At 35.9% G+C, this 127,862-nt stretch overlaps 6 protein-coding genes across 8 annotated transcripts; 3 read left to right on the forward strand and 3 right to left on the reverse strand.

The window, feature by feature from the left end:
- The first annotated feature begins 24,347 nt into the window (after nt 1-24,347).
- Nucleotides 24,348-27,347, forward strand: LOC131144702 (lysine histidine transporter 2). Its single transcript, XM_058093522.1, has 7 exons — nt 24,348-24,585; nt 25,669-26,052; nt 26,138-26,531; nt 26,659-26,764; nt 26,886-26,977; nt 27,084-27,152; nt 27,249-27,347. The coding sequence occupies exons 1-7, from the start codon at nt 24,404-24,406 to the stop codon at nt 27,345-27,347; spliced, it is 1,326 nt and encodes a 441-aa protein (XP_057949505.1). The 5' UTR covers nt 24,348-24,403.
- A 2,897-nt stretch (nt 27,348-30,244) lies between these two features.
- Nucleotides 30,245-37,535, forward strand: LOC131144703 (uncharacterized). Its single transcript, XM_058093523.1, has 16 exons — nt 30,245-30,403; nt 30,485-30,560; nt 30,705-30,836; nt 31,454-31,811; nt 31,891-31,986; nt 32,357-32,436; nt 32,928-33,003; nt 33,101-33,277; nt 34,153-34,257; nt 34,343-34,438; nt 34,534-34,626; nt 34,988-35,026; nt 35,147-35,188; nt 36,503-36,639; nt 36,772-36,898; nt 37,031-37,535. Exons 1-16 carry the CDS (start codon nt 30,328-30,330, stop codon nt 37,187-37,189), a joined length of 1,869 nt encoding a protein of 622 aa, XP_057949506.1. The 5' UTR covers nt 30,245-30,327; the 3' UTR covers nt 37,190-37,535.
- Nucleotides 37,536-37,738: 203 nt separating this feature from the next.
- LOC131144704 (3-oxoacyl-[acyl-carrier-protein] reductase 4) lies at nt 37,739-43,926 on the reverse strand. 2 transcript variants are annotated; one of them, XM_058093526.1, is made up of 11 exons: nt 43,540-43,926; nt 42,309-42,451; nt 41,186-41,239; nt 40,987-41,067; nt 40,854-40,899; nt 40,682-40,776; nt 40,564-40,596; nt 39,757-39,891; nt 39,560-39,653; nt 38,540-38,622; nt 37,739-38,115 (listed from the first exon to the last, which is right to left on the reverse strand). In XM_058093526.1, exons 1-11 carry the CDS (start codon nt 43,724-43,726, stop codon nt 38,083-38,085), a joined length of 984 nt encoding a protein of 327 aa, XP_057949509.1. In that variant the 5' UTR covers nt 43,727-43,926; the 3' UTR covers nt 37,739-38,082. The 2 variants fall into 2 exon arrangements, with proteins under 2 accessions (XP_057949509.1, XP_057949507.1); XM_058093524.1 differs by having other exon boundaries at nt 37,739-38,622; nt 43,540-43,922.
- Nucleotides 43,927-50,908: 6,982 nt separating this feature from the next.
- On the reverse strand, nt 50,909-51,832 carry LOC131144035 (putative F-box protein At1g67623). The gene is made up of 3 exons (XM_058092381.1): nt 51,708-51,832; nt 51,434-51,596; nt 50,909-51,328 (listed from the first exon to the last, which is right to left on the reverse strand). The coding sequence occupies exons 1-3, from the start codon at nt 51,830-51,832 to the stop codon at nt 50,909-50,911; spliced, it is 708 nt and encodes a 235-aa protein (XP_057948364.1).
- A 1,681-nt stretch (nt 51,833-53,513) lies between these two features.
- On the reverse strand, nt 53,514-75,497 carry LOC131144705 (protein Iojap-related, mitochondrial). Of its 2 annotated transcripts, none has more exons than XM_058093527.1 (6): nt 75,099-75,497; nt 74,610-74,697; nt 73,486-73,628; nt 69,278-69,383; nt 68,770-68,870; nt 53,514-53,988 (listed from the first exon to the last, which is right to left on the reverse strand). In XM_058093527.1, exons 1-6 carry the CDS (start codon nt 75,432-75,434, stop codon nt 53,917-53,919), a joined length of 846 nt encoding a protein of 281 aa, XP_057949510.1. In that variant the 5' UTR covers nt 75,435-75,497; the 3' UTR covers nt 53,514-53,916. The 2 variants fall into 2 exon arrangements, with proteins under 2 accessions (XP_057949510.1, XP_057949511.1); XM_058093528.1 differs by lacking the exon at nt 53,514-53,988 and adding an exon at nt 67,819-68,063 and having other exon boundaries at nt 75,099-75,456.
- A 6,503-nt stretch (nt 75,498-82,000) lies between these two features.
- On the forward strand, nt 82,001-96,715 carry LOC131144706 (uncharacterized). Its single transcript, XM_058093529.1, has 6 exons — nt 82,001-83,170; nt 83,326-83,434; nt 83,784-83,904; nt 83,991-84,740; nt 86,879-88,808; nt 95,901-96,715. The coding sequence occupies exons 1-6, from the start codon at nt 82,975-82,977 to the stop codon at nt 96,329-96,331; spliced, it is 3,537 nt and encodes a 1,178-aa protein (XP_057949512.1). The 5' UTR covers nt 82,001-82,974; the 3' UTR covers nt 96,332-96,715.
- Nucleotides 96,716-127,862: the final 31,147 nt, after the last annotated feature.

Raw genomic sequence — 127,862 nt, forward strand, 5'->3', positions numbered from 1 at the left:
GTAAACTCTGGTATAAGACTGATAGAAATCTCAATGGATGTTTATGTTTTTCCGCAACATTTACATTGAAGTTATGTATGATTTATACCCGTATGTCCCAAGAGGGTGGGGGTGAATTGGCTTTTAAAATTTTCTTTTAATTCCTTTGTAGAATTCTTAAACTAATTTGTTCAATTTGTTAAGCACTCAAAAACTTAGTTTCTTTATTTAATTTTTAACCATACAAACATCCAATCATCTAATCAAACCAATCAACTATAATTAGAAAACAACCAACCAAGCCAATACACAACACTTATGTAATATAAAAAGTCAAAACAATTGTTTGTTAATATTAGCCAAATTTGAACCAAGCCCTGTAGTGAATGAAAATTTATGCTTGTTGATGCAAAGCCTTGTATAGATGAAATTTGTACTTGCTTCTTCAATATGATGTGCAATATAACATCCAATCAACACAATATCTACACTCTTCTCAATATTCAGAACTCAACTAAACTCTCAGTTAGTTTATCCTTGAGCCGTTAACCAAGTAACGTACTCCCGTATGGTTTCCGCAAGATATGGTATAACCAACGTACTCGCTTTTGGTTTCCGCAACCCAAATGAAAATTAGACTTCAAGTTTACTTGATTTCCATATCACGTAGTATATATGATTATCAATTAAACAATCCACGTAATTTAAATATGTTTGAAAATAAAGAGTAAGGGAAAGAGAGAGTGAGACGGGGATTTTACAAGGTTCGGCTTATACCCAGCCTACGTCCTCGCCTTTGGCAAACTACCAAGGATTCATTAAACTTGTTCAGTTGACGGGTGGAACAAAACCTTTACAAACGATACCCCACGCTCAAACACTCCTTCACTAGGCTAGAGCCTGCCTCTCTAAGAAATATCCTTTTGCTTAGCCAACGATCCAAACAATCCTTAGAACGTCAAAGAACTACAAGAAACACAAGATAAAATCTGCGTACAAGTATACTCTCTTCAAAGAGCAAGTTATACAATTTCAGCACTATATACTTCAATGTAAAATATCAATATGAAATAGAATGAAGCTCAAGTGTAAAATTCACCAATATCCTTCTTAGATGAGGATTGGCAGTAGGAATTCAGAAGAGAAAGGATTAGCACTTCAGAGTATCTCAGTAAAAGAAATTTGTAATGAGTGAGCAAGAGAACTTGTAAGAGCAAGAGTGCTTTCAGCTTCTCAAAACAGATTTTTCAATTCTTGGTATGAAAATCTTTGAAGTTTGGGGCTATTTATAGATGTTTAAAAGTAATTCTTTATCCTCAAAGTTTCCTTCAAGTAGTTTCCAAGTTTTTCAAAATAATGGTGTCCAAAAACTTCATTTAAAAAATCTTCCCGTTGAGAGTTTTTTGGCCAACGTTCGAGTGGCAGTCGTCTGCCACGACTTGACAGTTGCCTGTCATAGAACAAACTCATAATACAGAACACTGGCAGTCGCCTACCAGAACCAAGGCAGTCACCTGGCATGAGAACCCAGGCGCCTGGCATGTTCAGGCAATCGCCTGTCATGCTACTGTGTCTTTGAAAAATCCTTCACTTAATTTGGCAGTCGCCTGCCACAATAGGACAATCGCCTGGCCTTTCTGTTTTTCAAAAGCTTTTCTTTTTCAAAACCCTTTCTTTTCATTGATTTTAAAATTTTTCTTTAGAGTTTTCTCAAATATATATTTCTAAATTTCTTGAGAGCTTCAATATATTTCAAACGATATTTTAAACATTAAAGCACTTACATGAGACTTCTAAGACATTAACATTCTAGGTTCTTGAGTCTTCATGCTTTGTCCTTGGATTGAGTCCATATTTTCTTCAAGCTTCCATATTCTTTGAGCTTTCTCACTTTGCCTTTCTTTGGCTCTTTTGACTTTAAACATTCCTTGGCTTTGAACAAATCATGCATGACCTCATATTCTTCAAGGTTTAATATATCATCTTTAAATCCATGCTTTGATTCATTTAAACTTCATTTGATCCTTGTGAGCACTTTGACCTTGCTTTCTCATATATGAGCCCTGAAATATCATTACTCACACAAATACATTAAATTTCACTTGTTTGTTAGCATCAAAACAAGATAACAAGATAACAAGACTTTAAACCTTCTAAGACCAACAATCTCCCCCTTTTTGATGATGACAAACAAGGAGCAAAAATGTGAGTAAGCCTTAAAAAGGCTCCCCCTTTCAATAAGCTTCATCTTAATAATCAATCATGCTCATCACTTTCTTTAAATCCATGCTTTTTCAATCAGTATTAAATACTTAAATACTTCTTTTGAACAAATATAATGCTCATACTCAATTATGCTCAATTGTTGCTTCACAACTTCTCCCCTTTTGACATCAATCAAAAAGAAAAGAAATGATTTAAATTCAAATACAAATCATTTTAAGCATATCAATAACCATGTATTCCAAACATATGTACACACTCAAGTTATTGTTTTTCAATATAGCATGTGTAGTGTGTAGCTCACAACATTTATTCAAGATACCAGCTGATATTAATTTGATGGTTTTTGTGATACCAATTTAAAATTTAAAATTTAATTTATGATATCAATTGATTAATGATTCATGACACTCCCCCTGAATTCAATACATTTAGTTTTGTTATTAATTTTGATTTTATCATCCCATGTATAATATTGAATCATATCATGTATCAAATATCAATATCATGCTAAGATCATCAATGTCACATCATGCTCATAGACATAATCATGCTCATAAATAATTTGACTTTGTGATACCAAGTGAGCTTTTAGATTTGATATCTATTGAATTTTTTAACACGTGAAACCAAAAATACTTTATGGATACCAAAGCTTAATATCACATAATGTAGTTCATGGATACCAATATAACTACTTTATCTTCCATAGCTCATAGATAAAGAGCAGTATGTTTATCCATGTGATTCATTTAAAATCATGCATGTTCAAGAATTATCCTTATATCAAAAATTTATGCTTAAGCTCAATAATCTCATTCTCAATTTTCAACATAGTGAGCCATACTTTTCAGTATAAATCAAGTCAAGTTAATTAATACACATGTAGCATATAGCATATCATTATATCACATGTAGGCAAGTAAGCATGTAAGGCGCTTATACAATAAGCTTAGATTTGATATTTTCTTTATATTTTTTTAAGTTAAGCCTTGTAAAAAGTCATCCTATGATTTTGGCCAACAATGTCATTTTCTATTTTATATATGCGTGAAGTCATTATTTCATTTTTGGTACCCATATTTTCTTGGGTCCGGAAGATTTTTCAAGGAAGGTTTCTTTTATTTTCCATACTTGTTTGGTTTTAACACCTTTCCTCTTAAATGGACATTCAAACTTTATATGCCCCTTTTTCTTGCATTGATAGCATATGGTTTTTATGTAGGCATTAGAAGATGTGCAAGTATAGTCTTTGGATTCTTTCGGGAAATATCCCACGTAAGAATTCTTTTTCTTTTTCTTTTCAATTCCATTGAAACCAATGTCTTCTTTATTTAGAGAAATTCTTTGTAAACCAATCATCTTATCAAGGTTTTCCTTTCCTTTTGTGAAACTATAAATAATTTTATCCTTATCTTTGATTTGATTCTTGAGATCATTTAACTCTATGTATTTCTTGTTATCAACATTCTTTAATGATTTCTCTAATTCTAGAGATAATTTTCTGATTCTATCCTCTAATTCAGAAATATACATATCTTTCTCATACACGGTAGAGGATAAGGATCGAAGGTTTTCTATCATTTGGTCATTCTTGCTTTCTAGTTTCTCAATTTTCAAGTTGTTTCCTTTTTCAGCAAGATTTTTGAATTATATTTCTTTCATTGCTGATTCATACTTATGTTCTAATTGCTTGAGTTTTGAGTCTTTATCTCTTTCAGCATTCTTTAGGAATTCTAACTCTTTTATTAAACTTTCATTCTTATTCTTCAATGAGGTGTTTTGTTTATTTGCTTTCATATAGGGGTGAGCATAATTCGGGGAAAACCGAATTAACCGACCGAAATTGGTCGGTTCGGTTCGGTTAAAAAAACTGGTTCGGTCGGTTCGGTTATGCATTCCAATATTTCGGGGAATCGGGTTTCGGTTCGGTGAATAGAAAACATTAATTCGGTTAACCGATTAACCGAATTAATAATTAATTAAATTTTAAATTTAAATTAGTAAATGAAAATCCTGTTAGTAAATGAAAATCCTGACTCTCAGTCACACACTCAGTGCTCTCAAAAACTCAGAAGTCAGAAGGCCCTCCCTCACTGCCTCTCTCTCGCTCACCCGAGCTCAATCCACCACAGTTCGCACCACCATCTTCACGCGATGCTATCCGCCTGCGCCCATCGCCATCGTCGTTGCTGGCCATCGTCACCAGCACACAAGCCCCCTCTCATTCTCATTTTTATTCTCTCACAGTTTCGCGCACAGAGCAATTCACCTAGAACCAACCCGGCTCCTCCTCACTGGCATCAAGCTCGCTCGAGCCCAATCGTCTCCCTAACTAACCACCTCTCCTCCACATCAATCTCCACTTCTCAGTTCTCCGGTTCTCCCTCTTCGTGAATCGCCTCTTCCTAGCTTCGCGGCTTAGCTTGAGCCCCTCTTCCAGTCTTCCCAGTTCGTGACTCGTCCCGATCCCGAATCCTTCTTCGATCAGCTCTTCCCTCACGTGGGCGTGGTGATGCACCTTGCCCCCTTCCTAGTTCCCTCGTTTCACGGTTAAAACCGATTAACCGAATTACCTGAAAAATAAATTCGGTCAGGTTCGGTTCGGTGAGGCCAAACGATTCAGTCGGTTTGGTTAACAGTATTCTTTAACCGAAATTTTTGGTTAATTCGGTTAATTAACCGAATTTGGCCGAACTGACTGTTTGCTCACCCCTACTTTCATAAGCATCTTATGTACTTTGAATAGATCATTTTGAAGCTCATCATAAGATGGCATACCCACATCACTTGATTCATCACCACAAGAATTATTTGAAGATTTAGTTGAAGAGCTTTCTTCGTTATCCCATGCCATAAAGCACGTGTAGGCAACCTCTTGGTCACTTATTTCATTCTCCGAACTACTTGTATTATCCCAAGTAGTGACTTTCATGGTCTTCTTATTTTTCTTTTTAGACTCTTTCTTTAATAGTGGACATTCCGGTTTTAACTGTCCAGCTTTATTGCAATTGTAGCATTTAGAAGTTTTATTCTTTGATTTCTTTTTGCTGATATCTTTTTCTTCTGATTCAGAGTCTTGATTTCTTCTTTTGAATTTGTTTCTCCTTCTTAGTATCCTTGCTAGCTTTTTAGATATAAAGGCTTCTTCATCTTCATCCATTTCACTTCTTGAGTTTTCTTTTAAGGCTTTAAAGGCTATTGCTTCTTGAGTTTTGGCTTTTCCATTCTTTTCATTCATAGTCATTTCATATGTGAGGAGAGAACCTATAAGCTCATCTAAGGATGTGTTTTTCATATTTCTTCCTTCCGTGATAGCAGTAGCCTTTGGTTCCCACATGGAGGGAATGCCTCTTAGAATTTTTATTATCATCTCATAAGTAGTGTAAGATTTTCCTAAGGCATTTAGGGAATTTATTATATGAGTAAACCTAGTATACATGCTGGATATGGATTCATCCGGGTTCATTTTAAGCGCTTCATATTCGCTTGTGAGCATATCAACCCTATTATCCCTAACATCCGATGTTCCTTTATATGTTACTTCTAGCTTATCGCATATCTCCTTAGCTGTTTTGCAGGCCATTACTAGATTAAATTCATTAGCATCCAAGGCACAATATAGAGCATTCATAGCACTAGATTTTATTTGCAACATTTTATAATCTCTTTCAGTCATATCTTTCTTTTCCTTAGGTATTTGTTTTCCATCTACTAATGTGGTAGGAATTATATCACATCCATGACAACCTCCCAAGCTTTCCAATCCATGGTTTGAAGATATATTTGCATTCTTTTTTTCCAAAATGCATAGTTGTGTCCACAAAAGATTGGTGGCCTAATTGAATATTGTCCCTCTCCAAAGGGAGCTACGCTTAAGTTAGCCATTTGGATCTTTTTATAGCTTCTAGTTAAGAGTTGTTATAACCCCGCTCTGATACCAATTGAAATTAGGAATAGCTTCCCAAGAGGGGGGGTGAATTGGCTTTTAAAAATTTCTTTTAATTCCTTTGTAGAATTCTTAAACTAATTTGTTCAATTTGTTAAGCACTCAAGAACTTAGTTTCTTTATTTAATTTTTAACCATACAAACATCCAATCATCCAATCAAACCAATCAACTATAATTAGAAAACAACCAACCAAGCCAATACACAACACTTATGTAATATAAAAAGTCAAAATGATTGTTTGTTGATATTAGCCAAATTTGAACCAAGCCCTGTAGTGAATGAAAATTTATGCTTACTGATGCAAAGCCCTTTATAGATGAAATTTGTACTTGCTTCTTCAATATGATGTGCAATATAACATCCAATCAACACAATATCTACACTCTTCTCAATATTCAAAACTCAACTAAACTCTCTGTTAATTTATCCTTGGGCTGTTAACCAAGTAACGTACTCCCGTATGGTTGTCGCAAGATATGATATAACCAACGTACTCCCTTTTGGTTTCCGCAACCCAAATGAAAATTAGACTTCAAGTTTACTTGATTTCTATATCACATAGTATATATGATTATCAATTAAACCATCCACGCAATTTAAACATGTTTGAAAATAAAGAGTAAGGGAAAGAGAGAGTGAGACGGGGATTTTTATGAGGTTCGGCTTATACCTAGCCTACGTCCTCGCCTTTGGCAAACCACCAAAGGATTCACTAAACATGTTACATTGACGGGTGTAACAAAACATTTACAAGAGATACCCCACGCTCAAACACTCTTTCACTAGGCTAAAGCCCGCCTCTCTAAGCAAAATAACCTTGCTTAGCCAAGGATCCAAACAATCATTGGAACATCAAAGAACTACAAGAAACACAAGATAAAATCTACGTACAAGTATAGTCTCTTCAAAGAGCAAGTTAGTACAATTTCAGTACTATATACTTCAATGTAAAATATCAATATGAAATAGAATGAAGTTCAAGTGTAAAATTCACCAATATCCTTCTTAGATGAGGATTAGCAGTAGGAATTCAGAGGAAGAAGGATTAGCACTTTAGAGTATCTCAGCAAAAGAAATTTGCAATGAGTGAGCAAGAGAACTTGTAAGAGCAAGAGTGCTTTCAGCTTCTCAAAACAGATTTTTCAATTCTTGGTATGAAAATCTTTGAAGTTTGGGGCTATTTATAGATGTTTAAAAGTAATTCTTTATCCCCAAAGTTTCCTTCAAGTAGTTTCCAAGTTTTTCAAAATAATGGTGTCCAAAAATTTCATTTAAAAAATCTTCCCGTTAAGAGTTTTTAAGCCAACGTTCGAGTGGTAGTTGCACGCGCCTGTCATAGAACAAACTCACAACACAAAAAAACTAGCAGTCGCTTGCCAAAACCAAGGCAGTCGCCTGGCATGACCACCCAGGCGCCTGGCATGTTCAGGCAATCGCCTGTCATGCTACTATCTCTTTGAAAAATCCTTCACTTAATTTGGCAGTCGCCTGCCACAATAGGACAGTCGCCTGGCTCTTCTGTTTCTCAAAAACTTTTCTTTTTCAAAACCCTTTCTTTTCATTAATTATAAAAGTTTTCTTTAGAGTTTTCTCAAATATATATTTCTGAATTTCTTGAGAGCTTCAATATATTTTAAACGATATTTTAAACATTAAAGCACTTACATGAGACTTCTAAGACATTAACATTCTAGGTTCTTGAGTCTTCATGCTTTGCCCTTGGATTGAGTCCATCTTTTCTTCAAGCTTCCATATTCTTTGAGCTTTCTTACTTTGCCTTTCTTTGGCTCTTTTGACTTTAAACATTCCTCGGCTTTCAACAAATCATGCATGACCTCATATTCTTCAAGGTTTAATATATCATCTTTAAATCCATGATTTGACTCATTTAAGCTTCATTTGATCCTTGTGAGTACTTTAACCTTGCTTTCTCATATATGAGCCCTGAAATATCATTACTCACACAAATACATTAAATTTCACTTGTTTGTTAGTAGCAAAACAAGATAACAAAATTTTAAACCTTGTAAGGCCAACACAAACATATGGGGCAAGTTCACATAGGGACATAATTAGAGCAGACATATAGGGCAGGTTCATAGGGACATGAATTAGTATAGACATATGGGGCAGGTTCATAGGAACATGAAGTAGTGCAGATATATGGGGTAGGTTCATGGTTGACATGGGGGACATACACCTATGTTTCATAACATAGGACTTATTTTGGCCGCTCAGTGGCTTTTTGAGAAATCTATTTTTATTTTTATTTTTAAAAAAAAATTGATGAAAAGGAGTTTTCTAATTTTTCTTTTTTTTTAAATATTTAGCCTCTTATAAAAAAAATTTATTAAAAAGAGAAAGTTAACTTTTAGGGTTTGTTTGGATCAAGAATTTTACATGGGAAAAGAGAAGGAAAGGAAAATAGGGAGGGAACTCATTTTTCTTTATATTTCTTCTCTCTATTAAATATTGCCAAAAATGAAAGTTTATTTTAATATGACAAATTTTTTTAAAAAAATATTAATGATGTGTAAAATCAAATTTTTATTTATAGATTTGATATATATTTTATTTTATTTTATTTTATTTTTTTTTCATTTTCCTTGATAACCAAACATAAAAATGAGGATTTCTTAATATTTTCTAGGGCCTTAGTGTTTGGTAAAAAAGTTGTAAGGTATCCAAAAGTATTTAAAATAACTAAAATAGATATATATTTGTAAGGAATATAATTATTGCATTGATAGCTTTGTAATATTTTAAAAAAATCAAAGAACAATAATGAAAGAGAATAATTTGTTAAAAAACAGACCGGGAGAAAGATCAAATGCCTTAGGTCAAAAAATGATACTCAGTACACTGATTCAAGGTTCAAGAAGTTGTGCGAGCAACATGGCATTAGGAGACATTTCACAGCACACAAGACACCACAACAAAATGGTGTGGCGGAAAGGATGAAACAAACTATAGCTGAAAAAGGTCGGTGTCTCAGGTTGAATGTAGGGCTTACAAAGAAATTTTGGACAGAGGCAATAAATATGGCGTGTTTCCTGATTAACAGATGACCAAGGGCAATACTAGATGGGAAAGTTGCAGAGGACGTGTGGACAGCCAGTGTGATAGACTACTCTGGTTTGAGAGTGTTTGGATATTAAGCCTATGCACACATTTCTAGTGAAGAGAAATCAAAACTTGAGGCAAAGTCTAGACAGTGCATCTTTCTGAGGTATCAGAAAGGGGTGAAAGGGTTCAAGTTATGGGATCCTAAGGCAAATAAGGTGGTAATCAGTAGAGATGTGGTTTTCGATGAGAAAGTCATGTTGCAGCTTACTCAGGAAGAAGAAGAAAAACAGGTGTCAAAAAACTACAGCAGCAATGAGCATGTGGTGCAAGTGGAGTTAGAGACTCAAGATGGAGATGACAATGTTCAGAATGCAAGGAGTTCTAACTCAGGTGACTAGTAGCATCACAGTATTGCTATAGGCAGGCCTAGATGCACTATCAGGTCACTCCCTAGGTATGGATTTGATGATCTGGTTTCTTATGCACTCATTACTAGTAGCAGGGATCCTACTACTTTTCAAGAGGCGGTGCACAGTCAAGAGAAAAGTAGATAGATGGGTGTTATAGTGGAAGAGATGGAGTCATTGCATAAGAACTGGATGTGGGAGTTAGTGGAGCTTTCAGAGAGGAAGAGAGCGATAGGTTGCAAATGGGTATATAGGAAGAAATAAGTGGTATCTAAAAAAGAAGGAGAAAAGTTCAAGGCTCGGTTAGTAGCAAAGGGGTACTCATAGAGAAAAGGGGCTCATTATGATGAGATCTTCTCCCCTGTGGTTAGACACACTTCCATCAAGGGCAGTGTTGGGATTAGTGGCTCAATTTGACATACATTTGGAGCAGATTGATGTAAAGATAGTAGTTCTCCATGGTGATTTGGAGGAGCTGATTTACATGGTACAACCAGAAGGGTTCAGTCAGCTTGGACAAGAGCACTTGGTCTGTAAATTGAGGAAATCATTGTATAGGCTGAAGTAATATCCGAGGCAGTGGTACAAGAGTTTTGACTCCTACATGATTCGAATTGGCTATAGGAGATGTGAGTAAGATTGCCGCGTGTATGTGAAGAACCTGGATGGTGGTTCACTTATTTTTCTCTTGCTTTATATGGATGACATGTTGATTGCTACGAGGAGTTTGATTGATATCAATAATTTGAAAACCTTGTTGAGCAAAGAATTTGACATAAAAGATTCAGGTGCGACCAAGAAAATTATTGGGATGGAGATTCAAAAGGAGAGAGCTTCCAAGAGATTATGGGTATCTAAGTGGAGTTATGTTGAGAAGGTATTGGAGAGGTTTAGCATGGACAATGCAAAATCGGTGAGTACACCGTTGGTGAATCATTTTACGTTGTCTACCGCCCAGTGCCCAAAGACAAACGATGACGTTTGTGACATGTAAAAGGCCCTATATACCACTGCAATGGAGTGAGAAAGTTTCTTTCAAATCTGGGTCGACAACATTGAAATGCAATCAAGTGGATTTTTAGATACTTTACGGGTGCTACAGACTATGACATCATGTTCAACAGACAACAGGGTGATCTTTAAGTGGTAGGTTATGTGGATGTAGAGTATGCAGTGGACTTGGATGATAGGAGGTCTACCACAGCGTACGTATTCACCTTTGTTCGAGGGCTTATTTTTTGTAAGTCCATGGTGCAGTCACTTGTTGCATTATCTACTACTGAATCAGAGTATATGGCAGTGATTGAGGCTGCCAAAGAAGCATTGTGGCTTACAAGATTGGTCAATGAGATGAGTATTCATTAAATTGGAGTTCAGCTGCACTGTGATAGTCAGAGTATCATCTATTTGGTGAAGAACCACATGTATCATGCGAGGACCAAGCACATAGATGTGCGGTTTCACAGGATCGAAGAATTGGTTGCTAGTGAACTACTGCTTGAGAAAGTTCACACATTTGAGAATGCAGCAGGTATGTTGACAAAGTTTGTTACCACTGACAAAATCAAGCATTGCTTGGACTTTATCAATTGTTTGGATCGTGCAGGAGGAAAATCGACAGTTTGGTCGACAGTTACATCAACAATTTATCCTCGGGAAGAAGCCATCAATGGTTTCAGTTTCAGTAGGAAATCATCGACGGTTTTGTTCGGCGCTGAGTTTGAATTTTGAATTGGAAAGATCAACAAGTTGGGGATTCAGAGGCATAACCTTCGGGAATTGCTACAGGGGTATTTGGGCAACTTATTAATCCCTTTGTACGTGTAAGGTTATGTGACAACCCGAATAAAAATGATATTTAAAATAATAAAGGGAAATGAGAACTATTAGAGGCCTTGTCGACGAACACAGGGGATTCGTCGACGAGGGCATAAGAGGTCCTCATCAACGAAGCCAAATTTCGTCGACGAGAAAATACCGAGAGAGGTTTTTTAGTAAAATGAATTTCGTCGACGACGAGTGGGTTTTGTCGACGAAATTATTGAAAGACTCGTCGACGAGATGACGTGGCTCGTCAACGAATCCAGTCCTATAAATATCAAAAATCTGAATTTTAACTTCCAAACTAAACAATCTCTCACCCTCTCTCTCTCCCTTCGGCTCCCTCTCCTTCTTTCTTGGATTTTGGGCCAAATTTACGTTGGATTGACAATCTGAAGCCACCACGACGCCCGTAGGGAAGTTCTCTCCAAATTTGCCGGAGCGGATCGTTGGTGAAAGTAAGTTGGAAATCATCCCTGAGTTGAGGTAAGGCTTTTTTAAGCCAAATCTGGTCTTATGGTAGTTATACGAAATGATATACACGTGAAAATACTGAAATTTAATACTAAGAGTTTTTTAGTTTCAAGGTATTGATCAGGAAATCCAACGGGTGTTAGATCAGGATATTTTAGGGGGCTTTCTCAGTAGTCAGGTAAGGCAATAAACTAAAGCAGTTATTTTTCATACAAATTACTATTATTTATGAGTAAATTGATTTCCTGAAAATATTTACGATATTTGAATATTATGGAATAAATGCATGTTTGGGAAAAATATTGTTGTTATGTTGAAACGTGTATGGTTTTATACAGCAAATGTGTGGCATGAATATTATTTTACATGGAGAAATATTATAATATGAAAATGATATGAATAAAGTATGGTTAAGAAATTATGAAAGTATACAGTACATTATGATGTTGACAAATACATGATAAATTGATTATTTTCAGGATGACGTATTTATGTTTGATTTCGGCGCGAGGCCGTATTTACGTATGATTCCAGCACGAGACCGTATTTACGTATGATTCCGGCGAGGCCGTGTATATATGAAATGTTCGGCGCGAGGCGGTGTTTATGCAATTATGAAAGATGTTATATTATCATGTACTATATGTTATCAGAACTCGGATGCTAGTTTAGTTCAATTTCAGGAGTTCGGTACCGTAGCTATATATAGATCAGATATCTACGTTCAAATAAGCGTTAACCACCCCACGAGGGGGTGGGAGATGGATAGTCGATGTGGCTTTCAGTAGAGTGTGGACGTCCACCTGGCAGTCCGAACCAAGGTGTGGTGGGCCCATCATACTTACAGATATTTTTGACTCGGCAGTGGTCGGCCAGCCATTTCATCAGGTCCCGCCTTCGGGCTGCACAACCCGTCATGGGGGGTAATACATGACATCAACTAGCTATTCATCCTGCGTATGTTTTCAGTATTATCAATTATAACAGATGTTTTATGAACAATATGATTTATTAGCAAATATGAAATAATATGACGATTCAGTATATTATGATGAATGTTTACAGATGTATGAAATGTACTGTATATCTATATTATCATTAAATGTTCATGTTGCCACACAACTGTATTTAGTTTATTTTCCCTTACTGAGAAGTGTCTCACCCCCCGAATATTAAATGATTTTTCAGGAGCCCCTGAGAGACCGGCGGGTCGTGACCGCAGTTGAGTTTGTCAAGTTATCCCGTTAGGAGGGTAAGTTTTGTACTAGGATCAGTAGATTTTTGTTGTATGATCCTATGGTCATTTTGATATTTTGGTGGTTGGATATAAGTACAGTATTTGGTGATGTGGTAAACTCTGGTATTATGTAATTAATGGTTTGATGGATGAAATTTATTTTTACAGCTGCTTAGGTTTCTGCTGTTTATGTCAGGCTATCCCCGCTACCTATGGGTTCGAGTTGATATTATTATATTATATGTTTATCATGTGAAAAGTTAAAGGGGTCGTTATAGGTTAGCATATATATGATGTTGTAACCCTAGTTTGATGATTAATAGTAAAATTTAGCCGCTTGCTCTCGTGGACGTAGGCACATTGTCGAACCATATTAATTTCTTATGTCATTGTTTATTTGTTTTCCTTATTATCTATGTGTGATTGTGTTTCTATATTGTTCATCGTTGGTTTCTATATTGCACGATCCAAACAATTTTTTTGCTGCACATTCATTTGCACAACAAATCTTAGATGAGAAAAATGGAGTATGAAATAGTTAAGGAATTTTTATTGTTTTTGCTCCCATGGATGTACAAATAATTATTTTACTTAATAATTATATTTGTAACTCACTCTGTAAAGTATTGTAAAAATAAGGTCATTATATGAAGGTTAAAATGGAAATTTATGAGGAAAATTTAGATAATTTTCTATTTGAATTGTACATGAAAATTTATTTTAATTTTGATTAAAAATGCAGATGTAATACTTTAATTTAAAAAATAATCTTTGAATATTAAGTTATATTACTATATATTGCTCCAATAAGTAAAAATCATTAAAAAAAAAGTGAATTCGATCATTTAAATAATAGGTGTTACTAGGTCGTGCTTTTTTTTTTTTTTTTTCCAGCACCCATTCCTCCCATTCGAGTTTCTAACTTGTTCCGTTTTATTAATAAAATTTAATTAAATTAAAAAATGATTAATGCGTGTGTTTTTTTATTCTCGGTAAAATAATAGTTAATTGTCATACCATCTTTTTAAATTATTATAAGATTCTTCATCATCAATTATTGAGCAATATAATGATATTGCAATTAAATTCAAATAAATCAGACATTATAAATAAATTAAAAGTATGAATCAATTAAAATAGGTTTCTAACCTTGAATGAGTAAAAAGGAGTATATTTTGTATCGCTACGTGGATATATAATAATTATTTTATTAAATAATTATATTTATAACTCACACTTTAGTATTGTAAGAATAAATTTATTTTTATATTTATAAACCATTATCCCCCAACAAAGATTTGGAAGCTACTAGAATTTTATTTTTATTTTTTTCAATATATTTGTCTCTATATTTTTAGTTTTTAATTCGTGTTGTCCCTTCTCATTGATGTCATAAAAGAAAAAATATCATTTTTAATGATTTTTATTTATTGGAGCAATCTAGTGTAGTAGTAATTTAATATTCAAAACTTATTTAAAAAATATTTTAATGGTTTTTAATCAAAATTAAAATAAACTGCCATGCGTACTTAAAATAAAACTATGTAAATTTTCTTAAAACCAAAGAAAAATTATTCATAAATAAATTTCCATTAAGTTTAACCTTCACATACGATAAGTTTATTCTTATAATACTAATGTGTGAGTTATAAATATGATTATTTAATAAAATATTTATTATATATCTATACCGCAATACATAATCAGAGTTTCCTTTGTCATTTCATACTCCTTTTTACTCATTCAAGGTTAGAAAGCTTGATTCATGCTTTTAATTTATTTACAATGTTTGATTTATTAGAATTAAATTGTAGTATCATTATATTGCTCAATAATTGATGATGAAGAATCTTATAATAATTAAAAAAATTATGGTATGATAATTAACTATTATTTTATCGAGAATAAAAAATCACACGCATTAATCATTTTTAAATTTATTTAAATTTTATTAATAAAACAAAACAAATAGCTATTTTTTTCTAATTTTAATTTTTTCTTAAGATTTATTTTTAAAATTAAAAAATTGTTCTTAAAATAATGATCCTAAAAAAATAAAATTAATTAATTAATTATTTATTTATTTATTATTAAATTGAATTAATTAAATTAGGTTATATGATGGTTAAATACATATGCCTAAATGCATAAGGATATGTGATATATATTTATATAAAGTTCTGCTTCCTGATTTCAACTAAGGCAAATTATAGAGAGCAGCGCCTCTCTTCTTTCTCTTCCTGCCTCACGCTCTCCTCCATCCTCCTCCTATCTTTGCTCATTTTATCGACAAATATTTAGCCGATTGAAAAACGGAAAATACCGTTGGGTTCCTATCTCCGCCACCGACATTTCTATCGAAGCGGATTTGTCGTAAGAGCGACATAGGCACCACTCCTGGGGAAATGTATACTCCCTCTCTTTCCTTAATTTTTCCTTAAATCTTCAGCTAAATCGACGATCGGGCACCACCATGGGGCCTTAATCTCAATCGTCGTCATTTTAATTGGAGCAAATTTTCAATTTAAGGGTCTTATGCACCACTCCAAAGCGAGAGTGAGATTTAGGGAATTAAGGAAATTGGTTATTTTCGAGAGTTTAATTGTTATTTGAAATTTATGAGTTTAGGAAATGTTAAAATAGTATTTTATTTACAATTAATTTGATTAAATTAAGGTTATTGAATTAGGGTTTGAGTGAGCGCCGCAAGCATCGTTTTGGGTTCCCTACTAGCGTAGTTCAGGAAATCAGGTAAGGGAAATATATTAAATCAAGATTTTTGAGGAAATAACTAGTGAAAAATAGAAATATTATATATATATATATATATGTATATGATTTTCATGTGAGTTCTGAAAAGCCGACCGTTTGAATTATAAATTTCTGAACCTAGGGCTGTGCTACTAGATATTATTTGCGAAAATGGAAAGTTAAAAACAACAGATTTTCTGGATAATTATGTAAGAAATTAAATGTATATTTTCAGTATATGAATGATGAATGTGGGTTGGCTTATTTTACAGTACCCATCAAATACTAAAAAAACCTTTTTAGATTGGATGAGTTGATTTCTTGATGAATCGTGGGATAAAAAAGACATTTCTTAACGTATGCAATATGTTTTTAAATCGTGTGGCGTGAGTAAAATGAAGTTTTTGTGTTAAACTATGATATATGTATGAGATAGAGGAAATAATGAAAAAGCATTAAGAATTTAAATGTGATTTGATTTATTCTGCATGTATTTGATAATGTTAAATTACAATGTATGGTTTAAGAACTCTGATGGACCAGAAAAGGGCACAATACTATTATGGATATGTTCGTTAGTGTACCCACACGTCTTAGATAGAGTGTAAAGACGGGATGGTCGATTGTGTTGGGAAGGGAGGATCCCCCTAAAGTCTAGACCAGTATGGAAGCAGCCAATCGGACCTACAAACTGTAGAATATGGTTGATTTAACTTTGGTGGGCTGATCAGGGTTAAGTCTACCCTTTGGGCCACACAACCTGTCATGGGGCGAAAACATGACTATGATTTTTCACCGATATAGAGAGTTTTAAACGCATAATTGTTATTTTAACCATTGATAATATGAGAACAACAGATATAAGAACAGCAGACGAGAATGATATGAAAACAAAATATGTGAAAGTAGACATGAATATACAAATGAGAAATGTAGAATATGAATGTGAATGTGAAAAGTGAAATGTGAAGTGAATAATATAGAGATAACAGATACAGAGTAAAGAAAGAAATGTATTATATATTGTATTATAGTATGTATTTGAGGCGAAGTATACACTCCGCCTGAAGGTTTGCTGAGAAAGGTGAGTGCCCTGATAGGTATTAGATGTAGCTATATTAGGCTGCATAACGTATTAAGGTAGAGGGAAGCTACTTATATGAGTGGGTAATCTTCCCTATTCTCTAGAACTTCTACTAGTAAACCTTTGCGTGAATGTGTGAGTACGAGATAAACTAACCACCTGAGGGCTTATTGAGTAAGGTAAGTGTCCTGATATGCTTCAGTTGTGACTGTCGGTTACTTAAGGTACAGAGCAGAAAGGTGATACTTGTATGGATGGGTAATCACCCCTATCCTTGGGAACTCTCATTGGTAAAATACCTTACATTTGTTTGAGTAGGAACAGAAAATGATTTCATAATTGTGGTTTCATTTGAAAATAGTGAATATATATGTTCTTGTACTTAAACTGTCACGACCTGCTCATTTTTCACATTTTTTTTTTTTTATATTATCAACACCATAAAATCAATACTACATATCGCACAATCCAGCTCAGCAGGTCACCATCCACCTGGACCCGTGGGTACCAGGGATATAAAACAAAACATACAGTAGAAGCCTACGCAGCATAAAGTATAAAATCATATACATCTCTTCCTAATGTGCATAACATATACCAGAGTACTATAAACACTATCTCTTAGTATATACATCCCAAAAATAAAATTAGGGACAATTCCCACAAAATCTGACTGTCCCTATCAAAACTTACCCTTCACAGATGGCAGATTAACAACACTAATTCTGCGGGGCTTTTCCCGCTCTCCTATCCGAGGCTCCTGAAATGTTAATGAAATTTAGGGGTGAGACACCTCTCAGTAAGGGAAATAAACTAATACTAGTGTGTGACAACATGAGTAATTAGTGTTCAACATATATCATATATAACACATTTAGTACTGTTTCATCAAATCTGTGAAAACATATATATATAAATCAACATGGCAGAACATACTGCATTTTCATAACATATCTCAACTCATGTCATAATAATAATAATAACATAAAACAATCCTGGTAGGTTAGCTGGCTGTTGTCATATATTATCCCCACATTACTGGGTTATGTGGCCCAAAGGCAGGACTTGACAATGGTTGGCCGACCACTGCCAAGTCGATAGTCTAGTCTGTAGGTCCGATGGGTCTACCCAGACTGGTCCGTACACCAGGGGCGATAACAGCACACTCCTCAAACATAACCACATCGACCATCCAATCTCACACCACTCCGTACAGCAGCGTTAACACAGATATCATGATCGTGAGGACCATGGACACATAGCAATGGTACCGTGCAAGTGTTAGCCTAAACCAAGCCAACTAGGTTCTGATATCATATACATATACTGAAACCGTGATACATAAATGTCTCATTTCATTTATTTTCACATCAATCATATCATTTCACATATATACATGTATTATAAAAATCGTTGGCCCGTACTCCAGTATTTCACATCTTATCATAGCTCGGCCTGTATGCCAGCTACACATAACACAGCCCGTACGCTGGCAAACAGTAATCACATAGCACGGCCCGTACACCGGCAAATCACAGAGCACGGCCCATACACCGAAAAATCACATCCATATATATATATATATATATATGAAAACATCTCGGCCCGTACGTCAGTTTTCCATCATAAAAATCCATCTCATCCACATTCCCAGAAAACAGCATTTCACAACATTTTTACTCATGCCACACAGTAGATTTTCCACATATTCAACATACGATCATTTTCACAGTATTTTGCAAATATAAGGCATATATATATAATCATATACATTTTCCATAAATCAAATGATAACTATATATATATATATAAGCATTTTCCAAAATAGTACTAACTTAGTTTATCCCCTTACCTGATTCCTGGAGAGCCCCTAATAAAACTGCCCCGCACCCGCAGGGTTCCTAACTCAACACCTTGAAAATGAAAAATTTCAGAATTAAAGTTCAGTATTTCGAAGCATACAATATTTTCCTCAACTACCAAAAATCCACATATTGAGTAGAAAGTTTTCACCCAAAAGCATTCAAGTTTAACACCTGAGGGGTTTCCTCACCAATACTCCGAAACTGAAAACCCTCAGTATTAAACTTCCGTATTTTCATGCGCACACCATTTCTTATAACTAGCGTAAGACCAAATATAGCTTAAAAAGTCTTACCTCAACTTTTGGATGATTTCCAACTAGCTTTCTCCCACAATCCGGTCCAGCAGATTTGGAGAGAACTCCGCCAGGAGCGTCGTGGTGACTTCGGATCGTCGATCTGACGACTGGTGGGGCCGAAAACGTAGAGAGAAGGGAGAGAAAACTGTAGAGAGAGAGAGGAGAGGGAGAGGCTTCGTACAAAATGATATTTCTCCCAGATTTTTCATTCTTATAAAACAGGATTTCGTAGACGAGCCCGACCTTCGTTGACGAGTCCTTCATAAATTTCGTTGACGAGACCCTGTATTCGTTGACGAAATTCAGGCTGCCTCAGAACTTCTCTCGGTATTTTCTCGTCGACGAAGCCCTGTGTTCGTCGACGAATTCTCTTAAGCCTTCGTTGACGAAGTCTACGGCCTCCTTCTATTTCCGGTTTCCATTTCCCTTTCCTTATTATTTAAATTTCATTTTAAATTTGGGTTGTTACATAAACCTCACGATTGTCATACACTAATTTAATGTATTTTATCCTTATTGAGATGTGTCTCATCCAATAGTTGAATTTTATTTTTTTTAGGACCTTCGCATAATCGAGCTTAGTGAGTTCGGGGCTGGTATGACATTTTTGGAAGAAAGAGAGGGTATAAGCTTTGATTATAATTTTTGAGGTTGTAATATATTTATGTTTTCAGAGTTGTGAATATTTGTGAATACTAGATGTTGGTATATACTTTTGAGGTTGTATAAATGTAGAAACTTGGGTATATTATTGAGGAGTTGTTATTATTTCTGCTGCGTAACTGATATAGAGTCAAGTACAGGTAATAGAACACGTGGCACTCGGACCCCACTTGGTGGGTTCGAGGTGTCACGAGGTGGTATTAGAGGTGTTTTTTCAAACAATACTCCGGACCCTAGTTTTGGGTTTGGGGAGTTACACTTAAGGTTTTGCCATTAATTAACTAGCCTTTTAATTTCAAGAATCTTATAAGAATCTTAAATAACGATCGCTTAATTCGCTCTAAAAATCGTTAAATTCCAAGCATTTAAGATTTATTTAGCTTCTAAATCTTTGTTAGAGAGGTAATGGTTTGGTAAACGGAATTTTTAAGTTAAAAATTTTGGAAATTTTATATAAAAGCATAAAAGATATTCTTTTCCTGACTTTTAAAACCCTAAAATTAGTTTTACTAATTTTAAATTAAAAAATTTAAAAATTCTAACCATCAATAAAATATTTTCTATACAATCAAACGAATAAAATGAAGTTTGATATAAAGGGTCACAACGTTATTAATAATAAAACTAAATCTTAAGTTCGTTCATTGATTTTCTTGAAGTCATCACTATACAGAAATAGTAAGTGCAAATATGTAAAGAAATAAATGCAATTATTTTATTCTTTTTCAATTGTTGTTTATGAATTCTTTTAAATTAAGAATCGCTTTTATTACTTTACTTAAATTATAAAATAGTCAAAGCCTTATTCAATTTATACAACTAGCTAAATTTGATAAAATAGCAATGAAAAAAAGTTTGCATACTAAAATATAAAAAACATTATTAGTTTTAAACTAATATTAATATTTTCAAACAAAATTATTTTTTTATTTTTTATTTTTAAAATGACAATACATCTCTTGAGTTTTTAATTGCCCCGAATTTGTTCATAATCGCATAAATTGGCGGAAAATGATTCACATAACCGACCCCCCTAGGGGAATTTAAGACTTGGTTTTGTTATTGCTGTTGTTATTAAAAAAAGCCTATGCAATTAATAAAAATAATTTTTATTATTTTATTATATTATTAAAATAAATTGAGGCATAAATGCAATAACGAGTAATAACATTTAAACGTTGTCCCGAATATCAACTAATGAAGAGCCCAAGTCACCAAGTCAATAGTCCAACCGATGGGACAATAATACTCTAATAAAAAAATTTAATAATATAAGTCCTAATTTTTTGAAAATTTTTCTTCCATTCATTTACACTTCAAGATTCTGTCTTTTTCAATTTACTAATTTAGCCCTGAAAAATATTGCAATTGAATAGGAGAAAAGTAAGGTGGGATTCTATGCATTTTTTATCTAATATTTAACCAAAATATCCTCCACATTATAAATAAAACGGGGTGTACATGATCACAGTTACATGTGTTATTAACCGAATAAATTCGATTAGCTTGACTCGGTTAAATTCAATCGGTGGAAAGGCATTAGCACGTAAGAAGGAGCATCGGAAGTTTAATTCTAGGTAAATACACTCACGGAACCAGCGGTACCTGTGGATAGTGAGAATTTACTCTGTGAGTCAGCAGAAACCGTGGATGGTGAGAGTTCGATCTGTGAGCCAGCGAGGACTGTGGATGGTGAGAGTTTTCTGTGAGCCAGCGGGGACCGTTAATGGTAATGGAGATGTGTCCCGGGGGTCGGGTTGGCTGAACATCCAACTGATGCACGGACCGTGTCCGCATTCTGGACTTTACCTGATCAACGAGACCTAGGGAGAGGATGTTGATTCGTAGGTTTAGTGCTGCACCAAGAGTCCGAAGGGCTTATTGGTGGCTGGAGTTCTTATGTAATAATAATAATAATAATAATAATGATAAGGACTATAGTAAATATTAGATGGTCATCATTTGAGGGACATTCTTTTATAAATTAAGAATCGCACATTGTTCTTTGGAGGTTTTAGGAGTTCAACCGTTTTCTTTTCTTTTTTTGTCTAGAAAATTAATGCATACATCTAATAAATTGATTTTCATCAAAACAATTAATGCAGATACAACTTTGCATCATTTTAAAAACCATGAGGATTATTGATAGTAATAAAAAAAAAAATCACTATGTGGCTCTCAATATTTTTTCTTTAGTTGAACCAAAATGTGGTTTTTATAATTTTCCTTGAAAAATTTTACTCACTTAATACCTTGCCAAATTTGAAAAAAAAATATATAAAAATTAGCAATCCCTTGTTATTGCTAAAAATTAATATGATTAAGAAAAATCATCATCACATAAAATGTGCATGTACTGCAATAATTCAATTCATACTCCTTTTTATTTTGGGGGGAGGGACTTAATTGTGTACATTAAAGGATATTAATTATTAAAATTGCCCACTTAATGACTCATTAGATTTTTCATCTCACAAATCATTTTAATGAGCTTTGTGATAATTGTTAGAAACTACGGTGGTGTAATTTTTATTTTCAAAAAACTCTGGGGGTGTAATTAGTGGATTTTATTCTCTGAGTTTTTGTCTTTTAAATATTTCAAAAAACAATTAATTTAAAAGATTACGTGCTATTTGATTATTTCTATTTTTATTTATATTGTTAATTTTCAATTCTTGTCATCTTTTTTCAATTGTTGTTGTATTACAAACTCTTTATGGTCATTATAATTTTAAACTGTTGTGGTTATCTGTTGTCACAAATCATAATTCACTTTTGTGAATTAAATTTTACCACACATTATTTTTAACAAAATTACTACATAAATTAAAAAATATTTATAAAATTTCTAAAATTTCGAGACATAATAAAAGTCATCCAAAAATATTTTCATTGCTTTTCAACCCTCATAAACATTAGAATGTTTGTTAGAGTACCAAAAAATGAGTTAAAAATAATATTTAAGTAAAATGATATTTATTTTTATTATAATATTTTTTTTATTTGTACTCTTTAAAATTTCATTACTCTAATCATATTTTTTTGTTGTTATTTTATCTAAAGAAAAAACATCTAATCATTTTTTTTTTTTGTTAATTTTAAGATGTGATGAAAAGGCAAAAATGTTTTTTAGAGCAATTAATTTAATTAAAGATTGATTAATTGGATTAGTATCCATAAAATTCTAAGGCTTAATTAACACTTACCTTGCTGTACATTCTTATCCACCTCGGATTGAACCACTAACGGCCTTTTGATTTTTCACCATTCGATTAACAAGTATTTCAATGTTGTTTCACTCTTAATTTTTAGATTTGCTCGGTGGTTGCTGTTATCCACAATTATCATTGTTGACAACTGACAAGCGTGAACAACGAAACTTTAATAAGACATATTTGTCATTGATAAGGAGAGTATAAACTTTAAACTTTGTACAAATACAAATCATATTATTTAATATCTTAATTTAATTCTTTGATTATGTGAATATTTTAGTCATTCTAATACTTTTGTGAATGAAAATTAATAAGATTGTGATTTAATATAGTTTTAAAACATATTAATTTCATTGCCATTTTTGTCACAAGTACAATTTGTTCATATTTAAATGCAGTCCATCTGTATTACAATTTTTTGTCACAAATATGATTTCTTTATATCTAAACACGGTCTATATGGATTTATTTGAAGAAAATATATGAAAGATAATGATATCAATAGTTGATAAATCCTACACGCACAATATTGCAATTTAACTTTTTTGGATGACATTAATTAGTAATATTCGATAATTATCCTAAAAATAATAGTAATAGTGTTTATTTATTTTTTGGATGACATTAATTGCATAATATTCGATAATTATCCTAAAAATAATAGTAATAGTATTTATTTTTTTTGGATGACATTAATTACGTAATATTCGATAATTATCCTAAAAATAATAGTAATAGTATTTATTTGGTATTGTTTTGATTCATTTAAGACTAAAAAAGGAAATTTTTTTATGATTGTTGAACATGTATATCTAATATTTATGTGGACACTCAAATAATAAATGTTACTTTGTGTTTCTTAGTCACGTCATATTTTAAGCAACCAATCATATTTTTTAATTTGAAAAAAAAAATTTACTTAAATAAGCCTCCTATGTTCGAAAATTGACTGGTTGTGTAAAATAAGTAGTGTACCGTAATAATATTCTCATCCAAAAATAACTTTCTTTATTAGCCACACATAAAATTCCAAGTCTGACCCCCTTGACTGCCTAAGAGGCTAAAGTAGCCAAGGACTCTTCCGTAATTTCACGCTAAAGTACAGCTAACGACCAACTTTCCCGGGATTCATTCAAATTTCAGTTGCCGAGCGAAATCTGTGTCCCGTTGCAATTTCACGAACACCCATTTTCCATTTATGGCCTTCTGTTGACTTCCCCTGCTTCCATTTATATATATATATATATATATATATATGCAATCTCGTCTGCCTTCATTGTTTGGACCCCATTGCTCTGCGGTCTCTGTCTTCGAGGAAGGGCTAAATTCATTCTGCCCTGCTTCTGGTTTGAATTCATTTTGCAGCGACAATGCCTGGTTCTCAGTCTCCGCAGAACGATGGGAGGACCGCGAAGGAGAAGGCCATTGACGACTGGCTTCCGATCACCTCCTCCCGGAATGCCAAATGGTGGTACTCTGCTTTTCACAACGTCACCGCCATGGTCGGCGCCGGCGTCCTGAGTCTCCCTTACGCCATGGCCGAACTCGGGTGGTATGTAATTTTCCTTTCTCCCCTTTTCTGTTTGGCTGGGTGGAATTTTTTTTTGATAAAACTGTTTACTGAGGGGATTCGTGATTCTTTGAATTTTCTGCTTGTTTGGAAAAATTACCTTCCTTCTTTGGAAAAGCTAGCTGTCCTGTAGTTTTGGATGGAAGGTAATTTAATTCTGTTGACACATGAATGACAAGGAGCAGAGATTTTCAAGGAAAGAAAATATTTTTCCTGGAACCAAACGGAGTCTAGAGATATTTGATAGTTTTTGTTTCTGGGCATATGACAACGTTTTCCCCCCCTCCAATGTAATATAGATTATTAAACGAAGTCTAGAGATATTTATCTCTCTATTTTACTTGTGACATCAAAGAAAAGTTTTCTATAGAAAATATTTTTCCTCCAACCAAACAGAGCCTAGAAATATTTGGTTTTTTTTTTTTTTTTGGTTTCTGAGTATTTGGCAAGGTTCAATTTTTCTTATCTGATAATGATTACAGAACAATTTTTATTCATATTGAAAGAAATTTTGAATTTCATGGCTAATGGTTTTATTTGTTTGGATTTCTGTGACGGTTTCTTTATTGTATCTTTCTCATTTATTTGCTACACCAAAAAAGACCAACATATTTTCCCCTCAACCAAACTAAGGCTAGAAAATTTTTAGGCGTTTTGTTTCTGGGTATTTTTGAAAATTCATTTTTTTCCTATTCAATAAGGATGATTGAACAATTTTTAACTCGCATTGAATGAAATTTTTATTTTTCATGATATGTGGTTTTATGTTCTTTGATTCTGGCGAGAGATTTCTTTTCTTTTGGTGGGAGGAGGAAATGATTGTTTTACAGATGGCATTTATTTAATGTGGCAAGTCCCTAAAATATTTTCTCCTGAAATAAATGTCACATTAAATTTTCGAAATGGAATGGGATGGGAGTAGAATGGAATGAAAATTTGAATAGAGAGAATAGAAAATCAAGTGATAAATTGGACTTCATTTCTACGTACCAAATGCACTAAAAATCCTATCCATGATGTATGTTAACCTGTGGGTATTGATTCAAATGCGGTTTTTCTTTTTAGGGGTCCTGGGGTTGCTATACTCGTTATGTCCTGGATCATCACCTTGTACACCCTATGGCAAATGGTTGAGATGCACGAAATGGTTCCCGGGAAGCGATTCGATCGGTACCACGAGCTTGGACAGTATGCCTTTGGCGAAAAGCTTGGCCTTTGGATTGTGGTTCCTCAACAGTTAATTGTTGAGGTTGGAGTGAACATTGTGTACATGGTTACAGGAGGAAAATCACTGAAGAAGTTCCATGACACTGTCTGCCCTGACTGCAAATCGATCAAGACAACTTACTTCATCATGATTTTTGCCTCGGTTCACTTTGTTCTCTCGCACCTCCCCAACTTCAACTCCATTTCCGGTGTGTCCCTGGCTGCAGCAGTCATGTCCTTGAGGTAAAGTGGTTCTTCCAATCTACTTTCAGACTTTCTTTCAAACGAGATTTTCACATAAACTCCATTCGTTATCGTTGTCCTGCAGTTACTCAACCATTGCTTGGTCTGCTTCGGTTCACAAGGGGGTTCAACCAAATGTGAGCTACGACTACAAAGCCTCAACTTCGGCTGGAAAAGTTTTCAATTTCTTGAGTGCTTTAGGAGATGTCGCTTTCGCCTATGCAGGCCATAATGTGGTTTTGGAAATCCAGGCCACAATCCCCTCCACCCCCGAGAAGCCTTCCAAGGGTCCTATGTGGAAAGGAGTGATTGTTGCCTACATTGTTGTTGCACTGTGCTACTTCCCCGTTGCTTTGATCGGGTACTACATATTTGGAAACAATGTCGACGACAACATCCTCATCACCCTCGAGCATCCGAGATGGCTTATTGCAGCTGCTAACATGTTTGTTGTGGTCCATGTCATTGGAAGCTATCAGGTGAAATGAAATTCAGGTTCTTCATTGCTTGGTTTATATCAATACCCTTGCCAATTGATGCTAATAGTTTGTTTTGGTCGCTGATCTTAACTCAATTCCTTAATTTGTGTCAACTGGGCAAGTGCAGATTTACGCAATGCCAGTGTTCGACATGATTGAGACCGTGTTGGTGAAGAAAATGAACTTTGCCCCTAGTTTCAGGCTTCGATTCATTTCTCGCACTCTGTATGTTGGTAAGTCCTGGTCCCAATCCCATATTATGCTTTCAGGGCGCAAACTTTTAAGTGACTGTTAATTAAAATAACTTAAATCCTGTTTGTCAAATTAAAATTTTCCATCTTTTGTGGCCTGCAGGATTGACAATGTTCATTGGCATGACCATTCCCTTCTTTGGTGGCCTCCTTGGGTTCTTCGGAGGATTTGCTTTTGCCCCAACAACATACTTTGTAAGCCAAACTGTGTTCAGTTTCCTTTTTCATTCATAGGCCCATTCCATATGTTTCCTACATACACCGATAACACTTTAGTAACTCTTTAATTACCTTTGTGCAGCTGCCTTGTGTCATGTGGCTTGCCATCTATAAACCCAAGAAATGGGGCTTATCTTGGTGTATAAACTGGGTATGCCACAAACTATGCTTGTTCTCATTTTCTGTCATTCTATCTCTCAGAGGACTTTTGTCTGATCGATTTTATTCGAATCCGTACCTATTGCAGATCTGCATTTTCTTTGGCGTTCTGCTGATGATTTTGTCACCCATTGGCGGTTTGAGGACGATAATCCTCCAAGCCAAGACCTACGAGTTCTACTCGTAATCATTTTCTCGCTTAACTGAATAGACTCTAGATGGCCAATGACAACAATGATCATGGCCACAATGTTTGTGAAGTTTGCTGGTGATGCAGCGATATGCCTGCGGCAGAACTAGGATAAAATATTTCAACTTTTGGTGGGAGTTCAGACTTCAGAGCCCTAGGAAGGAAGCTGGTATACTGGTTTTCAAAGAATAAGGTGCTGCAATGGACACACCTATTGCGGAGAAATAGAAGAAGTCTGCCCCAAAAACTATTCCATTATTTTTATGTTGTTCTATCTAGTTAAGACGTACATATGTTCAAGGACAGTTTATTTCTTGCATGTGTTTGGGATCGAATTAAGTTTGAATTTACTCGGCCATGCTATATAAGATGGCTGTGGATTCTTTCAGAGAAGAAAAAATATAACTGTTTGTTTCTCTTTCATATATATATATGTGTGTGTGTATTATTCTGATGTCATTACAGCTGAGCCAAGTAAATCAATTGACCCATGGCAGGTAAAATGTTTGTGTGGAATTTGGAAGGAGACATTAGTCATGCCATTACCATATTTGAATGCAATTTTCATTTATTATAATATAAATATTGATTCAAATGGATATTTTTGTAAGTTTATACTTATTCTTCATTTACATTTATATTCACATGTATATAGAAAATAGATTAACTTATACTTTTTTAGTTATGTTTTAATGATTTATTTGTTACGTAAGAATGTAGTAAAATAATTTCACTCATCTATTTTATAATTTTTTATTTTATTTCATTCTACGGTAGCCAACATCAATAATGAGCAAGTATATATTAACTCCCTTTACACGATAATAACATTTTTTCATGATATAATGACAACTAATAATAATTACAGTAACAATAATAACTAATCATGATATTTATTACTATTAAAATAATAATAATAACAACAAGAAAATCATAAATAACGAAAAGGACAATATAGTAATAATAATATTTTTTAAGGGTTATAATTATTGTAAAAAATAATAACAGCAAGAACAATAATAATAAAAAAAGTAAAAATAATTATTACTATTTTAAGGACAATAATTGTTAAAAAAAGAATAAAAATAGTAATAACAACAATAAAAAATAATAATTACACTAATAATAATCACTATTATAAAATAATAAAAAAAGAATAGTCAAACAAAAACGATAGCGACAACAATAATAATATTAATTGTTATTATTATTATAAAAACAATAACAATAATAAAAAATAATAATGATAGTTATTACTATGACATAGTAATAACAATGAGGAAAATAATAATAAAAAGTGCAAAAATAATAATAATTATTATTTAAAGGACAATAATTATTAAAAAAAATAAAAAGGTAAACTAACAACTAATAATAACTACAATGGAAATAATAATTAATACTATAAAATAATAATAACAAAGGGAACTAACAATACTAGAAAATAAAAATAATTATTATTATTTTAAGGATAATAATTAATATAAAAATAAAAAAAATAATAACAACAATAAAAAAAAAAATAAAACTAATGAAAATAACTATTATGCAAGGCCGACCCAACCATTAGGCGGCTGAAGTGTTCGTCTGGGGCTCCCAAATTTTTTTTAATACAATAATACATTTTTGAGATCTCAAATTTTTTTAAATTAAATAATGTTAACATCATTTATTATGTTCTATTCTCATACATTAACTTCCCAACTAACAAATAAATGAAATTGTATTTTAAAATGTAAAATAAATGCAATTTAATTCTTTTTTTTTTCAAGTCTCATTGACTTTCCAATTAACAACTTTACTATATTTCTAACTATTTATTACTCTCATCTCTTTCTCTTAACCTTTCTAAAAAAATCTTTTCATCTCTCACACTCTCTCACTCTCATCTCTCAGTCTCTCTATGATTTTTGTTTCGACTCTTGTATTCATCATCTTTGGACCTCTGATTTTCTGTAATTTTCATCGACCCTAATTTTGATTTCAATGTTTGTGCATTATTTTTCTATTATTTTCATTCTGAATTTTTTTTTCTTATTTTTTCTTAAATTTTGGAAGCTTTGAGACTAGAGTGTTATATCTGGCAAAAATCCGATATCTCTAAAGTCTCGCTCGCCGATCGATTTGCAATAATAATAATAATAATAATCAGGTTATATTGTTTTAATCTATTATTTTTATAAATTTATTAAATTTATTTTTATTTGTTTACATAATTTATCAATTTATAGTTAGTGTTAATTTTGAAACTTAATTATGTCAACAAAAAAATATGAATTCGGATATGAAAAATGAAGAAAAAAAAAAAGAATTAGTGTCATCTCAAAATGGAGCTCTTGATAAATTTATTTTTACTTCTAAACAAAATATAAATGAACAAGATGAAAATCCTCCAAGAAACGAGCAATCAATTCCAACGATGGAATTAGAATATAATAATAATAATAATAATAATAAAGATAACATTGATTAGTGATTTTGTATTTCAAAAAGTTAAAAAAATTAATTTTAAATAAAAATAAAAATTAAACAAAATATTAAGGGTCATTGATTAAATCATTCGTTTAGGGTTCCATATTATGATGAGTCTGAAATAAAAATAATGATAAAAAATTAAATAATTATATACTAGCCATTTTTAATAAAATATAACTTATTTTTATTTTATTATAAAAATAATTAAAAAAATATAAAATATTGAAAAGAAATTGAAACTGGATTCCTGTAGTACTGTGCCGTATACCTATTGTCATTAAAATATCTTTAGATTCTCATCATGCAGTCGTAACGCCTTTGTGGCCCAGCTCAGAACGAGGGTATTTCTGTCCTAATGCTAAAGAAATAGGGGCACCACGGGAACATGATATAAAACCCTCTGCCATATACATTCACACAAAGCAAGAAAAAAATTCCCGCCAGTTTTTTCCTTCCCTGTCTGAAACTCCTGGAGGGGCAGATTCTGAAACCCTAGATCGCCATGGAGGCTGAGATCAAGGCAGAGTTCGAGAAGAGCGGGTTCTCTATCGAAGACGAAGAACAAGTACTGAAGAAATGTAAGATTATTCTCCTTTTGTCCCTGAGTCCATCCATATTTGTTTCGTAATTTATGCTTTGCTTCGAATCTCTCTCACTAGGTCTTACGCTCTGTATAAACTACAAGCTTGAGCCTTCGGATCTTGTTTCGAGCTGGGAGGTTTACTATCTCAACAGGTGATTAGCGTTTTCCTTTGAAAATTATGCTTCGCTTCGTTTGGTTGTTGAGAAAACTAGCGCTAAGAAAAAAAAAAGGAAATAATTAAAAATAATCATATTTATTTGTTTCATCACACATTGGGGATGCAATTTGTTTGACAGGCAAATAGGTGAATCTACTGTACAAAATGCAGAAATGGACGGGTTTTTACTGCACCTTCAAAATGAACAGAAAGAAGCAGTTATTAAAGAGGAAACTCATTTGCATTTCTACTCGAATAATGATGTTGATATGTGAGTAAAGTATACACTACAGAGCTTCTAACTGTCTCTGTGTTTGCGTATGCATTTTTATTTTCTCATTTGACTTGTGTGTGTGGCCGCTCATGAAGGGTTGGAACTAGTGAGGTCAAGATTGAATCAGTTAACAACTTAGGACATCTAATAAAATGCAATTTCACACAATCCCTTTTACAGCGATTAAGAAGAAAAGTATCTGATTTATTGATCATTTTCAACTCCATTGAGTGACGAGGGAAACCAGTTCCCTTTCTGGTTTTATTTAGTAATCCACATCATTTAAAATAGGTATGAGAGGAGAAAGGGAATTAAAAGGCATTCAATAAAGATCTGCTGTTGATTCAATGGTGGAACCGTGCCCCAACTTCTCCTCTCAAGTTTGTTTAGATCATTGCAGTTATGGGCAAGATAAAAGGAAGAATAAAAAAACTGTAGCACCCATTGTACAATGCTCCCTCCTCCCATGTCATTGAAGGTTTGGGGATGGTATGACGTACACAATCTTACCTTCACATCAGGAGAGACTGTTTTTGTGACTTGAACCTCAACTATGGGCAAAATATAATTACTTATTATTGCAATGTGAATCACCAAGAAAAGCTTTTATGTAGGATTTTGAGTGGTGAACATGAAGATACAAAGGAAGCTATTCTACGCACTCCAACCAACAGATCTGAAAAGCAAGATTCAGGGCCATATGATTTGACTCCACTTACCAATGGAAGCAATTTTGCATCTAGAAAGACACTGAAACTTGAGACACCCTTTGGGCAACGAAAAAACAAATTTGTGGTACAGATCACTTTCAATAATCAACCCAATTCAGAGAATGAAAAAAAAGAAGACCATGGAAATCTTGAGGATGATGTTGTTCGGAGGATTCAACCCAGTGGAAGGTGTTCCTTGTTAGTTCATGGATCACAACCTGAACGAGGTTGCAGGTTCATGTATGACAGGATTGAGGATCGGGTAATTGATGCCTCTTATGTCATGGATTTGATTTACTTGCATATATTCATCGTATTAACATGGATATTTGGTGACTTAGTTTAACTCTCTTGAAAACCGCATCATTAAGCATGCAAAAGCGCTTGTTGCTTCTGGACTCTACGAGGAACCTGTGGACCCTACCGTTGCTTCACAGGTAATTTTACGACTTCATTAGCAGTTGACATACTGTTCCCTGAATTACTGAATGTTGTCCAAAATTGCAAGGCTAATTACAAGAACTTTTTGGTGTCACTTATTTCTTCTAAAACATTTACAATGCTGTTTATCATGCCACTGGTTTTGCTTTCCCCAACATTGTTATGAACAGTGCATCATTTTTTTAGTTATAAAATAAAAGGTCTTAGAGTTCTCCATCACTAGCCCCTTTTTTCCTTGAAGCATTGGTTTGTCTTGTGCATGTTGCTAACTGGTTTTAACCACTCTAAATTATTTTCTGCTGCTTCATTTCCACTTGTTTGTCATCATACTATTTTGATATGTTTTAATGGAAAATATTGTTTCAGAAAACTGTGTTTGCAGTTGGCATGATCTGTTGTGATGGAGAGGGCCGTTTGAATGAGAAGTCCACACTGTTGCAAAGCAGGTAAAGAGTCTTATTGTACCTCTTTTCCTCACAAGCTTTGTTCCCCTTGTTGGGGAACAAAACTACATTAAGAAATTCTCTGTGCTAAGAAGTTTTGAGTGGCTACTTTATTAGATGAATTTTTGAGTTGCTATAGGTATCAGGTAAGTAGTTTTAAGCCAAAAGAAGCCCGTGTAGGAAACTCTGATCAAAGTTCCATGCAAGCATATATGCAACACTGCTACGTGTAGAACTCTGCATCCCCTAGTTGGCATCCTTGCACTTTTACAAGTGTCAAATCAGGCATGCATATGACCAGTTTGTGGGTACATTGTCTTTATGATAATCGAATGATTGGGGTCGTCTTCTTGGTTAGGACTTCAATTTAAAATTTGAAATCTACATTACTAGGAATAATTAAATGTGAGATGACTAGCTTTATATCAGACATTGTTCGAAACACTCAGAAAGTATTCTTAAATAGGATTTTCAATTTTATAAGTTTCTGACAGTGTAGAGCATTCTGGAGGGCAGCGAGTACGTCTTGACTTGCAGAAGTTGAGCCACTTTTCCATTTTTCCAGGCCAGGCAAGAGCTATCTGTATATATATTACAGATTTTGATCAATGCTTTAAGATTCCTTAGTAGGATTCTAGACTGACTGAGAGGAATTGCATTTCTTCAGGTTGTAGGTGTTGAAGGGCACAATCCTAGTGGACACTGTTTGGTTGCATCAAAAGTATTGGATTCAATTCCCTTTTCAGCCTCTGCTAACATTAATTTTCCTCCTACAAAGAAGCAAGCTTTAGATAAGGAGTTTCAGTTGACTAGTCTATCTACTAAGCCACCAGAGCTGTCATTGGTGCGTTGGTTTGTATTCCGATATAGGTGGATAATTTAATGCCCAAGATACATAAAATACAATTGGTTTTATTTCCTAGTAGTTCATATCATATTAATGTGCATTTTCATATACTGTTGTCCTATACTTCAATTTTCTTAATTAATCTTGGCATGGGTGAAAATGGATATGGTTAATAATGCGACCATTTGGAGACTATGCATGTATACGATGGCACCATGATGATTATTGACTCTGAGTTTCCCACTTATCTTTGGTGGATTTGCTGTTTAGGATTTAAAATTTCAATTCTATAGGGATTTTTTATTTTGCTTTATTTGCTTATTTAAATTTGGGGTAAAGCCTATATAATGGCCTCATTGTGTGGTTTTGGGGACAGTTTGCATGGTGGAAGAGTTGAAATTTGAGTGACTTTCATTTGCTTCCTTTGACTTTCACTGTCTGCCCTTTAATTTTTCTTTGTTGTTTTTTAATTTTTTATTTTTTAACCCTTCATTTTATTTACTTCTCTTACTTTCCAATTGATCCCACATCACAACATCATTAAAATGATAAATGAAGTCTCTAGATAAAGATCAGAAGGCTTAACAAGACTTTCATACTTTAACATGAGAGCAATTATTCACTGACCTGAAAGGCATTATGAGGCCCTAATGTTACATTTATAGATTTTATAATACAAAATGAAAAGCTTCCGCTTAATTTTTTTTTTATTTTTTTATTTTATGTATTAGATATTAAAATGCTTGATCCCAAGGAATGCTATTAAGTCAGAGTTAATATTGTAAAATTGTTTTATAATGGCTACTGATTAGTGATTGCAATCTATTTATGCTTGTCAGAGTATTTACAAATTCTTGTGTATTTTTAAACAGATTATTGCTGCAGGCCCGTTTACCACAATTGACAACCTCTTTTTTGAGCCTCTGACAGAGCTGCTAGCATATGCAAGCAGAAAGCTGCCCCAATTGCTTATTCTGGTAGGAGCTCACCATTTGGTATTAGTTTCTGTATTGACTACTGACTATGGAAGTTGGGTGTTTCTGACTTGTTTAGTTTTGATAGCTGGGACCATTCATTGACTCTGAGCATCCAGAGATTAAGAAGGCCACTGTGGATAGGAGTTATGATGAAATTTTTCACACAGAAGTTCTCAGAAGGGTATCTGCTCTAATAATGGTTTTTACTTATTTTAAAGACAAAAATATGTATGTTTCTATACTCTTCATTTTCCCTTTTTGTCTTCCTTTTTCCAGTTGCAAGATTATGTGGAATATATGGGTTCTGCTGCACGTGTTATTCTTGTACCATCTATACGGGATGCCAACCATGACTTTGTTTTCCCCCAGGTAATTTATTGTTAAATTAATATAAAAGTTTCCATTTTCTTGGGGCTCATTTGGGACAGCTCAGTGTAAAAGTTATTTCACAGTACATTATCTAACATGCAAAATTTTGGTTGTAATAAGCTCTAAAGAAAGCTTCAGTAACCCGCTTCCTCCAAGTGATTTTTAGATTCAATATCAATTTCAAACCCAAAAAATGTGACTTACCAACTAAGTTGTCAAAGTTTTAAGCTTAAAACTAATTTTCGCACTATGAATTCGCTCTTGATTGAAAGTGAGCTAATACAGGCACTTAATTTTCCAACATTTCACTGGGATGTTAACAAAGATGCCAAGATTTACTCTTTATATTTTGATTCTGCAGCCTGGTTTTGAAATTCATCCACCTGATCTCAGCAATCAGGTACACTTGGTTCTAGAACCTGCAATTTCTTTTTTTTTCTTTTCAACCGGTGGGCAATCCCTGAATTTTCTACAGTTTGCAGTCTCACTTTTCAACTGATATTACATTTTCCTTACCCAGATAACCAGTGTTACGAATCCAGGAATTTTTGAGGCAAATGAGGTAACTAATTATGTTTATCATCAAATTATGATTCTTCATACCTTTAAAGTATGTCTAGTTTCTGTTTTCATGACTCTTTGATGCTTGTGATGAAATGAAATCTTTTGTTTTGTGTGTGCGTGCGTCGTGCAAGAGGCCTAAAATTGTAGTCTGAAAACCCACAAAAATGACCAAAACTTGATGAATGTGATGCACTGGATATGGCTTTTGAATCAACTTGAGCAATGATGGATTGAACTTTGGCAATCTTATGTGGATGTAATAGTTATTACTGAGAAAGGCAACTTGTAGGGCCAAGAAACTTCAGTCTTTGCATGTTCATTGTCAAACTCACTAATTAAGAGAACTGTGCTCAGATAAACTGAGCATTGAGCATGACTCAGTACCGTTTTGTCTGCAAGTGTGCGCTCTCTCAGATGCCTTCTTTTGTTGTGGTAATGGTGGTTATGCGATAATGTTTAACAAAACAATCAATTGCGCCATTCAGAAGTATCTTCAGCGTGCCAGGGGTCTTGTAAGATTAAGATGAGTAGGCCATTTTAAGACAGTTCTTGAATTATTTTTGAGAAAATATAAATTTCTGCAATATTTTCTTGTGAGGATCAAGCAAAGATGCTGTTGTTGACCCTACAGTTTCATCAATCTGTACTGACTCTGTAATGACATATTTGAGGTTTGGTAGTCAATAGACCTCTTTTTGTGGTTTGGCCCATTTCTTTAGCTTACTTACAGATGACGCATTGATGGAGTACTGCCCAGGCCATCTTCCACTACATATGCTCTTTTGATCCTCCAAAGTTTTGTTAGTTTAACACGAGTCATTCAGTGATGCCAGCTCCTTCAGATTGTCACTATCCATGCAGCAGTCAGTATTACCTTTTCTCCTCTATCCTGCCCTTGATAAATCTTTGCTATTATGATGCTGATAGCATTTATTAAAATCTGAGAAGTTGCTCTAGTTATGCCAAGATCATTACTTCGGTGCCAACCTAGTAGGTTGGGTAGCTTTTGCTATCTTTTCCTCCATTTCAATTTTTTATGCTCCTAATATTTAGGGGCATCCCGAAAACATGAGAAAAACTGTCATCCAAAAACTTGCATTATCTCGTTTTGAAGCACCTTTACTTTGAACCAGTTCTTCCAAATTTAAGCCATTTTGTCTTCTCCCTCTTGGAAAACTGTACTTGGACTTGCAATCTCTCAAATATATTTGTAGCGACTGTTTTGCTATTGAGAAGAATTTTGCTCCACTGGCTATACATGCACTTGATAGTATATGAGTGGTATTTTCTCATTCACTGTTTTGCATTTCAGGTTAAGGTAGGATTCTGCACTGTGGATATTCTCAAGCAGCTGAGTGGTGAGGAGATTGCACGAAATGCAACAGATGGATCATTTGGGGATGGAGATCGCAGGAGTAGACTTGCGAGGCATATCCTCAGCCAGCGTTGGTATGTTCTAGCAATTTTTAATTGTTGGAAAAAAAAAATAACTCGTTAAACTTCTTATTAGCAGTTGAAACTATTTTATGGAAATTGTACATTTCAAATTTTATTTTTAAATTTTTGGTTTTTTGGCAACAGCTTTTATCCTCTGTATCCACAAGCAGAATCCATTCCTTTGGATTTTTCTCTTGCTCCAGAAGCTCTTCAGATCTCTATCATTCCAGACATTCTCATTCTACCTTCTGATTTAACTTATTTTGTAAAGGTAAAAAGGATGTTTTCCCCTATTTTCGTACTGCCCCATTCAATATCAAAGCACATGGCAAATTTTTTGGCTGGACTTAATACATGCATGCGCGCGCACAACTTTGATTAAGATTAATTTTCATGGGAACAGGTTTTGCCCCTTGGGGAAAGAGGTGAGGGTGAAGAGCAAGTGAAATGCATGTGTGTGAACCCAGGCAGACTAGCCAAGGGCCTAGGTGGAGGTACTTTTGCTGAACTCAACTACCATGGGAGCCCCAACACCACATGCGCTTCAATTATTAGTATATAGACCTTGGACTGCAAGTACCCTCCCGATGGATCTTGACTTAAAAAAACGCACCTTGGGAGAAAATTCACTAATGGAAGATCTCAAGTCAAATTTGTAGACTAGGTTTAAAAGCTATTTCACAAGTGCATTCTCTATGTATTGGATAAATCTAGAGGTAGAAATTACTGGTATAGTTTGCTTTTGTGCTTCTGTAATATATTTCTGTATTTATAGCTTTTTTACTGGTAGTATTCACTAATTGTATTTGAGCAAATTTTGATGACATTGGTTATATTGTATTTAAGCAAATTTTGTATCTTGTTACCCTCTTTGCAATCGATGACTGCATTTAGCTTTCCTCTGGAAACTTTTGATTAACAATGCAAATTGATTTAGCTTGTCTTTGTATATCATTTTGAAAATTGATTTTTTCTTTCAATGGAACAAATCTGATGGCTTGACAAGAACTATGTGATGATTGGGCATGGGTGGAAGTGTCTTTAAGGCATGCTGTAATTTTTTTTACATGTCCATGATGCCAAAATGTAGCCTAAAAAAATAAGGGTGTGATTTAATTCCAACACATTCAACTGAAATTCTATTAAACTCAACCTCAGCATCCGTCAATAATTTAGCTTTAAGCTAAAAACAGCCTCCAAAGAGGTTGCCAAAATGTAGCCTAAAAAAATAAATAAACAGCATTACATAACCCTTGTTTGATTTAATTCCAACACATTCAACTGAAATTCTATTAAACTCAACCTCAGCATCTGTCATTAATTTAGCTTTAAGCTAAAAACAGCCTCCTAAGAGGTTCAGCTAAACTGGTCATACATCACAACTGAGCTGTGGTTTCCAACATCACTAGTTTGCAATCTGAGGCTCAAGAACGCTATTCAAGATTGACAGCTGACCTACATTACCATTCCCCCGTCAATTGTGAAAACCTGCAAGTCACCAATTGGTATCAAGTTTGAGTACACATTATGATGAAATCACCAGAACAGGTGAGACCACAAACTCACTGTAACATGGAATCTCAATCCCATTAAAGGCCGTGTTTGGGAGCTCTTGGGTTTGGATTCGTATGAATTTGATCAAAACTCAATACAATTTTATACTGTATTTTAACTAAATCCTTGCATACCCAAATCTAATGACCAAACTCTAGTATCCAGACACAAGGTAAGTGCGGCCAGGAATTGGATTAAACAATGGCTATGCTTTGTTAGGAACTTTTGCATTATTCACACAATTCAACAAATGAAATGCAGCCAAAATATGGGATTCGCAGCTCCTTGTGACAGTTTTGTTCAGCAGTCTTAAACTTGCAGGACAATGAGAATGCCAAAATGAAAAAAGTTTTGAAACCTGTCCAGTAATGTAGCTGGCTGCTGGATTGAGGGCCAAGAATTCCACCAGTCCAGCAACTTCTTCTGGTTGGCCATACCTTCCTGAATCCATTGTAAAAAAGTACATAATAAATATCTCTAAATTCTATTTTTAATATTCTACATAACAATACCTATAAAAATTCTCTAGTATGATGGATCTCAACATATAATCACTACGTTGTGAGCCCCCAATCTACTTCCAGTCAAACGCTTTCTTGATCCATAAGTTTTTATCCTCTGCCACCACAAGTAACATCAATGGATTGACTTTCTGGTGGATGAAAAATTTTCATACAGCCTCAACACTATGTTTGACTGCTTATTGGATGGGCGCAGAACCAACAAATCAAAATTCACCAAACTTCAGATCCATATATAAGATGTTCAACTTATTAGGCATTTCAATTTATAATATGTGAAATGCAAAAAAAAAGGCATGGAGAACCAAGTGTTTCCTGAAAATGATAACAGACTACTGAACTAAGCTTCTCATGATAATTCTAATAAAGTAACCCCTACGGTCTCAAGTTAATTGCAACAGGATTAAAAAAAAAAAAAAAAAACCATTGGTAGGTATAAATTACTTTTATCCTGCGTTTGGGAGCATATGTTTCAAGTCTTAGATTTGGTTTATATAGTGAACAAAATATAGTACAAAATTATATTGTATTTCTTCCAAATCATCATAAACCCAAATCCAAGTCTCGAAATCCATACTCCTAAACACTACCGGCAAAATAAAAGGGCGTTCATGGGCCACAAGGCTCCCTGCTTTGCCAGGGTAGGGGGAAGGTCATCATAGTGTATGCAGCCTTACCCCTACTTTTATGCAAAGAGGCTGTTTAAACCTGTTTCCTTGGACTAAAAGCCGTGATCAACCAGTCGCAAAGGAGCAACCTTATTATTGATCCAAGGCCCATTCTCAAACACTACCTCAAAAAAACAAAGGAAAAGGAAAATATCAAAATTTCTTTTCTTAATTAATCTTTTCCCTCACCTAAGGGGATGGTCTCCAAAATTTTCTTCTCAATGTCTTCCCCAAGCTTGGCAGTCATATCAGAAGCAATGAATCCCGGTGCAACAGCATTTACCTGGAAGGATTGCCTTGATCAGAACCATATTCATCTTACATTAGAAGCGCCTTGGAACAGATCCAGTTAAATGAAATGATGAAAAGGATTCTTATAAACTCACATTAATACTTCTACTTGCGTACTCCTTTGCAACTGTCTTTGTCAGGCCAATTACTCCAGCTTTTGCAGCACTGTAGTTGGCTTGCCCAACATTGCCAACCAGGCCAACAACAGATGCTATATTGATTATCCTGCCCTGGAATATCAGCAGTAGACTAAGAAATAGGGAGAATGGACAACAATCACAAGCATCAAACAACACCCACAAAGATCAGCATTTCTTGTTCAGTAATAATAAATACAAATTACTGTTGAAACCCCCATTCTCCTCTCAAACAGAATAGTTATTAGCTTTCAGGGATACATAAAATTTGGAGCTTTAGCAACTGATATTCTGTTACCTTCAAGTTCTCAACTAAAAGAAACAAGCTCTGGGAACAGAGAAGTAAAGAACAGGCATATGTGTTGTGCGTCTAAGGGTGGTCAGTGACAGCCACTTATTAGCCCCCCAGTAAAACACAAACTATGACAATCAGCCATAGCCTCCAGTGAAGGAAACTACATTGATGCACTCAAAATAGTTGCTAAACTTCCTTGTAAATACACTTAAGAGATTATATGATGGTGATTATGGATGATAAACTCCACTATGTAATATAATTTTGATGCAAAATAAAGGAGGAATGAAGTAAGAAACCTTGAATGGAATAAGTGGGAAAATGTTGAATGCAACCAATGCAAGTAAGAAAGCAGCAATTTCATATTCAAGCTAGTTCAATTCCATAAGTACTGGATGACAAGGCCTCATCTCATCAACGAAGCAACCTAGTTAATATTTAATAAAATGAAAGATCAAAACACATCATACCTTTTTCTTCTTCATCATTATCTTGGCTGCTGCCTGCAAAGGATAAACAACATCATTTTCAAATGGGAAAACTCAAGCATCTGCTTGCACAAATGATCAGATTTTAAAACATACAAACCTGTGTACAAAGGAATACACCTGTGAGATTCAGATCAATAACATCCTGCCATTGAGACGGTTTCATTCTCATTAACAGACCATCCCGAGTAATTCCTGAAACCATCGCTAATGAGTTAGTGGACTATCTCTGAACTAATACATGAGAAAACAGGAGGCGGATATCTGCCAACCTGCATTGTTTATCAATACATCAACAGTTCCCCATGCATCAACTGCCTGCATTTGTAACAAAATCATGAAGTATACCAAGAAACAGCAAATAACATAGAACAAAATTAGTCATCTGAGGAAAAGTTTATGTACAGTTTTAATCATTGATTCAACATCTTCTACTTTCGAAACATCTCCCCTAAAAGAAATGGCTTGACCACCACATGCTTCAATCTGCAAAAGCAGTCAAATAGAAAATCCAGAGTCCATTCCTATTTTAAGTATATACAAGCAAAACCACATTGCCAAGTGAACGTGGGAGTAAACAAATGGCAAAAGACAACACTCTTACCTCTTTGGAAACTTCTTCAGCCTCCTTTGATGACCTAGCATAATTAATCATGACCTGTTAGAGACAATGAATTCCATGATTATATTGGTGGGATTGAAAGGTAAATGAGAAAATATTAGCCTACTTCATGGACATTTAGTATGTTCTCATTGTTTTCATGCATGGGAGGCTTCGTGCCAGGATGCAACATATAAGCTCAATACAGTAAATGAATACTGTAAAAGTGTTGGGGCTGTTGTGATTCCCAAAAGTTTTTCATTCATGAAAACAAGTGATGAAAAGCATTAAACCCAAATTTTTTCTCCACAATCTTCACAACCCAATAATAATGCACTGGCACTGTTCCTTCTCTTGAGTTCTGGAAAGTCATCAGTTTTTCAGTCATGAAAACTGACTTTACGCTCGCATCTAGAATTGCATTTCTCTTTCTTTCTTGTTTTCCTTTTCTATTCTTCTTCTTTTTTTTTTTTTTTAACAATTGAAGACACATTGAACATTTGGACCATGGCTTTTGAAATTAAATACAGTTTTTGCAATGAACAGATGCCCCTGAGCTTTTTTGTATTAAACCTGATAGGCTGGTAATAAATGGAACTAAAGTTCATAATGGGAAGAACTAGCGACTTTCTTATGTTGCAATCCTAGCAGCTTAACCATTTCAGACAGCACAGTGAATAGCTTCTAAACAATCATATAACAATTGCTTTCAGCATGAGTATAATGAATAGATGCTTTAGCTGAATTGCTCTTGGTGACAATGAGAACAACTCACAGGTCTGCTTTCTTCAATGAAGGTTTGCATGTAGATATTCTCATTAAATTGAAGCCACAAATTGTGCAGGTTGGTTCACAAAGTAGTCAAAGGTGTACTGTCAAACCCACTTGGTTCCAATTAGTATACCCAAGGGTACCAAGTTGCTTTCATAACAACCAATGACAGCATACTTTTGTTGATTTAAGAGTATACATTGCAGATAAGTGCTACCTGATTGATGACTTACAAAATAGAGAATACTATTGGTGATCAAATATCTTAATTATTGTAGACAGAAATAAATGTAAAAATGATGGTAGTTTGTCCCAGATTCCAAATATCAGCAATAGGCAAAGGATATACACTGACCTTACAACCAGCTTTCCCCAGGGCTAATGCAATTGATCTACCAATGCCCCTTGAGGCTCCAGTTACAATAGCAACAGGAGCTTCCATTTTTTTTGCTGTTTCAGCCTTTGATTGTTCAATTGTGACAATCTGAGCTCTAACACCTGCAGCAGCAGTTGTTATCAATAAGATCCCCATTTGACAAGATCAAATAGCGACTAGAAGAAAACAGGTTCATCTTGTCATTGTCGGACACCTAAATGATGCCTACAACGCACTTCTTTTTCCTTTCATTTTGGCATGTCATGCATAAAAAAAAAAGGGGGGAAGGAGCTTCCCAGATACGTAAAGGAGGGTGTCAACACAGAACTGCAAGCAGGTTTGGGATATAACATGTAGGAAAGAGGTATAGTTAAATGCTCAGATAGTCACAATTTTTTTTGAATATTTTCTATGTTTGGCCTTGCAAGTTTTCGTTTCTATTGTGGCCACTGTATTTTCTAAATTTTTGCAAATCAGGTCATAGTGCATTCTAAGATATTTTCCTAATTTATTTCCAAAGTTGCAAAAATTTTGCACTAAATTGCAACAATTTAAATTGTGTAGCGAGGGCATTAGAAAAATATTGCAAACAGAACACTTTAATTAAAAAAAAAACTGCATCATGCCATCATTTAACTCGGAAAAAGACCATAACACGAATATTATCTTAGATTGGCTTCTTCTACTATAAGTCAATGTCATACTGAAATTGTTATGAATGAACATAAGTTCGTGGAGTAAATCAGATAAAAAAAAAAAAAGAAGATCGGAAAACAGATGTGCCAATCCCAGCTTCAGCTCGGCCTTAAGTTCTAATGCCTGATTGTTGTGATCAAGACCAAATATTAAACCAGTTTCACGCTACCCCCGAATTCTTAAGAGGTTGCGCGTATTCAATAATTCCAATTACAATAAAACGAAAACAACAGGTTGCGCGTATTCTTAAGAGCCACGTTGATTTTACAAACCAAACTCGTCATTTCGAATACATGACCTGAAGATTTGTGCCGTATCCAATAAAACTATTAACCGCAGTGGTCTAATAACGAAATCAATTGACAAGAAACATCAATTCAATCCGCGAATATCAACTAGCACATGAACCACAATCAACAACAACAGCAAGAAAAGATGCAACAATTTTCTAATCGCGGAACAAAATGACAACTAACGAGATTCCAGAAGGATTAGACATTAAAATAATCAATACCGGACGAGGCAAAGGAAGATCTCGATCTGCATTGCGAGCCGAGACGAGCTCGCAGGGGGTACGATCCCGATACGACTCGACAGTAATGCCGGAATGGAGCGACGAGCCGGCGGCCAGAAAGTCCGGACTTCTCGGCGATTGCGGCGGATTTGAACGCGAGGGGCGAACCGGTGGTGGCGGCGGCCATGAGAGCTCCGGCGAACCTCCGAATGGCGATGACCGAAGGAAATGAAGACGAGGATGAGCTGAAGAGTGTCGCCAGAAACGAAAATAGGAGGAAGGGAGAAGGATCGGCTTTTATATGATGCGGTTTTGGCTGCTTGATTTGTTGCTTTGGATGCTCCGCAGACTCTTTGTTTTAGTGGCGATGGAAACGAAGTTCGGAGCAGAGTTAAAGACCTTCTATTTTTCCTTTTCTTTTCTTTTTTTTTTTTAAAAAAAAACCAATTAATTAAGGGTTCTTACTTCTTAAGTTCTATTTATTAGATCTGTGTTTGGTGTTAGAATTTGACTAAATGAGAAATGGAACAATTTTATTGTGTACTTTAAATTTTTACTCTTTGAATGAAGCAATTAATAATAATATTTAGTATTTATTTTAACATTAAGTACTTTGTAGGCATATTATATGTGAAGGAGGTCTATCAACTTAAGTTAAACCTTTTTTTGGATTTTTTTTTTCTAAATTAGTTCACCAATATTTTTGCATTAAGGTTGAGGAAAAGAGAGGTGTCTTGGGTGGGTTTGTCAGAGTTATGGAGGAATGAAGGGAGAGTACATTGTGATGAGTTGTAGGTAACTTCAACTATTTGAGTGTTAAGTGAGAGATTTACAAATCATATAACAACAAAATCAAGTCTTAAGTGTCATCTAGGATTGATTATATGAATTTTTTTTAGTCAATTTATGTTATTATGAACCATTTCTTGTTGAGAATTCCACTTGTGAGCTTATCCCACATTGAAAAATTAAAGTGAATGATGGGTGCTTATATACATAGATGGACCCAAGACCCAATTAGCTTGAGCTTTTAGGTCAAATTGATGTTCACCCATGTGTATCAAGTCCACCCATGAGCTCCTTCAGTCCTAACAAGTGGTATCAAAGCCGACGGTTCGTAACTTTAGGTGAGCGATATCGTAAAAAAAGTCGAGATGGGAAGCTAATTCTCTTGACGTGTTAATAGTTGAAGGACCAAGTGTGTGGCTGAGGCCAATAAGGATCATCTAGGCTGCGGATGGATTTGAATAAGGTCAAGACGTGAGAGGTAGGATTGGTTTGGAGGCATGTGAAATGCAACTTGAGGCATGTAATACGCCAGTGGTAAGGCCCACTTAAGCAACTGTTGGAGAATTGCCCCAAAAGGGAGACGGTTTCCGTTCAAAGAGGGAACAGGAATTCACAAGTGAGGAGGAGATTGTTGAGAATTCCACTTATGAGCTTGTCCCACATTAAAAAATTAAAGTGAATAATGGGTGCTTATATACATGGATGGACCCAAGACCCAATTAGCTTGAGTTTTTGGGTCAAATTGGTGTTCACCCATGTGTATCAAGCCTACCCATGGGCTCCTCCGGTCCTAACATTTCTTTTGATAAATTTAGGACAATTAAATTCTTACTATTTCATTTCAAGTTATTTTAGGTCTATCTCGACCCCCATCTATCATCCCCATAGTAATTAACTCACTCTTCCTCACTAGCGCACTATGTGACTTACATTACAAGGGTCCAAATTATTTGAATCATTCCCCTCTTATCTTCTATAGGAACTACATCTAACTTACCACAAATATGTTCATTCCTTAATTTATCTTTCAGTATTATCCATCTAAGCATTATCATTTCAACAACTTTTACTGTTTGAATATTCCGTCTCTTCATCGCCAATATTCTAATCCATATAACATAATTTGTCTTATAGTCATCCTATAAAATTTCCCTTTTAATTTTAAGGGTATTCTACAATCACAAAACACACTCTATTTTATCCAACTTACTTTAACTTTATGCATTATATTATCTTCAATTTCTCCTTCCTCTTGCATAATAGATTCAAGGTATTAAAATCTACAAGTGTTATTTATTTCATCATCAAATTAAGTTTTGTCTGTAATATTCCTCCTACCATTACTGAAATTACATTTCGTATATTCTGTATTATTTCTACTTATCCTAAAGTCTCTAGATTCTAAAATTTCTTTCCATAATTCTAACTCGGGTATTGTTTGGCCAAGTGGTGTGACGTTCGTTTGCAATTCACCTGTTCTGATGTCCCGGTCGGTTGGATTTGTGAGCCACTCCCATCAATCGCATCTTCTAGCAACTAATTCAACTCTTTATTTCTCTTTGGACGTTATGAAATTTCAGTTGGGTACTTCCTTTGAGTTTCATAGTTTTTCATCTCTCATTGGATTCGTTTTTCGTCAAACTAGCAGTGTCATTTCCTTGGTCTTCATCAACAGAAGAGAGAGGTTAGTTTATACCTTCGTTTCAAAATATTGTTCTTTTTTGTGTTGGTAATTTCTGTAAATAAGTCAGGTCTTCATTGTTGTTTTATTCCTTTATTTAGAGTCCTAGGTGTTCACTGGACTAGCAGAGAGAGGTTAGTTTATACCTTTGTTTCAATATGTTGTTCTTCTTTGTGTTGTAATGATGCGGTAGGGATGAGCTGCAATTCCTTATTTGCTCTAATTTCTCATTATGATTTTCATTATCTTTTCATCATTCTGTTTTCATTTTTCTCCTTGAATTGTTTTTAAAATGCTTATTAAATCAAATGTCAGCCCCATATATTTTTTTGATGTCCACTGATATTTTTTTAGTATGTTTTTAAATTATTATATATAGGCTCAAATGACATTGAATTAAAAATAATTACTGTCACATTTCTGTAATATTTTTTCCTCCCCATTCCACAACCACTGCCCTATTGAAGGACATGTACCTTCACATTTTTTTTTGGGATATATATGATTGAATATGCTTTGCATAGAGTCCTAGACTTTAGGCTATTTCCAATGATTCTCAATTTGTAGCTCCTTTGGTATTTTATTTATTTGTTTATGCCTTTTTAAATTATTGAACACTTCTCAAGTTGATTAAATATATTTCAATCCACTAGTAATATGATTTCTTCTTTGCTCTTTCTTATGATATTAGTTGTAGCTATGCAATTTTATTCATTGCTCTGCTAGAGGTGAGCATTTGATCGGTTTGATAAATTTGGTTAATTAACTGAATTAATAAAAAATTTTTGATTAAAAAACCTCTTTAACCGAATTGACCAAAATTCCATATTTAACCGAACTTAAAACCGATCAAATCGAATTTCGGTTAAATTGGTTAACCGATTTAATATTTTAATATTATATATATAATATAAAAATAAATAAATTTTATTATATATATAATATATAAAATATTTTAATTTAATATATATAATTATTTATTATTAATTTATATTGTTTGATTAATTAGGTCAAAAGCCGAATCGAAAACCGAAAATCAAAATTCAACGGAAAATAAAAATCGAACAAAATCGAATATATTTTTAACCAAACTAAACTGATCAAATATACTAGATTAATTCGATTTTAACCAAATTAGCTCTATTTCCATCCTCATATGTTAAATTTTGTTTCTCTTGTGTGGGTCCTGGATTGGCCTTGACAGGGGTCGATAATATATAATCTTTTGTTATCCTTCCAGCAAATTATTTTCAATGAACTAATGATGGAAATGCATCAAAATTTAATTACTAAAAGTACCTTTGGAAAATTTTGAAATAATTTAGTAATTTTTGAAATAAATGATTGAAGGCATTGATCGTTAAAGAAAAACTTCTGTCTTACATTAGTTATAAGAAGAATTCATTAAAAAAAATTTTGAAAAATAATCCAAGCTCAATAAATTTTCATCACTCTGTTTTTCAATGCTTTTATATTATAAAATTAATTCAATTTGTGTTCTTCCCGGATATGTATCGAGACGAGACAGCACGGGTTCAAAAATAAAATATAGTATAGATATATTATGGTGTAGGCTCCAAGTTAAATTAAATACATGATTATTCGGTTAAACCTAAAAATTTATTCTATTCTACTAAGTTTAAACATTAATATAAATTTTGTAGAATTTTAATTTTTACGTTTGATAGTTTGAAAACTAGAATTTTGGATATTGAATTTTAAATTTGTATGAATTTGGATAAAGTTAATGATAATTTATATTATATTTTTTGAATTTCAAAAATATTTGGAAAGGACAGTTTGTATTGTAGGATTTTTAAAACGTAATATTTGGATAATTAAAGTAATATCGAAGCTAGAATCACACAAAATCATATCGTATCATAAACTATGTGATTAGATAATTTTAAGAGTTCATTTGGGACTCCAAAGAACGCTCACATTTGGGATGAATTCTTATACATCGGAAGAGAATGGATAATCTTAGAAGTCCATGCAAGATCAGATGGAAGGTAGTCCGGTTGCCCATGTGACAACTCGTAGGTCAACAAAACCAATTCATTTTTTTTTAAATTCAAATTTGATTAAATTGAAATTCTCTTATTTTAAAATCTTTAAGTCTTGATTTGAAATCAATTCGAGTCGAATATTTGAGGCCCGATAAAACTATTTTGATTTTTTTGCATCCAATCGAAGAAAGAACACAAAATAACAAAATAAACATTGTCGGGGACTTTTTTTTGTCTTTTTTTCTTTTCTTTTTCTCTTCAACACTTCAACCGAACAGAGAAATAGATTTTTCTAGAAAATTAATTTCTATTTTATCCTCTCTTCCACTTTGTTTATTTTTTTAAATGTGTAAGACCCATATTAAACTAGACTAATAAGTGAACGAGACATCTATTGATTAATCTTAAACTGTCCGATTGTAGTCAACTAGATGACATCTGTAGTGATCCAAAAAAAAATTTTGAAAATTAAAAATTAAATTAATGAATTAATATTATTAATTAAATTACATAATATAATATGTTAATATATTAATATAATATATTATATTATATTATAATATAAGTAAAGTTATATATATGTTAAGTTAAAGTTTCTTGAACAATAAGAAAACTAGACTCTCCGTCTCTCTCTCCTCCGCCCGTCTCCCTCTCTCTTCAATTTCTTCTCTAATTTTCGGTCGATTGGAGAACGAAAAATACTCCTGAATTCCATTTTCCGCCACCGACATTTTAACTAGAGTGAATTTATTGTAAAAGCGTCGTAGGTACCACTCTTAGGATGAGGTAAGAGAAATAAATTATATCAGGAATTTTATAATTTAACTAATTAAATTATAATATGAGATTGCAAGAATTACATATACGTTTTTCTGAATATTTTGGCATATGGAGATTGGATTTTAGATTATTATATTTATTATAAATTTATGTTCGTGAGTTTAGGAATTTTATAATAATTATTATTTTAAAATTGAACCAATTAAATTAAAGTATTTGAATTCTGGATGATTATAACGGATTTTTTGAATAAATTAAACGGATGAAATTAATGGTTTTGCATTATTAAAGTATGATTTATTATTTACTGACAATTTAGTAAAGTATGGTTAAATACATAAATCGTGTGACATGAGATTAATATTTTATTTTAATAAATCGGTTGTGATTGTCGTGGTGTGAGTACTTATATGTTTGTGTAATTTAATATCCTTCATGCATATCGCAATATAACATTGGCAGGCAAATGGGGAGTTCGTTATATTGTCCGTGATATAAGTTGCGATATAACATGACAGTATTATGAGAAGTTCGTCATATTGTCATTTATAAAAATGGGGCAAAAACGTTGGTAGGATGGATGAGGAGTTTGTTTTTGTCGATGTGCTATGAATGGTGTTATGTGTATTGTATCTTTGAAAGTCCCTGTATGGGCCACGTATTGAGATCTTCTCGGTACGCAGTGCGAATGATGAATACTGAAGTACTTGTGCATTAACCTTAGTAGATGTGAGTATGTGAAGGTGAATTGAATACATTATGATTTTGAATATACTGTGTTATTATGAAAAATACGTATATGCAGATTCTATGTTATGATTGATGTTGAATGTATGTGAGTACATGTACGTGAATTAAAATACATAAACAAATTATGGCGGGGTAAAACTCTCAACTCAAGGGCTTACTAAATAAAGTGAGTGTCCTGATAAGTATCAGTTGTAGTCTCACCCAACTAAAAGGGTAAAATTACAAACAGTATCAGAGTAAACGAGTGTTACATCTATGGGTGTGTAATCTCTCCTATTCTCGGGAACTCTTGCTTATAAATGTTTATGTGTGAGTGTGTGTGAGTACAGTCTGCATGTGTTTTCTAAGTTGATGTTAATTAACAAACAACTATCTTTTGTACCACACAATGATAATAATTTATTATATCTTTACTGAGAAGTGTCTCACCCCATCATTATCAAATATTTTTCAGATGCCCTATGGAGAGAAACAGGAATCAGAGTAGCACAACGGAAGCATGAGTAAGGTTAGAAATAGTAGTTTAGATTAATAATTAAATTTGTTATTTATGATTTATCTTAAATGCATTTAAATTTTTTATCGGAGATATTCTTGTAATCAAAGGTTTTTAGTACTCTAATATATAAATATTGAGGTCTTCCGCTGTATAATTATTTTATATCAGAGACTTATTTTATTTAAATAACACTCCTGACCCCAGTTTCAGCTTGGGGCGTTACAACATCACCATAACAATATAATTATATTATAATTTCAATCAAATTTTAAAAATATATGAAAATATAATTTAAGAATTACTAATAATTCAAAAAACATACATACATAATAATTAGATCTACTGTAAAATAGTTGTTATATTTAATTTTTATTTTTCAAATAAAATCATGAATAATCCATCTCAAAACAAATAAAAAATATTTTAATATTTTTGAATTTAAATAATTTAATAAATATATTTTAGAACAACATAAATTAAAATTTTAAAGTTTTGGATTAAAATTATAAAATTGAATAATAGTTATCCTAAGTTTAAAATATAAAATACGAAATAGAGATAAGAAAGCAATTAAATCTATGTTAATTGAGACTGGTTTGATTAATTTGTTAGTTTTTCTTAAATTTATCTTAACTATTATTTTATAATTACTCGAATCAACTGGTTCATATAATTTTACATAATTTTTAATTTTTACAACATTACTTGTCAATTGAAAAGTATATTAATTAATTTAAGAAATAATTAATGGAACAAAAGCAAAATTAAACTAAAATATATGAATCTTCAATTAATTAGTTTCTAACTAGTGATTGCAATCGATTTCCTTTTCAGCGTAAAAAAATAAAAAATAAAAAAATCTTAATTAATCCCTCGTCTAACGATATCACAAAAGAAATGAATTTCATGATCCCACATGCAAGCTTCACAATGATCCTCTTCTTCATCTTCCCATCCAGTACCCCTCATCATCTGACGTCCACAGTATTGCCACGTGTTGCCGTTTTTAGTACAGGTCTTGGAGTGGTCAGCCCGTTGACCTTGGGGCGGCACAATATAATTCCTGATCCAAAGACTACAGAGGACGGCCTGGACTCGCCGCCGACACTCGCTCGTCTTCTTCTTGCTCTGGAGGAGCTCCGGAGACCATTGATTCGACTGACCGCCGGTGCATGCCGAAATGATTTCGCTCACATACAATGCTTCCACGTGTCCTTTCTCTGCTGCCTCCTTCAAATACTGCAGCCCCGAGTCAACTCTCGAGCTGCTAAAGTATTCAACCTGCGTGCATGTATAAAATGTAATTAATTATTTAAATAATTAATTAATTAATCAATTTAGTCTTTTTTTTTTATGAATAAAAACTCGCAACTATGATGAACGTACCATCCCTTCTCTGTATAAAGCCTCAGCGTTACCGCTCTCCTTGCATCGTCGCAGGAAAGAAGAGGCTTCGCAGCTGACGGGCCACGGCGCCACCGGAAACTTCTCCATGGAAGCGTGCTTGAATATATAATCATCCTCCGCCGCCCTTAGAAACTCTTTGCAGCTGTAATTAAATAATAATATATATTTATAGATACTCAAATTTACTAATCAAATTAAGTTCAAAAATTAATACTGAATAAATAATCAATAAGAGAAGTTCGTACGTACGTACCATAGTTTCGCGTTGCAGAGATCGGTGAGAGAATTGGAAGCCACACGGGCGAGGACTTCCGTCAGCAGCTCCTGAGGAAGAAACTTTATGGCTGTAGCCGGCGGTTTCCGCCGCTTCCTTTTCATCGTTTTCGCAAGAGCCATATATATACATATATATATATATATATATGTGTGTGTGTGTGTGTGTGTGTGTGTGTGTGTGTGTTATATACCCACAGAGAGATTCACTATGCAGGAGAAACAGAGAGACAGAAAGCAGAGAACTGAACCAATTATGCTCCGCTGAAGAAACAGAATACTTCGCCGGAGAAAACAGAGAGGTGTCTCTGTTGGGTCGACGTCGCGACGGTGGTGAACTCGTCACTCGTCACTGGAGATTCACTATGCAGGAGAAACAGGGAGACAGAAAGCAGAGAACTGACCCAATTATGCTCCGCTGAAGAAACAGAGAAACTAGAAACAATACTTCGCCAGAGAAAACAGAGAGGTATCTCTGTTGGGTCGAGATGGCGACGGTGGTGAACTCGTTACTGGAGATTGGATTTTCGATTTGCTTTCCTTTCCGGCTAATTGCAGGTTGGAAACTTAAAATATTAAATAGGAAACTGGGGGAAGACGTCCAACGACACAAGGACACTTCTTAAATTGGAAACTTTTATTTTTGAGTGTGGATGAATAAATAAAGTAATGTTGATTAATGGAAAGTATGGGATTTGACAGGTGGCAAAGATTTAGGGTTAAACCTAATAATTTATTCTATTCTACTAAATTCAAGTATTAAATATAAATTTTGTAGAATTGTAATTTTTACAATTGATTGCTTGAAAGCTAGAATTTTGGATATTGAATTTTAAATTTGTATAAATTTGGATAAACTTAATGATAATTTATAATATATTTTTAAAATTTCAAAAATATTTGTAGAGGAGAGTTTCTGTTGTAGGATTTTTAAAACGTAATTATTTGGATAAGTAACATAGGAGTTAGAATCACACAAAATAACATCTTATCATGAAATATGTGATAAGATAATTTTAAGAGTTTATTTAGGATTCCAAATTACTCTCACATTGGGGATGAATTCTTTTATATTGGAAGTAGTTCGGGTTCCATAGTCTATCTTAGAAGTCCATGCAAGACCACATGGAAGGTTTTGAGTTTTGACCCCTCACTTCTAGAAAATTCTATCCCCTAAAACTTCGAATCAAGATTCAAAAAAAAAAAAAAAAGAGTCAAATTGAGTGATACTTGAGTTTTACAAATAATTATAAAATCAATTAAGTTTATTAGTTTAAATAAATTTTCAAATTGAATAAAGCATGCGTATTTTATAATTTAAATTTCCAACTATTTAAATCATCTACTACTACAGAACCACATTTAAGAGCCTATTTATTCATTAAATTTTTAACCAAACTCTTGAGCTCAAGCCGAGCTCAAACCAACCTTTAATATTCTAGTTCAAGCCTATATATTATGCAAATAGACAAGCTCATGAGTCCTTACCCAGCCCAACTAGCGAGATTCTCACTAATATTTCAATTCTTTTAGAACCTCTCATTTTGAGGGATAAGAGGTCTTGTTAGGTATCTCATACTAATATTATTTTAAATTTTTTTTACCCCATCAAACTAACCTATTGGCCTCAAGCATTTTAATCTAAATAATCATATGCAAAAGTAGTCCTTACAATTTATCTAGAGCTAATTCAACCTTATGAAACTAGCTCACAAACCTATTTAATAAGTCCAAACTAAGCTTATAATCAAGCTAATCACATGCCAAAACAAGTCAAACCCATTCATGTTCAAGCTCCGCTCATTTGTCAAACGAGCCATAAAATTGAATTTGAAAATTATTCGTTTGCATAATAAGCAAATATAAACGAGCTCTTATCAAGCAGAACTTCCAAACCACTCATGAACAACTTAGTTCGTTCCTTCAACTCCAACTATTATCTTACTTGAGATCTAACAATTAATAAGCTTGGGCATTAAGCCAAAAAAAAAAAAAAAATCAATGTTGTCATGACTTGCTTCCTCGAACATTACAAGAAGATTTTTATCAAAAGAACTTCATGGGGCAATCCAAATCACTAAACATCACAGAACTGCTGCACAAAGCCACAAACTCCAATCACAAATATTGACTCTGTAACCAATCTGGAGTGTTAAGGATTTCATCTCGCCAGCTGAAAGATCAGACAATCATGCAGGTGTTTGCGGCCGTTTTTTGGAGTTGTTCTTGGGACGCACCTTGACAAAAGCTTTTCCCAATTCCTGATTACATGAAAACCAAAAACAAAGAGTTAAATGCTAAAGGAAAACACGGATTGATTGTGCTACTAACTAGTATCAAAAGCAGCACATCGTAGATCTCAAAAACAAATTGGCTTCTTTTTTTTCCCAAAATAATAATTCATTTGATGAGTTTGATTTCCATTCAGTTGACAAACAAAACCAGAGATATTGGTATCAAAAGCGCCAACGTTGCTCATTTTTCAGAAAGGCAGTTTGCATTGAAAGCATAATGGGAAGGGGAAAAAAAATGGTATGATGGAAGAACTCGTCTACGAATTTGAACTTCAAGATTCACTAACTATGTTTAGAGAGGGATTGAATTTAAATTTATATTGCATTTAGATAAGATGTGATACAAAATTGTATTGAAATTATCTAAATTCACCAAAATTCTAATTCAAAATTCAAAATCCATGCACCCAAACGCAACTTCAAAGAATCTCTGAGAAGACTATCCAGCCTCGGCTGTTATTATTTCTTCATATTAGAACAGAATCATATCGTAACAACCCACATCTCAGAAATTCTGCGGCATAACTTCTCTTAAATCCTTGGGAACCAAAAAATTAAATAAATAACTCAGCTCTCTTTCACTTCCATTACCAACATGGTTTGTGCTTAAAATTGTTTGGTGGAAACAAATCAAAAAGTGATGGTTGGCCCTGTTGACAAATCAGATGCCGGAAGACAACTCTGAAACATGTTTCCATGCAACTTTTTTTTTTTACAAAAAAAAAAAAGCAAGATGAGAAAATAAAATTTGGCAAAAAACATGTTTCAACACAACTTCAATTTAAAATAATAAATAAATAAATTCTGGCATACAATGAAGGTATGCGAGAAAATGAATTAGGAAGGAAAAAATTTGCTCATCTGAATCTTATCAATGTCTGTATGAGTGTATAAGAAATAGTTCTTCCAACAAAACCTTCCTATGACCCTAAGAAATTTTGATCTCATCTCATCAATCAAGAATTAAAAATAAAAATAAAACATGAAAGCTTGCAAGGACTCGGTGCTTAGGGCCAAAGGCCCCCAAAATCTTCCATGGACCCTCAGCAGTCAGAACCTTTGACCGTCATTATTTTTTTTTTTTGATAGGATATTTTAGGGAGGATGGTGAGGCTCAGAACCCCACTTTAGCATAGGGTTGGGTGAGCCTATTACACTGGGCCATACCATGTCCTATTTTGATGCGCCTGTATCTAGCTCCAACATAAATTTAACTGCACGTGTGTTTGGAGGGCATGGGTTTCAAGGTTTTGATTTGTATTTGTGTGATTTGAATTTTTATCCATCTGAACTCAGAAGTTCAAGCTCCCAAACATGAGGTAAAGACACTTAAACAAGAAAAATAAGGAACTCCCTTCACAAGATAAAAGGCCAAGAGATTGATAAGTTCACTAATATTCCCTAATTCTAGCAACTTAAAATGGTGTCACCGCTATCGCAACGTCCCGGAGGAAGGGTCCAGAATGGCGAGGGATAATAGATTTTGAAATGGAGTCCCCACTAACCTAATCTTTACTTTGGGTACGGTTAGAACACCTAATCTTAGTCTACTTTATCAAAATTGGGATCGGGAATTCGGCTATGCGAGGGAAAGATACTAGCACCCCCTACACACCTGTTTTACGAATGGTGCCTAATTAGTTATTAATTATCCCTAAATTAAATTTCGATGGTCTTTAATTAATTCCTATAATAAAATCAAAGTACGATTTTAAGAATGTCTAATAAGACCTCCAAATGAGAGAATATTGTTAGATTAACCTCCCCTCAGAGCTGATACAGGTGAGGTCTTGAATTATCTCTTTACCTTTTTTGAAATCATCGGGACGCACAAAAATCAAGAAAATCATAAAAAAACAATCATTTTTTAAAACATCCTCAGATTTTCAAAAATCTTTATAAAATTTTCTAAAAATTATTTTCAAATATCTTTCTAAATTTTCTAGGGTTTTTTTTAATAAAAAAAATTACTTGAAAATATCCCCAGATTTTTCTTAAAATCTTTGTAAAAATTTCCAAAAATTATTTCAAATGTCTTTCTAAAATTTTTTGGGGTTTTTAAAGATTTTACTTAAAAATATTCCCAAATTTTTTCTTTAAAAACTTTGTAAAAATATCCTAAAAATTTTTAAATACTTTTCTTAAAATTTTTTGGGGTTTTTAAAGATTAAATCTGGGAATATTTTTAAATAAATCTTTAAAAACCCTAGAAAATTTTAAAAAGATATTTGAAAATAATTTTTAGAAAATTTTATAAATATTTTTGAAAATCTGGGGATGTTTTCAAAAATGATTATTTTTTATGATTTTCTTGATTTTGTGCGTCCCGATAATTTCAAAAAAGGTAAAGAGGTAATTCAAGACCTCAAATATATCAGCTCTGAGGGGAGGTTTAATTAACAAGATCCCCTCATTTGGAAATCTTATTAGACATTCCTAAAATTGCACTTTGATTTTATTTTATTTGTTTATATTTTTTTGTTTTATAGGAATTAATTAAAGACCATCAAAATTGAATTTAGGGATAATTCATAACTAATTAGGTACCATTTGTAGAACGGGTGTGTAGGGGGTGTTAGTACCTTTCCCTTCCATAACCAAACTCCCGATCCCGACTCTGGTAAAATGGACTTAGGTGTTCTAACCGCACCCAAAGTAAAGATTAGGTTAGTGGCGACTCCATTTCAAAATTCAAAATCAATTATCCCTCACCATTCCAAACCCTTCTCCGGGACGTTGCGACAGTTTGGCAACTCCGCTAGGGATACAGAGTGTCAAGCCATCAATTAGTTTTGAATTATCCTAAATAGGAATTTAATGGTCTTTTGGTTATTCTATGATGTTTTTTCTATAAGTATGAATTGTTGTGTTTTTTTGTGTGAATATTTTGATTTTGTGAATATACTGCTTATATATAATTAACACTTATATGTATGGAATGGATGTTGGGGGTTAAGGGGATAGGCTTTTAAAATTTATGTGAGCACACACATTTTCACCAGCATTCGACCCAAGCTTTACCTTTTAAGAATAGAAAGGAACATAGTAACATTAGCTCTTATGGGACAAGGTCCTTGGGAGCGCGCGAATCACTCAGCTCATTATGAACTTTGATATAGGACGAGGATGGTCGACCTATGTCCTATGGTTTTCAACCCTCACAAGCAAGCATACACACACTAGAGACTTTAAAGTAAGAATTCAATTAATCAATATAAACACAACAAAGCATGTCATATTTCACATGTTCTAGGATTTTGAAAAGGTGTATGACGCTGTTCAGAAATAAGTCTCAATTGATTCTTTCACAAAGGAATCAAGTTAAACGCGAAAAAGATGCTATTTCAAGAATAAAAGTTCTATGATTAGCACAACAATATTCCCAGGGTTGATTTAAAGCTAGCAAGTATCAATAATGAACTCTAATAGCTCAGATGTGCTCTTGAAAACATGAAAGTTCATAGTCTCAAGCAAAGGTTGACATAAGATTAAGCAAGGACTCAAACAATGTGAATAATATGAAAACTTCAGATTCTGGGTGACTACAGTCGCTTGAATAGAAATTGAATTCTGGAGTGGCAGTGTTGGGATAGTCGACTGATGTAAGAACTTCAGGCGACTGTCTGAGAGTTCTGACAAAATACCGAGAGTCAGCAGCAGGTTAGTCGACTGACCATCAAGATAGTCACCTGACCTGATACGGGTTTGAATAAAAATGCAAGGATTCAAGGATATTTCTTATCCAAGGCTTATATGGCTTCGAACAAGGGTTCTCAAGTCATTCAAGGGTTAAATAAAGGAACAATCTTACCCAAATAAATCGTTGGATGGCTCAGTTCAATTCACACAAATTCAAAACACACCTTGAAATTTCTTACCCAAGCCTTGAGTTGCAATTGGAACTATTGTGCACTTGTAATGGTCCAAGCAAAAACTGAAATTACCACTAACTATGAAGGATATCTTGATGATATTCTTCACAAATTAGACTAGCTCTTGAAATCCTTTGTGTACGCTTTGATATATGGATGTATATGCAGCAAATAAATGATGGTTTGTTGGCCGTGGGGAAGTAACATGGTGGTGGTCGTGTGGGTGATGGATGGAGGTCGTGAAAATGAGCTATGAATGGAGTTGTTGGATAACTAGTGGTCTCACACCACCTGATCTCCAGGGAGAACAAACGTAGCCTCTCGCCACTCAATCACAAGGATCGGAACAAGCTTAACAAGCTTACAAAGACAAAGTCTTTAATTTCAATAACAATACTTAGCTGTCTGCTTTTTCAAGACTTACAATGACCATATAAATAAGCTAACATGGGGACGGGGGAAAACATAGCAATAACTACTTAAGCTGGCATGGAGGACAAAAACCAGACACACCTACAATTCCCATGTAAGCATGGGAGACACACAACTCTCAACACTCACAAACTTTTAGTAAAATAAATACTCACTAATTCTAACATCATAATACTAAACACAATTCACAAAGCACACAACTTACAAGACACATTAAAGACCTTGCAAGCTAAGTTATCTTGCAATAATACAAAATAAGTCAAAGTGGAGGCCCAGCCATGTGGGGCCCACAAGGGGTCTTGATCTCGATTTGCTTTGGCATCTCAATTCGGGACTTTCTCACACTAAAAACGTCTTCTAGATACTCCATGAATTCCTGCGTAGCAACAAACAAAAGGGCATCCGAAGGTCTCCTTGTGTTAACATGTCGGTGAAGGAAATATGGACTTCCGGAGGTCGTCCACGTGTCGAACATCTGCAAAAGACATGAGCAACCCATGCCGATCGCCATCAAACTTTGTCCATACCTATTGGGTGAGGATAGAGGACGTGCTGGGAACCTATTGTTGATAAGGAATAGAGCATGAACCACACATATTTTAACTCTAGCTTCCTCCCTTAGGATAGAGTCATGGTAAAAACCTGTAGGAAATACATTCACCTAAGGTTGGGACAGGAATTTCATCCTTCTTCAAATGATTTAGTTTATTCTTTGTTGTATTTAATTGAATTCCTTTGTATGGTGTCTCACATGTTGCATCCACATTAGGTATACATACTAAGCCAAAATTCTGGAAAAACCTCGAGTCACTCTATGGGCAACTTAGTAGTGGTATACAATGATGAAGAAATAGAGGTTTAGCAATGTTTTGGAATCCAACGGAATCATCAGAAAGGTAGTTGAATTAAGGGAATTGAGAAGATTAAGGAAGAACCTGAGGGGCAATTTGGTCAAGTCAGTACATTCAGCGAATTAATCCTTCCCATCTCCAACCATTGTGCTCTTAAAAAGTTTCCACTTTTCTGATGGGGGTTTGTGGCCCAGTCTTGCCTTGACAGGAATGGTATGGTTAAAAGGAAAAGTATGGCTGCATGAAAGAATTCCTAACTGAAAAATTTATCAGAAGCAAAATACTTAGCAAGTGGGGCAATTCTTTGGAATCAGTAGAGGAAAATAAACTTACCTACAAGTTGGGGAGGACAACCTGTGTTTTAAATTGAGAGTCAGGTTGAATTGGGAATTTTCATTAGGTGATTGGGTTTTTCCAAAAATTCTAGAAAAGTGGTTGTCTAAGTTGCATACATATTCATGCATTTGTGTACATATTCATGCATTTATGTACATATTTGGGCATTTGTGTGCACATTCATGCATATACTCATTAAAAAGAGGGCCATTTGCAGAAAGAATCAGCCAAACAAAGTTCAAAGGTATCAACATTAACCAGAACATGATCTCTCTACCTCCTTATAATGCCAGGCAAAGGGCTAGAATCATGAGGAAGCATTTAAAAAGCCACATGAGAGCTCTTGAGGAAAGTTATGAAAAGATCTGTCAAGATGTTTGGGAGATTAAGGATCAGATGAGTAAGGTAATAGAGATACCACTATAAGCAAAAGGAAAAAACTGTGCAAGCTCCAGAACTTGCAGTTGAAAGTAAGTCTCCATTTACACCAGGATTTACACCTATTAGTGAACTTCCTTCATCTCAACCGATGAATTTGTCAATTGGCTCAGAACTAAGCTCGCACCTATTTATTCCAATGGTAGCGGTCCCAAAATTTCAATTGAGGGGAAATGCTCAAGTACCGCCAATCATCAATCCTAATGTTCAAGGAGGAGAGATAGTTGAGGAAACGACTACAAAGCAGACCCTTAGTTCAGAAATGAATGAAAAAAATTGGAAAAACGTTTGCAAGCTATGGAGGGAGCAAACATGTTTAATTCGGAAGATGCCTTTGATCTTGGTTTGGTGCCTAATGAAGTCTCAGATTTTGAGAAGTTTAGTGGGCCCAAATGTCCGTTAGCTCATTTAAGGATGTATTGCTAGAAAATGGCTACGCATTTTGACAATGATAAGCTGCTCATTCACTGTTTCCAAGACAATTTGACTGGGACAGCTATAAGATGGTATATTCAGCTGGACCGAGCAAAGATTCAAACATGGAAGGATTTAGTTCATGCTTTTGTTACCCAATATAAGCGTGATATAGCTCCAGACAGATGGACTTTACAGAATATCAAAAATAAGACAAGTGAATCATTTAGAGAATATGCTTATCGATGGAGAGAAATGTCGGCACAAATTTATCCTCCGGTTGAGGAAAGAGAAGCAGTTTCTTTATTTGTCAACACTCTCAAAAAGTCATATTTTGGCCATCTTATCAGAAACACTCCCTAGAATTTTGCAAATGTGGTGACCACAAGAAAATGGATTGAAGAAGCAGTCAAGAGGGGAAAAGTAAAGTATACAGGGGTAGGACAAAATTTTTCAAAATGGGTCAGGAAAAATAAAGAAGAAGAGACCCATATAATACAAAGTCCTTCATACCAGGAAGAAAGAACGGAAAATAAGGATAGTACGTTTGAGCCAAGTATAGCACGGCAAGTACACGACCGCATTTGATTTCCTCTGGTCCTCCACCAACTTTGGGACAAAAAAATCTAGGAAAAAGAACAAATTGAAATTCAACCAATTCCAATGACCTACGCAGAATTATTTCCACAATTGGTTGAAAGGCAATTAGTTACGCCTATATCGAGAATGCCAATACATCCTCCATTCCCAAGATGGTACGAACCAAATTCTCAATGTGAATATCATGCTAATGTCATTGGGTACTCAATAAACAAATGCTGGTCTTTTAAGCACAAAGTACAAGCTTTAAGAGATGCAGGTTGGTTGGCATTTGACACAGATGAGCTTAGTATACATGAGAACTCGTTGCCTAATCACAATGGGAATGTAATAGATGCCTTTGGGTTGAACGATTGACTGGTAGTCAATTTCAAATGAGAATCAGCATGATGCAAAAGTGAATGTGAAAAACTGGACATGTGCTTGAGTACCTAGTGAAGATGGAATCAATAAAGTTCTTCATTCTTGTCAATTAAAGGACTACATTCTTTGTGTTTAAATTATTTTGAATTTGAATGAAATAAAAATACATTTCAGTCTCATCTCAACACATCCTCCTTTGATCGTCACCTTTTACCAAATTCTGTTTGTTTTTGCTTGTGTTTTGTGCAGAGATATAGGAAATGATTTTGTCGATACAAAAAGAAGTTGACCCAAAAAAAAAAAAATGATGAAAAGAAATGAAAAAAATGAAAAAAAAAAAAAAAAAGCCTCAAGACTAGAGCTTAGTAAGGACCCCACTTCAATAATGTGTCCTTGGTAGTTTTAAAAGATAAACTACTCTAGAGGAAGATTTTGACAAGGAGCCTTGTGGGAAATGAATTTCAAATTATGAGGAGTTTTATCAGGAGAAGTGGATGAAGATGACTTGTCAAACTCCATCATACTTTGCTTGATGTATTATGTGCCATGATGAAATTAATGAACAAAATTTCTCAATTCTTTATCAAGATTATAATTTGTGCCTTAAGGGTATAGTGATTGCATTCCGATCAAATGAGGGGTGGCCATCTTTGGTCAACCAGTATTCCTAAAAAAACCAGACATTGATTACCATTTGTTAACCCTTTGAGCCTGAGTTTTAAACCAACTTTTTCCTAAAGTCAGTTTACCTAAAAGCCTGAGTTTGAGTTTCCTATTGTTTGACAATTCATTTAAGGTAATGGCTATTGCCAAAAGGATGGCAGGCCATTTTTCTGCTACCCAAAAGAAAATTCAAAGAAGAGTTAGCCCTTTTGAGCCTATAAATTTTTTTTTCTTGAATAACTCGTCAAAGAATCACACCCCACATTGGGGTAGTTTCAAAAGGATTAGTCCCAAATAGATCCCAAATAAAAAGTGAGCTAAACTTCCTTCACAAAGGAAAAGCAAAAGATGTAGTAAAAAATAAAGAAGAAAGAAAAATGAAGGAAAATAAGGAGCATACTTCATAGGTGATCCTTGACCAATGTTACCTTTGAAAAAAAAAATGATGATAATTTTGAGTCTTATTAAATCATTTTCTTCCTTAGCCAATACTCTCAACCTAAATTACGGTCCAAAAAAGAAAATCCTGGCCAGATTGGCATGTGTCAGTACTTCAAATAAATTGTCAAGCTCATTTAGAGTTTGAACTATGTTATGACCTAATCCTAACAAGGTATGTAGGTAGCTTGTTCAAAGAGCAAGTTCGGTCAAACCTTTGTTAACACTAGGGGCATGAGTGTCATTTTAGGGAAGGGTTTTGAGCCTTAAGTTTCCTTGTTCTTGTTGAAACTTAAATCCTTAGCCTACATTTTGTCTCATGTCTTAAAATACACCCGGAGATTGGAATATTGATCAAAAATACCTAATGAGACATTAATTATAATTCAAGATAGAAGGTTTGAAATGAGTCATGGAATACAAATCAAGAAGGTATCCTTAAGTGGTGATGCAGTGGAGGAATTATGTTAAAGGGGAAAAGGGAAAAAAAAAAAGTAGTGGGGTTTGCCTATTGATGTGATTCTCTAAGTTAGCAGCAAAATTACACCAGCATCAAAGTATTGGTAGATTTGTTCCCTGTTAAACAAGCACAGAAAATCAAGTAAAAACAAAACAGGTTTGAGCATTGCATTGTGGTAATCGATTGCATATTTATCCATTGAAATTTCAAATTGATTTTAAAACATTAAGAATACAGTTCCAAGAAAGTATTTATTGAGAAAATCCTGAACAATATTTTCAAATCTCAAGATGAACATGATCAGTCACAAGTAAACTGAGGCAAATGACATGTCAAGTTATAAGGCATTCACATTTAATAATGTGATTGATATCTTTTGCTCAAGAATATTGCGGCACCATTGATAAAGCATGAGTTTCTTTCCAGATTAAAATTGGTGAGGGAAATGGAGATAAGCCTGAGCTAAATATCAAAGTCTTGTCTGTTGAATGGATAGGGTATTTGTAGTGATCCGAAAATAATGGTATTTAAATAATAAAGAGGAAAGGAAATGGAAACAAAAACAGAAGGAGGACTTTGAGTGTAATAACCCAGGAATTTAATCAAGGACTCGTCGACGAATACAGGGGATTCGTCGACGAGGATAACATAGGGTCTCATCGACGAGAGTATGCTTCGTCAATGAGAAAATACCAAGAGACTGTTTTCTAAATTCTGAAATTCGTCGACGAGGAGATGGTGTTCATCAACGAACCTTCTTCATAAACTCGTCAACGAGATAATGTGGCTCGTCGACGAAGACCACAGTATATATAGTGTTAAGCAAGGATTTTTACGCAGAAATGCAGCAGAACTCTCTCTCTTCTCTCCCTCTACGGCTCCTTCTCTCTCTCTCGATTTCGGCCCCATCAACCGCCAGATCGACGATTTAAGGCCACCACAATGCTCCTAGGGAAGTTCTCCCTAAGTCTACCGAAGCAGATCATCGGTGGGATGAAGTTGGATTTCATCCCAGATTCAGGGTAAGGCCCTTTTTTTAAAAAAATTTGGCTTTCCAACAGTTGTAGGAAATGCAGTAGACATAGAAATAGTAATATTTTGTTCTGAGATATATGGTTTTCAAAGTGTTGAGTAGGAAGCCCTGCAGGTGTAGGACCTGATACAATAGGGGGTTTTAGCCAGAATTAGGTAAGGGAAATATGCTATGCTAAGTAAACCTGCTTTGATTCAGTATAAATTATATGTTTTTTAGCAAATTATTATTTAGATTATTTATGCAGTTTTATAGCCTAACAATATTAATGTTCAATTGTGTGGCATGAGTTTATTATTCCCAGTACACGGTTTCCATAATTTTCAGAATAAGATGATTTTCAGTATACGTACAGAAACATGAAATTTACAGTATTTTTCAAAATATGATGATGTACCTATTTCAAAACCATAACGTTCAATTTATACAGTTAATCAGAAAATTCAGTTATCCAGTTATGCAGACATTTCAGATATCCAATTATTACAGTTTATTCAGCACAGAATATATAACGTTATGGTTATTTCAATTATTACAAAATCATGGTAAAAACAATATTTTAAAAATATCAGTTATTTATATATAGTATTAGACCCTGATGGACCATATTCAGCAGCAGAGCACGGTACTGTAGCTATATTCAGTTCAGAGTGCAACCCCTATTCAGATAATAGGTGGTATTCAGAAGTCGATCGTGTCTATGTTGTGGACAGGTTCCCCATCAGATATGGGTTGAGGGGGCCAATCTGACTGTCAAAGTTCAATTGACTTACCCTGGTCGGCCAACCAGGTTAGGTCCCGCCTTCGGGCCACACAACCCTGTCATGAGGGGTTAAATCATGACTTTCAGTTATCCATTCAGGGAATTTTCTCAGTTATTATACATACGTATGGTTCGCTTTACAAAAAATAGTCTTGCCTATAGATATTAGCAGTATTATGGAAATAATATTCAGAACAATCAATTTATGTTAAGCAACCTAGGTATGATTTATTTTGCAGCAGGTATACAAGTTTTGTTCAGTTGTGTTATTTCTGGTATTTTTCTAAATCAGATTTTACAAGCATGTAGCTCACTTGCCACACAATAGCAATAGCATATTTCGTCTTAATGAGCGTCATCTCATTCCATTAAATTAATATTTTTCAGGTGATCCAACTAGGCGAGCAGAACAGGCTCGCAGATAGAGGGGGCTACAGTGCTACCCTGCCAATAGGGTGAGTGTTTTGGGAAAGAGGGGTATTTTGTGTAGCCCTAGTTCAGTTATGTATGTTTATTTTGGGAGTATTTAGCACTCTGGTATTGTATTGTATATGTATATGGTTGTGGATAGTCGACTTCAGCTTCTCACTGCTTAGGTTGATGGTTTTATATTAATTAGAAAATAACGGAGTAGTGGAATTTCATAGTATTTATTAGTATAAAGAAAAAAAATATTTAGCAGGTCGTTACAGTATTGGCATATTTGAAGGAGGTTCATGCATCTTCATGCATTGCATCCATTCATTTGCATTTTGTAAAAATCATGGCATGAGTTAGGAGATGTCCTCATATCATGCATCATCATAATCATCACATCATAAAAGTTTTCATGAGAAATTCTGATTCTCACCCCTCTAATTCATTTATCTTTCATAAATTAGAATGGTTTGCGTCCTACCAAGGGCATGGGGCATCCCAAATCCAGGTAGTCATTTCCAAATTGTTCAGTCCATTTCATGATATTTGGGGCATTAATCTCCAATCCAAACAGTCATTTTCAAAAGCTTTGGGCTATTTTGGACGTTAAGTATCCAAGTAGTCTGGCTATCTCCGAATAGTCATTTTTCAAAGCTTAGGGCTATTTTGGAGGTTAAGTATCCAAATAGTTCAGCTACCTTGGAGGTTAAGTATCTAAATAGTCATTTCCCAAAGCTTAGGGCTATTTTGGAGGTTAAGTATCCAAATAGTATGACTAGTTCGGAGGTTAAGCATCCAAATAGTCATTTTAAAAGCTTTAGGGGTATTTTGGAGGCTAAGTATCCGAATAGTCACCTTTAAAAGCTTTAGGGCTATTAAAGATTGGCGGAGTATGAAGATCCAGATAAGTTCTAAAGTTAATTCTCTCCGTTTAATTTGTGTAGAAAATGCACTGAAATGAAAACCTGAGGTATGTTCTTATTCTGTTTTCTATGTTTGTTCTTATTTTTAATCTTGTTTCTCTGTGTTTGGTTAGAATGCACTGCAATAGTTCATTAATTTGGGTTATCCTGATTCATTTGTGTTTGGTTTGATTTGAACCAAACTGTCGCAACGTCTCCGAGAAAGTGTCCAGAATGGCGAGGGATAATAGATTTTGAATTTTGAAACAGAGTCGCCACTAACCTATTTTTTATCTTGGTGCGGTTAGAACACTTAATCTTAGTCTACTTACCAGAATCGGGATCGGGAGTTCGGTTATGCGAGGAGAATATACTAGCACCCCCTACACACCTGTTCTACGAACAGTACCTAATTAGTTATGAATTATCACTAAATTGAATTTTGATGGTTTTTAATTAATTCCATTAAAATAAACAAATAAATAAAATCAAAGTGCGATTTTAGGAATGTCTAATAAAACCACCAAATGAGGAGATCTTGTTAGATAAACCCTCCTTCAAAGCTTAGGGTTTAGGGTTTAGGGTTTAGGGATACAAGTTGAGGTCTGAATTACCTCTTTACCTTTTTTGAAATCATCGGAACGCACAAAAAAATCGAGAAAAGCATAAAAAATCATTCTTTTAAAAGATCCCTAGATTTTTTTAAAATCCTCGTAAAAAGCTTCTAAAAATTTTTCAAATATCTTCCTAAAATTTTTTGGGGTTTTTCAAGATTTTGCTTTACTTGAAAACATCCCCAAATTTTTAAAAAATCCTTGTAAAATTTTCTAAAAAATTATTTTTAAATATCTTTCTAAAATTTTCTAGGGGTTTTAAAGATTTTACTTTATTATTTTTTGTTTTATTTTCTATTTTAAGTCAAAATAACTCAAAATACTTTCCTTGATTCCAAATATTTTTTTATTTTTGTAAACATTTTTTTTTTCGCTATTTTCTCTAATTTTAAAAGCAAAATAAGAAAAATCTATTTAAAATATTGTATAAAATAATGGGTAAAAATAAAGTAAATAAATAAAAGCATACAAAATGGAAATAAAAAGAAAACCCTAAATCCCTTTTTCCCCAAAATCTCTTCTTCCCCCCCTGCATGCCTCTCCCCATTCGGCCTCCCCAGCTCCTATCTTCCTTCTCTTCTCTCTCGCTCCCTGCTTGCTCGCATGGACTCCATGGCTCTCACTCCCAGCTCTCTTGCCTGCTCAGTATCTCGCTCACTCAGCCTCTCGCTTGCTCGGCCTCCAAGTGGCTCTCAACCTCATGGCCGTAGCTTCGCATGGCTCTCGGCCTCCCTCGGATTTCGCAGGTTCGTCACTCTTCTTCTTCTTTTTCTTCTTCTTCTCCTTCTCCTTCTTCTTCCTCTTCTTCTTCCTCCTTTTTTCCTCCTTCTCGGCTTCCCTTTTTCTTTTCTTTTTTTTCTTTTTCTAATCTATGCTTTTTGCAGGTGATAATCTTCGCAAAGGGAAGGGGATTTTCAAATTTTCAACACCATCAAGATAAGTTTCCCTTTCACATTTTTTTTTTTAATTTAAGTCCTATACTCTGATTTGGGATTGGTTCAAGAGGTCCCTGAATCAAATGAATCAGGATAACCTAAATTAATGAACTATTGCAGTGCATTCAAACCAAACACAGAGAAACAAGATTAAAAATAAGAAAATAGAAAACAGAATAAGAACATACCTCAGGTTTTCATTTCAATGCATTTTCTACACAAATTAAACAGAGAGAATTAACTATAGAACTTACCTGGACCTTCAAACTCTGCCAATCTTCAAGTTCGTTCTTCTGCTGTAATTCTGAAACCCAGATTAGAATTTCTGAAAATCTCTAATTTCACCACTTTTCCCAGCACTTCTGAACTCCTGTTTGATCATCTGAATGTTTTCGCTCTGAACTTCATGTGCAATTCTTACTCCAAGAATTCCCCGCTATAGCTCTCTCATAAAAATTCCACACAGATTATCTGAATCTTTGTTGTCTGTCCCTTCCTCTCCAATAGCTCACTATTTAAAAGCTTCTCGTGAAAAATCATATTAAATTGTGATTGAATTTTGATTTGTTGATCTGTTAATTAATTTCCAATTCCATCAATCTAACTCAATTTGATTGTCACAATTGACGCCCTGATTTTTAACACATCTTTTTCTTTTTTTTTCCTTTACAGGTTTTAGATTGGAGTGCTGATGGCCTACTTCATTTTTTCCCCTTTATATGCATTTTTTTTTTGTATTTTTTTTTTTTGTATTTGTATTTGTATATTTTATGAATGAAAAATTAATTTTTTTTGTAATATAAGACCCCCAGACAAATTGGGGTTTCTGCAACCGGATAGGCAAAAGATACTATACATGCTTCCACAAACACCAGTGGGAAGATGCCATATGATATTTCTGTGGCCTATTTTCTTTGGCCCACACAAAGGAATAGCTAAAGGGGCAGTATAAATATGCATTTAGCTTGGGAGTTGAACAGGTAAAATCACGCTACAAAGAGCTGAATGACAACTAAAAAAATCTTGTAAATATTCGATTAGAGCTCAAGTCATGTACATGAATATGATAAAATGGTCAGGATGACTTGCAGTTGCAGCCAGTGAGTTTAAGATGTCATCTTCATGAGATCTAATTATTTTTTCTTCATTTGTTGAGACATCCAATTTGCAATTTACATTTGCATAAAATTCTAAATAAAAATAAATTTCAAGTTTACCTCAGTGGGAAGTTCATTGTGAGACATTTTAGTCGTCCAAAGTCTTTCCAATCTGTAATAAGCTCTAGCATTCTCATCAAGAGCGTGAACTATTATCGACCCTATAAAATGGGGGGGGTAAACAAAAAAACACAAGGGAAAAAAAAATTATGACCATTGAAAATAATTGGATATAACAGTGCCCAGTACTGCAAAATTTATTGTACCCATCAGGACCAAGAGCCTTTTTACATTATCATAAGATGTCCAAACAAATGTTGCAAATCATATAAGACAGATCAAAAAGAAAACCGCATTGAATCATAGAAAGCTAGCACAGGAATATACAAAAATGATATTTCTGAAGGATGCAGTTTTCCCCATTAAGCTGACAATATCTCGTACATTATTTTTCCATAGGTAATATATTAAATATTCATATGAATTTTATCTTCATTTCTCTCTCCAGGGATGATGAATGTATAATACCACAATGTGGTTAAGCAGTTCAAAATTCAGCTACACTAACCAGAATCAATGACAACCCACTTTCCTCCCTCTAGCCCTTCCACACTAGGCAACAACAATCTCCCAGCTGCCACCTGTTTCAGCTTTTTAAGCTTTTTCTGCATTTTCTGTTCATAAGAACAGAGCAATCACTACAATAAATAATTAAATTCATTCTTCAGGAATTTGGGGGTTCAACAAACAAAAGATATTTCACAATACACTTATATAGCATATTAACAATCCAAATATGATATGAAAAAATAAAATGACATATCAATACTAAATTCATTCTTCAGGAGTTTGAGGGGTTCAACAAGCAAAAGATATTTCACGATAGCATATATAGCATATTAACAATCCAAATATGACATAAAAAACGACATATCCATATAAATAGCACTTAATTGGGTTCAAAACTTCACCACATTCTCACATCAAATACCCAAGAAACCAGACACAAGTATTTACTAGGTTAAGGCAAGAAAGCAATGAAATTGCCTGGTAAATTAGGGCTTCAGCAATGTTTCTGACTAGTCGAGGAGACCCCACAGTGGTGAAGACCATATAATTGAACCAACTGCAGCAGCCTCAGAGCAGCATCACTTCGACATTGTCTGCTTTGACATCAGTGAGGACCATCTGGAGCTCATGTAGATCTAAAAACATCAACTTGATACCTCGGCTGCTTTTGCTGCCATTGTTGTTAGTGAGCAGTCGAACAGAGAGTATGATTGAAAAACTCCAAAAACCCTAGATTCCATGGCTGAGGAACAAGAGATTTCGATAGTGCCAAAAAAGAGGTGGAAAGGCATGAGCCCTTAGCACCGCCCACATAATGAATCACAATAAATTTAGTAATTTAGTGCCCACCACTCCACAGTCAGGAGTTTATAACTTTATATGGAGGGAGATAAGCCAACATGCAAGTGCAAGGGCTTTGTTTAGCAAGCTAGAGTGGCTTGGTTAATGCTAAGGTTATGTTTGGTTCACACGCTGTCTATTTCTAGGAATATATGTGATACCCCGTGGAAGAAAAACTTAAAATGGATTTGATGTTACTACCCATATCAACAAGGTGTACCTTTCTTTTTCGGGAGTCTTCCCATAAGAGCTCCACGGTGAAACGTGCTTGACTTGGAATAATCTTGGGATGGGTGACCTTCTTGAACGTTTTTTCTCAGAAAGTGTGTGAGTGAGGACAAAACACACTGAAAAGGACATGTGTTGGTCTGTGGGGCCAGTCATTAGTCCGATGAGGCTCGCCCCTTGTTGTCTGGTCCAGGTGGAGGAGGAGAGACGCAGTGCTCCCTGACAGACTCAGGTTGGAGCGTTACAATATGGTATTAGAGCAATTACCTAGCCGAAAGTGTGATCAGAAGTGTGATGAGATTCACATCGCTTAGGTTTGGAAATGTGGGTTCGCAACGAGGACGTTGCGTTCTATAAGTGGGGGAGAATGTAATACCCCGTAGAAGAAATACTTAAAAAAGATTTGATGTTACTACCCATATCAACAAGGCGTATCTTTCTTTTCGGGAGCCTTCTCATAAAAACTCCATGGTTAAGCGTACTTGGCTTGGAGTAATCTTGTAATAGGTGACCTTCTGAGAAGTTTTTCTCAAGAAGTGTGTGAGTGAGGACAAAACACACTGAAAATGACACAAATTAGTCTGTAAGGCCAGTCATTAGTCTGATAAGGCTCGCCCCCTGTTGTCTGGTCCAGGTTGGAGGAGGAGAGACGCAGTGCTCCCTAACAAACCCAAGTTGGGGCGTTACAATATAATAGAATAAGATGAGCGTAATAAAATTTATATAGGTGCATAATAATTTAGAAAAAAAGGTCACTCATGCAAAAGCTTGTGTTGGGCGACGAAGAAACATAATATCCAAAAAGTAAAAGTTACCAAGATGAGAATGCTTAGATGGTAGAGTGATATAATATTGAAAGATAAATTAAGGAATGAACATATTCGTGGTAAGTTAGGTGTAACTCCTATAGAAGATAAGATAAGGGAGGGACGACTTAGATGGTATGGACACTTGCAATGTAGGCAACATAGTACACCTGTGAGGAAGAGTGACCTAATTACTATGGGGGGCAATAGAAGGGGTAGGGGTAGACCTAAAATAACTTGGGAGGAGATAGTGAGTAAGGATTTAATATCCTTGAATCTATCAAAAGAAATGGTCCACGATCGCATAAATTGGCGGAAAATGATTCATATAGCCGACCCCACCTAGTGGGACTAAGGCTTGGTTTTGTTGTTGCTGTTGTTGTTGTTGTATGCAAAAGCTTGTGTTTTCCATCAAAATGTTGAGTAGGATAGAAATAGAAACTTCCATGCAAAATTTTGGGAATAATCATTCCATGTGATGGATTCATAAAAATTTTTGCATTCTCATTTACTTTATGATGATAACACATCTTATTTTGTAAGCTATGAAATCCTTATATTATGATTGTTCAATTCCCATCAATAGACATTCATTCCGTGAACCTAGGGTAAACTAAGGGAGCTTAATTCATATTTGGTGCAATAAAATTAAGGAATTTGACAAGCTAAAGGGATCTCCTTAACCCATTATATGAGTTACAGCTATCCATCCTACCAATTGACCATATTAGTCTAAGAAGTATCATAGGTGTAAAATCAATAACAACAACAAAAAATCCCTCCATGTTCTTAGCTTGTCCCCTAGAAATGGGAGGCCAAATGTGGGATATGATAATTGTCATAATGATGTAGGACAGTAAATAAATATGAACAGAGAGAATTGAGGGAGAGAAACAGTGAGGGGGAGGGAAGAAGAAGAGATAAAAAGAGAAAAGGAACAAGGCTGCTGTGCAGCAAAAAGACAGAGAGCAGTGAACAGAACACAAAAGATAATAGAGAGAGAGAGAGAGAAGAAGAAGAAGAAGAAAAAGAAAAAGGAGGAGGAAGAAGAATAAGAAAGAAGAAGCAGGGAGAGGGAGGACTGCAAGAGAAAGAGGGGAGGGAGGGAGGGAACTGAACTGGAGTTCTGGACTCAAATCTGACAACTAATGCAATATAAACAAAGTACATACTCACCCAACAATACAACTGAAAGATATCAATGAACTTCTATAAAATGGTTTCATAGGATTACGCCAATTGTCTTGATCATGGAAACAAATGATTACAAAATAACCCTAACTAAAACAAATAATTAAAAAAAAAAAAACCTACTTAAAATACACAAAATAGTATAAGTGAATTAAACTTCAAAAAACAAAAAAAAACTATATTTTTTACTAATTTAAAACAAATTCCTAATATCTAAATTTTTAAACAAAATATGATAGCCTACAATAATCCAAAAGCAATACTCCATCACATAACCTACGCAATCAAATTCTCATCAACCTAATACAGTCCAATAAAACAAACACACCATGTAAGGCTTAGTTTAAAAAATGAACAGATAAAAGTAAGTTCCCTTTTTTTAATTTGTTTGGCTTCCTGTGCAAAAAATACCTGTTTAAAGGATTTTTAATATTTGGAAAAAAGTTGTAAACTCATCAAAATTACTCAAATCTCCAATATGGGTGTGTTATTTTAGTAGATGTGAATAATGCATGGATAGTTTTTAATATTTTGGGGGAAAAAAACAGGGACACCCATAACATGACAAGTTCATAACAGGAGGCATTAGCGAAACATCCAGTTATAACTTTCTTTTGACTAATTCAGGTATTATGCAATCCTAACAGGTGGCAGCTTATCCAATCAGAAACCAAAATGAGTAGCTTCCAAACAATCATATAGCAATTGCTTTCAGCATGAATGAAATGCATAGATTTTTTAGCTTAACTGCTCGTGGTGCTGATGAGAACTATTTCACAAGTCTACTTTCTTCAACAAAGGTTTGTGTGTATATATTTTTAATTAAAGTTAACCGCTGCTTGTGCAGGTTACTTCGCAAAGCAATTGAAGATGCAATGTTGAACTCGCTTTGTTTCACTTATTATAACCAAGGCACAAAAGTTACGTCAGAGCAATCAATGACAATAAGCCTTCACATATTAAAGGGTATACATTGCAGGTAAGGCTACCCTATTGAGTATTGGTTATTTACAAGACAGAAAAATATTATTCATATTAAAATCTCTTCATAATTGTAGACAGAACAACATGTAAAGATTATTGCAGTCCGCTAATCCCCAAAATTCTAAATACAACCAAGAGGCAAGGGCAACAAACTGACCTTATGAGCAGCTTTCCCTGAGGCTAATGCAACTGACATACCATTGTCCCTGGAGGCTTCAGTGGCAACAGCAACAGGAGCCTCTACTTTTTGAGCTACTTCAAACCTTGGTTGGTCAACTGTGCTAACGTGAGCTTGTACACCTGCACCAGCAGTTGCAGTAAATAATATCTACATTCTATGACATCAGATAGTGACTTGAAGAAAACAGGTACCTGTGTCATTGTCAGACACCTATATGGTGCGTACAAAACACTTCCAATACTTTATTTCAGCATGTTTTAACATCTAAAACAATGGGAAGGAGCTTTCCAGTAGCATCTGGAGAGTAAGCAGGTTTGGGATATAACATAAAGGAAAAAACTAAAGTTAACCACTTAGATGGCCGCTGAATTTTTTAAAATGTTCTACGCTGGTCACTGCAAATTATTTAAATTTTCACAAATGTGGTTGTTGTACATTCTAAAACTTTGCAATTTTTATTCAATAGCTGCACCAATTTCACTGAGTTGCAAGTTGAAACAATACAACATTGGAAAAAATATTTGCACATGAGAACATTTTAATTTTAAAATATTCAGCAATTAACTGAGCACCCAAGTTGAAAAAAAGTCCACATCACCAAAATTATCTCAATTATTTTATTTTTCAAGTCAACACTTTTTTGAGTCAATATTATCTTAGTTATCAATTATCAGATGCTCGTGTAGTTGACTCAAATAACTGAAGAAAAAAATCAGAAAACAATGTGCCAACTTAAGCTCAGTCTAAAGTTCCAATGCCTAATTATTGTGATCAAGGCCATATATTTACAAACTCACTTTACAAAATAAGTAACAGCTTTCCAATCTCAATATGTAAATCATATTTTTCAAGGAAAACAAAAAAGCACTGGATTATAGAAACTTAGCAGAGGGATCTGGGAAAATTATACTTTTGGAGGATTCTATTTTCGCCCATTAAGCTAGCCTTATCAAGTGCATTATTTTTCCATAGGTAATATATCAGATATTAGTCAGGATTTTATCTCCATTTCTCTCTTCACCCTCATTGTATCTGTGGTACCAAATGATGAATGTATAAGTGCATGTGTGTTAATCAGTTCAAAATTCAGCTGCACAAACCAGAACCAATGCCGATGGATTGTCCTGCTTTTTGCTCTTCATCTATGGGCAGCGATAACTGCTCAGCTACTCTCAGTTTCTTCTTAGTCTGTTATGAGAATAGAGCAGTCGGTAAATAAATGATTATATTCGGCTTCTGGGTTCAACAAGCAACCTATATTTCACGATGCCAATTATATATCGTATTAACAATCAAAATATGATCAAAAGAAAAACCTTTATTTGATAGCACTTCTTATTACATTCCATTTGACCAAGAATCAATGGATTGATGTTTTGCTTTGCCCCATTTTCCTTCACAGCGAAAATTTCAAAATAATAATAATAAAATTTTGGGGGGGGGGGGGGGGGGGTGGTGTTGGAATTGGATTAACACAATTTGCACTTAATAGGGTTCAAATTTTCACCACATTCTCACATCAAAACCCAAGAATCCAACCCGAGTATATACTACACCACTGTGTAAGGCGAGGAAAGCTAAGAAATTGCCTGGTAAATCAGGGCCTCGGCGATGTTTCTGACGTGCCACGGAGATCGACCGGTGGCGAATACCATATAATCAGTCCAATCGCAACGGCCTCGGACTGGGATCACTTCGACATTGTCTGCTTTGACGTCGGTCAGGACCTTCTTAACTTCCTGTAGATCCAAAAACTTCGACTGGCTGCTGCAGCTGCCGCCGCCACCGCCGCTGTTGTCGAGAGCAGTCGAATAGAGAGTACGTTCCAAAAACCCTAAAAACCCTAGCTTCCATGGCGGGGGAACGAGAATATTCGAAGGTGACGAAAGAGATGGAAGGGAACGAGCCCTCACAGCCGCCCACATGACGAACCGCGCTCGAGTTTAATGCTCCTGGCCGGAGTTTAAATTCAGTACAACAATAAAATTGAGAAAATATTATTACCGATCTAATAAAAATCATTTATTTTATATTTATTGATTTTTAAATAAACTTAAAATGAAATAACCACATTAATTTAAAATATAACTAAATACAATTTTCATAAATTTTGAAAAAAAAAAATGAGAAGTTTTGAAGTGTAAAAATCAAATACTGTAGTATACTTAAATCATTTTTTTTCACAGCTATTTTTTAATTTGAATTATTTTGATTTTTTAGTTTAATCACATTTACAGGAATGAGCATTTGTTTAGTCAATTTTTTATTTGTTTTAGGTTTTCAAGCATTACTATTAAAAATTTAGTCTTAATATATCCTATATTATAAAATATGCAAAAAAATAAATAGAGATTAGACAAAAATTTGCATGGTTGACTCTATGCCTGCACCACGTGCGGATGAAATCAAAAATTTCACTATCTCATGAAGAATTATAAGATGATTTGAAATTAGTCTTATACAAAATATCGAAATTGGCCTTATACAAAATATCTCTTTTTCATTTATCTCTCCTCTTCTTTCCATATGCCTACTTATTTCAACCATGTAAATGTGTATATAAGCATGCAAATATATATGTTCCAAATGTGATGGGTAGGGTGTCATTTTATAGGGCAGTATAAATAATAAAAAACTTATTTGGGTGAAAAAATCGAAGTGGTGGAAGATGAATGAGTGAAAGATAAGAGGTGACATACATATTTTTCATAACTTCACTTACTATATTTGTGTTTTCTCATGGGAAATAGATTTCTCATCTATTGTTCAATTTTTTTCTTTAATTCATGCCTTGCATGTCCATAAAACTTTTTTTAAAATATTAATTTACTAATTAAAAAGGTGAAAATCATATTTAAAGAAAATTAACACTTCCTTTGTATTTTTTGAAAAATTATAGAAGGAATTGGGTACATTAGGAAATACTTCAATATTAATGGTTAATTTTTTTTTATTTTTACATATGAAGTTTCGAGTTCAAACCCAAAAAATGATAGTAGAACATTGAAATGGAAGATAGATTGTCGTCTATTATGTAGTTTTAGTATAATGTGTGCTTCGAATAAACCAAAGAAAAAAAAAATAAAGGAACTAATTAGTCAACATGACTTTGCACCTATATCTAAATATGAAACACATGATGAACGGGTTTTCCTCTTGATAATTAATTTTAAAAGAAGATAAAATTAAACTACGAGCATAAATACATAAAAATAAGCATCTTTTATAGAGTTGCGAAATGAACCTTGTAAGCAAATTTGGTATTTGGTTTAGTAATAATCCATTCACATGTGTTTACTATACAAGTGGGTATTTTATGAGCTATTTTTATTTAATGAACAAATTGAACTTTAGCATAAATGGACTCGTTTTTGTTTTGGATTATGGATCGGTTGACTATAGGTTCAAATTTTGACTCGTTTAATATGTTTGAATTATGTTTACTCATGAGCTAATTTTACAAGATGGAATTATATTTAACAAACTTTAATTAGCATAAAAGTAAGAATTATTTAGGCATGAAGTTATTTAGATCATGTTTCATTTCCAAAATTTGTGATAAGATGGACATCCAACGTCAATAAGTTGGCTTGGTGGCTCAAAAATGGGGGGAAAAAAAAACTCTAAAGCAATATTAAGAACCCCACTTTCACAAAGTTCGGCTAACAAAAATCCAATAAGTTTTTGCTTATCAAAGTGAAATTTTTTGAAATAACCAAAGCGTTTGTGAACATTTTGATTGCTCAACTTAAGAGTGGTAAAATGGGTCAAAACCTGACAGGTGACCTGTGACCCGCCAATTTAATCCAGGTTTAGGTTTAATACAAGCTGGCCCATTTATAAATGGGCCAATCTGGACATGACCCGACTCGTTTATTAAAAGGGTAGTTGATCCGTTCATAAATGGATCAACTCGAGCTCGACCCGTTTATTAAAAGGATTATGCGGGTTTGGGTCGGGCCACCCACAGGACGACCAGTTTAAAAATAAAATGGGGTGTTTTTTTATTAAAAAAATACCATCTTATATGAAATGTTTAAACATTTTAAAAATAAATAAATTATATTTTTTTAAAATAGGTTTGGGTTTACATGGTAATCACCCGTTAAAAAATGAGTCAATCAGAACCCGAATTCGTTTAACCCCGACCTATTTATAACCCGTCCGAACCTGACTTGTTAGCCCATTTTGTCACCTCTATTTGTTAGCTTACTGATTTAAGCAATAATCAAAATTAGGTAAGCATGTTAAAGTTCAATACAAACTCAATTGAAACTGAAGCTTAATTACAGGTCAAATAAAATACTTTAACTCTTGTTTGAAAATACATTAAATTTGAAATTGCATTAAATTTAAATAAAATATAATATTAAATAATATTAAATTTTATTTAAATTCACTTAATTCGAACTCCAGTCAGCCAAATTCCACCTAAAATAACGAAACTCGTTATGAGCTGGACCGGTTTGCCGCTCCGCATGGCTCTGGTATTGGTTTATCATGGAGTCCTCGACCAATCAAGAAATGCAAGGTGGCCGGGGGCCCACCGCTCACCGTACCAACGTTAATCATGAATTTAATCAACGTTCGCAAAGTTTTGATTTAAACTTTTAATTAACACCCGAGGGGGAACGCCCACCTTTGACATATATCGTGGAGCGAGCCAATCCTTCAACCTTAAACCACATCGGATGCTTGTGGCCCATTAAACTTTAAAGTGTGTTCCCAAAAAATCATTTGGGACGGCTTATCCTTAAAAGTCACTCACCCACAGGCTCCGTCAGGTTAATTATAAAATATAGAAAATAAAAAATAGTTGCTTTGATGTTGCATTCAAACATTGACGTTGTGAACGTGACTAGTACAATTATTTTAAGATATTTAATTATTTTAAATTAAGATAAAAAATTACGAAGTTATATATTTTAAATGTTTTTCTTAAGACGTTCACAAATGGTCACAGGGATAGGCTTCACACTTAGGATTTAACATGTTTAATATTTCTTATTATTGCTCTTGAAAATTCAATAACTTTTGTATATCGTTATTCGATTGTGACCACTTGAAAGGAATTAAATAATAATAACTTAGAAAACCCGGAATAAATTCCAATGAATCACTCTGATGCTTAAGTTAAGAGTTGTGGGAGACTTTAGAGTGCAAGAGTAATTGATTCTTTTTAGGCGGTCGTGACAGAGGAACGATTTACAAAAATCATTCGATTTTTAACAACAACGCTTATGTAGATAATTTGATGCAAAAAATAATATTTAATTATTACATTTTGTAGATAATATTGTTATATAAAATTTAATTATTACATTTTGTCTCTCGTGTTTCATGCGAAATCTCTCTCCCATCAAGCTCATTTGGGTATTTAGATTGAAGCTACGCAATTACACAATAAAAATAAAGAGATAGTTCATTCACGTCTTAAACAAACTTAAGTTAAAATCAGTACAATAGAGTGCCTTCACAGTATAAAATAATAAGTTATACTTACATTGAATATGGAAATATGAAATTTAAGTCTCTCCTGAGCATAGGTTTTATAATGTTCGAGACATAAATTAATTACATGTTAATTATGTTCACTAATATTAATTTTTTTTATTTAGAATATTTTATAAAAGATACATTAGGGATTAATATATGTGATATTTCAATTACACCATAGTTCCAAACTTCGAAAAATTAGTCCTAAAAAACTATATTTTATATCTTTTTACATTTTTACTCTTACATATTTAATTATAATTTTTTTTAAACCCCACAATTAGCGTATTTCAAAAATACCCTTCTCCTCCTAAAACCTAAAATATCAAATATAAAATTTTTCCACTCAAATTATTACATGCCCTTAAAAGATCCTTTTCCTCTTTAACAAAATTCAAAAGTACCCATCTTAATCTAAATCATAATTTAATAATAATAATAAACATAATTAAAAAGATAAGCTATGATGACAATGATAGGATGGATTGGTAGCATGAACACATTTCCCTATCTACATATATCTATAAACCTAGTGAGAGAGAGAGAGAGAGAGAGAGAGAGATGCACCTTTCTTGAATTGTTTATTTATGATATTGTGTTGGATGCAGTGCTTTTTTAGCAAAACTAATGAAATCCAGGCCATTGATGGATAAAGACTTCTCATCAGCATCTTCATCACCTTCCCTTTACCCTACCCCCAAAATTAAAGCGACATTTTTTTCTCAAAACAAAAACAAAATTATTATGAAATTCCATTAATTATATTAATGGATAAAAGGGTAATCATGATTTTTGTTTTATACTGTTTATTTTTTAAATTTCTAGATAATTTTTTTTTCTTCATATTTTCACGTTCACCCCTTATTTTGTTTATTATATTTTTTGGGCACAAAGTTCAAACTCTATTGTCGGGTATATGGCTGGGGACCTAATCAGCCTACCAGCACTGTTAAAAGAATCCCTATACATACTCGGCTGTTGAAAATTTTACTAACAAAAAAATATATACACATGAATACTACACATTAATAATAATTATTATATCAGGTTGACCCAATTTGTCAATAAGGTTGTATAGACAGATTCGTATTATTATATTTTAGTATAGTATCGTTATTATTATGACCGAAACAAAATTTTTATATAATTTTTCTCATAGTTCAACGTTACTTGTGAACAATGCCTCGACTTTTCACTTACACATTATTTTTAGGTATTTAAGAATTTATGTCTATATAGATTAACATATGATTAATGTTTGGTTGTATTTGTTGGATTTGAGAGATTATCTATATGTATATGTGTGGACGATCACCAACTTAATGCTGGCATTTTAATTATTAAATATTGAATCCATAATTTTGTATAATTTGTGAGAAAAATGTAAAATCTTTGTTTACGATGATGAGTAAATTTAAAAAAAACGAAAAGACCAAAAAAAAAAAAAAACCATGGACGGGAGAAGTGATTTGAGTAATTGAATTTAAGGGAGAAGTGTAATATTAAGGTCTCGTGTTGGTGGGAATAATAGCACCTCGCTTGATGTAATGTTTCATTCGAAGAATCGAAAAAAAGATAAAATAGAGTTTTATGACTCTAATCTTAATTCAATTAGGGTTATTTTGGGTCAAAAATTTTGTTCGAGGAAAGAAAATGAGAGAAAACTAAGAAAGAAATTCACTTTGTATTGCATTTGATCTTTCCATATCAAATCGACCTAAAAATAAATAAATATTATAATATGATTAAAAATGAAGATTAGCTAAATATTAAGGATGTCAATAATTAAAATTTTATTTATTGATTTGATATTATTTAATTTTTTTTCTATCTAACATAAAAAAAGTGAGATCGTTTTAATTTTATTATTTTTTCAATATTTTTCAAGTTCCAAACGAAGCATTAAGTCTTTTAGATTTTTCAACTGACCAATTTATTTTAATCATTCAATAAGTAATTATTATGTTTTACGTGGATATTGATATTGTTTTGTCTAACTAATCGGACCAACCATTTTAACTTAATTTTCAAAGAGGTTGGGATGAAAATAAATTTATAAACTATAAATAATTATACACCTTAATATCAAGGCAAATTTTCAAATCCTAATGGGCTCATTGGACAAATATGCCATGGGGCCCACAAAAGGGATTTAGGAAAATGAACTCATTCTCGATCTCAACCTTATATTTTGGAAAAGTACAGCAAACAAAAACGTCATTAAATATAATCATTTAGCTTAATAAATTGATTAAATAATTAAATTGAGATATGCTAAGAAACCTATTAAATGATATCGAGTGACATACAAAGATAATATATCGGGTAACATACCAAAATAAATCCATTTCTATTTTTATCCGTAATTAAATGCTTAAACAGTCAAATAAGATTCGACACATTTAATGCACAAATTTGATTTGCCATGGATTACCTTTAAGTCTAACCAATTAACTCCCCAATTAATTTATTACACATACATTATTATTAATGGTTAATATGTAGTTAAAATTAATTACTTGGGAATCCAAAATTTATATGGGGCATTTTAGGCATTAAGATTTTGTTTTTGTTTGTCAAGTGCATTTTAAAATATAAACATTAAATGGCATTGCTATCTATTGAGTGAAATACGGAGAATTAAAAAATAAAAAGCCTCATTAATTAAGGAAAAAATAAAGAAACAATAATGAGTTTGAAATCATAAAAGAAAAGGGAAAATTAAAAAGGTTAAAGGAAAAGATAAAAGTCAAATGTAAAATGTCAAATTTACCCTTTTCATGTGAACATAATTTTATAATAATTTTGTATGATATTGGGTAAGATTTTAGTAATAGGGTAAATGAAGAGAAGAACAGGACGAAAATGACAACAAATCAAAACAGTGGATGACAGGTGGAATAGATTGATCAGGGGCAGCATTGTAAATGTAGAAAAAATGGTGGCATCACTGTAAATTTACTAAATAATAAAGCAAATTATGAAAAAAAATAATACCATTAAGAACAAAAAGTGAAAGAAAAAGGAAGAAAAAAAAGAGAGAAGGAAATATCGCAGAACTGAGAAAGCATGAAAGCTTGATTCACAGGCAAGAATCAAATCACAGCAATGGTTCCTCTCTCTCTCTGTCTCTCTTTCTCTCTCTCCTCTTCTTTCCTCTCTAGCTTTCTTCAGTTCGTAAGCGATAATGCCAGAAGAAATTAGGGTTTCTGCAAACCGATCGGTGCTGATCTCTATGGTGTCGATCTCTATGTTGCCGTTAAATGCTTCAGATCCGAGTGCTTTGTTTTGGAGTCGTATCATTGTAATTGGCATTTGAAGTTGTTTGTCTCTTGAATTTGCGATCTTAGTCGTGCTCAATGACTCTGTTTGAAGTTGTTTGACTTTGCCGACGGTGCGACAAGCGCTGGGAGTTTCTTGAAAAGGCGGTGTTTGCTTTATAGTTTGAAGGTTTATACTACTTTGGGGTTGAATTAGGGTTGAATTAAGGTCATATTTCTACGACTTGCGTGTCAACTCAAGGAAAACTAGGGTTTTACAGCCATGAAGATTTTATATTGATTCGTGCGTTATGTTGTGTTCTGACACTGCAATTTTTTATGATGCGGAAGTTTAGATCATTGCGTTGATGTAAATGCAACAGTTAAGTATCGGGAATGATTGGGTTTTTGAGTTAACTTGAATGCCTTACATGGAATGATGATAAATTATAACTTGCTATACGCGTAATTAATAATTTTTGAGCCTTCTTCGGTAGGGAAAGGTGCATACAGGTTTGGTAAATTGGTTCCGCTTATGAGATTGGGCACTTGGAGCAGAAGCTGGATGTGTATTATGGGTTCTTGGTTTTATGAGAAGGGTTGTTTGGTTTGATTCGTTAACAAAAAAGAGCTGTTTGATTTTGGTTCTTATGGTGGCTTTTTGGTATTGAGATTTTGAGCGAGGGGAAATTGAGTGGCAAAATTGGAAATGCCAGCTTCCACGGCATTGAGATGCTCTCCGGCAAGGGAGCTCAGAGGGGAAAGTCACAGGCGGGGTCGTAGTCTGGAGAATGGGTTGCTCTTCAGAGAGAAGGATGATGATCTCGCTTTATTCAATGAAATGCAATCGAGAGAAAGAGAAAACTTTTTGCTCCAGTCAACTGATGATTTCAATGATTCTTTATGTAATTTCTCATCCAGCACTCACTTTTGAGCTTTGATTTTTGTCTTCATGTTGTAGAAATTATTTAGGACCAAGGAGTTTGTTTGTTTCCTCCTTCGAACATGGTGTTTTATTGTTTTTCTGTATATTTATTTATTTGTTAACTGCATTTTACAGCGACAAAATTAAGATACTTTCCAGATTTCAAGCTGGGAATCTCAGTTCCTGTTAGAGGAGAGAGTAGTGACTTGCTTAATGCGGATGGGGAGAAGAATGATTATGATTGGTTAGTCACTTGTTGCTGTTTAATGTTTTTACCGTATCTTAGGTGTTTACTTTTGGATGAGCTTATTGCAATTTTGAAATTTTACTATTAATTGACTGCTTCTACATTAACTTGCAAACTTTTTTAGTTTTCAATATATACTTCATGGTCATATTTTGTTAGTTTATTGATTATCATCTAGGAGTCAAAACGAGGTTGCTAGTGACTTAAAAATATATTTCATATTTTAATTCATTCTGCAATGTTATAAATATATATATTTTGCAATGCTATATAGTTGTATTTAATATTCCCCCAATAATCACCATTGTGGATTGTGATGGTGTATCTGGTGTTATTGCACTACAAGGTTATTGACTCCTCCGGATACGCCACTTTTCCCTTCATTGGACGATGAGACACCGACAGTTAATCTTGCACACAGGGGAAGGCCTCGAAGTCAGCCCATTTCTATCTCAAGATCATCCACGGTATTCATTTCTCCTTATCTGTCGTTTAAAAATTCTGGTTCTTTATTTATTTTTTCTTGTTTGTAATGATGCACATTTGCTTACAGATGGAGAAAAGTTACCGAAGCAGTAGGGGAAGTGCGAGCCCACATCGCTCAAGTCCATCTCCTCGATCTGTGAATAGTGCATTCCAATCAAGGGGAAGGCCATCGTCAGCACCTCAGTCTAGTCCAACTCCTACTCTGCGGCATGCAACTCCATCACGAAGATCATCTCCTCCCCCTAGTAAACCCTCAACACCTGCTCCGAGGTCATCTACTCCAACTCCCCGCAGGATGAGTACGGCATCCAGTAGTACTTCTGCCTCATCTGGTGTAAGGGGAACTTCCCCTGTAAAGGCAAATCGTGGAAACTCCGCTTCACCAAAAATAAGGGCATGGCAGTCAAATATTCCAGGTTTCTCATCCGATGCACCCCCTAATCTTCGAACTTCTCTAGCTGATCGACCGGCGTCTTATGTAAGGGGCTCTTCACCAGCATCCAGGTATGGTAGGGATTCACCTTCAAAATTTGGCAGACAATCAACATCCCCCACTGCCTCTAGAAGCATCAGTTCATCGCATAGCCATGATCGAGACCGAGTTATCTCCCACAGTAAAGGTTCTGTGGCATCATCTGGCGATGATGATTTAGACTCTCCACAGTCCATACCTTTGGGCTGCTCTGACGGCTCAGCTTCAAAGAGAGTTGGTGCATTTTCAAATAACAGAGCTCTGCCCTTTTCCAAAAAGCCATACAGAACTCTCTCGTCCAGTTCGGCTCCAAAAAGATCCCTGGATTCCACAGTTCGAAATATGGTATATTATTTAATTCATTTGAACTGTTTCCCCTATAATTTATTTTTGCATTAATGAATTAGTGATAACCAAGAAAGGTAGTTTGTCAATATGCATTACTTTTTGTTTGGCTTGATCAAGTCATTCTAAGGTTTGATGAAATTTAATGATACATGGATCCCTTCGTGATAATTTTGATTAACATTATACTTATTCTTGGCCCATTTATGATAGTCTAAAATTTGCAATTTTAATTGTTGGATGTGGTTCCATGATGGCACAAAGCTGCAGTGCTTGGTAATATTTTGTTCATCGCTTAAACTTTAAATAGAGTTCATCAAGCCTAGGTCATTTCAATACTTAATTCTATGGTTGTAGAATGTGCCATCCTGCTTGTAAAACCCAATTACTAAAGAAAGAATGAGATGATATGCCCAACTATCACAACTGTATTTTGTGTGTTCATAGTGTGACTTTAATTGGAAGGGGAACTTAGGCGCAACAGTAAGGTTGTTGTTGGCTGTGTGACCTGGAGGTCATGGGTTCAAGGTGTGGAAACAACCTCTTGCAAAAATGTAAGGTAAGGCTGCGTACTATAGACCCATTGTGGTCCGCCCCTTCCTTGGACCCTGCATATGCGGGAGCTTTGTGCACCGGGCTGCCTTTTATGGTATGACTTTAATTGTTGCTTCTTTGTAAAATTTTAAAATTTAAGCTATCTCCTATATTTCTTCTCCATTGGTTTTCATAACTGCGTTAATACACACAATCCGTCTCATGTCATCTGCTAGTAAATTATTCCTAGGTCCCTTCCTGCCTCTCCCTATTATTTTGTGCAGGGAGTATATTTAACCTGTGGTTAATTGTAATTATAGCAGAAAAATGCGAGGTAAAGGGTACTGTCTGTTTATTTTAGAATTAAGAGTCTTGCCTTTTTTGACTGTTTTATAATAGTTTTTGATTTTTTTGTTTCTTTGTTTAATTGATTCTGTTGCTAGCTGTGATTCACCTTGACTAACAGTACAAATGTGGTCAGTTTGAATTCAATAACAAATTCAAAATCTAATTTCCAGGTCAAATTTGGACAAATATCTTAGCAATGATTTTAGCTGCTACATTCCTGCACTCTAACTAATAGATTGAGAAACAAATTAATATAATAAAGAATTAAGAGGGGATCCTTCCTTATCAATACTATTAATTAAAGAACACAAGTCAGTTTTCAATCTGTGAATTTTGTCCATTATCTTCCAAAAATGTCCTCATATTTTTACAGACTTCAATTGAAAAAATAGGTTTCACTTTATGGACATTGAGTGCATCACAAACAGAGTTTTTATGGGTAATTTAATAAATATAAATTTTACATATTTCTACAATAACTACCCGTGATCACGAATATCACCCATTGCTCCGTACTTTTTGTACGTACAATAATACATGCTATTCATGACTATCAGAAGCTGAGAAGCATGCACGTTGCACGTGCCCATGACTAGTATAGTGTAGGAAATGATTAGTTGTAAGGGTACTGTATGTTTAGGTATAGCAGTCTCTGATCTAGAAAACTGTGGCGTTTTATTGGATGATTAGAATCTTATACATCTATCCATGGGACTCTTATTTTGTTCCAATCAAATGTATGCAGATTCAAGTATGAATTGATCATTTTGAGATCCCAGATTTGATATTCTGAACTTGTGGTCGATTGTTTAATCATTATTTGGCTGATAATCAGGTCAAATTTAGGTTGATTTTTTATCTTGGCTTGACCCATTAGTGGCTCAAGTTACTCAGTTTGATGCTTGTGTGCATGCGTATGCTCCCACCCCCCCCCCCCCTCCCGGGTTTAAAAAAAGTTTTTTTGTTGTTGTTGTGTTTGTGTGTTTTTTTTTTTATTTTAAATTTTTGTTTTCTGTTTTGTTGTTGTTACTATTTTTTTTTGGGGGGGGGGGGGGAGGTGTTTGAGTTTGCACTCTTGCTACACTCTGATTTGCGACATCATTATATATGGATCCTATATACCACTGGGATGCCTGAAAACAGATGCACCAAAATGCAGGCTAGGCACGTCGACTTCAGTCATTTAGACATGTCCATACATGGCTCATATTTGCCCTTGTCTGATTAAGTTATCTTATTTTCAATTTTTGATGTAGGATCAACGCAAAAGTCCTCAGAATATGTTCAGGCCACTCTTATCTAGTGTTCCCAGTACCACTTTCTATGTTGGAAAAGCAAGTTCTGCACATCGAACCATGATATCAAGGAATTCTTCAGTGACAACCAGCAGTAATGCTAGTTCTGATCTAGGTACAAGTTTTGCACCTGATACTGAAGGGAGTGACCAAAACCATGATGATGCAGCAAGTGAATGTGGGAAGGGACATGAAGTTCAGGATGAAGTGTTTGCTTTGGAAATGGTAAATGAAGACATTGGTCAGGAAACCCATGATGGATCACAAAACATTCAGCATGGTGACTTTGATAAAGGAGGTCCCTCTGATTCTGAATGTTTTTGCCACAATGGTACTGCTGTGGCAGTCAGTGCAGCTTCTGAAGCTATACAAGACAGGGCTGATTTTGCAGAAGTTGATAGTTTTGAGGACACAATCTGTTCTAAATGTGGCTGCAGATATGATCCCAGTGATCCTGTTGAAAGGGATGGTAAAATTTGTCCTGATTGCAGTAGGAAAGAGGGACTGTTGACTATTGCCACTCCAGTGACAACAGTTGTCTTGCAGAATTCCCCAGATCTGTCCTTAAATACTTCAAAAGAATATAAGCCACTTAGTGAAATAGAAACTGTCGTGGCTTTGCCTGAACCATTAGAAGATGCTGATATAGGTGAACCAGCGATAATCCAGCGCAAAGATAGTTTTGGACAAAGTCAGAATTGCTACATTGAGCAAAGTGAGAGTCTCTTGCGGGACGGTACTATCCCAGTGTCATTGGCAGGGGACGATGAGCGGCAGATATTTTTGGGTCAAAAAGGAATGAGGGAACCAAGTGTTGATTATAGCATACCTCATACTCGTAGCGAGACTGGAGGCCAGCAGTTGGAACAACTCAAGGATGACCAGAATTCAAAGATTGATCCTTCTGGAGGTACAGGCATTTCTGTGCTTCTGCTGAATAGGTCAAACAGTGGTAAGGGGCATGTTGTTCAAGGAAGGACTTTTACTGCCTCTACTGTACCTTGTGATGACCCATCTTATGCAAGAGACAGCACAAATAGTTTAAGAATTTCTGTTGGGCATGGGAGTGCCTCGGCGTCATCTTCTGTTGATTTGACCTCGGCTAGGCAAACAGAAGCTCGTGTACAACGGCAGTTAAGTGGCAGGAAGTCTGACATGGAGAATTACAGACACGACGTGAACATAAAACTTCACAGCATCGGATCATCTTTCTCTGGAACTCCAAATCCTTTTTATCCAGCATTAGGTCTTGCAAGGAACATACATGAAGAAAATTGTAAGATATCTGTTAGCAAAATGGAATATGATGTTGAGGAAACACCTGTGTCGTCTCAAGAACACGTGCCCTCTTCAGAAGATATAGAAGTGGATAATTTAAATCGGTCTTTTATGAGGACATCAGTTCCTGGGGAGGACAATTATGGAAGCAACAGGAGTGGTCAAACAATGAATGCTTCAGCCTCGGAACTGTCAAGCCATACAGCAAACAGTCAGTTAGAGGAAAATTCAGCGGCATCACTTCCAAATTATGAGGAATCTGTGTCATCTGGTGAAGACTTATCAAAATACCCAAGGTGTGTCTCAGATGTGGAGGTGTCAGCTGTGTCTCCAGAGTGTTCTTTTCTGGAGGACCAAACCTTATTGGACACTAGTGTTGATAGAGTGGAAGTTGCAGAGGTTCCTACTCACAGTTCTTTGGCTACAATATCTGAAATAGAAATTGAGAATGGTCATCAGAATGCTCATGATTCACAAACTGATGTTGATTTCACAAATTCAAAGAGCAGCACAGATGAATTTCAGGAGCTTTCAGTTCCTTCCCCTTCAGATAAGGATCTAACCACTTCTGTTCCAGAGGCCAACTCTTTTGATCATGTGCATGACACCCCAGGTATGTGTTGTCCGCAATCTTGCATTATGGTTAATGGCTTGTCCTAATTTGGTTTTTCCCTATCACAATTATAGCTAATTTAGTATTTCTTTTTTTAAAGGCTTCTTGTTATTTAGTTGCTATCATTAATACTTGAACAAATATCTTCTGGTGCTCAAATGCTAAATCCTTCTTGAATTATTTTCACCAACAAACCCAATAAAGTCCTCTTATAACCATTCTGCAACAATTTCACCAGAAGTTGCTCTAAACGTGGGTATTGTTGCCTTGTGTCTATGGAAGAATAGTTTTTTCTGCACTTTTAAAAAAAAAGGAAAGAAAAGAAAGAAATGAAGAAAGGATTTGAAGAGTTTCTTCTCCCAATAATGAAAAGTCGTACCAATAACTGTTAGTAGATGGTCATTTCTAAGCTGTTTAAATTGCCTCTGAAATGTGTAGTCGTTGTTAGGGGCAAACTCGTAGTTTTTTCAGAAGCATAAGGAAATATTGTTTTGTACTTAAAATGCTGAATTGCTTTTGAAATAGTTTGACTGACCAACTTATTGGCAACAGTTGTGCCAATCCTGTGCACTTTTCCCTTCTATCTCGAGAGGAATGACTTTTGTGCGCAAAAAGCAAAAAAATTTAAGGAGCTTCTCCCCAACAAGTTGGTTGATGTCTACTTTGAATTCTGTTTGCAATTTTTAGTTTCCACGGTAACACATGAATGAAAGGTCATATATAAAGCTGAGAGTGGGTTGTCCATTTCAAAGTTGCGTATATGTCCTCTGAAATATATGGAATTTTTTCTGTAACACAAAGATACTTTTTTTTTGGCATCACTCTGGTTTCTGTCATTTTGTTTGTTTTCTGGGATGTTGCTGATTGATGTACAACAAGATTGGGCATCTTTGCTCTTTTAGTAGTCTTTCCCCTTCTCATGTTTTTGGTTTTCTTTTCAGTTCTTTTAGGAAGACTTCTTGTCCTCGGCTCCTTGTAATTGCTCTTTAATCATAATAATTTATATTATCTTATCTGGAATAATATTGGCATTGATTTATTTTCTTTTGGTGGCATATCGCATACAAACAATTCTCAGCAAGTGCTCTTTTAGTTTATTTATATTGTGAAAATTAGCTCTTTTTTTAGGCAAGCCAAACTATCTAAACAAGAGATGCAAGGGTGATATTTACTTGCTCTGTGTGTGTGCCTATGTAGTAGTATGTGTATCATAGAGATTAAAAACAAACTAAATAAGCCTAGGGAGGATAGACCCTGTCACATCTTCCTCAATAACTTTCAAGAGCTAAGTGGAATGTTGGTCCCTACTCGAATTTTTTCTTGGATAACTATTAGAAAGCTGCTGTCATTGTTTCTTTTCATGATAAAAATTTTCCTTTTTAGATCTTTAGTTTAGAGCAGCCATATGGCTGAGGTTTTGAAGAAAAATCTGAGTATGATGCAAAGTCCACTTTCTTCCTTGTTGCCTAGGTTAGGTTATAAACAAGCAAACTGAGCTGAGTTTTCCGTTGATTTTTGTTTGGTTTGAACTTGATTTAAAATGTTAACAAGCTCTGAAATAAGATCCAGCTTGATCTGTTTTTTCTCGTAAAGTGCTCAAGAGCTTATCAAGTTCAACTTAAGCTTGGTTCAAGTAACTTATCTTTTGTAATTGTTTGAGGTAGGGTTCTCTTTTGTCCTTACTCTGGTTTCTCAACATCAGTTTGTGATGGTGAACCACCGGTGAATGTTTAATTATACTGTAGCTATATTTAGAAACTAGGGATTTAATTTTAATTTGAAAAATTTTGGTTATTGTAGAAGTTTAGTTAATTTAGTGGTATGTATTTTAAGTATTTTTGGATTCTTTTTTCTGTAATTATTTGTTTTAGTTGTAATTTTGGGTGTTTTGTTTTGTGTGTAATTTTTTAATTATTTTGTGTTTTATTTGTTTGTTTTATTGAGCAACAAACTATCTATTTATACAGCATATTGACAACTGAATTGCAGAAAAATCTGCTAAAACTGAATTGCAGAAAAATCTGCTGCATGTTGAGCATGACAGCTAAGAGCCTAAAAATCAGCATGAAGAAATGGTTATAATCCTAAAGAATAGTAACAAATAAAACTGATTCAGCTTCCTGAGTCACACCAGTCAACACTCTCTCTCTCTCTCACATGCATCCCTCTCCCATCTTCTCTTTTTCCTCTTTCTCCTCCTTTCTCCATCTTCCTTCTCCTTGTTCTGTCTGTACTGTTTCAAGTTTCTTTTTGGTAACTTTTGTCTCTGATCTTCTGTTTTGTCCCGCTGTTTCTTACTTCTTTTTGTTCTTCTCTTCTTCTCTCGGTTTCTCTCCAATTGTGTTTCTGTTCCTTCTGTGTTTTGTCCCGCTGTTTCTAGTTCTTTTCTTTGATGTTGTTGATTCATGATCGATGTACAACGAGATTGGATGTCTTTACCTTTTTAGCGAACTCTTCCCCTTCTCAATTTTTTTTAATTTTTTTAAAAAGAAGACTTCTTGTACTTCTGCTCATTCTAATCCCTTTTTTATTTTAATAATATTTCTTATATTATCTTAAAAGATATTGAAATTACATTTGTTCATATAGTGTACAAAAAACTCTCAGCAAGCACTCTTTTTGTTTGTTTAAATTGCAAGCCCTTTTTTTTGGAGCAAGCTGAACCATCCCAAGAAGTGATGCGTGACTGATGTTTGATCTGTATTTGTGTGCGTGCACATGCTTGTTGTGGATAAGAGATTACTGGGAATTTTGTATCTGCTTATTTTTTCTTGAAGAACAATTATAAAGCTATTGTCATTGTATCCTTTCCTGATTTTATACACACACACACACACACACACACACACTTATATTTTTCCTTTAGTTTAGAACAGCTGTATGGCTGAGGTTTTGAAGAAAAATCCAAGTATAAGGCAAATTCATGCTTTGTAAGAACTTGGCCTAAATGTTGTCTAACTCTGCAATAAGATCGAGCTTGTTCTGTTTTGTCTCTTGGAGTGCTCAAGAACTTACCAAGTTCAATTTAAGCTTGGCCTAAAGAGCTTGTCTTGTATATCACAGAGGATCTTAAGTGTGCCTCAACCAAGTGTAGCTTCAGACTTGACTAGCTTGGGTTTGTTTTAACATTCTGCTTATTGCTTGAATCACATTTTTCTTTAAACAACATTAGTACCCTGTAATCCAAGATTTGGGTCATTCATACCTTATCTTGGTATTTCTCCTTATTCTGTTGGAATTGAGCCCATTTTATCCTATGAGTGCTCATGTGCTGAATTTGTAATTCAGCCGTGCTATTTGGTTGCTTTGGCATTGCCTTTTCTGCTGGCATAGTTGCCATTGAATGTTATCCCTGGTTGTCTAGATTATTAGTAACACAATTTGAATTGGCTGGGTGTGAACTGGTTGAAAATCCCTCCTGTAAATCTGAGAATTCTTCTTCACTATCAACTGTTGTGGAAAAGGGTTTGAAGGAGATCCATAAAAGGATTAATAAGATATGCTGAAATGCTCTTTGTCCAACCAAAGCTTGGATCTTGGGTTAGTAAAGGTTACTATATTTTACTTAGTTGGCATTCAGATACTAAAAATTTCAAAACTGAGTGTTGACATGCCTGCATAGTGAACTAAAACATCCTCAATTATTTAATTATTCACATGTCATCTGGATTTGAGACGGTTGGATGGAAGATAATGGTTAAGAAATAATGGTTGTCAGAATATTTTGTTAAAATACAGTTATTTTGTGGTGCATTGTGAAACTAATTTGTTCGGTAAATGGCAAAGGTTGGATTGCTTTTTTGAGATTTAAAAATTAAGATGTGTCTGTTGTGGTGGGTGGGGAGTGTTGTGCCTTTCTTTTAAAGGTATATATATATATATATATATATATATATATATTTAATCTAAGAAGAAGATTATTTATTAAGAAGAAGAGGAAGTACAGCAAGGAGCATAAGAAATCCTCCTTAGAAGTACAAGAACCAAAAAAATCAAAAATAAAAACAGGACAGCCAACCAAATATGCTATAGATCAGAAAAAAGAGAACCCTTTGAAACTATTGGCAGCAAGGCCCACAAGGAAGCCAGATACTGAATCCTATCCCAAGGAATAATCAAAGACATCCTCATCCCCGTAAGAATATGAGCATTCTGTTCCAACCAAATCCCCTACAAAACTGCAAAATTGCAAACCTCAGAGCCAAAGCATCTTTACCCTACAAAACCTGAAAAAGAGTTGGCCAACAAATCCTTCACTGACTTTGGACACACCCAACTTACTCCAAATAAGCCAAAAAGATTATTCCACACCCACCGAGCAAAGGAGCAATGAAGGAACAAGTGAGAAGCTGATTCTGAATTTTCAAAACAAAGAGAACAGACATCCTGAGATAAAGCCTTGAAAAGGCCTCCTTTCCTGCAACAGATTGTTAGTGTTAATTCTATTAAAAACAACTAACCAAATAAAAGCCTTAATCATAGAGGGGACTTAAGCCTTCCAAATAGATCCATGAAAAGGGAAAGACAAATTTTTATTGGGTAAATGCTCCAAAGAAAAGAAAAAAATCGATAAGAATACTATCTAGAAGAATCAAGAAATGAGGAACAGCCTCTCCTTTCGGAAATAAGCATACCGCCCTACAAACTTAATAAGGAGGCAACCTCCAACGCCTCCCTATCATTCAGAACCCTAAGATAATGGGAAATCTCGAAAGAAACTAGCCCCATTAGAAATAGAGAATGAAGAAATAGATTCATTATGCAAAGAGGACAATCTATGCAAACGGGGAAAAGATAAGCTAAGTGTCACGGACCCTCAAAATGGGACTCAAGTAAGGGCCGTGTGGCACTCGTTGAGAGCTCTCCCTCGACAAGTCAGCCAATTCTCACACGTTCAAGCTTGCAAGCACGAGCACCAGGTGAGTCTCAATACTCAAGGAAAACATGGAACAATAGGATTTCACATGAGCAATATATTCTTATACACCGAATAAGACTATAACAATCAGAGACATCATAATCCAAGGCAACAGAACACCACAATGAAAAGAACTACTTGTATTATTCATCTACAAGAGAATCACCATACAAGCGATAACACAGGTATTCATATATTCATTCTAAATCCCTGAAGAATACAATTATAGCAGTATCTCACTCCCCCTTTTCCCCATTACAGTGTCACACCCTAACACTAAGCAAATAATCCCCAACACAAATGTCTTCCCAAAACCAAATACGATATTTAATTCCCACAATAAAATTTGTGTAAGGAATAAACAGACAATATAACTCTGAAATACCCTTCCAATGTATTTCACAAGAACTTCTCAACCACAAATTAGCATCCCACTCTATGCTGAGAGCCAAATTTACTCTTTAATAACTTCATGCCAAAGAGGGAAAACACCACAACGTTTTACCCATTAAAGCAATGTTCTTAGACACCAATATACCGACACCCAAACCCCCCCTCCTTTTCAGATCTACAAACAACCTCTCAACAAACCAAAATGATCTCTATTTTCCCCCACCCCAGACCAAAGAAGGTCTCTCATTATTTGCTCAATATTACTGGCTACCTTCACAGGTATTACAAAGATAGACAAGAAATAAAGAGGAATACTAGCAAGGCAAGCATGAATGAGGGTAATATGTCTGGCTAGAGAAAATAAAGCACCCTTCCACCCATCCAACCTCTTAGAAAATAAAGCACCCTTACCCCCTAGAGGCGCACCTAGATAAATCGAAGGCCAATAAAAAATACCACACCCAACTAAAGAGGACAATTCCAATGATCTGGAGATGTCCAAATTAATACAAGCTAACCCACTCCCTCAAATTTATTGTTAGACCAGTAAGCACATTTAAAAGGGACTCCTATGATCTTCCAAAATCAAAATAGTATCATTTGCAAACTAAAGATGAGAAACCACAACCCCATCACTTCACCCCAATCTCTCTTACAAAACCTCTTTTTACAGCCCAGTAAACCAATATTCTCAAAACATCTACCGCAAGAACAAACAGAAAGGAGAAAGAGTATCTCCTTTCCTAACCCCCCTCGAAGCCTTGAACCAAGATTTAGGCTCTCAATTAATAATAACAAAGAAGGAAGCATTAGATAAACACCCCCTCATCCAAGATCGCTATTGTTTCAAGGAAGTTCCAACTAACTCAATCATAAGCCTTTCCAAAGTCTACCTTAAATACCACCACCTTATTTCTCCTTTTACAAGCATCCTCAACAACCTCATTTGCATCTCCCTTATAGATGGGAGCATCCTACGTGCTTAGTACCCTCCACGTACTATGGTACCCTACAATTCTCTAATAAGGTTTTTTTTTTTCCCTTCTTTCTTTCTGGAGGGGTGTTTGATTTGTAGAATAAATTTATTTCCTATATAATGATAGTAACAAAAAATTCTGTTTAAATATATTCCCATAGAATGATAGAATAAAAAATATTGCAAAAAAAAAATTGATAGATCACACAGGATACGGGATTTAATCCTTATGTAAACACTGTAGAAATTAGTATTATGAACCTGAATGTTGTTTGTAGTTTGTCAAGTAGGTAGTTTCATTGAAATTCTCCCTTTTGAGGTGGGATTCTCTTGAAATAGTTTTTGGAATTCCTCTTTTTACTGCTTAGTTGTTTCTTAAGAAAACCTGACCATGACTTTACGTCGTGGATAACTGCACTATTTTAAATGGCATCTGTTCCATGCACAAGTATACAAAAGCTATGTCTACTCAACTGGTGTTTTCATACCTGGAGTTTCATTGCTAATTGATAGGAGCACGCGATATTTTTCTTCTTCTTCTTCCTCAAAGTTACTACTATTATTGTTATTTATATCAAAATTCAAATGGCATATTGTCAACCCAAAAGAAACCATTGGGCTTCTTGTTTCCAGTTGCTGTTACTAGAACAGGCGATGAATTATTGCTGTTCCTTGACCAGATTTACTCCATGATGCAGTCTCAGATCTACTCTGTAGGATGCAATTTTTCCCATTGGACTTGGCTTTGTGGTGTGATTACTAAGTTTTCATTTTACACCTGACATATTTGCTCCTCTCTGGACAGAGGAATCAACTGTGATGCTGGGGGGCCAAGGAGGAAATAGGGCTCGAAGCCTTACACTAGAAGAAGCAACGGATACCATACTCTTCTGCAGTTCCATTGTTCACAATCTGGCCTACCAGGCTGCAACCATTGCAATTGACAAGGAAAACTCAACCCCATTGGAAGGTTCTTGGCCGACAGTCACTATAGTGGGAAAATCCAGCTCAGACCGAAATTCACGTGGCAGAAATGGCAGCAAACGCTCTTTGAGATCCCAGAAAGTTAGGCAGAAGCGGGTGGAAACTGATCACACAAGAACCCCATCTACCAAAACGGAGAATGATGAGAATAGCGGTGAATCCTTGACACGAAATGTTGGGCTTCCCAACAAAGTTGACAGCAATGTGAAGCCTCCAAAGCTGGAATCTAAGTGCAATTGCACTATAATGTGAAGGAATTTCATTCAGAGCATGCCTTTTTGAAGGGAGAGAAGGAGGTTGTAATTTTAAGGGTTTTTTTTTCTTAATGTTTGTAGGGCCTTTTTGGATGATTGCCAATTGGCTTCTGTTGGTTCCAATTTATTTGTAAGAAATCCCACATTGCAACTGTGGCATAAATCATCATTGTAAAGTTCTTTTTCTTTTTTCTTTTTCCATTTTACTACTGTTAGGTTGATCCCAATTAGCTAGGAGCAGTGGAGGTTTGTGTATTCTCCGGGTTGCGTATTTTTGTTAGTATTATTATTTCCCAATTTGGTGAAGCATTCATATTCATTATTATTATTTGAGGATTGAAGGTGTTCCTCTGATTCTGTAAATTGAATATTTGCTTAGGTCGAACCACTTTTATTGTTATGGTCAAGTGAGTAAGAATGATTGTTAAAATGATCTTGTTTTAAAATTGAACTTGAGTGGGCACGTCATTGGCTTGGCCGGTTCACAAAAGAGAAGGTTGCACGTACAAATTGCAATGACCGAAGCAGGACTTAGGATTAGAGGTTTTAGATCCGAATTTATGCTTTTGAATGAAATTTAATATAATTTTGAATTATTTTTTATTTATTTAAATCTATTGTATATCTAAATAATAAATAAACAAAAAGAAATAAAAAGGGTCATTTATAATTGACCACTCTTATTATAAAGGAAAATAAATAAATAAATGAGTAGTTGCAAAATAAATGAAAACCCTAATCCGTAGAAATTTTTACGTAAATATTATACATAAAAATAAAAACATATAAGGGAAATGGGAAGAAATTTCGTAAATGTATTGAATCGACTTTTCAAAAGTTTGGGCTTTAAAAAAAAAAAAAAAAAGCTGCTGGGTCTCGTCATTGTTAAAAATTAAAAAGAAAAAAAAATTAAAGTTGTCAGCTTATTTAAGAGGGGAGAGGGGAGGGGACGGTAGGGGTTTGCAGGGGAATTGACAGGCGGGGACAACAAAGAGGGGAGAGAGAAGAGAGGGAGGGGGTCTGACGCGCGGATGGGATGGGAGAGAGAGAGAGGTGGCGGTTTGCATGCATGCGATACGGCCACATTACATGTAAAATAATTATAAAAAAAAAAAAACTAAGCAAACCGACTTATCAAAAGGCGGTTTGGAAAAAAAAATTAAAATTTATTTTTTAAAATGACCAAACCACTTTTGATGAGTCGATTTGGTAAATTTTTTACCCTATAAATTTACAGCCGCCTCCAATTGATTTAATTCATATCACCCTCCAACTGCTCATCAACTAATAAATATTTATTCTGTCTGCACACTTCCTACTATATTTAATACATATAAATGGAGTTTGGTCCACTTGATTCATTTATATTGACATTGGAGACTATACATCCTTCGTACAGGGCATGGGATGAGGATCATTCCGACACCTTTAAAGGGCGTCAGTGTGTGCGCACATTAGAGACTGTGTGACATGCCCATTCTAGAAGTATTCCGTGGATTCAACGAGCAATGTTCTATCCACTGTACCAGATTTGATACATTCGCTTAGACCATCATTTAATTAGTGCATTGTTGGAGCGATGGAAGCCTAAGACGCACACATTTCATTTTCCTTGCAGCGAGGCGACGATAACGTTGTAGGATGTCACAGTCATCACAAGATTACCCTTTGATGGTGACGCTGTTACGGGCACGATGCAACAAGACTGAGATATGCTTTGCCAAAGCCTACTTGGATGCAACCCCTCCTTTGATTGGAGCGTACGAAACGACGTGCCCTTGTCTATAACATGGATGGATGAGAACTTACTTAATCTCATTGATGAAGCATTAGAGGAGGTTGTATTGCAGTACGCTCAATGGTACATATTACGTCCCAAAAAATAATTATATTTAAATAATAAAAAGAAAGGGAAATAGAAACAGGAACAGAAGGAGGCAGTCGACGACGTTGCATTTTGGATGGGATAATCCTAAAAAATTTTCCAAACCTCATCGACGAACATAAGGGGTTCGTCGACGAGGGTTCTTCAGGATCTCATCGATGAGAAGATATCGAGAGAGAATTTTTGGAAGCCTGAAATTCGTCGACGAGGGTTGAAGTTCGTCGACGAACTTTCTACAGGACTCATCGACGAATCCCGCAGTATAAATAGGGTTAAACGTGATTTTTCAGTTCATTTTCTGCGCAGAATCTCTCTCTCTCTCTCTCTCTCATCCTTCGGTTTCTTCTCCTTTTCTCTAAGTTTTTGGGTCTGATTTTCGCTGGTTCGACGATCTGAAACCACCACGACGTTTCTAGGAAAGTTTTCTACAAGTCTGCGTGAGCGGATCGTCGGTGGGGCTGAGTTGGAAATCATCCCAAATCTAGGGGAAGGTTTTCTATTCAATATTTGGTTATTTGACAGTTGTAGAAAGCGTAGTATGCGTAGAAATACTGAACTTTAGTTCTGGGGAATGTTGTTTTCAGGATGTTGAGTAGGGAACCCTGCAGGTGCAGGACAGATTTTCTTATGGGCTTTTCAAGAATCAGGTAAGGGGATAAACTAAACTAGTAATTTTATGAAAATATGTATATTGTTACAACATTTGATTTCAGGAAAATAAATATATTTATATATGATTTATATTTAGGAAATACTGCTGAAAATGATGGTATGTTATGTAGCTACTTGCTTAATTTTCATATATATTTTTTTAGACTATGACATTTAAAATGCTCTAATACCAAGTTGAATCATCAACCCTAGCAGCGAGAAGCAGAAATCAAATAAACATAACCACATATAATTATATACAATACTAGAGTGCTAGAATGTATCCTCAAAATATATACATATATATATATATATATATATGTTTCCCCAAAATACCCTCAACTGGCTAGGGCTATACAAAAATATTCTCACAATACTCACATCACTGTCAGGGCAATACTAATGCCCCTCTATCTACAAGCCTGGTCTACTCGCCTACCTGAATCACCTGAAAAATGATTCAACACTGGGATGAGTTAATGCTCAATAAAACGAAATATGTTATTACTAGTGTGTGGCCAATGAACTACAATATTATGAAAATCCGTTTCTATATAATCATGTAAATACAGTACAAGTAATAAAAATCACCACTATTTCCGTGTTGCTTAACATATCAGTATTGTAAGTTATTATTCAAAATACTTCTAATGTAATTAGGTATATTCTCTATCTCTGTAAATCTGTATATACGTAATAGTAACTGAAAACTTTCCCTGTGGATAACTGTGTGTAATGATTTAATCCCTCATGACAGGGTTGTGCGGCCTGTAGGCGTCTACACTGGCTGGCCGACTAGGGTAAATCACTATACTCCCTCGGTCTGATTTGCCCTCCTCAACCCATATCTGATGGGGAGCCTGTCCACGTCTAGGGCACTATACGATCGACCTACTACCACGTATTATCTGAATAGGTGGTTGCACTCTATAAACTGTATGTAGCTACGGTACCGTGCTCTGTAACTGTATGGTCCAACAGGGTCTGAGACTATATAATACATCTCTATATACAACTATCTGATTTACCATGATTCTGAAATAACTGTAATAACCATGATACTGAAATAAACTGTAACTGTGTCAACTGTATTTCTGAACTGAACTGTAATCTGTAAATCATGGTACTGGAAACTGTATAATCATGGTACTGAAAACTGTATAATCATGATATTCTATAATTACTATAAAACATAACCACTGGCTGTATATTCTGTAAATTATATCCTGAAAATACCGTAAAACATGTTTCTTTACTATACCCATATTCTCAAGCCACACAATGATTTAATACAAAATATTCATAATTAATAATTTGTATAATGTCCTGCTGTGAATAATAAACTGGTAAAAATATACATTTCATACTGGTAATCATTTTAGAATTACCTAGCATAGCATATTTCCCTTACCTAATTACTGAAATGCCCCTATGGTATACTGGCCTAACACCCGCAGGGCTTCCTACACAACACCCCGAAAACAACATTTTTCAGAACAAAATATTAATTTTTCTTTGCCAACATCATTTCCTATAACTGTCAAAAGGCCAAAAATTGACTAAAAGGCCTTACCATGAATTTGGGATAAATTCCAACTTCGTTTCACCAATGATCCGCTTCAGCAGATTTGAAGATAACTCCGTCAGGAACGTTGTGGTGGCTTTAGATCGTCAATCAGGCGACTAACGGGACCAAAATTGAAGAGAGAAGAGGGAGGGTCCGTAGGAGAGAGAGAGAGAGAAGAGAGCGGCGCTGATTTTTGGTGATTAAAATGAGTTTAGGGTTATTTATACTGCGGGCTTCGTCGACGAGCCACGTCATCTCGTCGACGAGTTCTTAAGTAAATTCGTCAACGAAGTCAACTACCTCCTTCTGTTATTGTTTCTATTTTTCTCCCTCTTTATTATTTAAATACCATTTTTCTTTGGGTCGTTACATGTTAGATATATGAAAAACCTATTTTGTGTGGCATGAGTAAAAATTATAATGAAAAACTATTTTCTAGGAATGTGTTAATGATATGGATCTTTATAAAGGAAAATCGGCATATGGCTTGAGATTTTATATGTTTTGCCAGCGTATGGGTCATGCTATGTATATGATTTGCTAACGTACGGGCTGAGTTATGTATATGATTTTTCGGTGTATAGGCCGAGTTATGGATGTGATTTGCCAGCGTACGGGCTGAGTTATGGATATGATTTGCCGGCATACGGGCCAAGTTATGGTAAAATGTGAAATACCGGCGTACAGTTCGATGATTTTCATGATATACGTATATATGCAAAATGATATGATTGATTTAATAATTAATGATATGAAATATCCATGTATCACAGTTTTAGTATATGTTATATGATATCAGAACCTAATTGGCTTGATCTAGGCTAACACTTACACAATACCGTTGCTATGTGTCCATGGTCATTATGATCATGATATTTGTGTTAACGCCGTTGTACGGAGTGGTGTGAGATTGGAAGGTCGATGTGATTTTTAAGAAGTGTGTGAGCGCCCCTAGTGTACAAACTAGGTCTGGCAGACCCATCAGACTTACAGACTATACTATTGACTTGGCAGTGGTCGCACAACCATTGTCAAGTCCCGTCTTTGAGCCACACAACCCAGTCATATGGGAGTAATACATGACAACAGTCAGCTAACCTACCAGGATTGTTTTCGTATTATTATTTATATGAGATGAATTATGCTATGGAAACCATTATGTTCTGTCATATTTGATTATATATGTTTTCCCATAAAATGATGTATATACAATTTCACTAGTTATGTTTATGATTATATGTATATCACATAAATGTTCATGTTGCCACACACTAGTGTTAGTTTATTTCCCTTACTGAGAGGTGTCTCGCCCCAAAATTTTATAAACATTTAAAGAGCCCCTGATAGGAGAGCGGGTAAAGCCCTGCTAATCTAGTACTGTTGATTTGCCCTTCCATAAGGGTAAGTGTTTTGATAGGGTCGAATATATTTTGTGGGATGGTTGTAGATATCTTTTGGGTTGTGTACTGTGTGTATATATATATACAGTGGTTGTAGTAACTCTAGTATTATGATGGATGATTTTGTATTTATGATATTATGATTGCATGTTTCCTGCTGCTTAGGCTTCCGTTATGTGTTTTGATGTATCTCTGGTACCCATGGGTCTAGGTGGATTATAATCTACTGGGCTTTATTATATTATGAAAAAAATATATATGGAAAATTAAGCAGGTCGTCACACTACGTCTAATGTGCGGCTTGTTGTTCATGAACAAGTCGCAATATATACTATGCGTCGCTGATGTTCCTCCCACTGTTGAGTGACTTGGAGAGGGCGTCGACGTATAGCTGGGGTAGCGCTGCCCTTGCATGGTTGTATAGAGAGATGTGCCAAGTTTGTCGTAGGCAGGCACAATCAGTTGGAGGTTCACTATTCCATCTATAGGTTTGGGCATGGGAGCACATGCCCTTTCTTGCTCCAATTAGAGTTGGCCTCCCACATCTACCTGCTGATGTCGACGATGGCCTGTTCCCACTTGCGGTCAGATGGCGAGCTTCATTTCATGCCGCACACGTCTCTCAGCATACTCTGCGGTCATATCGATATGACATTGATATGATGCGTGAGGACCAGGTAATACCGTATTTATTGCTTTTGAATCGTTCAATATGGATTCAAAACATTTACTATTTGTAGTAATTTTCTGACCTAAATCCATTGTTAGCAGTTTATATGGATGTCGTACACTACGGATGTCTATGTGAATTTACCCCCTATATGCCTCGTAGGAGTACAAATTTGGCTAGTTCGTACTCCTAAGATTTGCTTTTAGATCATGGAGTGGCACTTGTCGAACCGTGTAATGTGGCAGTTTGGGTTGAGGCAGTAGATCCCTCGTCCAACTCAGATAGGTTACGACCCTGACAACCATAATTCGAATCTACTTGACTGTGACCAGCGTAATAGTCATCAAATCAACTGGCTCAATAAGTACGAGTGTACTGTCCAGATGTGGCAACACAGACTGGACAATGTTGTCTACATACTTCGGGAGCTTCCACTCCCTAAGCATCCAAGGACCGAAGATGGATATAATGACTAGTCCACCACGATTCGCTTTGTGAGCAGAATCGTCAATTTAAACATGACAGTGGGGAGTGAAAAAATTATTGAATGCATGTAAGGAATAGACCCCGACTTTATCATTGAATTATTGGTACTTTCAAAACATATTTTGATGTAGGAGCACATGATGGGGAGCATCCACTTGTCAAACTATGTCCTGACATGTCCCGCTAGACCAATTGCGGAGACGTGTATGCAGTTTGTCGCTGAGGAAGCTCGTCGGTCAATTCATAGGTCTCCCCGCGTTGACACGGAGGGCGCCGAATCGAATGATGATGTTGCAGCGGCTGAGCAGGCGTCGCAGAGGAGATGTCGCGGTGGACCTCGCCAGAGCCGTTGGGGGGGGTTCGTGTTCGAGTTGAGGGGGGAGCTCCCACCCAACCATCCCAGTGGGCGCAAGGTGATTAGGGATCATCAACACCGCAGTTCACATCGGCACAGACCTCCATTTGGCACGCAGAGGCTTCTTCTTCCCATATGTTGTATGGGGGGTATCAACATCAGTATGGGGCATCCACCAGTACACCATACCAGCCGGAGGCTCTGCAGTCCACACAAAGCGACCCACCCCCAATGTATCAGGAACAATAGCAATACCACCAATTCCCGAGCTCATCGCTGATCCCATTTGATCTTTTCGTTGATGTTGGGTCAGTTGATGCTGGACTAGAGGAACATATCCCACCAACAATTGAAGGCAACGATGGTGCGGAAGGGCCAGCTGGGCATCGCAGAAGGCAACGTCAATCGCCGCAAGAATGACACCAATAGCCGCCTAGACAGAGGAGACCGCCACCATGTGGTACTTAGTGACTTAGGCTATTTCATGATGCGTGTATACTTTAATGTTTTTTTTTTTTTTCATGCAATGAATAATAAATTTTTATAATTATAAATTGAGCAAAACTCATAAATTAATAACGAAATAGAACTACGGAATAGAACTCAAGTACAACTCACTATTTTCAAAAGCTAAAAAGTTTAATCGTAACTCATAAATTTAAGGTACAATACACATCAAGTACATATTTGGAAGTTATTATAGTCCAGCATGGTCATGACCTCCTCAGCAACCTTGGACATCGATTGCAGTTGTGACCCTCTTCGTGGCAAAACCCACACTGTATCCTCTACCCGTCCTCTCGTACATCCATTTCATTATGCAGTCTAGAACTTTTGCGGCGTCCTTTCTGCCTAAGCAACTTTCGGTTACCATATAATGTTGGCACCACCAGATTCGTCCAATATTGTTCATGGAGGACTAGGATGAAGTCCATCGTATATGTCGCATAATGCTCTTGCACCGTGAGACAAGAGTCAATATAGCCACTATACCCCAATCTGCTAGCACCGCAGGTAGCTAACAAGTGAGAACAAGGGTAGTGTAGATTCTACCACTTCCCACATGTACACTGGCGGCCCTTTATGTCAACTGTTTGAATATTTCGACCCTTATTTGGTGGTCGCGGTGCAGTTTGAATACTAAACAACCCCTTTTCAATGTTAAAGTTGATAACCTCATGTCCTGCATGCGCCATTTCCTTCCTCTACATTTGCAACAACATATGTGGCTTGTAGAGGAAGGAACTCGCAGTCTACCAATAATGGCCATTGTCCAAATGACATTTTATCGAGTTGTCATTCCCCAACTCCATTGCTTGGCGAGATGCCTCCTGTCGGGCACTAAAGTACTATACAACTCGATAAAATGTCATTTGGACAATGGCCATTATTGGTAGACTGCGAGTTCCTTTCAGGACAGCATTAAAACATTCAACAAGATTCGTTGTCATGTTTCTGTACCTAATGCCACCATCGTGACATTGCGTCCACATGTAAGGAGGGATCTCTTCAAAAAACGACTTTGCAATTGGCCCACCCTCTGTTAGGATTCTTTCCATCCTACTATTGAATTTCCTAACTTGGTGCTCCTTACCAACTATTTCAACTATCCTCTTAAGCGTCGTATTGTGCATCCTCTGGTTGAAGTTGCTAACAACATGACGCAAGCAAAACCGATGGTGCGCACGTGGCGATTGCCAGTCATCGTTCTGACGAACGGTAGCAAGAATACCTGCATGTCTATCTGATAAAATACACAAATTATCGCGATCAGTCACTTCATCTCGAATGCACTTAAGGAATGAGGACCATGTGCGCGTACTCTCCTCCTCAACGATAGCAAACGCTACAGGAAAAATTTGTTGATTTGCATTTGGGGCCATTGCAATTAACAATTTACCTTTATATTTTCCGTACAAGTGTGTTCCGTCCATATAGAGAACTGGAGGACAATGACGAAATCCCTCTATTGATGCGGCAAATGACCAGAACACACATGCAAAATAGTGGCGTTGTTAGCATTAGGGATTTCTGTCCATGCCCACTTTACCTTTGTACCAGGATTTGTTTCACACATAGCATGCATCCACTTTGGAAGAATTTGATATGAAATATCCCAATCTCCAAACACCCTAAAACTGCCATTTGCTTCCCAAGCCATACCTTCCTGTACGATACATGGTACTTGTAACAACTCTGACCCACCACGTGGGCCCGAAGTATTACTTTAGTGACGTCAGTGTACTTGATATCTTATTCATCAAATATAATACACACGTACGCAGTGGAAATAAAATATAAAATCTTCAAATTACATTACCAGAGTTCTAATTATCTTTATACATGAATATATCCATTTCCACTGTTAGAATTGGTGTATTCCCAAGAGGGGAGGTGAATTGGAATTTAAAACTTTTTCTCCTAGGTAAATCTATCCAACAACAGTATATACACAACCTATAGTCAGTCTATGCAATTTCCAAATGCATAGATAAACATAATGTGGAAATTAAGTCATACGCATCATTCACCCATAACATACATGTGCGGTAAATATAAAATGCAGAAATATAAACAAACACACGATATGTTATCAGGGTTCGACTAACTATGCCTACGTCCTCGCCTCTAACTCACAAGCCTGAGGATTCCACTAATAGCTCACTTAAGGGAGGAGCGACACCGATTACAACCAGGTCAAATTGACATAGGGCTGACCTCAACCTCAAGTCTTAACAGGACGATGCACCTAACTTTCCTAACTGGGTCTAAGCCAATCCGGGACTATTTCAGGGCTAGTCTCCCTCTTCAGGCCTGTGCCTGGAAATACAAAAAATGTGTATATAATCAAATGGTACAGTGATTGTACTTTCATGTAAAGCAGATATGTACCCAAATACGCGCAATAACATATACCACAATATGATAGCTCAGTGTGGTCTAGATAGTTCAACTCTCAAAGGTATTTTCTATTAGTGTAATGCGAACGTGAGAGTGTCAAACAAACAATCTTTGTTTCACAATATATTCAGCCAATAAGCTCACACAAAGATGTCAAGTCTCAAGTTTTTCAATTAGCGGGATGTCTCAAGCATGCAAGTATCAAATGAAGTATATGCTTGGTTTGCACAAGATGTGTAATCTTTGTATTTAGCAAGTAATATATGAGTGAGTGAATATTGCAACAAAGCTCACAATCACACAACCAAATATCTCTTCAAATATTTTTCAAGGTAAAGCACACTACATATTTGAAAGTATTTTGAAAATATTTTGCAACCAAAAACAAACATAATCTTCTCAAGATATTGCAATAAAGGTGCAAGCTTAGAAGATCTATCAAAGTCTTCTTAGGATAGACTTATCAACAAAGTCCCCTAAGAATCTTTAGGTTTGGCTCTTAAGAAAATTGTGTCAAACAAATAGAACAAGGAGAGCAAACCTTTCTAAAACAAACACTCAATCAACTTACAGAGGGTTTAAACAATAGTAGCAGGTAAGTATGAGTGAATGGGGCTTAGATCTGAGTATTATGGATATTTGAACTTGAGAGAAAATTTTTAATCAAGTAGGCTAATCAAGTTGTGAATCTTCCCAAATGAAGGGGTATAAATAGAAAACCCCTAAAATATGACCGTTAGGGATATAGTCAGGAATATTAGAAAAGATTAATGATGTTTTAAATATTTTAACTCTGTTTAAAAGATGTTTAACTGCAGTAAAAAATTAGGGCAACCCGAGAGGTTTGGTCGACCAGGACTCACATGGTTCGGTCGACCAGGAGAATTTTGAACTGAATGGTCGGTCGACTAAAAGTGCCTTTCCAAAGGCGATTTTCCATTTTTACCGAGGTTCGGTCGACCAGGCCATTTTGAATTGGCTAGTTTGGTCGACTAGACCGTTGGGATTTTTTCCGAGGACCCTTGGTCGACCAGGTAGTTCGAGTACAAAAATGGCTCGGTCGACCAAATGGTCAAATTGTTGACCAAAAAGGGTTTCGGTCAATCGGGGGGGTTTTGAACTGCAATGGTTCGGTCGATCAGGACTTTGGTCAACAGTTGACCCAGGTCTTATTCGGTCGACCAGGCCAAAATGAACTGTCTTGGCTGGTCGACTGAAAGTGCACCAAGTGTGCATTTCGGTCCCATTTTGAAACATACAAACCCTATTTAAGTGCCTAACAAGTATATGTGCAAATATGTGTGTCCTAGGGTCACTTAGGGTCTAATTTTGAAAACACCGAAAAAGCTCGATGTCGGTCGACCGAACCCTAAGGTCTTTCTAAGGTCATTTTTCATTTACGATTTGTTTGAGCTTACGTATTATCATGCATGTGATGTGTGTGAGCTAATTACAAACCAAAGACTTATTTATAATTACAGACCAATTTCCCTACTGAATATATATAATACAACTGAAAAACATGAATTGGTCTTCAAGCTTTAAGCTTTGTACCCATTTTGATCTTAATAATCTTAGTTCCTGCACAAAACCTCAAACACTCATTAGACACAATGAGTATTTGTCATAATCAAAATCGGGCGTGACCAATAAGGTCAACATCCACATAACTACATCCCATAAAACTAAACAAAAATAAAATCTCTATCTACACACTACCTACATAAAATTTACATCACTAGCCCGACTCCTCTAGCCTGCTAGATCTGATCTCTAGGATTCCCTGAAAAAACAGTTTGTAAAGTAGGGGTGAGGCACAGCTCAGTAAGGGAAAGACTAAGTTAATATCAGTGTGTGACCAGCATGCATTTGGTGTACAGAAATTAACCAGTTCACTATGCGGATAAACTCATTTATGAAAACATTCTTATTTTACAATCACACACACAATTAGCCGAGGATAGGGAAGATTACCCATCCATACAAGTAGTTTCTGTAACGACCTGCTATTTAACTGGGGTTTTTTTTTTTTTTTTATACTATGATATTTAACATGCTCTGATACCATACTAGATTAAACTCAATCATTAACCTAAGCAGCAAGCAAAAATCAAATAAACATATCCATATGTAGTTATATACAATACCAGAGTGCTAATAGGTTTCCCAAAATACACATATTGACTGTTCCCCCAATATCCTCAACTGGTGAGGGCTATACAAAAATACTCCCAAAAATATACTCACTCTTTCTGACTGGCCAGTACTGTGACCTCTTTATCTGTGAGCCTGGTTCGCCCGCCCAACTGGCTCACCTGAAAAATAATTCAACACTAGGATGAGCCAAAGCTCAGTAAGAAGAAATATGCTATTACTAGTGTGTGGCAATTGAGTTACAGTATTGAGAAAGTCTATTACTATATAATCATGTATCACTAAACCTGTAAAGCAAAACACTAGAAATATAATCTTCATCTTTTACCTGTTGCTTAACATTTCTATACTTTTAGGTTTCTATTCAAAATACTGCTAATATATGTATATATTTTCTATTTTCTGTAAAGCTGTATAAACATAATAATAATTTTAAACTTTCCTGTGGATAACTGTGTGTCATGATTTAACCTCTTATAATAGGGTTGTGCGGCCCGTAGGCGGGATTTACCATGGCTGGTCAACCAGGAATAAATCACTATACTTCATAGTCTGATCAGCCCTCCTCAACCCATATCTGATGGGGAGCCAGTCCACTTGTGGGCTCTATGCGATCGACCTTTATACCACGTATTATCTGAATAGGTTGTTGCACTCTATAAACTGTATGTAGCTACGGTACTGTGCTCTGTAACTGTATGGTCCAACAGAGTCTGATACTATATAATACACCTTTATATATAACTATCTGTTTTACCATGATTTTGTAATAACTGTATAAACCATGACGCTGTAGAAAACTGTATCTATATCAACTGTGTTTCTGTAATTAACTGTAATTCTGTATGTCATGGTACTGTAAAACTGTATAATCATGGTATTTCTGTAATTGCTGAAAAATACATTCACTATCTGTATATTTTATAAAACACATTTCTGAAAAATACTGTAAAGCATGTTTCTATACTATATTTATATTCTAAAGCCACACAGTAATTTTAAAACATATTAATCATATTTGATAAACTGCATAAATCTCTGCTGTAAACAATGCTTTGGTGGAACATTTATAATTTCATACTGAAAACATATTCATATAACCTAGCATAGCATATTTCCCTTACCTATTTCCTGCTAAAAATCCCCTATTATAATGGGTTCAACACTCGCAGGATTCTCCACTCAACACCCTGAAAATCATAAATTCCAGAACAAAACATCAATATTTCTTGACCTACATCATTTCCTACAACTGCCACGAAGCCAAAAACTGAATAAAAGACCTTATCATGAATTTGGAATGAATTCCAATTTCGTTTCACCAACAATCCGCTCGGCAGACTTGCAGAGAATTTTGCCAGGAGCATCATGGTGGCTTCGGATCGTCGATCCGGCGACTGGCGGGGCCTAAATCAAAGAGAGAAGGGAGAGAGTCTGTAGGAGAGAGAGAGAGAGAGGAGAGCGAGAGAAGCCTGAAAATGTGATAAAAATATGATTTTTCACTACTTATAGGGTCAGATTCGTCGACGAGACACGTCACCTCGTCGACGAGTCCTTCAGTTAATTTGTCGACGAACTCTATCCTTCGTCGATGAAATTCAGAGTAGTCCAAATCCGTCTCTCGGTATTTTCTCGTCCACAAAACAATACCTCATCGACGAGATCTTGAAGACATTCGTCGACGAATCTTGGAAATTCTTGAAATTGTATTCTCCAAAATGCAATGTCGTTGACGAACACGGAGCGTTCGTCGACGAAGTTTACTACCTCCTTCTGTTACTGATTCCATTTCTCTCGCTCGTCATTATTTAAATACCATCTTTCGAGTCGTTATAGTTTCCCTCTGCTTTAGTACCATTACTGCTATCAGGGCACTCACCTTTCTCAGTAAGCCCTCAAAATTATCTTATTAATTAACCGTATTCATATAAATTAACAGATATGCATATAAGACACTCCCTGTGACAACCACGCCATTTACATCCCCATGCACGGGTTGTGCGGCTCGAAAGTTGGACTAAGACTGAGTGATCAGCCTAAACAAAGTCAAAAACAACATCCTCTGTACACACATTTGTAGGCATTCACAGTAAAGCTGCAGGTCCAATGCCCTTACTTTAATCTCACACAGGCAGTCAGCTGGACCCTCTACAGTTCTATCTAGACAGTGTGGGTGCACATGGTCTAACTAGCAACGGTACCGTACTCACAATACACTGCTCCCAGGATTCCTAAAGCATACCATACAATTTAGATAATAGAAATCACCATTTAAAACATTAATTCACATATATTCCTTGTTATTCAAAAACCTCGCCCCCCGCCACAAAATACAATTTGGCATATCGCCATCAATTCAAACTCGGCCCTTGACCGTCAAATAATAATCCTGGCCCTTGGCCAATCAAACAATACTCAGCCACTGGCCATTAATTCAAACACCTGCATTTCATAAACAATTCCAGTATTTTCACAAGCATTTACAGTATTTCTCAACAATTCCAATATTTCTCAAACAATTCAATATTTCAAAATCTCAAATCCCGATATACAATAATCCATACAAATTAAGTCATCTGCCATATAATTTTCCACATTTTAACATATCCATATAAATAAACAAACATTTCGCCGTTCATTTTATTCAAAAATACCATACTATATATCTTAGGTTTGTAAAATTCATTTCGAACGGTTGGTTTTCAAAGTTGCCTTTAAATTCTCAAATGAATAAATAAATAAATATATATGCATAAACATAATAATTAAATTGATTCAAATTTGATAAAATTACTGACCTAACTTAATCCCCTTACCTGATTCCTAAAAAAGTCCGCTAACAAACCGGCCTACCCCCCATGTGTTCAAAAACCCTTGAACCCTGAAATTCAAATTTCACCATATTATTCGTCATAATTCCTAGAGTAACTTTCCCTAAAACTTTCCTAAGTTTTGAATACCCTAAATAGCCTAATAAAAGTCTAAGTTATCAAACTTACCCCCGATCTAGAATTGGTACCTCGGAGCTCCAATTCGAAAACTCACTCCGGCTAGATTGTAGAGAATCTCCCCATGAGTCTCCTGGCAATTTTCGTTCATTAATGGGGCTTATACTTTAAGAGAAATTGAGGTAAGTTTGAGATTTGGCCTTACCCTAGGAAATAGACCTACGCCGTTTTCACGACAGATCCGTTCCAGTAGAAATGTCGGTGGGGGCGAGTAGAACCCAACAATATTTTCAAATTTTTGATCAGCCAAATAACGGAGACGAGATGAAGGAGAGTGGGAGAGAGGAGAAATGGAGCTCTCTGTTCACAGAGAGAAAGAAAAGAAAAAAAGAAAAAGCTTCCTGAAGGATCAAAGATCCTTCAGGGATAAGTTAACGTGTGTATATATATATATATATAATATTTTATTATAATATAATATAATATTATTTAATTAATAATATTAATTAATTAATTTATTTATTTATTTATTTTAAATTTTTTTAATTTAAAATTTTTTAAAAAATTTAATTTTTGTTTAATATTTAAAAAAAAAAAAAAAAAATTCTAGATCACTACATTCTCCCCTTCTTACAAAAATTTCGTCCCCAAAATTTGTTAACTATTACCAATCACGTTCTTAACTCACTACCCCTGTCTACAGAAGAGTCGGTAGCCACCCACATAGCGGCCCCGTCTCATGTTTATTAATTACCCTCATTTATGGCGGAAGAATACCGTGGTTACAATGCTGCTTTTGAGAAATTAAAATAACCATAAAAAATTTTCCCAAAGACGATCCATAATTAAAACTATACACAACTAACCACGCAGCCTACTTTAATCCCTTTACATACAACCATACCCTTACCCGTCTGGCATTAGCCCTCGCTGAACAGCTGCAGGTACTTCTGGTGTATTTCCATTTCTAACTGTAGTGACCCGAAGAATAATAGCATTTTAATAATAATAAGAGGGAGAGAAAATGGATACAGAAACAGAAGGAGGTCGTAGACTTCGTTGAGGAACGCTCTGCATTCGTCAACGACATTGCATTTTGAGGGAAATAAAAATTTCAGAAAATTTCCAAGGCTTCGTCAACGAACACAGGGTTTCGTCGACGAACACAGGACTTCGTCGATGAGAAAATACCGAGAGATGGTTCGGGCTGCTCTGAATTTCGTCGACGAATACAAGGTCTCGTCGACGAATTTTATGAAGGGCTCATCAAAAAGGTGACGTGTCTCATCGACGAACCTGACCCTATAAATAGTGGAAACCCAGGATATTTATCATTTTCACCGCGCCTCTCTCTCTTCTCTCTCTCTATGTCTCCCTCTCCCTTCTCTCTTCGATTCCGGCCCCATCAATCGCTAGATCGACAATCCGAAGCTACCACGACGCTCCTAGCGAAGTTCTCTACAAATCTGCCGGAGCAGATCGTCGAGAAAACAGAGTTGGAATTCATCCCAAATTCAGGGTAAGACCTTTTAACCTATTTTTGGCCTTATGGCAATTATAGGAAATAATGTAGGCAGAAAAATACTGATATTATGTTCTGGTATATGTAGGTTTCAGGGTGTTTTGTAGGAGACCCTACGGGTGTTAGGCTAGTATCTCATAGGGGCTTTTCAAAGTTAAGGTAAGGAAAATATGCTATACTAGGTATTTCTTAAAATACTATACAACTTATTTAATTATGACTTGTGATTATGATTATGGTACGGGTATATGTTTTACGAATGCTAGTTTCATGATTTTACGAATTTCAGTACCATGATTATGTGAATTTCAGTACTATGATTTTATGGATTTTAGTACCATGATTATACGGATTTCAGTACCATGATTACACGAATATCAGTATTATGATTACGTAGTTTCAGTGTTATGATTATTCAGTTCTCAGTATTACAATATATGAATTACAGTACAGTTTATGCAGCATCATGATTATTACGATTACTTCAGAATCATGGTAAATCAGATAGATATGTATAGAAATATATTATATGATATCAGACCCTGTTGGACTTACAGCTACAGAGCACAGTACCGTTGCTACAGATACTATGTTACTTTATGAGTGCAACCACCTTTTTAGATAATATGTGGTAAGGTCGATCACCTAAGCCCTTGAAGAGGTCAGGCTCCCCATACAGATATGGGTTGAGGTGGGCAAATCGACTGGTGGAGTTCAGTGATTTATTCCTGGTTGGCTAGCTAGGGTAAATCCAACCTACGGGTCGGACAACCTTGTCATAAGGGGGCAAGTCATAACACACAGATAGCCATAGGGAACAGTTTCAGTTACTATTACATACGTACGGATTTACAAAAATAGGGACTATACTTATGTACACTAGAAGTACTTTGAATTATAACTATAATACTGTTATGTTAAGCAATAGGAAAAAGGGGTGGTGTATTTTATTATTTATACGGTACTTTCGTATTCAGTTAATCATGTTTATATGAAAACAACTTTCATGATATATAGTAACTCATTTTTCACACACTAGTAATAGCATATTTCTTCTTATTGAGCGTTGGCTCATCCTAGTGTTGAAACATTTTTAGATGATCCAAGTAGGCGAGCAGATCAGACTCGCAAATAGAGGGGCGTTTGTAGTGCCCTGTCAGCAAAGTGAGTATAGTGGAGGATTTTTGTATTGCCCTAACTAGCTGAGGATATTTTGGGAAAACAGTGATATATGTATATTTTGGGGGACACGGTAGTACTCTGGTATTGGTTTTGTATTGTATATAATGGTTTATGGTTATGAGTTTCTACTTCTCGCTGCTTAGGTTAATGATGTGGTATCAGAGTATGTTAATTGTTACAGTATATATATTTATACATAAACAGTTAATTAAGCAGGTTGTTACACTAACTCCCAAGAAGCCTCTCCAACTGCATGATTTCGCCACAGCACCTTCACTAACGGTATATCCCTAGTACGCAGTTCCTGTATTTTTTGATCCAAAATCTGAATTGGTACCTCTTCGTATGCCAGAGTATCCCCGATCTCCAACAATTCATAACTGATCACATGCGAGGGCTCTGGAACGTACCTCCTCAACATGGACACGTGAAACACGTCATGTATCCTGGACAGTGCTGGGGGTAGTGCTATCCTGTACGCTGCCGAACCAATCCTTTTCAGAATCTCAAACAGTCCAATGTATTTAGGGTTCAGCTTGCCCTTCTTTCTATACCTCAACACTCCCTTAATCAGAGCAATCCTCAAGAATATTATATCCCCAATTTCGAATTCTAGCTCCCATCGGCGAGTATACGTATAACTCTTCTATTGATTCTGGGCACCTTTAATCCTTTCCCTGATAAGTTCAACCTTTGTAGAGGTCTGCTGAACAAGTTCGAGTCCCAAAATTTGCCGCTCACCTACTTCATCCTAGTACAACGAAGATCTGCACTGGCGACCATACAAAGCCTCACATGGTACCATTCCAATGCTGGCATGGTGACTATTATTGTATGCAAACTCAACCAATGGTAGATATTAGATCCAACTGCCCCCAAAATCTAACACATATGCTCATAGCATATCCTCGAGAATCTGAATGGTTCGTTCAGATTGTCCATCCATTTGAGGGTGAAATGTAGTACTAAAAGTGAGTTGAGAACCCAACGCTCCCTGCAAACTCTTCCAAAAACGATAAGTGAACCGCGGATCCCGATCTAAAATGATGGACACGGGCACGCCATGTATTCTGACTACCTCTTGAACATAGAGTTCTACCAGCTTATCCATGGAATAACTGGTTCTAACCGGAATGAAATGGGCAGTCTTCGTCAATCTGTCAACCACTACCCATATGGCATTCTGCCCATGTAACGCTGAAGGCAATCCTGATACAAAGTCCATTAAGATATGCTCCCACTTCCACGTAGGGATGTCTAGTGGTTGAAGTGGTCCCGCTGGCCTCTGGTGTTCTGCTTTCACCTGCTGACATGTCAAGCACTGACCCACAAATTTAGCAATTTCCCTCTTCATGTTACTCCACCAGAACGTTTCTCGCAAGTCTCTATACATCTTCGTGCTACTTGGTGAACAGTTTAGAGAGAGCGGTGTGCTTCCCCCAAAATCGTCCTCTTTATCTCTGAGTTATCTGGCACACACAATCAAGTGTGAAATCTAAGAACTCCATCCTCAGCAACATTAAAGTCTATGTGTAGTGACCCGAAGAATAATATTATTTTAATAATAAAGAGGGAGGAAAATGGAAACAGGAACAGAAGGAGGTAGTAGACTTTGTCGACGACATTGCATTTTGGAGATAATAATAATAGTAATAATTTCAAGGAATTACCAGGGAATTCGTCGACGAATACAGGGTCTCATCGACGAGTACATAAGGAATTTCGTAGATGAATACAGGGTTTCATCGGCGAGAAAATACTGAGTGAGAAATGGGCTGCTCTGAATTTTGTTGATGAATACAGGGTTTCGTCGATGAATTTAATGAAAGACTCGTCAACGAATCTGACCCTATAAATTGCTAAAAACTAAATTTTTAACCCATTTTCAACGCCTCACTCTCTCTCCTCTCTCACTCCTACGAACTCTCTCCATTCTCTTTTCGATTCTAGCCTCGTTAGTCGCCAGATTGAAGATTTGAAGCCACCACGATGCTCTTGGCAGAGTTCTTTTCAAGTTTGCTAGGACGGATCGTCGGTGGGATCGAATTGGAATTCATCCCAAATTCAGGGTAAGGCCTTTTAGCCCATTTTTGGCCTTGTGACAGTTATATGAAATGATGTAGGCGAAAAAATACTGATATTTTGTTCTGGCAAACATTGTTTTCAGGGTGTTATATAGGAGGCCCTGCGGGTGTTTGGCCAGTATACCATAGGGGCTTTTTAGTAGTCAGGTAAGAGAAATATGTTATGTTAGGAAGTTTTGAAATATTATACAGTTTATTTAATTATGAAAATTATGTATTTAAGTATGGTGTGGCTTGAGAATATGAAAATAGTGCGGAAATATGTTTTATGATTTTCAGTATCATGATTTTACGAATATGTTTTACCATGATTATACGAATCTTAGTACAATGATTATATGAATTTCAGTATGATAATTATACAGTTCTCAGTGTTATGAATATACAGATCTCAGTACTATGTCATAGGAATTATGGTTATATTTTATGCAATATCATGGTTATTACGGTTATTTCAGAATCATGGTAAATCAGATAGTGGTATATAGAAATATATTATATGGTATCAGGCCCTGTTCGACTATGCAGTTACAGAGCACGGTACCGTTGCTACAAATATTATGTTACGTTATGAGTGCAACCACCTATTTAGATAATACGTGGTAGTAGGTCGATCACCTAGGCCCTTGACGTGGACAGGCTCCCCATCAGATATGGGTTGAGGTGGGCAGATCAGACCGATAGAGTATAGTGATTTATTCCTAGTTGGCCAGCCAAGGTAAATCTCGCCTACGGGCCGCACAACCCTGTCATGAGGGGTTAAATCATGACACACAGTTATCCACAAGGAACATTTTCAGTTACTATTACGTATGTACAGATTTACAGAAACATGGAACCTACTTATTTATACTAGAAGTATTTTGAATAGTAATCTTCAATACTGTTATGTTAAGCAACATGGAAAGGGGTGGTGGATTTTATCACTTGTACTGTATTTACATATTCAGATATACATGATTATATGAAAACAGATTTTCATAATACTGTAGTTCATTTGCCACACACTAGTAATAGCATATTTCGTCTTACTAAGCATTGGCTCATCCCAGTGTTGAATCATTTTTTTCAGGTGATCCAGATAGGCGAGCAGACCAGGCTCGCAGATAGAGGGGCTTCTGTAGTGCCCTATCAGTGAAGTGAGTATTGGGAGGATTTTTTTATAACCTCGCATAGTTGAGGGTATTTTGGAAAACATGTAGTACTCTGGTATTGTGTGGTATTGGTATTGTATATATATTTTCATATGGTTATGTCTATGTGATTTCTGCTTCTTGCTGCTTAGGTTGATAATTGGGTTTAATCCAATACGGTATCAGAGCATGTTAAATATTATGGTATAAAAAAAAACCCAGTTTATTTAGCAAGTCGTTACATTATGTGCTGCTCATCCTGTATCTTCTCTACAATCTCCACCAACTTTGCATCTTTCAACTGATCTATTCTGATTCTTTCTCGTAAATTCAGTTGAACCACTAGACTAGAAATGAGCGATTGATGATTCCCTTCTACCAATTCTACACCTAACCTCTCTAGGTCCATCACGATATGATGAGAAGCCATAACTGTTGAGGCTGACGTACCCCCAGATTTTCGGCTCAATGCATTGGCTACCACGTTTGCCTTTCTTGGGTGATAGCTAATGGTGCAGTATTAATCCTTGATCAACTCAAGCTATCTGCGCTGCCTCATATTCAACTCCTTCAGGGTGAATAAATACTTAAGAATCTTATGGTTAGTAAAGATCTCGCACCTTACATCATAAAGGTAGTGTCACCAAATCTTCAATGCAAACACAACTGCTGCAAGCTTCAAGTCGTACGTAGGATAGTTCTTTTCGTACTCTTTCAACTGGCGAGACGCATATGCAATGACTTTTCCCTACTGCATTAGAACACAACCAAGTCCATTTTGTGATGTGTCACTGTAAATTACAAATCCACCCTCACCTGATGGAAGGGTTAACACTGGGGTAGTGACTGGACACTGCTTCAATTCTTGGAAGCACTGCTCACATTCATCGGTCCAGTCAAACTTCACATTCTTCCTCGTGAGTTCTGTCAAATAACCTGATAATCTGGAGAACCCCTCGACAAATTGGCGGTAGTATCCAGCAAGACCTAGAAAACTTCTAACTTCCTGCATGTTCTTTGGCCTTACCCAATCAATTACAGCCTTTACTTTGCTCAGATCCACTGAAATCCCTTCCTTGGATACCACATGACCCAGAAATGCATCATGCTCTAACTATAATTCACATTTCTTAAGTTTAGCAAATAACTTTTTTTCCCTGAGTACCTGAAGTACTGGTCTCAGATGAGCTTCATGCTCCTCAGGGCTCTTCGAATAGACGAAAATATCATCTATGAATACAATAACAAACTGGTCTAAGTACTCGTAGAATACCCTGTTCATCAAATCCATAAATACCATTGGAGCATTCATCAACTTGAACGGAATAACCAAGAACTCGTAATGGCCGTACCAAGTCTAAAAAGTAGTCTTCGATACATCATCTGATCTAACCTTCACCAGATGATATCCATATCGCAGATCGATTTTAGAGAAAATCTGCGTACCCTGAAGCTAATCAAACAGGTCGTTAATTCTGGGTAATGGATACTTGTTCATTGTTACCTTATTAATCTCTCGGTAGTCAATGCATGTCCTCATCGACCCATCCTTCTTCTTCACAAACAACACCGATGCACCCCAAGGCGATACACTCGGTCTGATAAACCCCTTATCTAGAAGCTCCTGTAGTTGCTCTATTAATTTCTTTAATTCAGCTGGAGTCATTTTGTATGGGGTTTTGGAGATTGATGCTATCCTTGGGATCAAATCAATTGCAAACTCCACCTCCCGATCAGGAGGCAACCCCAGTAAGTCCTCTGGAAAAACCTCAGAGAACTCCCTTATCACTGGGATATTTTCCAACTTGAGTTCCTCCTTCAGCGCTTCCTTTATCATTGCAAGGTAACCCTGGCATCCCCCCAAAAGTAACCTCTTCGCCTGAATAGCAGAAAGTATCTGTGGTACTGAACATACACACGACCCAACAAATAAAAACTCCTGCTCCCTATGAGGTCTAAATACCACCTCCTTCCTGCGACAGTCAATGCTCACATAGCTAATGCTAGCCAACCCTGTAAGAACCCAAAATATGAAAAATGGGTTTAAATATTAAGAGAGGGGCAAAATTGGAAATTGCCGGGTCAAAGGGCTATAAAAGGAAATTTCCTTTGCTTCCTCATTAAGAAATCTCAAATATCTCTCTCTCTCTCTCTCTCTCTCTCTCTCTCTCTCTCTCTCTCTCTCTCTCTCTCTTTCTCTCTCTCTCTCTCTCTCTCTCTCACAACCTCTCCCTACTCCTTCTCTCTAGAATTCTTCGCTGATCGTTGACAGAATCGGAAAAACGGAAGCTACCATAAGGATCATGGAAGGATTCTCTACAACTTCTATGGATCGGAATCTCGTTTCAGAGATTTTTGGGTTTCGGTGTAAAATCAAGGTAAGGCTCGGTTTTCAATTCTGATCCTATAGATTTGTAGGTAACTGTCTTGTGAACATATTCTGTACTGTGATTTGTAGGTTTTGGAACTCGGTTCGCTGTTTAGGGACCTTGGAGTTCAGGATTTGCTTACGGGGTTAAGGTAAGGGGAACTATGTTTATATTGGTTATTTTTGAAATCGAACTTAGTGGAACTGTGGGCCACGGTCCTGTGTGTGTTTTGTCTACTCATTTGGGGGGATCTAACGAGGAAAACTATGAGTTTTTCATTATTACAGTTTTGGAAGAAAGGGGGCGACGGGCTGAATCCCGGGTTTTGTTGAAAATTGAGTATATGTGTGATTTATACTATGATATTGGGATGGTCGTGCCTTGACTTTGTTTAAACTGTATTTGTTTGGAAAACCATGATTTAGATTACCAAATGAGTGTGGTTTGTTTGGTTATATGAGCATGCATGTGTGTGTAATATGTTGAAATGCTAGTAGGAACGCGATTCCGAAATTGTCCCAGGTACTGAGAGTGTCCGGCTCTATATCCGAGTGCGTGAGCCTATTTTGGAAGATCAGGCCGAAGGGTGTGGATCCACCAATTTAATGCCAGTACGATGCCAAGGGAGTCATGGACTAGCCACGTGCCGGTGGCGCTGTGTTCGCTGGTTCGCTACGGGCCAACGCCGTATGTCGCGGGCCGGCTTTAGGCCCGAAGAGTGTGACGATACTGAGGATTACTGATCATGTGTATGCATTGTGACGGGGCTGCGTATAAATGGCCGCCGTATGTGTGCGTGTATGCACTGTGAAAATTAGTACTGGAATGCATTTAACTGCATGTATGTTGTATCATGATAACACTCAAATGCTACACACCGATATAACCTGTGTTCTTCCTTATTGAGAAGTGTCTCACCCCTACTGTACGTACATTTTTATAGGTCCTTCGAGTAACCGGAACTAGCGTCCTTGTGTAGGGAGGGTAGTGGCCAGTGTACTGCGTTAGCGCTTGGGTAAGTGCTAAGACTGTAGTTTTGTTGGGTTGCCATTTTGAGTTGTATTTGGGCACTTAGTTTGTACGTTTTTTTAGAGCCATGTTCTGCTCTTATATAGACTCTGGTATGGTACTGCATATGTTGATATGGAATAACTTTTTCCGCTGCGTATATGATTATAATTGGATGTGTTTAGGGTGCCTAGGAACCCCACGGGGTCAGACCCTCATCCTTTATACTGTATCTGTGAAGATTTGTATGATATAGGGACAGGTTAGATTATATTTTCACCCTCGGGTCCCATTTCCGGGTTCGAGGAGTGACAGTTTAGTATCAGAGCTAACCAGGTTCCTAGATCTTGTAGACTTGGTTAGGCTTAGCTATGAGTACATACCAGAGTATAGGATGTGGATATGGGTAGATTTGGTTAAGGGTTGTTCGGTTGCTAGACTGGGAATTGTCGATGGTATTCTGTGTTTTTCCTAGGATGACGATTCCAGCAAAAGCAGGGTAGATCATTGATGACTTTCGTGTCAGTGTGATAGGACAGACCTAGACCTGATAGGAAGTAGTTAACACGATTAGTGTAGATCATTGTGTTAACTATATGTGTTATAGGGATACTAATAGATTCCTATTATGTTACAGAATGGAGCCCAAGGATAATAATTTAGGAAGTGGCTCCGAGGAGACTGCGAGTGATGAGTCTCCTTCTGTGCCTCGGGGTTTGACGAGGCAGGTATTGTGAGAGATCGGGCGGAGTGTGAGGAGACGCGAGCACTCTCCTACTACTGCGGGGTGCACCATTGAGAGGTTCACATGCATGCACCCTCCGACATTCTCTGGAGGCCCTAACCTGACGACAGCAGAGGACTAGATGGAAAAGACTGAGAGGATCTTGAAGGTCCTGCACTGCACAGATAGGCAGCAAATTCTTTATGCTACCTTCTAGCTGTCTGGGGAAGCGGGTCAATGGTGGACGGTGGTGAGTCTGTTGGAGAAGTAGAGAGCTGGTCCTGAGGAGATGACGTGGAGCTGATTCAAGGAGGTGTTCTTTGACAAATACTTCCTGGCTTCCGTACGAGATGCGAAGGCAGATGAGTTTTCTGCGCTGACTCAGGGGAGTTTGACGGTGCAGGGGTATGCGGCTCGATACATAGAGCTGTCCCGCTTTGCACCATGTATGATATCGAGCGAGTATGAGAAGACTCGGAGGTTCGAGAAGGGTTTGAGGAAGGATATCCACAGACTAATGGGTATGCTTCAGATCCGTGAGTTCTCGGTATTGGTGGATAAAGTCACGGTGATCGAGACTGGTATCCGAGAGGACGAGGTGGATCAGGAATCAAGGAAGAGAACGGTACCTTCTGGTTCTTAGACAGGATCTCATCAGGGATCGTGGAAGAAGAGGAGCAAAGGCTCGGGTTATCGCCAGAATACTGAGCACCAGGACTCTCAGATGAGCCAGACCGGTGGTTGTTGTACCAGATGTCACAGGTGGCATGAGGGAGAGTATCGGTCATTTGGGGGTAGTTACTAGAGCTGTGGCCAGCCAGGCCACATGTCTCGTGATTGTTGAGCACCAAGGCAAGACGTGCCTGCAGTTAGTGGGGACCGAGGGAGTAATCAGATACCTCGGGGAACCGCTCAGATGAATATAGCTCCGGCTAGAGTATACTCTCTTACTCCAACGGACACTGAGCATGCAGGTAATGTGGTGACAGGTATCTTATTATTGCTTTCGAATAAAGCTTCTGTTCTGTTTGATTCAGGTGCAACCCATTCTTTTGTATCTGTAAATTTTGTGGGACGGTGTGGGATTGAGACCCGAGATATGAATGAGGTATTAGCTGTTACTATGCCATCTGGGAGTGTATCTTTCTGTAGGAAGATGTTGATAGACTGCCCAGTGGAAATTCAGGGAAAGCTGTTACCGGTGAATCTTGTGGTATACGACATGTTAGGGTTCGACGTCATTCTGGGGATGGACTAGTTGTTCTCCAGTTATGCCGTGATCGACTGTCGTAGAAAGGTGGTAGTTTTCAGACCTCCTGGGAAGCAGGAGTACGAGTTCATAGGATCGTGTGTGCGTTCAGCGCCAGAGATTTTGTTGGCACTACAGGCGAGGAGGCTACTCTTGGACGGATATCAGGGGTACTTAGCTTGTGTGGAGGAACCGCCGCGGGATGAGTTGAGACTTGAGTATATTCGGGTAGTTAGAGAATTCCCGAATGTGTTCCCAGATGATTTACCCGGTTTACCTCCGGATTATGAGGTGGAGTTTGCGATAAAGTTGCTGCCTGGTAAGGCGCTGATCTCTAAAGCTCCGTACTGGATGGCTCCAGCAGAACTTCAGGAGTTGAAGGAGTAGCTACAGGAATTACTAGATAGGGGATTCTTTCGAACTAGTGTTTCACCTTGGGGAGCTGCAGTACTGTTTGTGAAGAAAAAGGACAGGTCGATGCGGATGTGCATTGATTACCGTGAGATTAACAAGGTAACTGTGAAGAATCGTTATCCTTTACCTCGTATAGATGATCTCTTTAACCAGTTGCAGGGGACGCGGGTCTTTTCAAAGATCGATTTGCGGTCAAGATATCATCAGGTGAGGGTTAGAGCAGAGGATGTAGCGAAGACGGCTTTTCGAACCAGATATGGCCACTACGAGTTTTTAGTCATGCCTTTTGGGTTGACGAATGCTCCGGTGGTGTTCATAGATCTGATGAATAGGGTTTTCCATGAGTACCTAGATCGGTTCGTGGTGGTATTCATTGATGACATTCTGGTATACTCGAGGAGTACGGAAGAACACGTTGAACATTTGAGGTTAGTGTTACAGATTCTGCGAGAGAAGAAGTTGTATGCTAAGTTGAAGAAATGTGAATTCTGGTTGAGTCAGATTGCGTTCTTAGGCCATGTGGTTACTGGGAATAGAATATCAGTTGATCCTAACAAGATTGAAGCTGTGGTCGACTGGGTAAGGCCGAAGAATGTGCAGAAGGTTCGGAGTTTTCTAGGACTGGCGGGATACTATTGTCAGTTTGTAGAGAGTTTCTCTAAACTGTCTGGACCTCTGACTCGATTGACCAGGAAGGGAGTCCAATTTAAGTGGACCAATGATTGCGAGCAGTGCTTTCAGGAGTTGAAGCACCGGCTGGTTACTACTCCAGTGTTGACCATTCCTTCGGGGGATGGTGGATTTTTGATTTATAGCGACGCGTCTCTAAAGGGCTTAGGATGTGTGCTTATGCAGCAGGGTAAGGTTGTGACATATTCTTCTCGGCAACTGAAGAAGTATGAGAAAAGTTACCCTATGCATGATCTGGAGTTGGCTGCTGTTGTGTATGCACTGAAGATCTGGCGACCCTATTTGTACAGGGTGTAGTGTGAGATCTTCACTGACCATAAAAGCCTTAGGTATTTCTTCATGTAGAAGGAGTTGAATATAAGGCAGAGGCGGTGGCTAGAGTTGATCAAGGACTATGATTGCACGATCAGTTATCACCCGGGGAAGGCAAATGTGGTGGCTGATGCGTTGAGTCGGAAGTCAGAACCTACAATTGTATTTGCGGTTGTAACTCAGTGTCACATCAGATGGGATTTGGAGAGCTCAGGTATAGAGTTGGTGGTTGGTGATCATCAAGCTTATTTTGTTGGTTTGGTGGTCCAATTGACCCTATTTGAGTGTATAAAAGTCGCACAGGCTAGTGATGCAGAGTTGGCGGAGGCTATGGAAAAGGTACATTAGGGATTGGCTACAAAGTTTAACATCTCTGAGGAGGTGTGTTGAGGCTTGGGACCAGATTGTGTGTTCCGAACGATGATGAGATCAGAAGGGCGATTCTAGAGGAGGCGCATCGTTCTATGTATACGGTACATCCTAGTAGTACAAAGATGTATTGGGACTTGCGCGAGACCTTTTGGTGGTCTGGTATGAAGAGGCAGATTGCTCAGTTCGTGGAGCAGTGTCTGACGTGTCAGCAGGTGAAAGCTAAACATCCCTTTGCCTATTCCGGTGTGGAAATGGGAGCATATTTCCATGGATTTTGTGACCGGTTTGCCACCAGCGCTTTATGGGCAAAATGCTATTTGGGTGATCGTGGATAGATTGATGAAATTTGCTCATTTCATACTGATGAAAGTTAGTTATACTTTGAGTAGGCTAGTAGATTTGTATGTGCATGAGATTGTGAGAATGCACAAGATACCGGTGTCCATAGTATCAAATTAGGACTCAAGGTTTACTTCCTGATTTTGGATGAGCTTGCAGGAGGCATTGGGGATGAAGCTTACTTTCAGTACAGCGTTCCACCCCCAGACTGATGGATAGTCGGAGAGGACAATAGCTTCCAATCTAGTATCGGGATGGCACCATTCGAGGCTTTGTATGGTCGGAGGTGTCGATCTCCTTTGTGTTGGGATGAGGTTGGTGAACGTCAGGTGTTAGGACCTGAACTTGTGTAGCAGGCATCTGAGAAGGTAGGTTTGATTTGAGAGAGGATTAAATCAGCTCAAAGTCGGCAGAAGAGTTATGAAGATGTTCCCCACCGTGAGTTAAAGTTTGAAGTGGGAGGTAAGGTATTTCTGCGCATTGCTCCGATGAAATGAGTGATGAGATTCGGCAGGAAGGGCAAGCTGAGCCCGAGGTATATTGGACCATTTGAGGTACTTAAGTGAGTGGGTCCGGTAGCCTACAGAGTTGCATTACCTCCAGCACTTTCGAGGGTCCATGATGTGTTTCACGTCTCCATGTTGAGGAGGTACGTGTTCGATCCTTCATATGTGATTAGTTGTGATAAGTTGGAAATTAGGGATACTTTAGCGTATGAGGAGATACCTGTTCAGGTTCTGGACCGTAAAGTTCAGAAGCTTCGTACTAGAGAGATAGCGTTAGTGAAGGTATTGTGGCGAAACCACGAGGTTGAGGAAGCTTCTTGGGAACTAGAAACGGAAATACGCCGAAAGTATCCACAGTTATTTTGAGCGCTCGTACATGATCCTATTGTGGGTTGGGATAGGTGGTTAGTATTCAGGAGTGTGAGTATTGTGAACTCCTGAGACTGTTGTATATGTAACCATGGCATTCCTCCGCCATAGGTGAGGGTATGCATGTGTATGTGTATGATGGGACTGCACTGTGATGATTGCTAGTTCGCTCTTGAGTTGTGTCTATGTATTTGATTGTATGTATGAATCTGGGAATGAGAGATGACAAATTTTGAGGACGAAATTTTTGTAAGGAGGGGAGATTGTAAGAACCCAAAATATGAAAAATGGGTTTAAATATTAAGAGAGGGGCAAAATTAGAAATTGCCGAGTCAAAGGGCTATAAAAGGAAATTTCCTTTGCTTCCTCATTAAGAAATCTCAAATATATATATATATATATATATATATATATATATATATATATCTAAACCTCTCCCTACTCCTTCTCTCTAGAATTCTTCGCCGATGGTTAACGAAATCGGAAAACGGAAGCTACCATGAGGATCATGGAAGGATTCTCTACAACTTTTACGCATCGGAATCTCGTTTCGGAGATTTTTGGGTTTCGGCGTAAAATCGAGGTAAGGCTTGGTTTTCAATTTTGATCCGGTAGATTTGTAGGTAACTGTCTTGTGAACATATTCTGTACTGTGATTTGTAGGTTTTGGAACTCGGTTCGCTGTTTAGGGACCTTGGAGTTCGGGATTTGCTTACGGGGTTAAGGTAAGGGGAACTATGTTTATATTGGTTATTTTTGAAATCGGACTCGGTGGAACTGTGGTCCACGATCCTGTGTATGTTTTGGCTACTCATTTGGGGGGAACTAATAGGGAAAACTATGGATTTTTCATTATTACAGTTTTGGGAAAAGGAGGCGACGGGTTGAATCCTGGGTTTTGTTGAAAATCGAGTATATGTGTGATTTATACTGTGATATTGGGATGGTCGTGCCTTGACTTTGTTTAAACTGTATTTATTTGGAAAACCATGATTTAGATTACCAAATGAGTGTTGTTTTTTTGGTTATATGAGCATGCATGTGTGTGTGATATGTTGAAATGCTAGTAGGAACGTGGTTCCGAAATTGTCCCAGGTACTGAGAGTGTCCGGCTCTATATCCGAGGGCATGAGCCTATTCCGGTAGATCAGGCTGAAGGGTGTAGATCCACCAGTTTAGCACCAGTACGATGCCATGGGAGTCGGGGACTAGCCATGTGCCGGTGGCACCGTGTTCGCGGGTTGGCTACGGGCCAACGCCGTATGTCGCGGGTCGGCTTCGAGCCGAAAAGTGTGACGACACTAAGGATTACTGATCGAGTGTATGTATTGTGATGGGGTTGCGTATAAATGGCCATCGTATGTGTGCGTGTATGCATTGTGTAAATTAGTACTGGAATGCATTTTACTGCGTGTATGTTGTATCTGATAACACTAAAATGCCACACACTGATATAACCTGTGTTCTTCCTTATTGAGAGGTGTCTCACCCCTACTGTACGTACATTTTTACAAGTCCTTCGGGTAACCGGAACTAGCGTCCTTGTGTAGGGAGCATAGTGGCCAGTGTACTGCGTTAGCGCTTGGGTAAGTGCTAGGACTATAGTTTTGTTGGGTTGCCATTTTGAGTTGTATTTGGGCACCCAGTTTGTACGTTTTGTTAGAGCCATGTTCTGCTCTTGTATAGACTCTGGTATGGTACTGCATATGTTGATATAGAATGACTTTTTTTGCTGCGTATATGATTATGATTGGATGTATTTAGGGTGCCTGGGAACCCCACGGGGTCAGACCCTCATCCTTCGTACTGTATCCATGATGATTTGTATGATACAGGGACAGGTTATATTATATTTTCACCCTCGGGTCCCATTTCCGGGTTCGGGGCATGACAAGTCCATGCCCAGAATAATGTCAAAACCATGCATATCAAGGACTATCAAACTAGTATGTTGTTACTCTCCCTTGAATCTCTACTGGATAATCCCTGATCACCTTGCTACATACTAGCACTGACCCTGTCAGTGCACCCACTACTAACTCTATCTCTAACAGTTGAACCCCTAACCCACATAGTTTAACAAATCCCCAAGACACAAACAAGTGGGTTGTACCTAAATCAAATAATACAATGACACTATCTGATAACATGTAAATAGGATATAACCCAACTTAGAAATTTCACATTTAACATAATTAGTGCAAATATGGAATAATGGAATTGATATAATATACGGGTT

The sequence above is a fragment of the Malania oleifera genome, chromosome 12 (assembly GCF_029873635.1).
Source record: "Malania oleifera isolate guangnan ecotype guangnan chromosome 12, ASM2987363v1, whole genome shotgun sequence".
Taxonomy (NCBI): Eukaryota; Viridiplantae; Streptophyta; class Magnoliopsida; order Santalales; family Ximeniaceae; genus Malania; species Malania oleifera.

Bases quoted from the DNA above. Each gene is read 5' to 3' on its own strand.
- LOC131144702 (XM_058093522.1), top strand. From the start codon at position 24,404: ATGCCTGGTTCTCAGTCTCCGCAGAACGATGGGAGGACCGCGAAGGAG. The intron at 26,053-26,137 runs GTAAAGTGGTTC...GTTGTCCTGCAG, and splicing joins GCAGCAGTCATGTCCTTGAG to TTACTCAACCATTGCTTGGT. The intron at 26,978-27,083 runs GTAAGCCAAACT...ACCTTTGTGCAG, and splicing joins TTGCCCCAACAACATACTTT to CTGCCTTGTGTCATGTGGCT.
- LOC131144705 (XM_058093527.1), bottom strand. From the start codon at position 75,434: ATGTGGGCGGCTGTGAGGGCTCGTTCCCTTCCATCTCTTTCGTCACCT. The intron at 69,384-73,485 runs GTCAGTTTGTTG...TCTTATGAACAG, and splicing joins CAGGGAAAGCTGCTCATAAG to AAAATGCAGAAAAAGCTTAA. The intron at 68,871-69,277 runs GTTAGTGTAGCT...CCCATTTTATAG, and splicing joins GTGGGTTGTCATTGATTCTG to GGTCGATAATAGTTCACGCT.
- LOC131144703 (XM_058093523.1), top strand. From the start codon at position 30,328: ATGGAGGCTGAGATCAAGGCAGAGTTCGAGAAGAGCGGGTTCTCTATC. The intron at 31,812-31,890 runs GTAATTGATGCC...TTGGTGACTTAG, and splicing joins ATGACAGGATTGAGGATCGG to TTTAACTCTCTTGAAAACCG. The intron at 36,899-37,030 runs GTAAAAAGGATG...TCATGGGAACAG, and splicing joins ATTTAACTTATTTTGTAAAG to GTTTTGCCCCTTGGGGAAAG.
- LOC131144035 (XM_058092381.1), bottom strand. From the start codon at position 51,832: ATGAAAAGGAAGCGGCGGAAACCGCCGGCTACAGCCATAAAGTTTCTT. The intron at 51,597-51,707 runs GTACGTACGTAC...ATTTAATTACAG, and splicing joins CTCTGCAACGCGAAACTATG to CTGCAAAGAGTTTCTAAGGG. The intron at 51,329-51,433 runs GTACGTTCATCA...ACATGCACGCAG, and splicing joins CTTTATACAGAGAAGGGATG to GTTGAATACTTTAGCAGCTC.
- LOC131144704 (XM_058093524.1), bottom strand. From the start codon at position 43,726: ATGGCCGCCGCCACCACCGGTTCGCCCCTCGCGTTCAAATCCGCCGCA. The intron at 41,240-42,308 runs GTCAGTGTATAT...TGTCTCTAACAG, and splicing joins TGGGGAAAGCTGGTTGTAAG to GTCATGATTAATTATGCTAG. The intron at 39,654-39,756 runs GTGAGTTTATAA...CAATCCTTCCAG, and splicing joins ACGCAAGTAGAAGTATTAAT to GTAAATGCTGTTGCACCGGG.
- LOC131144706 (XM_058093529.1), top strand. From the start codon at position 82,975: ATGCCAGCTTCCACGGCATTGAGATGCTCTCCGGCAAGGGAGCTCAGA. The intron at 83,905-83,990 runs GTATTCATTTCT...ATTTGCTTACAG, and splicing joins CTATCTCAAGATCATCCACG to ATGGAGAAAAGTTACCGAAG. The intron at 84,741-86,878 runs GTATATTATTTA...TTTTTGATGTAG, and splicing joins ATTCCACAGTTCGAAATATG to GATCAACGCAAAAGTCCTCA.